The sequence below is a fragment of the Nerophis lumbriciformis genome, linkage group LG27, assembly GCF_033978685.3.
Source record: "Nerophis lumbriciformis linkage group LG27, RoL_Nlum_v2.1, whole genome shotgun sequence".
Taxonomy (NCBI): Eukaryota; Metazoa; Chordata; class Actinopteri; order Syngnathiformes; family Syngnathidae; genus Nerophis; species Nerophis lumbriciformis.
In genome coordinates, this window is record NC_084574.2 from 30683003 (window position 1) to 30827181 (window position 144179).

Below are 144179 nucleotides of genomic sequence, written 5' to 3' on the forward strand. Positions count from 1 at the left end.
CTGGGTTCAATCCCAGGTAAGTTGCTAGTATTTTGTTCCACCTTAGGTCTCTGATTAGCTTTTTATATGAGCCGGAAAGAATGGCTTACCAGTGCCAGGATGGCCCAGTGGTTAAGACTCTTGAATGGGATTAAACAGTCCTGGGTTCAATACCAGTCGGGTTGGCAGTATTTTATTCCACTGGTTTATAGTGAAGTTTACCCAGCAACAAGTCTCTGATTAGCTTTCTATACAAGCCGGATACAAGAGTTCTCAAGACCCGGGATAGCACAGTGGGTAAGGCTGTTGACTTGGAATAAAGCGTGCTGGGTTCAAATCCAGTAAATTGACTTGTATCTTCTGAAGCTTTGATTGGAAGTGTTGGATAATATATTTCACCTCCATGTGTAATGAAAACATAATAATTAACTTATTTAATTATTTTTTTAACTGTTCCAATTAACTTTTTTTTTTATTGTACCCAGGAGAGCTCATTGGTCAACGCTCTCTATTATTAAGTTTTACTCCTAGTCCCCCCACCTCAGGAATTACACTCACACATACTCATACACACACACACACACTCTCTCTCTCTCTCACACACACAGGTAACCCCTGAGGTGTATTCATTGACTATTTGACAATTATTATTATCTTTAACATTGATTTCATTTTTTAACTTTATTTTATTCAAGCAACGAGCACATAACATTACTCAATTTATGTCGTTTTGACGACATTCAGCCAAATTAATGATTACTTGTCTGGGGTTTGAACCAAGTTCCCCTGTATTGGGAGCCCACAGTGTTGACCATTGAGCTATTCTGGGTCCCATCATAACCTGATTTTCGCTCATATACAAATGCAATCAGTGGACTATGATAGAAATGAAACAAAAACATACATTTTCCTAGTCATGGATTTGAACCTCATACGACTGACTGAGAGGTAGCAGTCTTAGCCACCATGCTATGCATGGTCTTGGTATAACTTCATTTTTGTTCATATACAAATGCAATCAGTGAACTATTCTAGAGGTAAAACAAAACAACTCAACTTTCAAAGTAAGAGATTTGAACCCACCACTACTAACTGAGATGCAGCAGTCTTAACCACTATGCTATCATGGGTCTTGCTGAGTTGGGATTCTGGGGAGCCCACAGTGTTGACTATTAAACTATCCAGAATCTTGTTGATTCATGATTTTTGTTTATTTACAAATGCAATCAGTGATATATGATAGAGGTAAAACAAATTCCTCAACTTTAAAAGTCAAGGATTTGAACTCAGTACTACGGACTCAGAGGCAGCAGTCTTAACCACTGTTCTATCCTGGGTTTTCTTCACTGATGTAATGGTGAACTAGTAAACTAGTAACCTACGATTGAGGTGATACAAAAACATAGAACCAGCTATTTTTCACCGTGAGAAGAGGTGACATCCCTGCAGCAAACATCTGCTGAGCGCGTCATTCTCGATGTAAGTGGTGCCAGGATGGCCCAGTGGTTAAGACTGTTGATTAGGATTAAACAGTCCTGGGTTCTATACCAGACGTTTTGACATTATTTTATTCCACTATTTTATAGTGTAATTTGCCCAGCAACAAGTCCCTGATTACCTTTCTATATGAGGCAGAAAAACATCTTCACAAGACCCAGGACGGCCCAGTGGTTAAGATTCTTGACATGCAATAAACAGTCGTGAGTTTGATACCTGTCTGGTTGACAGTATATTGGTCCACCTCTTGTGTATTTTACCCAGCAAAGAGTCCTAGATTAGATTTCTACACAAGCCGCATACAGTATTTCAAAAGATCCAGGATAGCACAGTGGGTAAGACTGTTGACTTGGAATGAAGGCTGCTGGGTTCAATCCCAGCTAAATTTGTAGTATTTTGTTCCACCTTAAGTCTCTGATTAGCTTTTTATATGAGCCGGAAAACATGGCTTACCAGTGCCAGGATGGCCCAGTGGTCAAGACTCTTGATTATCATTAACCAGCCCAGTTTCAATACCAGTTAGGTTGACAGTATTTTATTCCACTGATTTATAGTGTAATTTACCCAGCAGAGTCCCTGATTAGCTTTCTATACAAGCCGGATAGAGGTTTTTACAAGTCCCAGAATAGCACAGTGGGTAAGACTGTTGCCTTGGAATGAATGAAAGGTGCTGGATTCAATCCCAGGTAAGTTGCTAGTATTTTGTTCCACCTTAGGTCTCTGATTAGCTTTTTAAATGAGCCTTAAAGAAATGCTTACCAGTGCCAGGATGGCCCAGTGGTAAAGACTCTTGATTAGGATTAAACAGTTCTGGGTTCAATACCAGACGGTATGACAGCATTTTATTCCACTATTTTATAGTGTAGTTTACCCAGCAACAAGTCCCTGATTACCTTTCTATATGAGCCAGAAAAGCATCTTACAAGACCCAGGTTGGCCCAGTGGTTAAGATTCTAGACATGCAATAAACAGTCCTGAGTTCGATACCTGTCTGGTTGACAGTATTTCGGTCCACCTCTTGTGTATTTTACCCAGCAAAGAGTCCCTGATTAGATTTCTATACAAACCGGATACAGGATTTCAAAAGATCCAGGATAGCAGAGTGGGTAAGACTGTTGAATTGGAATGAAGGGTGCTGCGTTCAATCCCAGGTAAGTTGCTAGTATTTTGTTCCACCTTAAGTCTTTGATTAGCTTTTTATATGAGCCGGAAAAAGGAGCTTACCAGTGCCAGGATGGCCCAGTGGTAAAGACTCTTAATTAGGATTAAACAGTCCTGGGTTCAATACCAGACGGTTTGACAGCATTTTATTCCACTATTTTATAGTGTAGTTTACCCAGCAACGAGTCCCTGATTACCTTTCTATATGAGCCAGAAAAACATCTTACAAGACCCAGGATGGCCCAGTAGTTAAGATTCTAGACATGTAATAAACAGTCCTGAGTTGGATACCTGGCTGTTTGACAGTATTTTGGTCGACCTCTTGTGTATTTTACCCAGCAAAGAGTCCCTGATTAGATTTCTATACAAACCGGATACAGGATTTCAAAAGATCCAGGATAGCACAGTGGGTAAGACTGTTGAATTGGAATGAAGGGTGCTGGGTTCAATCCCAGGTAAGTTGCTAGTATTGTGTTCCACCTTAAGTCTTTGATTAGCTTTTTATATGAGCCGGAAAAAGCAGCTTACCAGTGCCATGAAGGCCCAGTGGTTAAGACTCTTGATTAGGATTAAACAGTCCTGGGTTCAATATCAGTCGGGTTGACAGTATTTCATTCCACTGGTTTACAGCATAGTTTACCCAGCAACGAGTCTCTGATTACCTTTCTTAATGAGCCAGAAAAACATCCTCACAAGACCCAGGATGGCCCAGTGGTTAAGATTCTTGACATGCAATAAACAGTACTGAGTTCAATACCTGTCTGGTTGACAGTATTTTGGTCCACCTCTTGTGTATTTTACCCAGCAAAGAGTCCCTGATTAGCTTTCTATACAAGCCGGATAGAGCATTTTTACAAGGCCCAGAATAGCACAGTGGGTAAGACTGTTGACTTGGAATGAATGGTGCTGTGTTCAATCCCAGGTAAGTTGCTAGTATTTTGTTCCACCTTAGGTCTCTGATTAGCTTTTCATATGAGCCGGAATGAAAGGCTTACCAGTGCCAGGATGGCCCAGCGGTAAAGACTCTTGATTAGGATTAAACATTCCTGGGTTCAATACCAGACGGTTTGATAGCATTTTATTCCACTATTTTATAGTGTAGTTTACCCAGCAACGAGTCCCTGATTACCTTTCTATATGAGCCAGAAAAACATCTTACAAGACCCAGGATGGCCCAGTGGTTAAGATTCTAGACATGCAATAAACAGTCCTGAGTTCGATACCTGTCTGGTTGACAGTATTTTGGTCCACCTCTTGTGTATTTTACCCAGCAAAGAGTCCCTGATTAGATTTCTATACAAACCGTATACAGGATTTCAAAAGATCCAGGAAAGCACAGTGGGTAAGACTGTTGAATTGGAATGAAGGGTGCTGGGTTCAATCCCAGGTAAGTTGCTAGTATTGTGTTCCACCTTAAGTCTTTGATTAGCTTTTTATATGAGCTGGAAAAAGGAGCTTACCAGTGCCAGGATGGCCCAGTGGTTAAGACTCTTGATTAGGATTAAACAGTCCTGGGTTCAATATCAGTCGGGTTGACAGTATTTTATTCCACTGGTTTACAGCGTAGTTTACCCAGCAACGAGTCCCTGATTACCTTTCTATATGAGCCAGAAAAACATCCTCACAAGACCCAGGATGGCCCAGTGGTTAAGATTCTAGACATGCAATAAACAGTCCTGAGTTCAATACCTGTCTGGTTGACAGTATTTTGGTCCACCTCTTGTGTATTTTACCCAGCAAAGAGTCCCTGATTAGCTTTCTATACAAGCCGGATAGAGGTTTTTTACAAGGCCCAGAATAGCACAGTGGGTAAGAATGTTGACTTGGAATGAAAGGTGCTGGGTTCAATCCCAGGTAAGTTGCTAGTATTATGTTCCACCTTAGGTCTCTGATTAGCTTTGTATATGAGCCGGAAAGAACAGCTTACCAGTGCCAGGATGGCCCAGTGGTTAAGACTCTTGAATAGGATTAAACAGTCCTGGGTTCAATACCAGTTGGGTTGACAGTATTTTATTCCACTGGTTTATAGTGAAGTTTACCCAGCAAAAAGTCTCTGATTAGCTTTCTATACAAGCCGGATACAAGAGTTCTCAAGACCCGGGATAGCACAGTGGGTAAGGCTGTTGACTTGGAATAAAGGGTGCTGGGTTCAAATCCAGTAAATTGACTTGTATCTTCTGAAGCTTTGATTGGAAGTGTTGGATGATATATTTCACCTCCATGGGTAATGAAAACATAATAATTAACTTATTTAATTATTTTTTTAACTGTTCCAATTAACTTTTTTTTTTAATCGTACCCAGGAGAGCTCATTGGTCAACGCTCTCTATTATTAAGTTTTACTCCTAGTCCCCCCACCTCAGGAATTACACTCACACGCTCACTCGCACATACTCATACACACACACACTCTCTCTCTCTCACACACACACACACACACACAGGTAACCCCTGAGGTGTATTCATTGACTATTTGACAATTATTATTATCTTTAGCATTGACTTCATTTTTTAACTTTATTTTATTCAAGCAACGAGCACATAACATTACTCAATTTATGTCCTTTTGACGACATTCAGCCAAATTAATGATTACTTGTCTGGGGTTTGAACCAAGTACCCCTGTATTGGGAGCCCACAGTGTTGACCATTGAGCTATTCTGGGTCCCATCATAACCTGATTTTCGCTCATATACAAATGCAATCAGTGGACTATGATAGAAATGAAACAAAAACATACATTTTCCTAGTCATGGATTTGAACCTCATACGACTGACTGAGAGGTAGCAGTCTTAATCACCATGCTATGCAGAGTCTTGGTATAGCTTCATTTTTGTTCATATACAAATGCAATCAGTGAACTATTCTAGAGGTAAAACAAAACAACTAAACTTTCAAAGTAAGAGATTTGAAGCCACCACTACTAACTGAGATGCAGCAGTCTTAACCACAAAGTTATCATAGGTCCTGCTGAGTTGGGATTCTGGGAAGCCCACAGTGTTGACTATTAAACTATCCAGAATCTTGTTGATTCATGATTTTTGTTTATTTACAAATGCAATCAGTGATATATGATAGAGGTAAAACAAATTCCTCAACTTTAAAAGTCAAGGATTTGAACTCAGTACTACAGACTCAGAGGTAGCTGTCTTAACCACTGTTCTATCCTGGGTTTTCTTCACTGATGTAATGGTGAACTAGTAAACTAGTAACCTACGATTGAGGTGATACAAAAACATAGAACCAACTATTTTTCACCGTGAGAAGAGGTGACATCCCTGCAGCAAACATCTGCTGAGTGCATCATTCTCGACGTGGGTGGTGCTTCACTTTAGTGTTCAGGTTTGCAGTGATAACATAACATAACATTTATAGTAGATTGTTACTGTGACTGATTTAGTAAGTAAGATGACATAAATGTTCCCGCTCTAAATACACCATCATTGTAGTCATTTTTCTCCTGCGTGGACTTCCGTCTTCCTTTACAATGAGTGAAGCTGCACGAAACCTTGTGTGTGCAATTGTAAATAATGTAGTTTTTATTAAGTTTTGTGTTTCTTGTAGAATCTATATAAAGTAATATTACATTAGCCTATTGTTAAAATAATGGAAAAAGCATCATTAAATATATTTTTTGTATTGTATTGTTACATTAATAGCTGTTGTATTATTATAGGATGGCTTGTTAAACATCTCATAGGATTTTCAGAGGGAGGAAAAACCAAGACATTTAATATAAAATGTAAAATGAATAAATACATAAAAAGAAAAAGAATAAAAATGGTTAAAAGCCATCGTCCCGGGGAGCATTTCATTTCGTCCTGTGCATTTTTTTTTACCGACGACGGTACGATGGGACTACATTAATCTCAAGCCCTGGAAGTTACATTTTATTGTTTGCATTATTTGTTTCAGCATTGCACTTTGAAGATGGTCCCTCAGCTCTTTGACAGCTTTGGCTCTTTTTCAGATCAGCGGACGGACTCTAAGTCTTTCTTATTTACAGTATATATAAACCTTTCTCATTTCTATTCAAACTTCCATATATATTTAATTTCCTTAACGGCTTACCATAATAAATATATATATATATATATATATATATATATATATATATATATATATATTATATATAAGCCAAATCATCCCGATCCAGATATTACTTTAATTCAAGTAATTAAGTAATATTTCAGGGCTTGAATTTACAACCAGTTTAGTCACATATGTGCCCAAAATGTAATCTGTGCAACTTCAAAATATTTGGGAACAAACAATTATTGTATTGTGAGCGAAAGTCGTGGCATTATCCTCTATGTTGTGAATGAATAACATAGATGCTAATGCCATGACTTTCATTGTGTTTCAGTGTATCTTGAAGGATCATGCAAGTCATTGTTTCTTGTTGATGCTGTAAACAAAATGTCACTGTGCAAACCCATGTGTGTTGTTGTACTGAACACAGATTGAAAATAAACCGACTGAAATAATAATAATAACAATGAATAATTTCTAAGTCTTTGTTAGCCGTTTGTGAAGTTTTGTGCTCGTGCGCTACGTTTGCTCGCATCCTGTGCATCTCCTGGGGGCTAAGCCTCTCCTGTCCTTAAAAGCTAGTGACGCCCCTGACCATTAGCAAAAAAAAGTCCATAAATTAGCCGCAGGGTTCTACGTAGCGTCAGAAAACGCGGTAATCAGAATTGACTTGTTCACTGCTGAAACGCTGAGGACAAAAAGCCTTTATTATAATTGCGAGGCTCACAAGGTGCACTATCAGTTTCAGTCCAAATGAAGAGTGTCCCGCACACAGAGTTGAATCACACAAAATCAGTGAAGTCGTCCACGGTTGAGACCAACCTTTTGCGTTGGCCCGAGCTCTCCGCGTTCAAAGCTGTGCTGCTGCTCTGCTGAAAAGATTTGTTCTGCTGAGCGTGTCCCTGCGTGAGCGAGATGCCGGGAGTGGAGCGAGATTGAATGTCTTCGTGAGCCTGCGAGCAGCGACAGTGGGAGCTGAGCAAAGGGACTATAGAAAGTTCAAGTTTAAAAAGTTCCTACCCGGGTCCGGATCCTCTTGATGTGCCGTAACCGTGCCAGCCACTTGGAGGCGTAAGCGTCGGAGGGGTTGGCTCTGTACTGGTGCACTAAGGACGCCATCTGGAAAGAAGGTGGTAGGTGGTAGATAGCATGAACCATTACCATGAATAGATTAATGTGGACCCCAACTTAAACAAGTTGAAAAACTTATTCGGGTGTTACCATTTAGTTGTCAATTGTACGGAATATGTACTGTACTGTGCAATCTACTAATAAAAGTCTCAATCAATCAACATTATGTTGTAGTGTGGGGGGGAAATGATTATTAAGTGACTAATCATCAACATGCCCTGCAGGTGTTTGCCTCTTCTACTTTCATGGACTGAATACAAATATAAATTGTTCCTGCTAAATGTTTATTGAGTGGTGAGTCAACATTTCTTTCATTACGTTTCTTTAATAGTTTTAGTTCTGTTTAATAGCATCCATGTCCATTCAATAATTGCTGAATTTGCATATGCTTAGAACACTGTCATTGTGACAATTGTACGGCCGCATTTCTAAAACAATCATACTAATTATGTTTATATTGTAGTTGAACATTTTCCCCAAAAATATCATGTCTAAAAAAACAGTTGTGTTTTTTTTCATACTTTTGATTAATTTATTGTGTTTTGTTGACTTGTTCAATTAATGCAGAAAATAGCAGGTTAGAATTGGCTTGGCTGCAATAGGAGATAATGAACACTTTTCTTACCCCCTAGAGCAAATCTGGGCAAATTAAGGCCCGTAATCTTTTCAATCTGGCCCGCCTGACATTCCCAAATCATTTTTAGATCTTTAAGATGGAAACTGTCGCTGCCATTATGATGTGCAGTGATGTTTTCAAAGTCTTGATCTATACAAAGTATTTCAATGGTTGGAATCTGCGCTTTTGCATGATATACTAGTTACTATGTTAATCTAATTACGGTAGTTATTATGGTAATCTAATTAGTTACTATGGCAATCTAAGTCACAGCAGCTCAGATGAGGCACCAAGCAGTGTGGGCGGGGAGTGTTTCCACAGAGTGTTTCCAGAGTGGCCAGCCTGAAATGCGGGTGTCAGGGACAGACGCGGAAGGAGATTTTTACAACAAAGTTCTAAAGTTTAGTGATCTATCAGATATATCAGATTGTAGGTGGGTTTATTTTTACCCTTCGCATTCATATTTCACTGTTTTTGTTGCGTTTTGCTTGATTGTAAAATATGTCGATGGAGAGGGTGTGTGACGTTCATATGTTGTCAATATTCAGTGTTTTATTGTTCATAATTAATATTGTAAATCCCATTTTCTTTATTTCATGTACATTCTGGGTGTCTCATTCATTATTTAGCATTCAATCAGACATTATTGTGAGGTTTTGTATTAGTTTTCCTAAAAATAGATATACCGGCCCCCAGACAATTTTTTTTTCCTCTAAATTTGGCCCCGGAGTGAAAATAATTGCCCAGGCCTGCCCTAGAATCTATCAACCTTTTGTTTTACCTTTTTAGATAAACTTTGGATATTAACCGGACTATAAACACTTGACTATTGAACATATTACTGAAGCTAAACTGAACTGAAATAACTATATTAAACTGAATTGTAGTTGTCAATGTAATCTTTTTGTTTACAGTTCATGCGTATAGGGATGGGTACTGTTCACATTTGAACCGATACGAAACCAATCCCCAGTACCCGGAATTGGTACCGGTGCTCAAACCATTTTGGGTACTTCTTTGTGTGTTCATAAATTAATTGTTTTTGATAATAAAATTTTAATCTTTTATTGCATCATTTAAAAATGAGCTGATTTTGATAACTGCTGCCCAGTTGTTTTATTATCACATTTCTGAGTCTCATTTGCAAGTATGACATTAGGTTGCAATTAAGGTTGAAAGTCCAAGACGTTTGATATGAGTAGTCAATGGTTTACGGTGTGTTGGTGAGTCAGTTCAATATTTGCTGAATCAACTCTTTTGTTGCGCCCTAAAAAGTGTTAGAATTTTAAGTATTACACAACAGCTGTTTGATCATAAAGTGCATCTTAGTTGTCGTTTTAACACATTTGGAGGTGTTGAAATCGCAATGTCAAATGGCTAATGCTAAACTATAGCATGTCTATAGCAAACCCAATGTGTATTAGCATGAAGCAAGTGCATTTTTGGAAAAGTGGAGCCTTGCTTAAGTCACGTTGGAGCATTTACCGGTAGTCAATTTCTTTCTTGGCATTGAAAATTGCAACATTACCTCGAGTTAGTTTGGCTGAGTCCGCTCTCAGTGCTGCTGGAGTGAACGCCAAATGCCAAAGTGCAAAGAGTCGACAACTGGGCGTTACGTCACACGCAACCCAGGTACCATTACATGGCACTTTTGGTAGAACCATCAGGATTTGGCCGGTGCCATGACAAGTACTGAATTCAGTACCCATCCCTACTGGCATGATTACTTACAACACAAATCGTTACTTAGCTTGGAAAGTATTAAAAATAAATACATTAAGTCTTAATATCTAATCATAAACATACTTGAACTGCATTTTTGAGTCTTTTATACACAAACTCAGGCTCCCTTAGCCAACTCCGCCAAGAGTAATACAGTAAACGATCAATGTTTATTGCTTCTGACTGTGGTAAATTCATTTCCGCGAAATTACAAATAGAATATTTTCATAGTTAGAGCATAAAAAACCTGCTTAGGACTTTCTAAATGCGGTTACTAACATTCAGAAGGCCCTCTAAACATGAAATAACATCCAGATAGTCACAAGTTGCAAACGTCAAAGTGCGATGTAGGCTGCAGTCAGCCTATGTGCGTTACACAGGTAATATTAAAGAATATGAGCCACAAAAAGGCTGCCAGTGGTGCTCAGTGTTTATCTCACCAGTGCGATCAAGACTTACGTTGGCATGAAGAGCCATCTGTCGGACCAAAAGTGGGAGGTTGCGGTCGGAAACAATTTTTGCCACGGTCGTATCAACCAAACCTTCCAAGTCTGCAAGGGAAGGACAGGAAGTGAAACACCATCCAAACGCAGGCTGAAAAAGTGCTGAGCTCACCTTTACGACACTGCAGGGTGACCAGATTACACTCGTAATCCAGAGGTTTGATAATTACCTCCACAAATTTATACTGGCCCTAAACACAAAAAGGGTTTATTGATCCATTCGTGTTCATGTGACTTATGAATGTGTTTTATTGTGTGTGTGTATACCTTAATGGTGCCCAGTTTGTAGTCCTCTCCAGAATCATTGTACACCACCATGACAAAATCATTGCCGATGTGACGCTTCTTATCGCAGCAGCCTTTGTCGCTCTCTCTGTTAGGCATCAGTGTGGCGATGTGGAAGATGGCTGAAAACACACTCGACCTTAGTGAGCTCCAACAAGGTTATGCTGTTAGTTTTTCTGAACATTCATACAGTTACAATATGGTACGTCACATATTTTCAGTTTCTCATTACAGTATGTCCGAAAAGGAGAAGGAAGAAGCGGATCTTATTCACTCCTACCCCTTTTACGTTTCATAGCAATTTCTATACACATTTTTTCACTTCCTGTAACACAAACAAATTAAATAGTCATTTAATGTAATGAATAAGATTATGATTTTTCTTATTTGTATTCTGTAAACACTTGGAGTTTGAACAGTTTCTTGAAGTGGATTATATTAGTGCATTGTCTGCACTTTTTGTTTAATCCATTCCATAATTTAATTCCCCATACTGATATAGTAAAGGTTTCAGGTGTTGTACGTGGATACAAATGTTTTACATTAGATTTCTCCCTTAGGTTATACATCTCTTTTGTTAAGAATTGGGTAACAGGTTCTAGTTTGCTTTGTGCATAATATTAGCTGTTTGCAAATGCACCAAATCATAGAATTTCAATATTTAGATTCAATATATCCAACTGACCTCTTTTGTAACACAGTTAGTGAATGAAATGTACTTTTGTAGTTATTTCCCCATATTTTTACACAATAACTCAGATATGGTAACACGAGCGAGCAGTAGAGAATATGAAGTGATTTTTACAAATATATATATATATATATATATATATATATATATATATATATATATATATATACGGTAGTATATATTTCGCTTTATTCTTTATTGAATGTTTTAGAAGAGACATTCAGTTCATTTTATCATCTACTATTACACCACAAAAATTGATTTATTGTACACATTGACAATAAAGAATCTTGAATAGCATACTTTGTTTTGCTGAGATTCAGGGATAGTCTGTTTTTATCAAACTGTTTAATTTGTTAATTTCTTCTGTTATTATTTGAAAACACAGTTGTGTCAACAGCGAATAGTAATATCTTACAGTCCTGTGTAACTTTACAAATGTCATTTCTGTAGAGATTGAACAATTTTGGTCCCAGCATTGATCCCTGGGGCACGCCGCAAGATACGTTTAGAGCTTTAGACGTGTGTTGGCCAGCTCTGCACGTATTGCATTTGCCACGTATTGATAAGGAGACAGACATTCACTAAAAAAAGTCTTCCTGCCACACCTTGCATGATGTCGTCATGCCAGCAGTAGGTGAACTCGCCGTCGTCGCCGTATTGATCCAGCCCCCCCAGGAAGATCTGGTCGGGGTCGCAGTCCTTCAAGTGGATTAATTTACCGAGGCCGGTGAGGAAGGAAGCGTAACGGTTTGAACCGTACTCGTTGGACAAGATGGACACCTCATTGTTGACCTTGGGAAAATACGAGAATTTTCGGACTTCATTCATTTTCGACCACTTCTCCTGTGCGTGGTCAAGAGTGAGCTGGAGCCTATCCCAGCTGACTGGACGCAGGACACATAAAACCAACAAGCACAAACAAATGTGTCCTCACCTGACCTGCTCCGACAAAGATTACTCCAATTTTATGAGTGTCATAAGGAGGCATCTGGTCCAAAACCTTCACAGCACGATCAATCACCTACACACACACACACACACACACACTGGTTATCATTTGGAATGGGGACCAAGTTTTTGATCATCACTTGTGGGGACCACCCTTTCTACAGGTTGTGGAGGCATAAACGTTTTTTGGTAAAATGGCCACTGCCCAGTTAGCTCATACACGTCTTTAAATCTCTGGATTGATGAAGTAATGTGCTGATCATTCTTACTGGGGACCCTGGGGAAAAAGAGTTAATATGGTTCATGGGGACCACATTTTAATAATTTTGCATAATTCACACAAATTTATACGTGACTACTGAGGACCATTTAAAAAAAAAAAAAGTTTTCACCACTTAAATGTTAAAGCAAATCCTGCATCTTCTGTGACATTACTGAAAACTGCTATTTAGCAGTAATGAAGTTGTCTGCAACTCCAACTACCATATATAGAAGGATGGAAAATTCTGGATGTGAATCATACTTTAAAGTAATAATGTTTTATAATGATGCTGTATGAAAATGTCATCCTAAGGAATCACTTAGGCATCTTCAGAATGGATCTGACTATCATTTAAAAATGTTTCCCTTTAGGGGACCTGTTTTTTTGTCCCCATGTCCCCTAAAGGTGACTGTGTAAATAGAGCAATGTCCCCATTAAATTAGCATTGCCAGAACACACGCACACACAGACCACACTCCTCATTAGGCAACAGCGGTGTTTCACATACATTCTATCTCGCATTCTATTTATTATTATTTCAATTTTATTTTATCATAATAAACCCATAGACACATTATATGAGAAACTTTTCTGTGCACAATTTACTGCAGGTGTGATTCATGAAAAGTACGTACAGAAGTGCGTACCTTGGTTGTATGAATCAGACTTTTTTTTTTTTTTTTGCATATGTACTTCCTGAGTTTTGTGCTTACATAATGTACTATGCACTTTGATAAATGATGCCACTGGTCTACCAGAGAATACGAAGATGTAGCAATAGAGATCGTGTTGCCAACTTAGTGACTTTGTCGCTATATTTAGCAAGTAATCAGAACCATGTAGAAAATTTTTTCCAAAAAAAGTGACTTATCTCAGGGTTTTCTCTAAATTGCCAAAATACCAGTGGCACTGGGGGTGTGGTGCGTGGTCACCAATTTGTTTTGGGCACAGATTGGTTCAATTTAAGATACTCAACCGCCTGCATTTTGTGCAGTCAGACTAGCCCAGATATACCCCGGCTTAGATCCAAACTGCATCAGATGCCATCAAAATTACACACATTCTGGTCAGACATTTTCAATAAATTTTCTTACATTTGTATAAAAAGAATCAGTTATCCAGTTATCGTAATATTTGGGGTTACCCCTAGCAACAGCAGGCTATCAAAACACTACTCAGACTTTATAGCGTTCTCAACCTTAGTACCTCGTCGACTTTTTGGCCATTCACTCTAGGTTTGTGAGGTGATGGCTTTTCTTAAACTAGAAAAAAATCAGATGCACAGTTCAGGGCTGTGTTGAAAAGTAAAAAAAAAAATGGTGGGACTATTTAGAATATTTTACAAGTGAATTTGATACAACCACCTTAGATCAGTAGGTGCCAACATCTCTACCCACCCCAGCCTCTCTTTCGCTTCCCTTATTTCCCTTCTTGTTTTTCATTTTGTATTCATTTATTTGTGTATGTATTTTGTACATGGGTTGAAAATTTAAAATGTAACAAATTAAAAAAAAAAAAAAAAAAAACTGATAATGGAGCATATGTGTATGTGAATTATATACGGCGCATACTGGAGATATGATCCATGTATGGCATCCATGCAATTGTGCGTACTGTCAGTTTGAACTGTCTTGTTTTGTCTTTTCTCACTAGTTTTCTGAAAAGTCAAAAACAATTTGAAATTAAATAATATTTTTTTATATTTGATCGTTTTTCTCTATTTTCAGTTGTTGCTGCTTATTGTACACTGCACTTTGTTAAGAATTATTCAAGTGTCTAGGGACTTTTAATGACTTTTTTATTAAAACGACTAGCAACTAATCAAGCTTCGGTTTTTTGCTTTATTATAGAATGTACTCGTGTTTAGAGACTTTACTTTTGTCCCTTGATGTCTCTGACTAAAAGCAATCTGCAGCGATCATGACACCACACTTGTTTCACTCTGCTGCTCCAGTTGGACTTTCTCTCTTTAAAATCATGTGCGTCTTGTTTACTTCATCACAACATCCGGTTTTTGGTGATCAAAGTCTTTTTTGGGGGCATCACTAGTCAATACTGCGCAAATAATAGGCTGTATTTATCTATTCGTACTGTAATGTGGTAATGTTTTATGTTCGTGTGGTTTTGATTTGATTTTCATTTTCCCCATGATCCCAAACACACCATCCGTGCCTAAAAGCGGATTGGCGGATAATAAGAAAGTGTATTGTGTCCAGGGAAGCACAGAAAAAGAGTGTGCACGGGGAGTAAAACCTGTTGGAATTGGGCTGGTTGTCATAAGATTGGACAATAAAAGGTAAAAATAGAGTCAGACTTTGTGTAACTTATTCTGGAGGCTATAATACATTATATTACTTCAATTTGGTTTCACATTAGAAAAAAGGGGAAACCCTGATTCTAGTGAACAGTCTATTGGTGACTCGGACATGAAAGCATTTTAAATAGCTCTTCTCAACGAGAAAAGTGACATTTGAAAAAAATAAAAAAACGACAGAAACGACAGAAGAAAGTTCATTTGTAGTTTTAAACACATTTTATCATATTTGTGGGCTGGTCATTGGGACACTAACCTGTGTTTTGGGCAGCAGCAGAGGCTTGTTGGCTTCATTGCCAAAAAATGGAGAGTGATAGAGCTGGAGGAATACAAAGCTAGAATGGAGGAGGAGACAAGGTTTTAGTCACATTCATGAATTTATTAGAATATAATTATAAGTAAAGATAGCATATAATTTTAAGAGTGGAATGTACTAATTACATCTGGATCTAATGCTAAAATGTCATCTTGAGCATGGATATAGTCGGCTTTTTCTTTGGATTTTTGTGTCGGTCTCAACAAGTGAAAATGGACATTTTACTTGACTCATGCAGAGCCAAACAAGTAGTAAAAGTAATACAAGAAGTGCATCATTGTATAAGCTTAATGTTAGTTTTTGATTATTTCATTCTACATGTGTCATTTTTCATTTGTATGTGATCAACAGCTCTGTAGATTCAACTAGGGCTGCAACAATTGATCGAATAAATCTATTAGGAAAAAAGCTTTGGTTTATATTCTGTTGCTTTGATTAACTGTTCGAGTGTAATTATTATTTTTTTTTTAAACTGTTAAATCCGGATCGCATGGAGTGCCTGAAACTTTTAATATATGCACAAAATACTTTCACATATCTGCTGCAATAGCGTGCACACAAGAGCGGTTGTGTGTGGGTTATCTGTGTGGCGGAAAACAGCAGAAAGGTTTTTTCTTTAAACTTCTATTAATGCACACATGATAAACGTGCAATTTCAACATTGTTGACGTGCATTTATTGGGAAAAAAAAAAGAAAGAATAAATGTTATGGCAAGCAGAAAAAATTGTTCATTTAATCTACAGTGGAACCTTGATTTACAAACTTCTCTAATTGCGAACTTTTCAATTTACGAACTTTTAAATCTAGCCAAATGTGCCTCCGTGTACAAACGCTTCATTAATACATTAATTTTGTGTCCCGCTTGGAGGCACAAAGCAGGGCGCAGCATTTTCAACAGGCCAGCGTGGATAGGAGGACGGAATCGCTGTGGAGTTAAAAAAAATAGACTATTTGCGAGAAGTACATTATTGACGCTCACAAGTACGAATAATTGACAAAGCAGGCTTCATACCACAGTAAGTTTCAATTGTGATAAAACCGGACTTTTCTGGAAAAAAGATGTCAAAGCAGACTTATTTCACAGCAGAGGAGAAGCGTTACCTCTCGCTCAGGGGCGCCTCTTCCAAGCGCGCACACCCACATGGCCACTCCCCCCTGCCCCTCTGTTCTCCCCTTTCTCGTCAGTTCTTCCTTTGCCAATATTATTGTAAGTGGATTTCACCTTTTTAAATGTATATCATTGCAGCAGTATGGTTCTTAAAGTTATGATATTTCGTGATTTCTGATCATTTGTGAGGGCATCAAAGGAACTACTGTGTGTGCGTGTGCTGGCAGACCAGCGCATACACAGGACAGTCGCTTGTTGTTGCTGTTGTTTTTGCTTGTTATTAAAGAGATAGTTGGTCACCCCCTTGTTATGTTTGTTTCTTGATATACAGTAATGTATTGTGTTCAAAGTATACAAACCCTCACTAAAATATGGACTTTTGTCGATGCTGGAAACCATTATTCATACTTACATTACATTGTTTCTTATGGAAATATTTGCTTCACTATACTCACTTTTCGATTTACGAACCCTGTTCAAGACCCCAAACCCAGGTTCCACCCTATTTTACTAAAATAAATCGATAGCTGCAGCCCTATGTTCAAAACAGGAGCATTAATCCCACTTCTGTACCTTGGACTGAGCCCAGATGTCTTCTCAGCGTTGCTGGGTCCAGGTCGACTGTGATACGAATCTCTGTCAGTCCTCCTCTCTCTCCTAGAAGACGGCGCTGATACAGAGATGGTGTGGCCCCGGGGTCTGTGGCCCCCACCGGGTGAGATAGGCCCTGGTTGTGCTCCAGCTGGTGGAAACTCCAACTTCATTCTTGCTCCACCGCTTTGAGGCGGCACCAGCGGAGTCGCTTCTACTACGTGACTCGACACGGGGAGTCCATGGAGGTCGCCTCCTATGTTCTCCCTCTCGGCAGGTGGCTGGACCTTGACCTCTGAAAGCACTCTGGACTGCCCGGCGTCTCCCAGCATCTTCTCTGACTCCATAGCAGCTTTAGAAAAGGCTTCTGGTAAGGTCTGAAGTTCTGGGGAGGAACTAGACTTGTTGAGTCCGTGACCCTGGGACTGGTTGGTGCCCTGGAAGAGCAGCTCTTGGCTGCCAGGGGAGGAGAGCCCCTGACTAGGCTGATCGATTGGAATGGCTCCCTCGCTCACTTCCTCCAAGGTGGACTTTTCATCATCCTGACTGGAGGTGGAAGATGACTAAGGGGTCAAAGCAGAAGAAAACTTGAATCCTTTATATCTTCAAGTACACCTTGCACTTTGACCTCTGTTCACACTCACCCTGCTGAGCGTTTTAGGAATTAAGGCCGAAATGAAGATGGGGTCGGTCGGCATGGGCTCAAACTCCTCACTCTCTAGCCAGTCGGACGGGGTTTGTGCACTTGTGACCCCTGCCCCTTCCTCCTTTACCACGACTGAGTCTACAGCAGAACACAAAGTCAGACATTTGTGAGTATATCGAACAAATTTACCAAGAAAATGTTAGTCATAACAACAAGCTGTCAGCTGAAGTAAATATGTCATCTAAACACAAACACATGCACGTAAACATTAGTCTAAAGCTATAAACATTGATCCCAATCACAAACAGATCAATGCGGGAATCATCTATCCATCACTGACATATTTTTTTTATAAAGGCAGTAGGCACGGGCAGTATGTATGATTTGGATTTCCGTACATATTTAAATTCCAATTCAGTTTCATTTGAATTGAGTTTTCAAACAGGAAATAGAATTGAAATTCCAATTGATAATTTTGGTGCAAAGTGTTCCCATTGCAGTTCACTTCATGCGGTCTCAGTGTATCACAGATTTTAAAGCACCTTTGAGCATACTGAGATATAAGAACCCATTGAAGTTTCATATTAAAATGACATCAGTTTTAATGTGAATGAAAGGTTTTAAGTGTGTGTTGAAGCTGTGTGGAGGGCTTGTAAAGACTTTAAAAGCATATGATATTCATATACAGTAAAACATAAAATGAAAAGCACCCTTACTTTGCGAAAATTCATCTTCAACTGGGGGTCTGGAACGTAACCCCTACAATAATAAATGCTTTACAAATACATGACTGTTTTACCCAACCATCCATTTTCTTCCGCTTATCCGAGGTCCGGTCGCGGGGGAAGCAGCCTAAGCAGAGAAGCCCAGACTTCCCTCTCCCCAGCCCCTTCGTCCAGCTCCTCCCGGGGGATCCCGAGGCATTCCCAGGCCAGCCGGGAGACATAGTCTTCCCAACGTGTCCTGGGTCTTCCCCGTGGCCTCCTGCCGGTCGGAAGTACCCTAAACACCTCTTTCGGGTGGCATTAAAATTACCATAAACCTCATCCACATGGTTTTCAGTTTCCTATATTCAGACAAGGTTTTAAGCGGTAGAGAATGGATGGAAGAATGTAGTGATGTGCGGAACTGCGGATCAATACTGAAATATCAATACCACCGATACCAAAACTTTATGCTCTAATATAAATTCCCAAATTAAAATATTGATACTTTTGATACTTAAGTTAGGGGTGTCCAAACTTTTTCCACCAAGGGCCGCATACTGAAAAGAAAGTATGTGCCATGTTGATATTTTTTATTTTTAAAAAAATTCTAAAAACAGACATGTGCTTAATTGTGGTGTTTGTAAGGTATGTTTTTAATTATTTGGCAATAAAAACATTATCATAATTGCAATGAGTTGAATTACACTTCCTGTAATTCCAATTCAATTGTTTTTTCAAATATTGAACTCCAGCCATTCTTTACTGCTGTTTTTAATGAATGATTGTTTCATAGTTCTTAGATATCTAAATATGCAAATGAAAGCTTTAATAAAGTGCACAGTCTCAGTGATACTGCCCAAACCTATGACCCTATAACTGTGCATGCATCTATTGGTTTGGTGGTTGTTGGTTATCTAAGGCCAAACTCAGTGCAACAGCAGCCCAGACCCCCCAAAACTCCAAAACCAAACTCTGCAGTCATTTCTGCAGTCATTTCAAGAGGAAAAGATCAAGATGATTATCTTTGACACCAACAAGATGGCCCCTATAAGCTGCAGCTCTATAAAAAAGTGCTCTTTATGCCAATAAAGTTCAAATTTGTCTGGGCTTTTCTGTTGGCACCCTCAGAGAAGGTAAAACAATTTAGACTTACGAGAGTTAAAAGACGATTAGCAAAGGACAATCAATCTTAGAGGAATACAAAAATAAACCACCATTGGACTGATTGGAGAGCAGCCCTTCCCCTGGTGATCAGAAATCATGTTGCCTCACTTGTACAAATATGGAACCACCCTTTGCATGACCGAGTTGTCTGTGATGAGCCAAACAAGCTCCTGCAAACTAATGTGGGGCGTTCAATACGTTAGGGAAATAAACTGGCTTTATTTACAAGAACAAAACAGCTGCTAAAGGTCAGTTTGGGATTCAACAGCTTCCTTTGAAAACCATTGCGGCACTAATGCTGTGATTTAATATTTTGGTTAAGATGTTGGTAAATGTTGAGCTAGTTATATGTAATTTATGTAATGGGTGAGATCTCTTGTGTTTTCTGCAAGTCTAAAGGAAGAAAATATGCACATTTTAACATAATTCCTCCTTAAAATGATTTGTAGGGGAAAAAAACAGCTTTACTTGCTGTTACTGACAACCGTAATGCACAAGTGAGAAGAAAATGACTAGACCAGGAATGATCTAGAAGGAGCTGGGTTGGGTTTTCACACATGGGGGACAATACCTGCCCAGGAAATGCTCCTGTGCAACCTGCCAGGGGCCGGAGGGCCTATGAAGGCACTGCCCTGACCCAGAAACCAGAGAGCGTCGCCCACTGCAGGCAGGTGTAGGTAAGCCAATCACAAACCGGCACGATGGTGACGAGGGACAAACATGACAAGCAAAGCCATCAGAACAAGAGAAGGGAAAAAAGGCATCACAACAAGAGGGGAAATGCTGACAAATAAAAAAAAGATGGCAAATAAAAAGGGTTCCATTAAAAAAACAGCATCACTGACAAGCAGGTGCTTGGAAAAATACTTGCATCTTTATTAGTCTCTTCGACAATTTCATTGTAATGGACTTTTTTTTTTTTTTTTTAAAGTTTTGTAACTTATCATTTGAATAATGCCATTTTAATAACTCTTTCTGCCCTTGTGCAATAAACATGGACAAAGAAAGTAGATTATTTTAATTGTAACCAAGTAGGGATGTCCCCATCAACATTTTGTCCTCCAATCCCGTTCCAATTTTTGGCCTCAGATCCGAATCGATTTCGAGTCCCGATCCAATACTTTGATTAAGTAACATATATTTGTAGCAAGTAAATAAAGTAAAGTATACCACATATTTATAAAGCCTATCTTGTTAAATTTAGAATGTGCTAGTATTGTTGTAAACTAGATTATGTATTAAATTGGGGGTATTGACTGCTACATTTAAACATTTTAAGGAAATCCCATTTAAATCATTTGGGTTTTGACCTCAAATCCTTCATGTGTCCATAACTCATTTGCAAACGTTGACGCAAACAACCCAAAAAAAATTATTTTCAATAATAAGAACAACAACGAGATTGATCTAATCATTGTATTATCGTTTATATAGGGGTACTGCAATAGGCTATATCTGTATCGAGCACTTCTACTTTACATCGAAGCTTTAGCAGTTCAACTTCTTCGGGCAAAATGGAACACCTCAGAAATTACTCACTTTGACCTTTGTTTTGCTCAAAAGAAGATAAACATAATGACCCCACCCTGTTTCTTATCTGTGAATACCGCCACATATTTTTCTCTCTAGTTTTAATTGTGATAGGATGTACCTGGTATGGATGGAGTGAGAGTGCACAACAGTGTGTGTGTGTGTGTGTGTGTGTGTGTGTGTGTGTGTGTGTGTGTGTGTGTGTGTGTGTGTGTCCAACACACACGCAAAGTTAACTTTTGGGGCAGCCACATGGCCAAAAGCATGTGTGAAGAGCAACCATTTTCAGAAAATGTGCCAGCTGGATCTTCGCTGCAGCGCTGGTAGGAAAGAGAGTCGCAACATAATACTTGGTTTATTTTCCTCAATGGTGGTGAGGATTAGCATCTTAGAAGCGTCTTTGCACTGTGGCTAGACAACTTTCACCACACTGTTGTTAGGAATGGATGATACTTTTTTCTATCGCAAACTAAATTACTAAATGTTTATGTAATGGAGTCGTCTATCAATGACAATAACAAAAGGCAGAGTTTCTCTTCTTAAAATATCTCACACTCACCTGTGTTGGAGCGCTGAATCACATGTGCCTTCCCTCCAGCACTGCTGTGTGCTTGGCTAAAAGGCTCAGCTGGTGCAGGAGCCGCCGTGCTGGCTGGAGCGCTGGCCGTCTGGGCGGGAGGTTCCTTTACTCCCTCCATTGCCATGAGGACAGTGGAGAGCTCCTGCAGGGGCATATTACCGAGCTCGGAGGAGAAGGGACTGGGCGGGTTTTCCAGACACATCAACCAGCTCGTGTTACCTGGTATCGAGGATAAAAGAAGAGATCCGCTAAACGCAATGGCTGTGACTAGGGATAACCATTCACCTTAATTTCCTAATTTGCAATTGATTCATGGCTTAAATATTTTTAAAATTGATCTCTATATTCATTTTAATGATGCTAATGTATCATGATCATAATATTGTGCTTTAGTCTACATGGATGTAGCTCAACTTCACATATTTAATGTAAACGTTGCTAAAATAGCATGAATACCACCTGTGCTAGTTGCAGCCAAATAGTGCACCTTGTTTGCCTCAACGGTTACAAGATGAACAATCAACTTCACACTGACAAATAAAAGAATCATCTCTTGAGTTTGACCGCACAGTTATAGATCTAAATTTAACACGGGCCAGAAATTCACATAGTCCTTCAACAAAATACCCACCTGTTGTTTTCATTTAAATTGATAGTGAATGAATCAAATGCTTTTTTTCAGGCATTAGTGTGGTCAGGAAATCTATGAAAACATGAATTTTAAGCTTGATTCGTAATAAGTGATCGAGCTTTAAGTAATTGTTCGATTCCAACTTTAACCATCCCAGTCGTTTTGTTCTTGGGCAAGACACTTTACCACCTTTCTCCCAGTGCCACCCACACTGATTTAAATGTAGCATAAAAATGTAGATAATGGGTTTCACAATGTAAAGCGCTTTGAGTATCTAGAGAAAAAGGGCTATAATTCAGTTCACTTCACTATAATATTTCAAGTCAAAGAGTTGGTTAAAATTTTGAATTAATGCACTTATAAGGGGTTAGACATTTTTTTAAAAAGACATTTTAATTTGCACTTTCATACCAGATGGTCTTCGAATGAAGATCTCAGCCCAACCCTGCGTGAGCATGGGGACAAACTCGGCCAGGCTGGGGTTGTCTTTGAGCGGTTGTGGGGCTGCCGGAGTGGCAGAGGTGGAGGAGGAAGGACTGAGGCTATCCAGGGTAGGAGCAGTGGATGGAGACAGTGATGCAGCTAACTCTCCCTCTGAGGGGGACACTAAAGGGCTAAGGCTTTGGGCCGGACCAGCACGAAGAGCGTGACCACCTGGAAAAAGAGCCAATGCAGTATGCATATACTGTATGCAAAACAACACAATTCTCACCAAGCAAAACCTGTGTGAATGAGGGTCGAATACTACCTGACATGGAGCGGACCCGTATGCGTGTGGCTCTGCTTTGTTGCTGACTTGACTGGGATTCCAGTTTGGCGGGAGCCTCTTTAGTTATCCGGGTGTGCAATGATGGATCAGACCTGCTGGGCCACATAGCAGCACATTCAAATAATCAGAACTCAACACTAGTTGATGTTTTGTTAGGAACATTGAGCATAAAATGTCACACCTGGTCATTTCCCCTCCTCCCCCCAGTCGATCAGCCATGTCCAGGCCCAGCATTGCTTGAGTGCGGACCCCTGCGCTGGTGGTGATGGTCACCAGCTTATTGCCCACCAGCCAGGTCATACTGCGACCTCCTGCCAAGAGGAACTCTGCAATTGGAGATCTAAAAAGAAAGTCAAATGAGTAAAAATTATGTAAAATCAATCTATCCACAATTAAAGTTTATGTATACAGGGGAAGGCGTGGCTCGGTTGGTAGAGCGACCGTGCCAGCTACTTGAGGGTTCTTGGTTCGATCTCCAGCTTTTGCCATCCTAGTCACGTCCGTTGTGTCCTTGGGCAAGACAATTCACCCTTGCTCCTGATGGGTCATGGTTAGGGCCTTGCATGGCAGCTTCCGCCATCAGTGTGTGAATGTGAATGTGGAAATAGTGTCAAAGCGCTTTGAGTAACCTTGAAGGTAGAAAAGCTCTATAGAAGAATAACCCATTTACTTTTTAACTATTTATAGCGGCGAGCTTGAGTGACAATGTTGACATGATCGACTGATCAGCTGCTTCCTTGTTCCCTTGGTCGTGAAACTTTATTTTAGATCATAAATCATGCCTCTCACCTGGATAGTAGGAGAACTAAGACGTATTCTGACAAGTTGGTACACTATGACAGCCAATTTAGACCCGGAAATGAAGAGAACAATACAAATAAATGCTTGGTTCCACTCCACTTTTCTTTGTGAGGATTTTGAGTCATTCTTCATCTAAATGGGAATATATTAACATCCTGGCAGTCGGCACCCTAATGACAGCAGACCTTGATGTTTTATTAGGTTTGTTGGCTCTCAAAGTCTGTAGTGAGCATTGATGGTGTTAAAAAAAAAGCGAACGTTGTGATGCGTTTTTTACATTTTTTTTATTAATGTGCTGCCTTGCTTAAAATTATCAAAATACGTAAATATTAAATGTTTTTATAAATGTGCCCGCTACTACATTACATACAGTACAGGCCAAAAGTTTGGACACTACTTCACATTTAATGTGTTTTCTTTATTTTCATGACTATTTACATTGTAGATTGTCATTGAAGGCATCATAACTATGAATGAACACATGTGGAGTTATGTACTTAACAAAAAAAGGTGAAATAACTGAAAACATGTTTTATATTCTAGTTTCTTCAAAATAGCCACCCTTTGCTCTGATTACTGCTTTGCACACTCTTGGCATTCTCTCCATGAGCTTCAAGAGGTAGTCACCTGAAATGGTTTTCACTTCACAGGTGTCATAGTTTTGATGCCTTCAGTGACAATCTACAATGTAAATAGTCATGAAAATTAAGAAAACCCATTGAAATGAGGTGTGTGCAAACTTTTGGCCTGTACTGTATATACACTTATGTATATGAAACCTTAATGGAAGTGTTTGAATGTTTTTTAAGGGTCCATTGTAAGCAGACTTTTGATCCCATTTATTCAATATTTAGATACGTCTTTCATAATGATTGTAAACGATAGGCAACAAGTTCTCCTTTAGACACAAATGCTTTTAAGGGCTTCACAAACCACAACAACATCCTCAGCTCTGATCCCACATCAGGGGAAGACAAAAATTAACCCAATTGGAACAATGAAAAAACTTGGAAGGGACTGCAGATGTGGGGACACCCCCGTCTCTTTTCCTTTGAAGATAGATAGATCATCATAATGTTGTGCCAAGAGAGCACAGCTTGTAGGTTCAATGTGCACAATTAAATATCTTAGTTGCTCAGACAGTAATGTGTTTATATAGGTTTAGATTTGGGTATGTTGTTTTTAACAGGAAAAGACATACGTCCCTTGTTTTGATATTAACATTTAAGCTGGCACCAGTCAGCGCGTAAGGTAATCAAAGTGCAGGAATCAATCTTGGTTTTGCGATAATTTTTATCTAAAATGGTAATACTAAGCTGTTGGGAGTTATGCCACAGTCGGTATTGCCTTTTATCGTAAGATCCCTAAAATATAGACTTGTTTACCAGTGAAAACACGGTGCCTTACAAAAACAGTAGTTCTGAATGGATACTCTTCATGATTTACCTCCCGCCCCTACATGCTACTGTGACTGGATAGATTCCTAACTTGTCCCACAAGCCTAAAGACGAAATTAAAATATGATTGGATTTTGTCTCTGTCAACATTTTCGTCTTGTTTTTATTCGTCGACTAAATTGTCAATTAATTTTGTCATTGTTTTTGTCAACGTGTATTTGTAGTGATTCGTTATCGTCCTATTGTAGTCAATGGAAAAAAAATCGTTCACGATAACTAAGGCGAAAATTTTTAGTCAACAAAATTAACACTGCCCCACAGGTGTAGCTCTTTTCTAGCAAGGGTAATGATCCTTCCGCTGGTTCACATACACAACGTTTTTTACGACTTCTACTTCCTCTATTTTGTCCACTTTGATGTGTTTTTGGCGCTGCACCAGAGCCGAGGACATCACAAACTGTGGTTTAGCCTTTTCTTGAGGTGGAAAAAGTCGCAAATGAGAACTCGGTTTTGTTTATTTTAATGAATGACTATTCCTTTTATAAGTATTTTTAATAAACTTTGGAAGATTCACCATATGAATGCTAGCGCCCATCCATGTGACATTACTGACACCTAGTAACCAGTCAGTATACACTACTATGTATCATACTCAGTTTATTTCTCTTTAAAAGATTTGACTGTTCATCGACTATGGGCAAGATCGAAATAATCAGATTTAAATATGAAGGTCCTTTATAGTATCACAAAATGTGTGCTTTCTCACCTTTTGGGCAGTGCTGAGAAGTTGGAGAAGACATATCGTGCCATCATGTCCAGGCACGTCTCAGTGAGTTCCAGGTGGACCGTCTTCAGGCCCTCATCTGCTTGAGTTACTGCATTTTCGTCAGCGGAGCCCAGGCTGCAGGTGGTGTTGGAAGTTTGCATCCTACACAATGCAACATTAAGACAGAAAAACAAAAGCAAGGCAGAATTGCAGTGAGTGGAAGACTCACAGCGTCCAGATTTATTTCAACATCTTGTCCATGCACACAGAGACATGCAAGCACTGTAGCGGAGATACAGAGAGAAATGCAGAAGCCCAAAAAATACACACACCTGTCTGTACAACATGCTGTCTAGGTGTACAGCACAAGCATGTATGTTTGCAATCACAAAACAAGCAGCAACAAAGTCACATGCTAAACAAACCGCACAGGTGCGTTTGTTGTTGGTCATATTGAATCTCACTCACATAAAAGGAGTCAAAACAAAATTGTGAGTCTAAATTACAGAGAAACCTCACAGATTTGAAGATAATTCTGCAATAAAGTCATGGTAGTGGCTGACTTAAACCACACTGGGAATATTATACTTACCTTGCCTCTTTTTAACCAAACTCATGTATTTTATGAGCTCGACAGATCAGTGATCGGCAAAATAACTAATAGTATAATATAAGACTAATCTATTATCTTAGAAATGTGTATAGAAATACAAAGACCATCATCGTGTTGGTGGTTGTGAAACGAGAGCCACTGGGGAACACGTTTCAATCAAACCAGGTAAAAACTGCAAATGTGCCAATAATTATCAGAGGAGGCAGGCTATGAAAAATCTACATTGCAGCTGTGTGTGTGTAAGATTGTTTTTGCATGAAAAGGAAGTTCATTTGAAATCAGTATTGTCACTTGTCAAACAGGAGTGAAATTACATCCCAAAGCAGTGTTTCCCCACAGGACTACAATCTATTTGAGGCCTTGGGTTACAGGAGGAAGATTTGGCCATGAGACATAGGTACCCAATTAATCGATTAGTCCGATTAGGTACAAGTTTACATTTATATTCTGATGCTTTGATTATTCGTTTAATGCACAGGTGTTGAATTCAAGGCCCAATGACCAGATTTGGCCCGCTGCATCATTTTATATGGCTCGCCACTTAATTTTACGTGGCCCGTCCCACTATTTTATGTGACCCGTCGCATCATTTTGCGTGATCCCTGCATCAATTTACGTGGCCTGCCGCCTCATTTAACGTGACCCAACACATCATTTTACGTGGCTAGACACATCAATTTACGTGACCAGACATAATTTTACGTGGCTCCCAATAGACTGGAAACACTTCCGAGATTTCAAAGATTATTTTTATTGCCAATTTTTCTGTACTGTACTATTTATTTATTTTAAATTGTGACTGAAAAAAATACTGAATGCAAATGTATACCGTTGAAATTCATTTATTTGAATATCATGCAAAAATATATTCCAAGCATTGGTTTGTTATCAAAAATATATGCTTAAAAATCTGCTTGTCACTTTGACTTACGATTTCAAACAAAGTTATCCATCAATTTGTAATAATAATCAACGTAATTGCTTATGCAAATTGTTTAATATAATTGTGTAGTTTACTGTTACAAGTGTAACAAGTGGCCCTCTGAAGGAAGCCAAAATCGCATAATGTCCGTCAATGAAAAATATTTTGACACTCCCGGTTTAATGAGTGTCACTATTACAAGTGATCAAATCTGGACCAACACGGCCGCTGCAATAGAGCGCAAGTGAAAGCGGTGGTGTGCAGGGACTGTGATCTGTGTGCGATGAACAGCGGAGATTTCTTTTTTTGTATTAATGCACATACGTTAAAAGTAGAATTTCAAGGTTGATGATTTATTTAAAAAAAATAATTAAGTTTATGGCAAGCAGAAAAACACATTCAGGCTATAAACATGGTTTAATCTGATTACTTGATTAATTGAAATTCATCCCATAATCCTACAAAAATCAATGGATGTGCCACTAAAATCTAGATTGATCTGAAAACTCAATAAATATAGCAACAGAACTTGGTTGGCAAAACATTCTCTGAAAGATGTGCTGCGTATAAGGTGTGTAAGGAGGCAGAGTTAGGTTGCTATCTACTGCAAGGAGTTGGAATGACAAACTACATCCTCGCGTAATCCCATTATAATGTGTTTAAAAGTGTGGGCAACATGTAGCACCAAATCTGTTCATGGTGGTCCAAATGTATGTCTAGTGGGCCGCCACAAATAAAATGACTGTATGGGAAACACTGCGAAGTGACAATATGTTATACAACTGCATTGTAGATAGCACGAGTCACACTGAAGCATAGCACAAAAGGCACAAAGAATAGAAAGGCCGAAAATGTGCAAGTGCATGTTTGTGTTGAGGTTTTAACTTTTATAGTCTGTTCTCAAACTGTATCACAGGTTCAGCCCAGCTAGTCCTATAATCCCACTTTTGGAGATTGCCATGGTCATAGCAGCACAGTGTGTATGTGAGTGATGCACAATGACGACAAACAAAGAAGACTGTTGTGTTGCTGTTGTCCCCATCACTGATCGAGTGACCCATCGAGAAAAAGGAGCATTGCAGGATGCACTTGTCAGATCGGATAGATTCACACCATTTTAAATACGCATGCTCTCTGTCCCCTCCAGTTAGAATAACACCCAGCAAACAAGTCAGAGCAAATATTTAAAATGAAATAAAAAGACAAATTTGAGTCAACAGAAAATCATACAGAAAAACATCCAAATGAACTTGTCGCATGCAACAACTAAATCTAGAGGAGCAAGGGTATGATGGCAGCACACAAGAACCAAAGAGTTAGACACACAAACCCCAGCATGCAACATCTGTTCCAGGTAGCCCTGGCAATAGATACCCACCCGACGGCCCCGCATGACAATGACCCAACACCCCATCAACCATCCCATGGAGAAAGCAATTGAAGTTTTGGTTGTTGTTGTTTTTTTTAGTTGGTTACTCAGAGGACTCTCTAACCTGCGGACCGCATGTTCGGAGACACTGATGCTGCGGGATCGGAAAGCGTCCATGGCTGACAGGTCCCTCAGCTCTTTTACTGGAGAGCTGCTGCTATTGGCTACCACCGCTGCCGCCTTCGCCATTTTTGCTGCCCGAAGACTGGGCGATGATGAATACCACGGCGAAGGATTGAGGGCAACGAGAAGGGGTTATAGTAGCGGTGGGTAGTAAGGGGGTGAGTCATCGTCAAGGTGATGGTTTAGGGGTAATGGGAGGGGGTGTGTGGTGGTTTATCAGGAGGCAGAAGGAATCGTACCACCAACACCGAAGTAACATGAGCGGGTGACCAGGCAGCACAATAAGGTGGGATTTACAGAAGATGGTGGTAGGGCACAGAAAATCAAAGGGCAAAGGTCACAGGGCAGGGAATGTGTGGAAGGGATCCAGGATGACACGACCACCCCCCCAAAACCACAACCGCAACACAGCACCCAATCGCAGGAGGCAGGGGAGGCGCCAAATGAAAATATTGAAAGAAAAAACAAAACAGGGTGAAAATTAACAGCAGTTGAACATCATGAATCAGATAACAGGACAGTGAAGGAGAACTCAATTGATAAAGACCAACTAAAAGAAAAGCAAAAGCTACAGCGCAGGGTAAAATGGTGAAGCCACAGCTTTTTGAAAACTAAAATAATCCAGGAGAGCAACAAAATACATGGTATTTTACACAGCAAAAAAACAGATCAAAAATATGACTGTGGAGCAAAATTACGCAAAGTTTACATCAAAGCATATCCAATACATATTATCTAGACCACAAGGAGGTGTTTTAATGTAGATTAAAATCATCATTATTATTTTTTTCCATTTCACTATAACAGTTTTTTTTTTTTTTATTAAGAATTACAATGAGAGATCGTGCGCATTATGCTTTCGTCAGTTATTATTCAAGTTAAGACTAAAATCAGGATAAAACTACAGCGTCACGGCTCCAGGGGAAGTGGGACCGGCTTGCTCCTCCCTCTCCAAACCCTTCAACAGAACTTGATGTGCAGCTCCAAACACTTCTAACCTTATGTCAACATCAACACATACCACCGAGCTGTGATTGGCCGGTTTTTGGCAATACATCCTTTCCAATGGGTCGCCTTTCCAATTTTTTCCTCAAGCGAAAGCTCCATTTTTAAATCAAACGCCTTCTGCTTTGGTTTTGGATGTACAATGAAAGTGACCGGTCCACAGTGTTTAGTTCCAGTTTCAACAATGATCTGGATGTTACTTTAGCTGCCAATCTAGTCAACGAGAGTTGTGGTTGCTCACTCTTGGAAAAACAGCTGAGAATTGCACGCCTCACGGTTAACGCACTTGGAAGAGGTATGACAAGGATCAAGGCGGCGTTGGAGGAGACAGTATTGCAGCTACGCAGGAGCATAATCCAGGATTAAGTGTTGTAATGATTTTACATTTTTATATTAACATTAACTTTAAGATTATTTTTTTATTTCCAGTGTTTCCTGTGGGGTAAAAAATTGTTTGGAATCGGAGCACTATGCTCAATCATATACCGTAGTTAAGTTAAAGTTAAAGTTAAGTTAAAGTACCAATGATTGTCACACACACTAGGTGTGGTGAAATTTGTCCTCTGCATTTTGACCCATCCCCTTGTTCACCCCCTGGGAGGTGAGGGGAGCAGTGAGCAGCAGCGGTGCCGCACACGGGAATCATTTTTGGTGATTTAACCCCCAATTCCAACCCTAAATGCTAAGTGCCAAGCAGGGAGGTAATGGGTCCCATTTTTATAGTCTTTGGTATGACTCGGCCGGGATTTGAACTCACAACCTACCGATCTCAGGGCGGACACTCTAACCACTAGGCCACTGAGTAGGTTCCACTGCATTGGATACCTGGTCATTTGGCGTATTCCTTTTTCAGGAATATTGTGCAATAACAAATGTAGACCTCACATGCATACATACATATATACATACACACATACATATATACACATACATACATATATACTGCACAGCAGCATATTAAGAGGTGTTTCTAATATACTTAGTGTCAAATGAATGCCTCTTTGACAGTGCATTGCTGTCTGGGTCTCATTTGCATTTGAGTGCGTATGTAATCAGGCCAGAATATTTGACCTAACATATTTTTTGTATTTAATTATCAATGCTAAACAAGGCCAAATCCCCACCTGGGGATTTGGCCTGACAATTGGCCTGACAATTCTACACTACAGGACTTCGCCTCGTAACATTGTTTTGTCGTTCCACATATGGATATAACTATTATTCTGTTCATCATTACACTAAAAGTAAGTAACTTAGTTATAGTTTGAAAAACAACAGGTAATGAACAAACAATTTAAGAATGTAAAATAATGTAAATTTAATAAAATGGATCACCATGGCAACCTGAGAGTACTAATTGCAAACATTACCATTTGTGCTGAGGCCTCTGTTACCTTGGAAACCCCAACAACGCATGGTGTGGCCTGCTGCAGAGTTACATCCCCACTAGCAAATGTATGTATGCTTTACCTCTTGGGTCTTTCGTTGAGGCTAGTGCTTCGGGCACGAAATGAACTCTGCTCGTGGCCGTCATCAAATGGAAGCAGGGCGTTGGAACGCAAACCCTGAAGAAGAAGAAACAGCACTTCAAAACAGGTGCAGTGCTACATTAAATCTAAACCATTGGTCATTCACTGTGAAAAAAACCCTTAAAAGGATGTAGTAGGAGTCTTGCAATAATAAAGTTGATTTGTAGTAAAATGAAGACAGTTAATAGCTATAGTTGAGATTTTTGTAAAATAATCTTGGGAAAATACAAGGCTTTAACAAGGGAGGGGCCTAGCATGTTTTCCATAATTAAATCGCTCTTTATAATTTAACATTAAGTTCAGGTAATTAATAAGATCTTGAACTAGTAGAGTGCCCTTAATATACTAAAGCTAAACTATTATTAAATGCACAAGTTAACTGTAATACAATACTATAATGTGTTATGTTGTGCAATACAGTCATCCCTGGCCACTTCGCTCTGCCAATTTTGCCGCTTAAAAACTTCCATCCATCCATCCATTTTGTAGCGCATGTCCCTCTCTGGGTCGCGGGGGTGCTGGAGCCTATCCCAGCTACACTCGGGCGGAAGGCAGGGTACACCCTCTTTTTTTAAATATATTTATTAGTGAAGTGTAAAGTGGAGTGCACTATATTTATATAGCACTTTTTCTTTAGTGACTTAATGTGCTTTACATTGAGAAATCCATTATTTACATTTAAGCTACATTTACACCAATGTGGGTGGCACTGGGAGCAAGGTAGGAGAGGTATTTTGCCCAAGGCCACAGCAGCAGTAACTAGGATAACAGAAGCTGGATTCAAACCAGGAACCCTCAAGTTTCTTGCCGGCCGCTCTACCATTTGAGCCACGCTTCTACATATAATAATTCATATGATGTTCCATTTGACTATGGCCTTTTATCAGGCAAAAGTACAACAAAATATGCAAGCAAAATTACGTTTTGGCCTAAATGAAGCATTTTCAAGGGTAAAATCCGCTAAATTAACTTAAAATAACAAATCCAAGGTACTGTGCGATATTGCACTGATCATAATCATCATCGAGTAAGTTGCAGTATTTTCAGTGGTTTGTGGTTGTGTTTAAAACTGTGTGTGAGTCCAGATTAATGTAAATTATGTCTTATATGTATAACGGAGCAGTATATATTTTATTTTCTATTATGTCTATAAAATTGGGTAAAACAGGTGTAGTGTTAGTAGGTGTTATTTATTTCATGTGTAGAGGACTCTAAATATGTTTTTTTTTAAACATATTCATAGTGTCTTTTTTTTTTATGTTGAACTATAAAATTATTTGATTCCTACTTTAAGAAAATGTACAAATTGCAGTCAGGTCTGGAACCATTTAACAACAATAAACGAGGGACGACTGTATGACATGTTCTGCACCAAACTAAATCAAGATAACCTCGGTCACACAATCTACAAAATTCCTATTTTTCACAATGTTTATATTGCTTGATTCATTGTATTGATTTGATCATACCTGATATTAACAGTCACAACACCTATATATCGTGCACTGAATGTCAATCATTTTAGCCATAAGTAATTCAACCATTTGAGACATTTGTGATTAAGAGCTATATAAACAATCTTTGATTGATTTTGCCTTTTTTGTTTTCCTGGGAGATGCTTCAATTGAATGGTGTACAAAGAGACAAACAAGTCCACACCTTTGTGATGTACTGAACAAAGTCTTTACGGAAGGGTAATCTGCAGCGAATGAACCACATGGCAATCACATGATGGGCCAAGGATACAATGTACTGATTGTACCTGATGGAAATGAGCAAAAAGTAACTTGTCAAGAGTGTGTCTTTGCATGTGAGAATGTGAGAATGTTTTTGCATCTGTGTGAGCACTTACTTAGAGGGTTTAGTGTATGGCAGTGAGATAGCAAACACGCTAACATACTGCTCAGCTACAAAGTTGGCATAAAGGTGAGGTAGGCGCACCAGAGCTACGGAGCAAAAAAAACCAACAAATATCAGTAAAATCCTTAGAACCATGAAACGTTCTTTACTGGTTGAAACAAAAAAACACTTGTGAACACTTTATTAGCACAAATATGAATGCTACACACAGAAGTGTGATTAAATGTTCTAATGACTGAAGCATTCAACAATGATTAAAAAGGCAGCAGTCCTTGGTACTCACTTGAGAGGAATTCAAGCATTGGTGATGCCATGGCAACAGTGTCAGAGATGTGGGTGAGCTTGACAATAAGAGCGGGAAGAAGCTTGATCATGATGTCAGGCATCTCCACCGTACACATTGTAAGAGCCACCACACACTGCTTAGCACAGCGGTAAATGAGGCCTGTTTCTAGGCACTGGACAAGCTCTCTCTGGATGAGGAGAACGGACATAAAACAACGTTACTATTAATACAGAACTTTAAACATTTGAGAGTATGCAAATAATTAAAAGAAAACCTGCCCCTAAAATATAAATTATTTAACTTTGAAACCTAGCTGTAGTAGTATGGTAGTGATGTAATATAATATTAAACATAAATATTTGTCCACTGCTCTGTATTATAAATGATTCTAATAATTTGCATATTTCCAGATCAAATACAGGGCAGAAAGCAGAGGTTTGGCAGCGGCAAGCGGAGCCTCACGTCTTTAGGCGCAAGCCCTCATAAACCGGGTTGCAAGAAGCGCGCACATTTGTTTCAAAGTATGTCACCAATATAAGCTGCAAAGATTTATTACACACCATGATATTTAATGGTTTGACATAATTAATCTTACTGACAGAGAAGTTACAAAGTACTTTGCAGCACCTTGTACTATCTATGCTGACAAGTATATATAGTATTTGTAGGCAAATATTAGGAAACCAGCTTTTAGAGTGCCCCAACTTAAGAGTGTTTTAAGATTATGCTGTCTCTGTGCTAATTGTTATATTTTAAGTTACAAGCAATAGTTAGCTTAGCAAATGTCACAGCGAACCCCATAAGATCTAGCTGACTGCTAGAGATCGACATAACTTTGTTTTCTAAGAATGGGAAAGAGTAAATTAAGTGGTAAGGACAGCGCTGAAAAGGAGTGGAAGACATTCAACAAATCAAAAGGAATAAATCATTAAAAACATGCCCGAGGACATTTAAGCAAATCACTGCACCCTACTGAAGCAGAATGAGTCTAACGACAGCCAAGAAGGAGAAATGCTGTACATTACCATTACATAACATCATAAAACTACTGTTGTTGTTTGTAGTACACTATTATATTGTTTTTATACAGTATTTCTTATCTAAAAGTTTGTTTTTGTTTTTAAAAGGCATGTTACATGTTAAAATTGTGCTTCTTTGAGGGGGATTCAAATTGATCTCAAGTCATTTCAATGGGAGACGATTTGAGATATAAGTGTTTTCAATTCATGAGCTCCATCACAGAATCAATTAAGCTCATAAGTTAACATACTACTGTTAGTGCATTAGTAGTGGAACTCTACAGGTCTAACTGTCCAAAAAGTACAGTATAGCAGAACCTCAAAGACTATTTCTACAGACAGTGGTTTTTGTACTTGTCTTGATTGTTCCAGATAGCTGTGGTAGGACGTGATTGCTGTAAGGACAGGAACCACCGCCAGCTGAACATCAGTTCGTGAAAACCCCTCTGGTGTCTTTTTCAGGCGCTCTGAAATCAGCCGGTCCGTCACCTACGTGCAGAAGACAGAACTTGAGTTGCGTCACAGGGTAGTCACGTTGCACCGTCTGTTTGTGTGAGAATACAGCACCATGCAGCAGAGAGTAGAACAAAGCTGGTCCAAGCTGCAAGGCGAAGTGAGCAGCATAACTTTGTACTGTAGTGTCCATGGTAACTTCTCAAGGATCAGTTTTAGCACTTTCCAATCAGTCTCCTGCACAAGTAAAGTAATCATGGTTTGTTTGTGGTTGTGTGCATAAACAGTATGCCTTGATTTAAACATTATATACCATTTTCACTTAGCTTGGCATATTTATTGCATGCACATTACATTTGATGTGTTGTATTAAATAAATATAATCATGTTTACCATCTTGAGGCACTGCAGGAGAACGCTGAAAGCAGGTGAATAGGGCAAGTAGGCCAAGCGTATCATTGAGGTTGCAGATGTTGGAGGAGCAGTAGGGGGACCACTAGCAGGGGGAGACGTTGAACCTGTTGTTTTTTTTTCAATGGCTCTTTTCTCCGGCTCCCTGAATCATTGAGAGACTAAATATTAATATCATAGTAATAAATCTGGGGTAGTGTTGGTGTGTAAATGTGCACGGCAGACCCTGAGTCACAGTGGCAATAAGGGCTGAATCTTATGATGCCATCTTTATTGGGGACCCCAACTCGATGAAGCGAGTCTGCTCGCATCATCAGCAGGAATTCAAAGACCTGAGGGAGAAAGGTGTGTTGTGCGAAAAAAGAAAAAAAAAAGTGAGAGCACTCCAGTTTCTCTCACAGAAACCCAGTTTCTTGTGCGCTTACCTGTAGTCTGATGCTTGAGCTAATGGCCGAACAGTACTTGCTCTTATAGTGGAGCTGCAGATGATTGATCAGCAACTCATACACACGTGTGGCATGGCTGGCTGGTAGACTGTAGAGCTTACTCTGAAAAGCGAAAACAGTACATTGAACTTTATTGTACCTATCTTATTCAATTCACACACATACCTTCTTTGTACAGACTTTATATCATTATGGCCAAATCAAGAAAGGATTGTCAAACTAAATGTAATTGTGTCTGTATCTGTTGCAGTTAACAATAAAAATGCTAAACATATATATAAAATATATAACATATTTTGGCAGCATTCTATTAAAAAAAAAAAATGTGTACCTCAATTTACAAGCTAAATTTGTTCAATAACTGAACTCTTAACTCAAAACACTGGTATCTCAAATCATCCACACCCATTGAAATTAATTGAAGTCCCCCAAAAACACTACAATTTTAACAAATAGCATGCTCTTACATATTGTCCCACAAATTATTGCAGATAAATTATATTATTGTCAGCTTTATTTTGAGAATAAATTAACCACTAATGTAACCATTAATCCATTATTTATTACAGCTTGTCCCTCTCTGGGTCACGGGAGGGCACTCGAAACATAATGCAAGTATTCCTTTCAAACGCTAAAAACTTTGATTTCTCTTTAGATTTTTTTTACTGTTATTGTAATTTATCATAAATAAGTAAACAATAATAATAAAATATACTCCCTATCTTAATCACTGTTACCAAAGATCTTAAAGTGCAGTTTTTCCCAGGGTTGAAAAAACTGAGTCGATTGGTTTGCATTGTTGTTGTTTTTTGGGCATATTTGCATGTCATGTCCGTGTTGATGGGCTCAATTTGCTAACTATTAAAACCAAAATATTTCCACACTGGACATTTGGCTTTGCAATCATCTTTTTCCCTTCCTGTGTGTAAGCCAGTTGTCCCGCCTCCGCACACAGTGACAAAGATTGGAGGCGACTGACAAGAGGATTCACTCTGCTAATTTAATTCTGCTACTGAATTGACACGCTCAGGTGCTGAGAGCAATGTAAAAAGTGAGTGCTCTTGCACCCCGTTTCAAAGCGAGAGCTGAAGAAAACATACACACGGACAATAGTGTATTTTTACTTCTGTTTTAAATGTTATTTTTTAGTCTGTCCTTTGCCTGTATTTCTTTGTGGTGTACAGCTCTTTGTTCTTCAACTGTGGTTGTTTTTAAAGGGCTTTATAAATAAAGCTGGTATGGTATGGGACATGGTTATTAAGTTAATGTTATTAAGTTAAGTTCATGTTCATTAACTACCTTTAAAAAGAAAAACAAACTATTAGATAAAAAAAATATTGTTTGAAAAACAATATAATAGCAGTATAAAACAATTACAGCAGTTTTATGATGTAATGTAATAATAATGTAAAGCAGTTACATCTTCCAGCAGACTGAAGAGGACTTTGAAATATTTGGCAAGAGAAGTTTATTTAGAGCACAATTCGCACACAAAGCAGTTCAGAGTTTTTAATTCAAATTTGCTGTGTTATCTAGGGGCGGGGAGGTTTGTAACTTAAATTATATTCGCAACTTATACCGTATTTTTCGGAGTATAAGTCGCACCGGAGTATAAGTCGCACCTGCCGAAAATGCATAATAAAGAAGGAAAAAAACATATATAAGTCGCACTGGAGCCTGGCCAAACTATGTGCCGAAAAATACGGTAATAAAAAGCCAAGAGACCGCTTGTATCTCTAACAAAGTTAAGGTACTCATAAGTTGAGGTATCCAATTCCACATGTCTATTTATAATATGATTTTTTTTTTTTTTTTATTAAAACACAATGATATTTTTACACAATTTCCATCCATTGTTAAATTGGTTGTGGGTTACCTGAAGAATCTCAAGTAGTCCCAGTATAGCAGTCCTGACATCTTCCATGGAAGACTCTGCTATTGGCTCCCTCTCTGAAACCTCCACAAGTCCTGAACACACCAGAGAACGGCTGGCCACCTAGCAAAAAAGGCAGCACCAACATACGAGTTATTGCTCAGAACCCACAAGATATGAGCTGTGGGCCAAGCAATGTTACTTGATGTACTCATACCCGCTCAATGATGTCTAGCAGGCTAGTGAAGTGGTGGGTGTTACAGCCCTCACCCAGGTCCACCAGGAGCTGGGTAGCCTGTTTTCTTACAGCAAGGTCTCGGTCTTCAGCTATCCCACTTAGTTGGGGGATGACTACCATTTCTATCAATTCATCCTAAAAAAGGAAAAAACAATATTGACATATTTTCCAAATAAACCACCAAGATGAGACAGTCTACAAACCTCATACAGCTGACGGTTGGTACTTAGAACAAATGACAGGATATGAAGCACTTTGATCCTGATCACACTACGACTCTCATTCCTTTAACGGAGATAGTGAACCGGAGCAATTAACGACACAGCATATTCACAGTGTGTGCCGTAAATACAGGGAGATTTGAAGACAAACAAAATGGGTTCATCCTACCTGAAGAATTTCTCCATGAGGCGGTGAAGGCTCTGAATCCAGCCATCCTTGGCAGGCTGAATGGACTGCGCCCGGTATGAGATGAGCGTCAGCACCGATGCATCCTTTCACACAAAGGAACAGGATGAGCAATACAGAAAAACCTGCTGGCACTAGGATGAAAAAAAGTGATAGACTAACAGGTCTTTTGTCAGCACACTTCTCCACCAGACTGAAGAACTTCTCTGTGGAACCATGATAACCATTCTGCTCATACAGCTCTTCCACTGTTGTCAACAGCTCATACACTATGGTTTTCAACTCTGCACTGCCTATTGCCTACAGTATCAGGGGATAATGACAAAGAGGGTCATACAACTGGTATTCCGGTTTAAAGAGGACTGGTTTGTGTGAGTGAGTGTGTGTGTGTGCAAGCACCTGAATCTGCTGCAACAGCCGCTCTATGATGCCCAACAGGATGTCCCACGTGACAACCTGAAGCTCCTTGCCGTACTTCTTGATCAGTCGGGTAATGGAGAGGACAATTTCATAGGACACCACCTCATTGGCACATGACATGGCCTGAATGGTAGACAGCAAATGTTAACAACCATATTGTCTCTATTTGTAGTATGGAGGATTGTGCCTCCATTAATGCATCATACTGAGACGACTTTTCTTAATATGTTGTAAAGATGAGACGTTCGCGACCGAATCAAGTCTTTTCAATGGCTGTTTCAAATGAACAATGAGAATAAATTTGAAGTTGAGAGCTATTTTTTTATGCAGATCCAGCTTTGGCAATTGCCCATGTGCCACCTGACTAGCAACTGGAGGAGATAATGAAGTCAGAGTCTAAGGAAACGTAGCATTTTATTCTTACTTACTGCATATGTTTTTATGTATTGTTAAAATGTTCTTGTGTCACAAACTTGTTTAGGGGAGGGAACATTCAAAATAGTACAATTACTGTCAGGTATGGGGATGTAGCACCACTCAATGAAACGTTTAGAATGACAACAAAAATAATTCCTACCAATATGGCCGTGTAAATTTAAACTGTTCCGATTGTCATCTTTTCTTATAACTGCTAGATGTATTATTAACTGTGATTGTTTTCTTGATTAAAAAAATTAAGTTGAAAAAAACCCCCAACTAATTATAATAATAACCCAGTCTTTTAAACGGTCCCCTTTGAAAGGAACGGCTCCTCAACATCCGGCTCCCTTTAACAAGCTTAAAAAATCCAGTCTCGAACAAGTTACCCTCCTCAATTAGCAACCAAATAGTAGAAACAGCATTCATTACAAAACGCAGAGTTCTACACCAATGCAAACTACTAACACAATAAACATATTTGTAACAATTTGGAGCATTTTGACTGTGATTATGACTAAAGTCAACCAACTAGAGTTGCAAATGGTTTACCTTGTAAAAAGATGGCAGAACCAGTGTGGGAGTGTTTTTGAGTGCAGGGAGCCTGTGCGCTCCCCACAGCGCCATTCCAACAAAGAACACAGCTCCTCTCAACAACGGTGCATCTTCCATATACACCCTAGTAGACATGGCAGGAAGTAAGATGGCATAGGAGAATAGAACCAGTTCAATCTACAATATAACAGACCTTTCCTCCATTATGCGGCACATGGTGTAAATGGCACTGTGGCCAAGATGAGTTCCCAGCACTTTCCTCATCAACTGGAAAATAAAATTAAAACATCACAAGGTAAACAGACTAGCGCATGCGGTCGGGTATAAAGTTCTTCCATACTGAGAACCCTCTGCGTACCTTCCAGCAGGATTCACAAAATTCTTTTACGTTCACCGTGCGACAGAGGGTAATTATAAAAACGGTGAGTGAGTCTGAGGGTAGACAGTTGTAACACACTACCGCGTCAAGGACTTGGAGTGCCACCTGGAACATACCAACACACAAGGAGCACATTTAACACAGAATTAGAAATGTTGAATTAAAAAAGTTTCTAAAATTAATAAAAGATAAACATTTTCAAAATAAAAAATCTAATATATTAACCAATTAACATCTTTGTTAACACAAGTACATTAAGATCTGCTAAGGTTTTTAAACATGTATTACTGATGCAAGAATACAATTTCTCCTGTTACTAATAATTTAAAAACAAAAAATTCCCAGTTTTAAATGACTTCATTAGATGCAAAAATAATTGTGTAATAGCATGAATCATTATTTTATTTTATAGCCTAAATGGACCTATACACATATCAAATAACCCACCTCTATATCTGATGAAGAGGTTGTTCTGTTGCACAGAAGACAGATTTTCCTGCAGAAAGACTACAATTTTAGCAAAACAACAGACTCGTACAGTTTGTTTTCATTCGCTGTACGACTCACTGGACCATGATGGAGACATTTTGGTCCAAGTAGCAGCTGTTGAATTTCACCAGATTGACAAGAACGTGAAGAAAGTCAGACGTGAGACCTATGTCCATCCACAACAGGACAAAGCGAGCTGAGGAAGAAGAGAAAAGTTAAGAGAGAAAAAAAGCAGATACCACTTAAACTGGGTTTCTTTGAAAGATTCACCTATGTCCTCCTCAAGGTATGTGATGTCCTTCCCATTCTCAGTTAAAGCCTTAAAGACTTCTAGTCTATCAGAAAGGTCTTCATTGCAGGGTTGATAGTCTCTGATCACCCTGAAAAAGTATGCTCTCAGGGGCCCGAGCCGCTCACCCTTCCGAAGAACATGATTTTTTTTTTTCATCAAGTCTCTGAAATGTTGAATATATTTGTTTAGGTTTCATGGATCTACCTGTCCTTGTATAATGGCCCTGAGTAGCTGCAGGACAGCATGTCTGGCTTCTGGTGGCTGTTCCTGTGATAGCATGTCGTCCACAGCTTTCCACACTGCATCTACCGCATGCTGGGAAACATACATCGTTTTGAACACAAGTATGCATCACACGTCACACACGTTATGAACATACTTACCTCCTCAAATCTTTTGGTTTTGGCAAGATCACAAACATGATTCATTGTGCGAATACGGTTACTTAGTCCACATTCTGGGTGGAGCTCCTAAAAAAGGGCAGAGGAAGATTTCACATACAGTACGAGGGGTGGTGCTACAATATTTGTATTAAATCTACAGTGCCCTCCAAAAGTATTTGAACAGTGAGGCCAATTCCTTTTTTTTTGTTGTAGACTGAAAACATTTGGGTTTGACATCAAAAGATGAATATGAGACAAGAGATCAACATTTCAGGTTTTATTTCCAGGTATTTACATCTGGATCTGATACACAACTTAGAAGATAGCATTCTTTGTAATGGAACACAACATTTTTAGGTGAGCAAAAGAATCGGAACATCCATCCATCCATCCATTTTCTACCGCTTATTCCCTTCGGGGTCACGGGGGGCGCTGAAGCCTATCTCAGCTACAATCGGGCGGAAGGCGGGGTACACCCTGGACAAGTCGCCACCTCATCGCAGGGCCAACACAGATAGACAGACAACATTCACACTCACATTCATACACTAGGGCCAATTTAGTGTTGCCAATCAACCTATCCCCAGGTGCATGTCTTTGGAGGTGGGAGGAAGCCGGAGTACCCGGAGGGAACCCACGCAGTCACAGGGAGAACATGCAAACTCCACACAGAAAGATCCCGAGGCCGGGATTGAACTCACGACTATATAAACCTAAAATAGATTAAAGTGAATAAGACTTAATATTTAGTTACAAATCCTTTGCTTTCAATAAGTACATCAAGCCTGTGACCCATTGACATCACCAAACTTTTGCATTCTTCTTTTGTGATGCTTTTCCAGGCTTTCACCACAGCCTCTTTCAGTTGTTTGTTTTGGGGGGTTACTCGCTTCAGTCTCCTCTTCAGCAGGTAAAATGCATGCTCTATTGGGTTTAAGTCTGGAGGCTGACTTGGCCAGTCTAAAACCTTCCACTTCTTTCCTCTGATGAACTCCTTTGTTGTTTTGGTTGTTATCTTGCTGCGTTATGAAGGATCTTCCAATCAGTTTGGTTGCATCTTTCTTTAAGTTAGCAGACAAAATGTTTCTGTAGACTTCTGAGTTCATTTTGCTGCTGCCATCATGTGTTACATCATCAATGAAGATGAAAGAGCCCGTCCCAGAAGAAGCTATGCAAGCCCAAGCCATGACATTACCTACGTCGTGTTTCACAGATGAGCTTGTATGTATGGGATCATGAGCAGATCCTTTCTTTCTCCAAACATTTGCCTTTCCATTACTTTGGAAGAAGTTAATCTTTGTCTCATCAGTCCATAAAACTTTTTCCCTGAATTTTTTAGGCTCATCTCTGTACCTTTTGGCAAATTCCAGCCTGGCCTTCCTATTCTTCTTGCTAATGAGCGGTTTGCTTCTGGTGTAGCTTCTGTACTTCTGTTCATGAAGTCTTCTGTGAACAGTAGATTGTGATACCTTCACTCCTACCCTCTGGAGGTTGTTGCTGATGTCACTAACAGTTGTTTTAGGGACTTTCTTTATAGCTCTCACAATGTTTCTGACATCAACTGCTGATGTTTTCCTTGGTCTACCTGTTCCACAGCTATTGCTTAGTACACCAGTGGTTTCTTTCTTCTTCAGGACATTCCAAATGGTTGTACTGGCTATGGCCAATGTTTGTGCAATGGCTCTGATTGATTATCCATCTTCTCTCAGATTCACAATTGCTTCTTTTTCACCTATAGACCACTCTCTGGTTTTCATGTTGGTTCCACCTCTAAATGCCGTCTGCACAGGCAAAACCTATCCTACCCAATCTGAAACTGAGCTCAGACATGCAGTGCTATTTATTGTTTGAATAATCAATGTAATTGGGAGACACCTGGGCAACAAAACACACCTGTCAGTCACATTTTCCAATACTTTTGCTTTCATGAAAAATGGGTAGGTTCAAACAAAAGGTGCTATATTCTAAGTTGTGTATCAGATCTAGGTGTAGATACCTGGAAATAAAAGCTGATATGTTGATCTATTGTCCCATATTTACGGAGACCCTAAAGGGACATGGATTGTTTGCGAGATCTCGCAATACTTTTTGCGAAATCTTGCAAAAGGTTTTTTTCCTATGTCAGTGAACCGGAAGTAAAACAGACAGCAATGGAGGGGTGGGAGCATGCGGGAGCCTACCCATCATCTGTGCTCTGTTGTGGGACCATAATACTATTTGATGTCTTTGTATGTTAGGCCAATACTAAAATCGAAATCAATAAACTTCTTCCACGTATGATGGGTAGGCTCCTCCATCGCTGTGTCTGTTTTACTTCCGGTTCACTGACATAGGAAAAAAACCTTTTGCAAGATCTCGCAAGAAGTATTGCGAGATCTCGCAAAACATCCATGTCCCTTTAGGGCAGTGGTTCTTAACCTGGGTTCGATCGAACCCTAGGGGTTCGGTGAGTCGGCCTCAGGGGTTCGGAGGTAAAGACACCCCCGACTTATCGTGTAAATAAAAACTTCTCCCTATCAGCGTATTATGGATACCCCCAAACAATGTTCCCTCTAATTTTCCATCTGATTTTCAGGTTGATTGATCGATTGAAACTTTTACTAGCAGATTGCAAAGGAAGAGGATACACAGTACAGTTTACAAAGTACAGTACATATTCCGTACAATTGACCACTAAATGGTAACACCCGAATAAGTTTTTCAACTTGTTTAAGTCGGGGTCCACGTTAATCAATTCATGGCAATGTGTGTAAGGTGTGTAATTTGTTGTGAGTTCATGCACTGTGTTGGTTTTGTTCTTTGAACAAGGTGATGTTCATGCGCGGTTCATTTTGTGAACCAGTAAAAAAATATATGACTTTTTCTTGAATTTGAAAAAAGAAGGGTTCGGTGAATGCGCATATGAAACTGGTGGGGTTCGGTACCTCCAACAAGGTTAAGAACCACTGCCTTAGGGGCTCCGTAAATATGGGACAAGAGATCAACATCCATCCATCCATTTTCTACCGCTTATTCCCTTCAGGGTCGCGGGGGGCGCTGGAGCCTATATCAGCTACAATCGGGCGGAAGGCGGGGTACACCCTGGACAAGTCGCCCCCTCATCACAGGGCCAACACACATAGACAGACAACATTCACACTCACATTCACACACTAGGGCCACTTTTTAGTGTTGCCAATCAAACTATCCCCAGATGCATGTCTTTGGAGGTGGGAGGAAGCCGGAGTACCCGGAGGGAACCCACGAAGTCACGGGGAGAACATACAAACTCCACACAGAAAGATCCCAAGGCCGGGATTGAACTCACGACTACTCAGGACCTTTGTATTGTGAGGCAGACGCACTAACCCCTTTGCAACATATCAGCTTTTATTTCCAGGTATCTACACCTGGATCTGATACACAACTTAGAAGATAACACCTTTTGCGATATCTCGCAAAACATTTTTTTCCCTCAATGTCCCTTTAGGGGCTCATACATATTCATCTTTTGATATCAAACCCAAATGTTTTCAGTCTACAACAAAAATAAACAAATTGGACTCACTGTTCCAATACTTTTGGAGGGCACTGTACCTTGATGATATCAGTTGTAATGATGAACTCAGATGGCTTGTGGTCACTCTGTTTGCTGGGAGGACGTGGGGGTCCCAGTCCAAAGATCCCCTTCACCTTGTCCTTCAAACTCTCCTTGCTTGGTTGTTTATTCATGGCCAAGCCTTTTGTCTTGGACAGGCGAGAATGGAAGCCTGTGTAAAGACAAAGTGAAATGACATTGGCTTGCTTAACATCCTCTGTTTTGCAGCACACTTTTTAACCACATCAACCTACTCAGTGGCCTAGTGCAGTGGTACTCAACCTTTTTTCAGTGATGTACCCCCTGTGAAATTTTTTTTAATTCAAGTACCCCCTAATCAGAGCAAAACATTTTTGGTTGAAAAAAAGAGATAAAGAAGTAAAATACAGCACTATGTTATCAGTTTCTGATTTATTATATTGTATAACAGTGCAAAATATTGCTCATTTGTAGTGGAAAAAGATACAAAAATAATAAAAAACTTGTTGAAAAATAAACAAGTGATTCAATTATAAATAAAGATTTCTACACATAGAAGTAATCATCAACTTAAAGTGCCCTCTTTGGGGATTGTAATAGAGATCCATCTGGATTCATGAACTTAATTCTAAACATTTCTTCACAAAAAAAAAAATCTTTAACATCAATATTTATGGAACATGTCCACAAAAAATCTAACTGTCAACACTGAATATTGCATTGTTGCATTGTAATGAATTGAGTAGCCTACTTGATTTGATGTTCAGTTTATGAACTTACATTCATATTTTGTTGAAGTATTATTCAATAAATATATTTATAAAGGATTTTTGAATTGTTGCTATTTTTAGAATATTTTTTTTTTAAATCTCACGTACCCCAAGGCATACCTTCAAGTACCCCCAGGGGTACGCGTACCCCCATTTGAGAACCACTGGCCTAGTGGTTAGAGTGTCCGCCCTGAGATCGGTAGGTTGTGAGTTCAAAGTAAACCCCAGCCGAGTCATACCAAAGACTATAAAAATGGGACCCATTACCTCCCTGCTTAACACTCAGCATCAAGGGTTGGAATTGGGGGTTAAATCACCAAAAACGATTCCCGGGCGCAGCCACCGCTGCTGCCCACTGCTCCCCTCACCTCCCAGGGAGTGATCAAGGGTGATGGGTCAAATGCAGAGAATAATTTCGCCACACCTAGTGTGTGTGTGTGTGTGTGTGTGTGTGTGTGACAATCATTGGTACTTTAACTTTAACATGACAGGCGAGAATTTGAACAACATGTTAGCCACTGGAAGACAGCATTTTTCTTAAATGGATTATATGGGGCCTCTGAATTGTAGTCACTGCGTTAAAGAGACGTCGACAGTCCAGACTAAGTCCAGCCAAAACCTAAACACAAATGTTTAGCGTGTGATGGGAAACATAATTCACCCTTCCACTTAAAACTTTTGTCACATTAGAAGAACAGTGGGCGCAAACAACTTATGTGTTTAAGTTAAACGACTCCAGCACGTCGCAAACTAGTTCCTGACTTGAAAACATGGCCATGGTGCAGACTAAACATTACAAAAAAAAGCAGAAGTAGGATATACACATAATGGCGGTGCAGACTAAACATTACAAAAAAAGCAGAAGTAGGATAAATACATAATGGCGCTGCTGCTGTGCTCCGTTAGCTTTAACGCTGCTGCTGCTGGCTAGCATTCCTTGACTGGCACTGCGAACTAAACCCACAACTCCTCCTCCCCTCTTATCGCACTTCTCTCACCTTGTTAGATGTGAGTGCATGTAGGTTTCATTCAGCCGCAGCTAAGAGACCGGAAAAGGCCTAAATGCACGCTGCTGGAGGCGTATTGTGTTGCAAGCACAGTCCTGCACTATGCCTCCACACCTCCGACGGTCTGACAGGCAGACTTCCGGCAAAAACACGTTTGCCGCAATTACTCATGGGAAATGTAGTTTATAACTGCTAAAGACGCTTATCAGTTTGTATTTTTGCTGAAAAAACTACTAATAAACATACACCGTAGCAAATAGTAAGCATATTAATTAATCTATGTTTTTTCATTCAAACGTGGTATTTTATGCTTATTAGATAACAGGTGTAACTTTTTTTCCGCCCCCCCCCCCAACAGGACCAATACATTGGTTCCGCGTGGCCATGCTTCCTATCCGGGATGTGTAATGTTGTTGCGTTTCAGGATGACTTCTCCGTATTTTTCACAAAACAGGACGGTTGTCACTCGAAGATGTAAGCAGATAGACACATCCACCGCTGCTGTCTCTCTCCTATCCGGACTGAGGAAGCGAAGGAACGTAAATGCTGTGAAAATAGAAGAGGAGGAGGCGAGAGTCTGCTTATCAACACCTGGTATTTGTTTCCATCAAAGACCCCTTGCTGCATTAGTGATTTTTATTCTATTATTGTTTACTCTTAAAACTTACTAACCGTGTGGTTGCACTTATATTTTGGCACTTTGATACCATTTTTTAATCAACCATCCATCCATCCATCCATCCATCTTCTTCCGCTTATCCGAGGTCGGGTCGCGGGGGCAGCAGCCTAAGCAGGGAAGCCCAGACTTCCCTCTCCCCAGCCACTTCGTCCAGCTCCTCCCGGGGGATCCCGAGGCGTTCCCAGGCCAGCCGGGAGACAGTCTTCCCAACGTGTCCTGGGTCTTCCCCGTGGCCTCCTACCGGTCGGACGTGCCCTAAACACCTCCCGAGGGAGGCGATCGGGTGGCATCCTGACCAGATGCCCGAACCACCTCATCTGGCTCCTCTCGATGTGGAGGAGCAGCGGCTTTACTTTGAGCTCCCCCCGGATGACAGAGCTTCTCACCCTATCTCTAAGGGAGAGCCCTGCCACCCGGCGGAGGAAACTCATTTCGGCCGCTTGTACCCGTGATCTTGTCCTTTCGGTCATAACCCAAAGCTCATGACCATAGGTGAGGATGGGAACGTAGATCGACCGGTAAATTGAGAGCTTTGCCTTCCGGCTCAGCTCCTTCTTCACCACAACGGATCGATACAGCGTCCGCATTACTGAAGATGCCACACCGATCCGCCTGTCGATCTCACGATCCACTCTTCCCTCACTCGTGAACAAGACTCCGAGGTACTTGAACTCCTCCACTTGGGGCAGGGTCTCCTCCCCAACCCGAAGATGGCATTCCACCCTTTTCCGGGCGAGAACCATGGACTCGGACTTGGAGGTGCTGATTCTCATCCCAGTCGCGTCACACTCGGCTGCAAACCGATCCAGCGAGAGCTGAAGATCCTGGCCAGATGAAGCCATCAGGACCACATCATCTGCAAAAAGCAGAGACCTAATCCTGCAGCCACCAAACCGGATCCCCTCAACGCCTTGACTGCGCCTAGAAATTCTGTCCATAAAAGTTATGAACAGAATCGGTGACAAAGGGCAGCCTTGGCGGAGTCCAACCCTCACTGGAAACGTGTCCGACTTACTGCCGGCAATGCGGACCAAGCTCTGACACTGATCCAATCAAAGTTTATTTATATAGCCCTAAATCACAAGTGTCTCAAAGGGCTGCACAAGCCACAACGACATCCTCGGCTCAGATCCCATATCAGGGCAAGGAAAAACTCAACCCAATGGGATAACAATGAGAAACCTTGGAGGGGACCGCAGATGTGGGGACCTCCGCCCCCTGGGCGACCTGTGCAATGGATGTCGAGTGGATCTAGTTAATAGTGTGAGAGTCCAGTCCATAGTGGATCTAGTTAATAGTGTGAGAGAGTCCAGTCCATAGTGGGGCCAGCAGGGCATCATCTTGAGTGGAGACAGGTCAGCAGCGCAGAGACATCATCAACTGATGCACAGATGAGTGGTCCACCTCAGGTCCCGATTTTGAACAGCTAGCGAGTCGTCTGTGGTCACGGTATAGCTCGGTTGGTAGAGTGGCCGTGCCATCAACCTGAGGGTTGCAGGTTCGATCCCCGCTTCCGCCATCCTAGTCACTGCCGTTGTGTCCTTGAGCAAGACACTTTACCCGCCTGCTCCCAGTGCCACCCACACTGGTTTAAATGTAACTTAGATATTGGGTTTTCACTATGTAAAGTGCTTTGAGTCACTAGAGAAAAGCGCTATATAAATATAATTCACTTCACTTCACTTCACCTAGTAACCTCTCCATGCAGGAGAGGGGGGCAGAGCAGAAAAGAGACGGCAGATCAACTGATCTAAAAATGAGTCTATTTAAAGGCTAGCGTGTACAAATGAGTTTTAAGATGGGACTTAAATGCTTCTACTGAGGTAGCATCTCTAACTGTTGGTATCAGAGTACTGGAGCCCGAAAAGAAATCAGATCACTAGTTGTTGTCAGTAAGGCCTTCTAGATGGCCTCACGTCGAACGTGACATTTACGCGTCCTGTGATTGGATACTCATCGGGATCGTTAGCGGATGAATTTGAGAACACATAGAGTTGAGAGACAGTTGCGATAGCCAATCAGATCACAAGTTGTTGACAGTAGCTGTTCTGTTACAACTAAAAGTTGTTAACTCTTGGTTGTTAAAGTGTGTCATGCTTGTCATTTAATTAACATTGTTACATGTGTATTTGTCGCCATCATGTGGTCAGGGCAGTTAATATATCTTTGAGAAGTGTGTACTTTGAATCAAACTTTATTGACCGGAAGTTCCATAAGCCAAGCAGAGAAATTTACGGTACATGTTTTAATTGCTGATGCGTTTTGATTTATATTTAAATGCGCCAGAAAATAACCTGTTTTGTACACTGTTGATGTAATTCAATGCGCAGTAGGGCGTAAATGTGTTCCTGTATAGTATTTCTCCAGCAATGATCATGTGGTGACATAAATGATGGTATTTTGAGAGGTAATCATTGAAGTCGGAGATCACTGAAGGCCTAGGTGGGAAACGCACGGCCCGCCACTGCATTTTACATTATACATGCACAACTGCGTTATTGTGATTCCTTGTTCTCTCTTATCAGATGGAAGCCAGGATCTCTTCCAGTTGGCAACCGTTCTGCCAAAACTAGAAACGGACGTTCCTCCATCATCTTCACATGGCCGCAGGCGGAGACAGATTAAGGTGGAGTATGACGAAGGTGCAGCGCCAGCAAAGGCAGAACACTGGCAACCTCCTGATTGGAGGAAACAGTTGGGGTTCATCCGTGACATGAGGACCAATCGCGATGCTCCGGTAGATCACATGGGAGCAGAGAAGTGCTACGACGCAGAGGCTCCAGCTAATGTAGGTGTTGAAATATTCTCTAGAAAGTTACTTGTGATGATTTTCTAAAAGAGCGCCCACTTTGTGTGACGCAGGTGCGACGTTTCCAGGTGTTGGTGTCGCTGATGCTGTCCAGTCAGACTAAAGATCAGGTGACGGCGGCTGCTATGCAGAGGCTTCGAACGCATGGCTGCACTGCGGAGAAACTTCTATCTACTGATGATGACACTTTGGGAAAACTCATCTACCCAGTCGGCTTCTGGAGGGTAATACCACAAATGACACTTTAAAAGTTATTGTTTCGAAATCATGCTTCCCCCTACTCGCATTCTTTTGTCGCACCATCACTCTGTAGAACAAAGTCAAGTTTCTGAAGCTGACAGCAGCCATGCTTGTGAAGGACTTTGGAGGGGACATCCCGGACAGCGTTGAGGGGCTTGTATGTCTCCCAGGGGTTGGACCCAAGATGGCTCACCTGGCTATGGACATTGCCTGGGACCAGGTGTCTGGTATAGGTAAGAACACAAAGCCATTCATGAAATGTAACCCCTTAAAAACAACGGGTAGGCTGGAAAAATACGATGGAACTTCTAAAACACAACAAGTCAAACAATAATGGCTTCAACCGAACATATTTAAAAAAATAAATATATGCCTCAAGCTTCAAACTTTGGAGTTCAAACCATCAAACTGCATGACCTCAGCGAGGTGTAACTTCAGTCAGTCAGCATCTAAAGCAGGGGGGCCCAGATTCAAAGCACTCTTTGGATCGAGGGCCAAACTGGATTAATTTCCGCCCCTGATAGGATACATTTCTATCTCGCTACAAAATTTGCTAAGGGGAACAAATACTGAAGCTACATATAGACAAACACACATGGCAGAGTAAGCATACACCCCTCGAAGTCACAAGGAAACTGTGCCATATATGGTCAAAATCTATACATGAACAATGCCTCAAGCCCAGTTTGGGTAGACATAAGTCAAGTTTGACAAACCATTTGTTCTCACTGTGATTACAATATATATGTGTGCTGTGAACTAACAGTCACATCCTTCCTGCCATGTCTTTCATGCCATGTCCGTGCAATGTCATGCCTGCAATGTCTCTTTCTTCAAAATTTAACAATCAAGGTAAAGGCAGGAATGATCTGAGTTTGAACCAAATACATTGATTTTAACTGAATTCCAGTAATTCATGTCTTTAGTCTGCTTTTCTTCAGCAAGCTGTTGTGTGCATCTTCTTTAGAAGAGGCTGGTTGCTCAATACAATATAAGCAAAACAGTTAATAATTGTAAATGTCTCACAACAGGCATGCTAATGTTAATTCACTCATTAAGCAGTACACACCTAATTCCAAAGGTACCAATGATACACCACCAGGTGACAGTATCGCTCCGCAAATACCTTCCGGTTCTCTACAATATATGTCTTTATTAATATAGTTTAACTTCTGTTTGTACATAAATGACAGTTAGAAATGTTACAATGCCTCTTAAAACGTCACCAGTTAAGTTAATAAATATTAATAAGAAATAATTTATCACGGATTGGATTCACTTTACATTATTTCCTTCAGGATTTTTTTTAATTCATGGTACAGATTGACTTGAAGGCGATTTTTTGTTTGTTTGTTTTTTACAGCAAAATTCTATGCACTGAGCCAGTATTATCATTTTCCCATTTACAGAATACACTGTAAGAACAACAAATGTAGAATTCACTGGGTAATAAACCTAGTTGTTGCCAGAATTTTACCTTAAAAAAACAGTGAAACTGTTTTTACATTTACAGTAATATGCTGTAAAAACCACTGTGAATTCTGGTAAAATTCTGGCAATGGAGCTGCTATTTTATACCGTAAAATCTATATATTTTCCATCCATCCATTTTCTACCGCTTGTCCCTTGTGGGGTTGCGGGGAATGCTGGAGCCCATCTCATATTTATTTAATGTAAAATAATATAAAAATCAAATGTATAGGCAATTGTGTAATAATATAATGAGGTGGATCCTTATACATTTATATTCATATATTATTCACTGTTACTGAGGGCATAACTGCGATGTGGGCCCCAGTGAACATGAGTTTGACACCCCCACCATACAATATTGTACTGGATATGTATAACTTATATTAGTAATACCACTGTTAAAATGAAAAAATAACTATCTTGGTTCAAAATTCACTGTCATTCCATGTGCCAACATGACCAACCACTTGATCCACTCTGCTGATGATTGACACTTTGATTCATTGGCTCTTGGTAAAAAAAAAAAAAAATTAAAACCTTGAAACAAATGGATGTCATGCTAATGCTTCATTTTTATATACATTATTTATTTAGGTTTATTATTTTACATTAGCGCTGCACTGGTAAGCTGGAATGATTTTTATGAAAATGGAATGCAAGGTAAGTTCACATTCAAAACTCCAAATAGTACAGTATCTTTGAAGGGGAATTTTATATTTTGTCTATCATTCATAATCCTTATGTAGGACAAGAACTAACAATGGAGGTAATGGTAGTCACTCTACTCCACCTATAAAGCGCTCTAAAACATTCAAACACCTCCATCAATGTTTTATATAAATGCTGTAAGTATAAATGTCATGTAGTAACAGGCACATTCATAAAAACGCAATATTTACGTATTTTGGTCATTTTAAGCATACATACGGCTTTTTTCTTCAACAACTATTACAAATCATGGCAGACTTCATAAGAGCTAACAACTACTACTTTGGGACAAATTATTATATAATATATATATATATATATATGTATATATATACTGTATATATATATACACAGGTAAAAGCCAGTAAATTAGAATATTTTGAAAAACTTGATTTATTTCAGTAATTGCATTCAAAAGGTGTAACTTGTACATTATATTTATTCATTGCACACAGACTGATGCATTCAAATGTTTATTTCATTTAATTTTGATGATTTGAAGTGGCAACAAATGAAAATCCAAAATTCCGTGTGTCACAAAATTAGAATATTACTTAAGGCTAATACAAAAAAGGGATTTTTAGAAATGTTGGCCAACTGAAAAGTATGAAAATGAAAAATATGAGCATGTACAATACTCAATACTTGGTTGGAGCTCCTTTTGCCTCAATTACTGCGTTAATGCGGCGTGGCATGGAGTCGATGAGTTTCTGGCACTGCTCAGGTGTTATGAGAGCCCAGGTTGCTCTGATAGTGGCCTTCAACTCTTCTGCGTTTTTGGGTCTGGCATTCTGCATCTTCCTTTTCACAATACCCCACAGATTTTCTATGGGGCTAAGGTCAGGGGAGTTGGCGGGCCAATTTAGAACAGAAATACCATGGTCCGTAAACCAGGCACGGGTAGATTTTGCGCTGTGTGCAGGCGCCAAGTCCTGTTGGAACTTGAAATCTCCATCTCCATAGAGCAGGTCAGCAGCAGGAAGCATGAAGTGCTCTAAAACTTGCTGGTAGACGGCTGCGTTGACCCTGGATCTCAGGAAACAGAGTGGACCGACACCAGCAGATGACATGGCACCCCAAACCATCACCCAACCATGCAAATTTTGCATTTCCTTTGGAAATCGAGGTCCCAGAGTCTGGAGGAAGACAGGAGAGGCACAGGATCCACGTTGCCTGAAGTCTAGTGTAAAGTTTCCACCATCAGTGATGGTTTGGGGTGCCATGTCATCTGCTGGTGTCGGTCCACTCTGTTTCCTAAGATCCAGGGTCAACACAGCCGTCTACCAGCAAGTTTTAGAGCACTTCATGCTTCCTGCTGCTGACCTGCTCTATGGAGATGGAGATTTCAAGTTCCAACAGGACTTGGCGCCTGCACACAGCGCAAAATCTACCTGTGCCTGGTTTACGGACCATGGTATTTCTGTTCTAAATTGGCCCGCCAACTCCCCTGACCTTAGCCCCATAGAAAATCTGTGGGGTATTGTGAAAAGGAAGATGCAGAATGCCAGACCCAAAAACGCAGAAGAGTTGAAGGCCACTATCAGAGCAACCTGGGCTCTCATAACACCTGAGCAGTGCCAGAAACTCATCGACTCCATGCCACGCCGCATTAACGCAGTAATTGAGGCAAAAGGAGCTCCAACCAAGTATTGAGTATTGTACATGCTCATATTTTTCATTTTCATACTTTTCAGTTGGCCAACATTTCTAAAAATCCCTTTTTTGTATTAGTCTTAAGTAATATTCTAATTTTGTGACACACGGAATTTTGGATTTTCATTTGTTGCCACTTCAAATCATCAAAATTAAATGAAATAAACATTTGAATGCATCAGTCTGTGTGCAATGAATAAATATAATGTACAAGTTACCTACACCTTTTGAATGCAATTACTGAAATAAATCAAGTTTTTCAAAATATTCTAATTTAGTGGCTTTTACCTGTGTGTGTATATATATATATATATATATATATATATATATATATATATATATATATATATATATATATATATATACTTTTTATTTTTAATTTTTAGCCTGAATATAAGGAGGATGAGCTACAAGTTTTAAAAGCTGAGTGATAGCAGATCCAGCGAGCAGCACTATTGCTAAATGTTAAACAAGAAACTACAAAACTTAATAAAACAATTACGTACTGTATAATATCTGCTCTCACTGGGATGCCGACTGATGAGATGTTCATATCTTCAAGTTTAGAGGAATAATTCATCATAATCTTCACACAGATTTAAAAAAAAGGGTGGGCGCAAACAAGCATCTTTTCGTGTCTTTCTCGCCACCACTATGTTGAATGTCAAAGTTGACCAACAGAGGCATAATTTATAATCTAGAATGATCTTTTACCAATGGTGTTCCTGGGATTAAAGGCCTCCCCTTTTCTCCTCCAAACATATTGCTGAGTATTGTGGCCAAACAGCTCAATTTTTGTTTCATCTGACATCACATGGACAAAGATAAGACCTTTTTTTGAGGAAAGTTCTGAGGTCAGATTAAACAAAAATTGAGCTGTTTGGCCACAATACCCAGCAATATGTTTGGAGGAGAAAAGGTGAGGCCTTTAATCCCAGGAACACCATTCCTACCATCAAGCATGGTGATGGTAGTATTATGCGCTTGGCCTGTTTTGCTGCCAATGGAACTGGTGCTTTACAGAGAGTAAATGGGACAATGAAAAAGGAGGATGACCTCCAAATTCTTCAGGACAACCTAAAATCATCAGCCCGGAGGTTGGGTCTTGGGCGCAGTTGGGTGTTCCAACAGGACAAGGACCTCAAACACGTCAAAAGTGGTTAAGGAATGGCTAAATCAGGCTAGAATTAAGGTTTTAGAATGGCCTTCCCAAAGTCATGACTTAAACGTGTGGACAATGCTGAAGAAACAAGTCCATGTCAGAAAACCAACAAATTTAGCTGAACTGCAGCAATTTTGTCAAGAGGAGTGGTCAAAAATTCAACCAGAAGCTTGCCAGAAACTCGTGGATGGCTGCCAAAAGCGCCTTATTGCAGTGAAACTTGCCAAGGGACATGTAAGCATATATTAACATTGCTGTATGTATACTTTTGACCCAGCAGATTTGGTCACATTTTCAGTAGACCCATAATAAATTCATAAAAGAACCAAACTTCATGAATGTTTTTTGTGACCAACAAGTATGTGCTCCAGTTGTAGAAATTATTGGAAAACTCAAGACAGCCATGACATAATGTCCTTCACAAGTGTATGTAAACTTTTGACCACGACTGTAAGTGCCGTTTCCCTTTAAGTCTGGCACCTATGTGAGTAAATCTTATATTTGTAATAGTTCCTCCATGTGTGCAGCCTTCTTAGTCATCTGTGTTCTCTCAGGCGTGGACACACATGTGCATCGTATCTCAAACCGACTTGGCTGGCTCAGGAAGGCCACCAAGAACCCAGAAAAGACACGCAAGGCCCTGGAAGAGTGGTTACCACGGTAACAGCAGTGCAAAATTTATGCTGACATACACAATATGATCCGTAAAGATTCTACTATCTTAATTAAATATAGAAAAAAATATTCATTTCTATTCATCACCTTGTTCTGATGCTTCCTGTTGCAGGGAGCTGTGGAGTGAGATCAATTGGCTTTTGGTGGGCTTTGGACAGCAGGTGTGCCTTCCAACTAACCCTCTGTGCTCCGTGTGTCTGAACCAGCACAGCTGCCCCTCCGCTCACCAGAACTCTCCTGCAAAGCGGACAAAAGCTCAAACCTCGTCTTCTCCCGCTCTCAGAACAAACAAAAACACTGTGGTTAAGGATGAAACAACAAGTGGAGAGCTGGGTCGTGTTAATTCCGCCAGTCAAAGAAGAACAGCAAGATGAAACACAAATATTATTTCTATAAACAAAGCTCTTACTATACACTGAATTTTTTGTAAACACACTTGCCTTCTTCGTGATTTTTTCCCGCTATGTACCGTAGTAGAGGGTACTTTAGTGTTGCGCAATGCTGTGGTTCTAAAACTTTGAAGACTGTATTTCATTGTTTGTTTCCCAGCAAGATGACCCAAATACTTCTTTACACTGCTACTTTGGGGAAACACTGCGTGAATGTATTTGATGCCCATTAACAGTATACAAGATCAGGAGTTTTTTGTTTTTGACAAACCTTTTATGTATACCGTAGATTTTTTTCAACATTGGTATAGCCCTTATATTTTATAATCGTAACAAAATGTGTATGTTTTAAATGTAAATAACATTTGAGCATGTGTGTCTATAGCCTTTCCCACACTCATTTCTTGGACCCAGGTTAGAGACCCGGTCAGGAGGGGTGGATACACGTCACCCCCATGATATGTTGCACTTGTTTCTCTGTTTGATTATTTGTTTAGAAGCTGCATGCACCTTTTTTAAATTGTTGTGGAGCTCATTTTACTCATCTGTTTTGATAATCAGGTGATTGTTTGCAGTATGCTGTTGTCAGCAAGTCAAACAGTGGTTTTGTACAAATAAATACATATCCAGTTTTCAACAGTATTCAATTTGGGGGCCGGGGGGAGAACATTGGGAATGTTGATCTTATACAACAATTCAAGAGTCGATCTGATTCTTGGGTGAAAATTTGATTCAGAATTGATTCTCTATTGAAATTGATTCTCACAATATAATATTTGGTATATAGATTATAATATAAACCTTTTCAAAACAGGTTACTTTTGGCTGCTGTATGACATGTACTGAATATGCAGTAAAGTAAGTGCAGAAAGTTAGTGCGGAGCTCGCCCCAAAATTTTATTTTTTCTTGGAAAAAAACTGGGAGCAAAAACAAAAGTGTTGCATTTATATTTTTATTCAGTATATACTGTATATATGTATATATATATATATATATATATGACGGCCCACCAAAACCTTCTCTGCTGGCCTAACATAAATAATGATCATAATTAAAGATAAAAGTAATTTAGAATTTACTTTCCCTAAATATCTAAAAGTATTCATATTCTCTTCATGTCATATTATGCTCCTCCCAGCGCTGTTGTTTTTAGGTTATAGTTTTTATCCAATCAGAATTCAGCTAGCTTATGTTGCCATGCTGTACCAAATCTGCCGTAGGCCTTCAGAATCAAGTGAACGGACACAAACATTTGACAGATAGTTGCGATAGCCAATCAGATCACAAGTTGTTGTCAGTAAGGCCTTCTAGATGGCCTAAGCATACTTGCCAACCCTCCCGATTTTCCCGGGAGACTCCCGAATATCAGTGCCCCTCCCGAAAATCTCCCGGGGCAACCATTCTCGCCAATTTCTCCCGGACAACAATATTGGGGGCATGCCTTAAAGGCACTGCCTTTAGCGTCCTCTACAACCTGTCGTCGCGTCCGCTTTTCCTCCATACAAATAGCGTGCCGGCCCAGTCACATAATATATACGGCTTTTACACACACATAAGTGAATGCAAGGCATACCTGATCAACAGCCATACAGGTCACACTGATGCTGGCCGTATAAACAACTTTAACACTGTTACAAATATGCGCCACACTGTGAACCCACACCAAACAAGAATGACAAACACATTTCTGGAAAACATCCGCACCGTAACACAACATAAACACAACAGAACAAATACCCATAACCCCTTGCAGCACTGACTCTTCCGGGACGCTAACTCTTCCCCCCCACGTCCCCCATCTCCCGAATTCGGAGGTTTCAAGGTTGGCAAGTATGGGCCTAAGGCAGATATACAGTATATTGTGATGTTATGAGCTAGGTAACATAAAAACTCCATCACCCAGCATGCCACAGTAGTGAAGAGCATGCGCAGTAGCTGCGTTTAGGTTGTTGAATGTAGACATGTTATTGATGAGCACGCTGTGGAGTAAACTTTAAGAACTCAGCCAACACGCCTCGTCTGCATCTTTTATGATTAGACAAGACAACACATATATTTGCAAGGCCATTTTCAAGAAGGATATTTAAAGAGAAACTACATCTTTTGAGACGATGTCGGCCAACCCCGGAAGCGAGCTCAGCTCTCCCGGCGATGAAATGGGGAAATGCCCGCCACACAACGAGTGGCATCACTGGCTTATACGGCGTCGAATGGGTTCTACAAATTGTGAGTTCATATATTTCTTTATTTTTTCACGTTTAATATCTTTTTTGCCATTTTCATTTTGACAGTACCACATAAGATATGTTTTAATTGCTGATGCGGGTTTATTGATTTTTAAATGCGCCAGAAAGTAACCCGTTTTGTACACTGTTGATGTGATTCAATGCAGTGTAAATGTGTTTTCTGTATAGTATTTCTCCAGCAATGGTCATGTGGTGACATAAATGATGGTATTTTGAGAGATAACCATTGAAGTCGGACATCACTGAAGGCCTGGGTGGGAAACACACGGCCCGCCACTGATATATATATATATATATATATATATATATATATATATATATTAGAGATGTCCTATAATATCGGCCGATAAATGCTTAAAATGTAATATCAGAAATGATCGGTATCGGTTTCAAAAAGTAAAATTAATGACTTTTTAAAACGCCGCTGTACTGAGCGGTACATATCCGGTAAAACACTGACGTAGGGGGAAGTACAGAGCAGTTGCGTCTCCCAGTCAGCAGCCCCTCGCCACTCCCCTCTTCCCTCTCCCACACACAACACAGGAGTTGACGACTGCAGCATGAGAGGTTTACTGGCGACGCTTGATGTCCTCATCAAACCGCCGCGAGCGCAGCATAACAACAACAAGAGTGTGTTGTTGCCGGTGCTGTAGCCGTGGCTAACAAGCGAGCTCGCTCGGTGACTGACTGACTAATGACACCATGTCTATGGTTTGGGATTATTTTAAAAGTGTCTCTGACAGATAAAAAACTGGCAATTTGCAATGACTGCAAAAAGTTGGTTATGCGAGGAGGAACCAAGACGTCTTCCTTTAATACGAGCAATTAGATCTCCCACCTCTTAAAGAATCATAAGGAGATACACGATGCATACAAGCGGAAGGTGGATGTGAGCCCAGTTTATAATTCCCTGTTATACAGTATAATAATAATAATAATAATACCTGGGATTTATATAGTGCTTTTCTAAAGTCGCTTTACATGTAGAACCCATCATTCATTCACACCTGGTGGTGGTAAGCTACTTTCATAGCCACAGCTGCCCTGGGGTAGACTGACGGAAGCGTGGCTGCAATTTGCGCCAACGGCCCCTCCGACCACCACCTATCATTCATCATTCAATTCACCGGTGTGAGTAGCACCGGGGGAAAAGGGTGAAGTGTCCCGCCCAAGGACACAACGGCAGCAATTTTTGGATGGTAAGAGGCGGGGAGCGAACCTGCAACCCTCAGGTTTCTGGCACGGTTGCTCTACCCACTACACCATGCCGCCCCAGTATGCCAGGCAGTCTTGCACTAAAAGAGGACTATGTTATTGTTTACTGTATTACTCTAGTATACTCTGGACTGAAACTGTGTGCCTTCCTTGTTTTTGTAGCTGTTGTTTTGAGGCATGTTTAAGAAAAATAAAAAATAATGCACTTTGTGAAAGTCGAAGTATAGTATTTCCCATAGTTGTAGTGGGTATCAGGATTATCTCAGGGGAGAGCATGTCCCAAATTCCAAGCTTCTGTTTTGAGGCATGTTAAAAAAAAAATGCACTTTGTGACTTCAATAATTTAAAAAAATATGGCAGTGCCATGTTGGCATTTTTTTCCATAACTTAAGTTGAAGTTGTTCTCTTATTTTGGAATACCTTGTTACATTGTTTAATGCATCCAGCGGAGCATCACAACAAAATTAGGCATAATAATGTGTTAATTCCACGATTGTATATATTGGTAGATATCGGAATCGGTATTTAAGAGTTGGACAATATCGGAATATCGGATATCGGCAAAAAACCCATTATCCGACATCTCTAATATATATATATATATATATATATATATATATATATATATATATATATATATATATATATATTAGGGCTGCAACTAACAACTAATTTGATAATCGATTAATCTGTCGATTATTTCTTTGATTAATCGATTAATAATCGGGTAAAAGAGACAAACTCCATATCTATCCTTTCCAGTATTTTATAAAAAATAAAAAAAAACAGCATACTGACACCATACTTATTTTGATTATTGTTTCTCAGCTGTTTGTAAATGTTGCAGTTTATAAATAAAGGTTTATTAAAAAAAAAAAGTAGCCTCTGCGCATGCGCATAGCATAGATCCAACGAATCGATGACTAATTTAATCGCCAACTATTTTTATAATCGATTTTAATCGATTTAATCGATTAGTTGTTACAGCCCTAATATATATATATATATATATATATATATATATATATATATATATACACATATACATATATATATAAATAAATATATATACATATACCATCCATCCATCCATTTTCTACCGCTTATTCCCTTTGGGGTCGCGGGGGCGCTGGAGCCTATCTCAGCTACAATCGGGCGGAAGGCGGGGTACACCCTGGACAAGTCGCCACCTCATCGCAGGGCCTATATACATATACATATACATATATATATATATACATATACATATACATATATATATATATATATATATATATATATATATATATATACATATATATATATATATATATATTTATAGATATATAGACACTCATACACACACATACAGTACATATGGTAGGCTACAGTAGTGCGTGAGTTCAGTTCGAGTGCGCTGCGTCCTTGGCTGTGCGTCAAGTGGATGTGTTGTTGTTGACGCCTCCTCCTCACACAGCAGGAAACACGCCCATCTGACAAGGACAATTAAGTCTTACGTCTGAGGAGCAGCTTTCTAATCTCTGATCTCTGATAATACTCTCCCATGGCTGGGGTTTTGCCCCCTGTCCCTGAGTTTTCCACTTCTACTTGACGCATACCTTTGCGCGCTCATGCATGCCCACGCGGATTTAGTTTGCATGGTGGATTTAGTTTGCATGGTGGCTTAAGCGTTCGTTAGTTTTAGCCTGCTTTTTATCCGCACTTTGGACGATTGTGGATGACTAATCATGCGTAACAGTGATGATCTTTTGGGCACAGGAGCCCTGATTCGTGTTGGATTAAGAGTCCGTGACCCCCCGCTGCTTCTGGATCAAGCGCCTGTTTATTCTCTCACATCACTTGCACCCGTTTGCTGCCTTTGACTTGCCGGCATGGAGAGCGAGCTGAGACCCAGGGTGTGCTACCTGGTCAAAACAGAACGAGGGTATGGATTCCATCTTCACGGCGAGAAGAACAAAGGTGGACAGTTCATCCGGAAAGTAGAGGCCGGTTCCTCAGCCGAGCTGGCCGGGCTGAAACCCGGGGATCGAGTCGTGGAGGTGAACGGGGAGAACGTGGAGAAGGAAAGCCATCTTCAGGTGAGTTAATGCTTCAGGTGGGTCCTTGCGTGGGGTTTTAGAAAGACATCACCTGTAAAGAGGAAACAGAATATCGTATACCTGTTGGACAACTTTTGCTTTGCCTCGGGAGGAGGTGGGGGCCATTTAAATAGGTCAATGTGAGCCTTGTCTCAAGGGGATCATGTTTAAAGTATGTTATATACACTTCACTGATGTACGATGAATAAATGTGCTTCATCTCCACATTTTCATACTCATTTGTGTCATGTTACAGTTTTTTCCAATTGCTTACACACTCAATTTTGTATTTTCACACAGTTAACAAAGTCTACACACAGTAAACAAAACCACTGTGCAGATTTGCCTAATATTAGGCATAGACTCTACTTCAAATTTTTTGCGAACTATTACACACACCTTCCCATCTTGCACACAGATAACGGTTGTGATACACCCATTTTCATACTTTACACACACACTAGGATTGTGATACACACATTTTTATCTCCAGATTTTTTTTCAAACCTTGCTGTTGCCTAAGTCTGCACATGTAGCCTATACTCTATGCTGTCATTTTTATTTATCCCCAGATTTTTTTTCAAACCTTTTTATTTGTCTCAGATTTATTTTAATTTGTACTGCATGTCATTGTTGACTACTGTCATATGTTACTTTACCTGACTGTGGTAAAAAATATATATATTTACAGTTTGCAGCATCATTGTTGACAGGATATTTTTTACTTTCTCTTTAGGTCCTTCAGTATAGGCCCACTTCAAAGTAAACAATGACGATTGCTGTGGATTTGCAGATATATTTTGTCAAGTTACAGTAATCATTCATCACATATGCTAAAAAAGGTCGGGCAAAATGCCCCAAACATGTGATTTCTTATAGTAAAATAGGGTTTTTTTATAAATGTGTTTTGTATTTATCACTGTTCTGGGTAACTCGCTCCAATAGTGTCTTAACATTTGAAGTCTCTGTGAGTGAGATGACGATAAAACTGCATTTTTACAAATGCTTGCTGTATTTTGATGAATGGGCATATGTTTTGACCGAAGTGTGTCATTTTGCAAATAATTTGGAATTAAGAAAATTGAATGTGGTGTTTGGAAAAGTGTGTAAATCCTTTTGAAAAAAGACACACAGTTAGTAAAATTGTGTGTAAGCAAATGGGAAAAAAACTGTAATGTCACGGCAGCTGTTGTCATGGTCCCAAAACTTTGCGGTCCAGGGAGAAGTGTTTGGCCAATGACAGATCTTTCTTGATACCATCTTTATTGACTATAAGCTGACATAAAGGAGGACATAAGTAGCTCCTTCAGCAACAGGCTGTTACACTGTAAAAAAAAAAAAAAATAATAATAATAATAAAAAACTGGATTTCTTAGCATTTAACAGTATTTTTACAGTAAAATACTGTAATCAAAATGTACAACAAATGTACGATACTCATATATTTCACAGTAATGAACTGTTATTTCACAGTACTGTAATATCACAACAAATGACTGTAAATTTAATCTGATTTGTGTCTTAAGAGGTTCCGTAAACTACGTTGCACACTCTTGTTCAATAAGTGGTGGCATGATCTTATTAAACCGCGAGAATAATTAACAATAAAATCACAATTGTGGAGTTGCAGTATTTAGTTGTAATTGTATTGTACCGTATTTTTCGGACTATAAATCGCAGTTTTTTTCATAGTTTATGAAAGTTGCCTAATGTTTTTTTCCTTCTTTATTATGCATTTTCGGCAGGTGCGACTTATACTCCGGTGCGACTTATACTCCGAAAAATACGGTAATTGGCTATACATTACAATTGTGATGCATTGAGTTGCAACTTTGTTGTAATTGAACAATAAAATCACAGCTGTGCCGTTACAGTCAATTGCGGTAAATATATTTCACAGTATGTATGGCTGTAAATGTTACTGTGAAGGTAATGCAATATTATACAATATGATAATATATATATATTGTATAAATATATAATACACATTTTTACAGTGTAAATCCACAGGACAGGAAAGAATTTTGTGTGATGAAGCACATGTAAAAAAAAAACATTTGTACTCCTGCTCCGTCACTGATAAGAACATAATGGCAGATTTACCTGAACTTTGCCATTGTCCCCCAGGGCACGCAGTAAGGCTGGGTTTGATCCCTGGTCGTAGCTGTGTCACAAATGTTTACAAATGTATTTCCCATGAATTTGTTTGAGAACAAAACGTGAAATCAAGTTTAATCTTAAAAAAAGCATAAAAAATGATATCATATGGATGAAAAAGTGTAAATCAAATGAAAGACAGTTTTCCTTAGAGCCCCAATTAAGCCATGTCAGCCCTGCGAAAACGTGGTTAGTTGTCATACTTTTTATTTGTGAATTGCTGATCATCAAAACAGATTTCAACAATCATTTCTACAATATGAAACTTAAAGTGTTGGCTTGAAATGTGTATGTCAGAATAATTGTATCTAAGTCAGGCCCGGCCCTAACCAATCTGGCGCCCTAGGCAAGATTTTAGGTGGCGCCCCCCCACATCGGCAGTGAAGTGTATATACTCACAAGAAACCGAATAGCTTTGTCTTTGACCTTTTTTTTTTTTACTTACAACTATACCTAATATATAAAGGGGTGGAAAAGTGACTATTACCTGCAGGGCAAACATAGCTAACCAGAAGGCAATAACAATGTAAAAAAAAAACAGCTGCTTAAAAGATCTAATACAAATGTCCCTGAAAAATGTAAGGTGGGAGTACTGTAATTACCTAACGTTACATTATTATTTTCCATAACAATTTAGCCCCCTCCACAATATTAACCCGACGTTAAAACAGAACTAGCTATTTATTGATTAGCAATTGCCGAATCATGTGACATTAGCTTAATGCTAAAAAGCCGGGTTACTATCACATTCTGTAACAGACAAATAATTTCATGTTCGGCTCACCTACCTGCTACCTCTGTCTTTTCTCGTTTCTCCTCCTCTTCTTTTCTCTTTTTTCTTCCCTGGGCACCTGACAGTTTTGGCCGTTTTGACATCTTGTGTTGATTTTTTGATGTGGTGACGTCCAAAAAGAGTCATGATACGGGAAGGGAGGGGGCGCACCGTACCAACTTTTTTTTTTTTTTTTTTTTCTCTCCAACATTTGTGGCACTGGCGTGGCGCCCCCTGATGGACGGCGCCCTTAGCATTTGCCTATACGGCCTATGCCACGGGCCGGCCCTGATCTAAGTTATCACAAAACTTTGTGTTTCAATGAGTTCCTGGCGAGCAGACAAAAGCTGTCTTTGATCTTACCAATCAAAAGGCTTGTAAAACTCCACTGTGTAGGATGGGAAGCGACATGAAGGCGTCGGTTTCTTTGATGTATTGTAATCCACAGGAAGATTTTGTCTTGACCCGAGATCTAGAAAGCAGAGAGGAAGCAGGACCTGACCCCCCCTCCAGGCACCTTTTCTTTGAACTGTTTTGTAAGCAAAGGCGACCGCTGTTTACGACCCCCCTTCCTTTAGAAACCGCTGTTTCCATGTAATCAGGGAAAGTCCAAATAAAAGAGGAGGCGTACAATCTTTCGTGATGGGACACTGTACAAGGGTACAGGTCTACGCGTTTCTCCTCACTGAGCCAAATTTAATCATGTCTCTGTTTAATTCCTTGCTTCTTTGTCTGTTTAATAGATGTCATCAGTGTTTGAACCTGACAGTGTATTTCTCACATTTTACAACTCATCATAATAAAGTGATGATAAACTCTTAGACACTATTGACGTATTTGGTTGTCACACATTATGGGGTTGCTTGTCACAATGTTATTTTAAAGGGAAAAATATTTTAAGAAGGCAAGAAGGACTAAATTTCAAAATTTAGCTGCATTGACAAGGTTATAAGTACATAACTTAAAGCATCTAAACACAAATAACAGTCACCAGTCTATGTGAAATGTATAAAATAGTGCTGTTAAATTATTTATTTTTTTCAATCAGATTAAACACACTTTTAAATTGGATTAATCATGATTAATCACAGGCAGCACGGTTGGACAGTGGTTAAGGCAAGTGCCTCACAATAAGAATGTCCTGGGTTCGATTCTGTGTGGCGTTTGCATGTTCTCCCTGTGATGTGAGAGGAAGCCGTAATACCGCCTTCCGCCTCCAAAAGGGACAAGCGGTAGTGAATGGATGGCTGATTAATCACAGATTATATATTTAACAATTTTTAAAAAGCCCAATATTTGGAGATAAATGCAATGTTATTGTCAAAATGTCTTTCAGAAGCATTTATGTATTCATTTATTTGCTGAAAACTTGTTTTATTTAAAGTTTTTTTGAAGGGAAATTTACCAGCAGGTCTCCTCACTCACCTTTGCACTGATGCATGCATTGACCTGATCACTAACCATGCACGGTTAGGGTAAAAAAGCAGTCCTGCAGCGTGTTTACTTGTGCAAAGCTGGACAGCCAGTCAACATCTAAATGTTCTCCAATAAACACACATGGTTAGTCTTTTCTTGTATTTTAGTCAAGTCATTTGGTAAACATGGTAGGCTATAGGCCACTAACAGCTGGAAGCTACACAGCAGATGAGCGCACAATAGCACACAAGCTAGACATACATTATAAGTAGGGATGTCCGATAATGGCTTTTTGCCGATATCCGATATTTCGATATTGTCCAACTCTTTAATTACCGATACCGATATCAACCGATATATACAGTCTGTAATGTATGTGTGATCATGTTTTGTTTTAGTCATGTTCGGTTTTGTTTTTTGGACTTTTGTTTGTTTTGTCTCCATAGCAACCATTAGTTTTCACCTGTCACGTCACACACCTGTTTCACGTTTTGAGTCACGCACCTGTTTTCACTAATCATGTCTGTAGTATTTAAGTTCATTGTTTTCAGTTTGTCTTTCTGGCGACATCCGCATTCATACCCCTGACACATGCTCCACACACCCTTATGACCCTTGCTGCGCTTTTTCATGCCGTTTTCTCGTCCAAGTAAGTTTTCTTTATTCATGCCACAGTTTGCAAGTTTTGTTTCATTGTTCATAGTTTCTGCCGTTGTGCAAGTTTTGTGTTTATAGTCAAGTTTTGTACTTCCGCCCTTGTGCGCGCCTTTTGTTTGCTTCTTTTTTTGTAGTTATAGTGTTAAAATAAATCATGTACTCCCCTTCACGCCACATCTGGTCCAAATCTTTTGCACCTCTGGAGAACAAACCACGCCACAGTCCCAGTCGTGACACAGTCGTGGAATTAACACATTATTATGCCTAATTTGGACAACAAGGTATGGTGAAGATAGATAAGGTCCTTTTTAAAAAAAATGTATAAAATAAAATAACATAAATAAATTAAAAACATTTTCTTGAATAAAAAAGAAAGTAAAACAATATAAAAACAGTTATATAGAAACTAGTAATTAATGAAAATTAATAAAATTAACTGTTAAAGGTTAGTACTATTAGTGGACCAGCAGCACGCACAATCATGTGTGCTTACGGACTGTATCCCTTGCAGACTGTATTGATATATATTGATATATAATGTAGGAACCAGAATATTAATAACAGAAAGAAACAACCCTTTTGTGTGAATGAGTGTGAATGAGTGTAAATGGGGGAGGAAGTTTTTTTGGGTTGGTGCACTAATTGTAAGTGAATCTTGTGTTTTTTATGTTGATTTAATAAAAATATAAAAATAAATAAATTAAAAAAAAACGATACCGATAATAAAAAAAACGATACCGATAATTTCCGATATTACATTTTAACGCATTTATCGGCCGATAATATCGGCAGGCCGATATTATCGGACATCTCTAATTATAAGTGTCCGTAATTTAACAATATTGTAATCTAAACACCACATTTGTTAATATAAACAAATATCAAATGCTTATAGTTGCATATTACTTACATATACAAAGTCCCAATGGCAGAAGTGTATTAGCAAGTATCCAGTAACAAACAAGTATCCAGGAAGTAACGACTTCCTGCTTCATGAATTTATTTATTTGAATTAGGACAATGCATATTCATCAACATAGAGCAACAATGTAAATATGCCGGAGTTAGCACAATAGCTCATTTTCATCCGTTGTCCTAAGGCAGGTTAATACAGTAAACATTCAAAAGGTCATGAAACAAAAGAATACATAAATCACAAGACAAAAAAAAAACATGTAAATAGTCTAATTGTGCGTGCACGTCTGATTAGTTTTCAACCACTGTTTCTGTGCCGTTTTACAGGTGTCACAGTTTCTGACATGGGCTGGCCACTTCAATTTAAAAGAGAACATAATTCCAATTAAGACAGTTCATCATAAATAAGTTAGTGTTTTAGTGTTAAACTGGGTAACACATGGCACACTGACAAAGCTTAACCTATTGTTACAATAACAATCTACAAGGTTAATATAGCTGGCTTCTCTTTCTTCCCCTCCATTTTTCTGCTTTCTTTTGTATTTCAAGTTATCATTACATATATGTATTGTGGCATTTGAACAATTGTATTGTTGATAATAGAGGTAATTTATTGTTATTATTCATTATTAATAGCGCTACTACTATTGGTATTTGTATCGCTCCATTCGTAGTGTAATAGTGCTCATTGTCATTTCTGTATTATTATTTATTTTACTTACTGCTTCTTTGCTATCACTTTTACCATCATATTTGTACACATTGTATTTGCTGATGTTGCTCTATTGTTGTTGTTGTTGTTGTTATTATTGTTATGTTTGATGTTGTTGTTTCTCTGTCTTATCCCCCTCTCGTCCCCACAATTTCCCCCTCTGTCTTCCTTTTTCTCTCTTTCTATTCCCTCCTGCTCCGGCCCAGCTGCACCAAATAATAATATAAATACATTTAATAAAGTCAAATACAAATAAGGCAACAAGAGAAGTATCCCACACTTCTCTTTTGTAAAGTAAATGTGTACAGCCGATATGAGCATCTACATCAACTATATGATTTGCCTGAGAAGCTGGACAGGACAAAATAAATAAATAAATAAAATAAAATAAAATAAGTTAGGGTTTTTCCACACCTACCATTGTTCTCTGTTTGACTAGTTTCACTTATTCTAACATCCGGAAGTGAAAACGTTGTAACGGGACTCTTCTACTTGTGTTTATTGATGAGATGCCTGCTGTAAAACATTCTAAACATACCGTGAAAGCAGCTTAAGACTTTTTGAAGGCAGAGAGTTTGAATGGCCTGATTTCACGCTAATAGAGGATGCTTTTCATTTGTTCTTCCATTTCCTTCCGCTTACACGGGTCGCGGGGGTAGCAGTCTCAGTAGCGAAAACCCAGACTTCACACTTGGGGGGGACACCAAGCCATACCCATGCCAGCTGTGGCACATAATCCCTCCAGTGTGTCCTATGGTCTACTTTAGGGCCTCCTTCTGTCAGGGAAAGCCTGAAAGACCTCACCAGGAGTCTATACGGCTCCTAGACAGACGGTTGCAAGCAAAAGTGTCTGGTAAATCATCCAGGAAACACGGAATCTGGTCACATCCATGGGATCCAGACTTCAGACTACATCCATTGTCCAAATTGTGACAACAACCCCTGACAGGCCTCTTCAAGACTAACACATATCTACTGTGTGCAGGTGGTAGAGCGTATCCGAGAAGTACCTCATCGTACCAGACTATTGGTAGTGGATCGATATACCGACGACTACCTCCAGAGCTGTGGCTTGGAGTGCACAGAGGATTTAGCCATCGAGATGGGAACCCTCTCCCCGCGTCCTTCGCCTGGGCCCACACCGTCCACCTCCCCTGTTCCCCGAGTGATTTCACCCAAGTCCCCCAAGTCTGACGACACACTTCCTGCTGCAGACTCGCCCGCTCTCGCGTTCCTTCGAGGCAAGGTCAAGAGCTCCTCTTTGACATCGAGTACTGTGACGGATACAGAGGTAAGGCACTAAAAGGTATGCAAAAGTGTGTCGTAGACATAGTAGCTTTACAGGGAGCATGTACGTATTGGGGGAAGCAGGGGGAGGGTGACATTCAAAAGCCAGTTTTTGTCCCAAGTAGTGTTGTCCCGATACCAATATTTTGATACCGGTATGTAAAACAGTGTTGGGGTGTGAACGCGACGCCATCATGTCATTTGTAAAATCTAATAAAAATGCTCTAGATTGTAGATCTATATAATTAAAGACAAATATGTTTTTGTTTTTGTTCATTAATAGTATCAGCCTGTCAGATTTTTTATTACACGATGCCTATATCTCTAGTTTTACTTTTTCAGAGAGAGGTATTCTTAAAGTTATGTACATTTACATGTACTAATGTGTGTACCGTATTTTTCGGACTATAAGTCGCAGTTTTTTTCATAGTTTGGCCGGGCTCCAGTGCGACTTATATATGTTTTTTTCCTTCTTTTTTACTATGCATTTTCGGCAGGTGCGACTTATACTCCAAAAAATACGGTACATGCTGTATCGGGACAGCTCCATTGAGAGTTTGCGCGAAGTGGCTAGGGAGAGGGAAGTCTGGGCTTCTCTACTTAGGCTGCTGCCCCCGCCACCCGACTTCGAATACGAGGAAGAAGAAGGATATTTATATATGTGTGTGTATATATATATATTAGGGGTGTGGGAAAAAATCGATTCGAATTCGGATCGCGATTCTCACGTTGTGCGATTCAGAATCGATTCTTATTTTTTTTAAATCGATTTTTTATTTTATTTTATTTGTTTATTTATTTTATTTTTTTAATTAATCAATCCAACAAAACAATACACAACAATACCATAACAATGCAATCCAATTCCAAAACCAAACCCGACCCAGCAACACTCAGAACTGCAATAAACAGAGCAATTGAGAGGAGAGACAAACACGACACAGAACAATCCAAAAGTAGTGAAACAAAAATGAATATTATCAACAACAGTATCAATATTAGTTACAATTTCAACATAGCAGTGACTAAAAATCCCTCATTGACATTATCATTAGACATTTATAAAAAAGGAAAAAAAGAACAATAGTGTCACAGTGGCTTACACTTGCATCGCATCTCATAAGCTTGACAACACACTGTGTCCAATATTTTCACACATATAAAATAAGTCATATTTTTGGTTCATTTAATAGTTAAAACAAATTTACATTATTGCAATAAAGTTGATAAAACATTGTCCTTTACAATTATAAAAGCTTCTTACAAAAATCTACTACTCTGCTTGCATGTCAGCAGACTGGGGTAGATCCTGCGGAAATCCTATTTATTGAATGAATAGAGAATCCTTTTGAATCGGGAAAAATATCGTTTTTGAATCGAGAATCGTGTTGAATTGAAAAAAAATCGATTTTGAATCGAATCGTGACCCCAAGAATCGATATTGAATCGAATTGTGGGACACCCAAAGATTCACAGCCCTAATACACATATATATACAGTATATATATACAGTCGCGATCAAAAGTTTACATACACTTGTAAAGAACATAATGTCATGGCTGTCTTGAGTTTCCAATAATTTCTACAACTCTTGTTTTTTTGTAATAGAGTGATTGGAGCACATACTTGTTGTGCAGAACTTTCCTCCAGAAGGTCTTATCTTTGTCCATGTGACGTCAGATGAAACAAAAATTGAGCTGTTTGGCCACAATACCCAGCAATATGTTTGGAGGAGAAAAGGTGAGGCCTTTAACCCCAGGAACACAATTCCTACCGTCAAGCATGGTGGTGGTAGTATTATGCTGTGGGCCTGTTTTGCTGCCAATGGAACTGGTGCTTTACAGAGAGTAAATGGGACAATGAAAATGGAGGATCACCTCCAAATTCTTCAGGACAACCTAAAATCATCAGCCCGGAGGTTGGGTCTTGGGCGCAGTTGGGTTTTCCAACAGGACAATGACCCCAAACACACGTAAAATTTGGTAAAGGAATGGCTAAATCAGGCTAAAATTAAGGTTTTAGAATGGCCTTCCCAAAGTCAGTGGACAATGTTGAAGAAACAAGTCCATGTCAGAAAGACAACACATTTAGCTGAACTGCACCAATTTTGTCAAGAGAAGTGGTCAAAAATTCAACCAGAAGCTTGCCAGAAGCTTGTGGATGGCTACCAAAAGCGCCTTATTGCAGTAAAACTTGCCAAGGGACATGTAAAACAAATATTAACTTTGCTGTATGTATACTTTTCACCCAGCAGATTTGGTCACATTTTCAGTAGACCCATAATAAATTCATAAAAGAACCAAACTTCATGAATGTTTTTTGTGACCAACAAGTATGTGCTCCAATCACTCTATCACAAAAAAATAAGAGTTGTAGAAATTATTGGAAACTCAAGACAGCCATGACATGATGTTCTTTACAAGTGTATGTAAACTTTTGATCCCGACTGTATATATATATATATATATATATATATATATATATATATATATATATCTTTGTAGTGCATTCAATTGAATATGGGTTGAAAATGATTTGCAAATCATTGTATTCCGTTTATAATTACATCTAACACAATTTCCCAACTCATATGGAAACGGGGTTTGTATTAAACTCAACTCGTCTCCTGCAAAATAGAACCTGGCACTCAAACTTTTGTTTATACAACCATGTTTATTTAAATCTCTATCCAGTCCAACACAGTCTAAGGTTAAGTCTGGACCAAGCAGAAGACATCCAAAAATGTATACATAATGTACTGTACTTCTTGTATTCATTCCGCATTGTTACTGATGCAACGAGACGTACAAAGTGTCCAAAGGCGGCGATGACGTCTTGATGTTCACAATGTTGCTGAGTCTGTCAGAACTTTGTTTAGCCTCCAAACAAAGTGGCGCTTGATCGTCAAGACCAGCGGCTTAATGTGTTTGGCTGAATGCAGGGTAAATAGCGGTTGTCCTTTGGCTGGCTGGTGGACTTCTTTTCCACATTCTTGCATAAAATGGCTGTGATATAAACATACATTACATAATGAAAACAGCTCATATACCTACCTAAATATCATGCCTCTTTTGGAACACACATTATAGTGTATATGTAGTAGTGTTTTCCCGATACCGATATTTTGGTACTGGTACCGGTACCAAAATTATTTCGATACTTTTCGGTACTTTGATACTTTTTTAAATAAAGGGGACCACAAAAAATGTCATTATTGGCTTTATTTTAACAAAAAAATCTTACGGTACATTAAACATATGTTTATTATTGCAAGTTTGTCCTTAAATAAAATAGTGAACATATATGGCAACTTGTCTTTCATTAGTAAGTAAGCAAACAAAGGCTCCTAATGAGTCTGCTGACATATGCAGTAACATATTGTGTCATTTATCATTCTATTATTTTGTCAACATTATTAAGGACAAGTGGTAGAAAATTAATTATTAATCTACTTGTTCACTTACTGTTAATATCTGCTAATTACTTTCTCTCTTAACATGTTTTTTCCACACTTCTGTTCAAATGTAATAATCACTTATTCTTCTGTTGTTTTGGATGATACCACAAATTTGGGTATCAATCCGATACCAAGTCGTTACAGGATCATACATTGGTCATATTCAAAGTCCAGGGACATATTTCCTGAGTTTATTAAAACATATTATGAATTTTTTTTAAACTAAAGAAGATGTTGTGATGCCAAAAAATATTGACGTAATCATTGTAGTATCGACCAGATACGTTCCTGTACTTAGTATCACTAAAAGGGCAATATATTTATCTGTACAGTAATCTATTTATTTATTTATATAAGCACCTTATTGCTTTTTTATTCTGCACTACCATGAGCTGATGTAACGAAATTCCGTTCTTATCTGTACTGTAAAGTTCAAATTTGAATGACAATAAAAAGGAAGTCTAAGTCTAAGTCTAAGTCATTATCTATTACAGGGATCTTAACCATAGGGCCAGGGCCTATTGTTGGGCCGCGAGTGCCCCCTAGGGGGCCACCAAAAATAATCTATTTCTCAGCTGTGGTCCAATTGAGTCGCAGCGGTACTCAGTTGTAATACACTTTTCAACCACTTGTGGCAGTAATGACAATATCAAACAAACAGAAGAAGTCTGGAGCTGAAGTCATTTAAGCATAAAAAATATGACTAAAGTGGTGAAGCTGTTGTTAAATTTTTTTGACAGTTTAGTTAAAAAACGTATCATTATTATAAATTTAGTTAGTTTTTTTTTTTTCAGTACTGCGCAATTGTATGTACATTTATTTTCCATCAGTTCTCGAGTCCCTTCTTTTGCAGTATATATGATTAGCATTTATTTTTGTAATCAGTCTGACCTAAGTCTTGATGATAATCTTTGTGATTAACACATGGTTTCATTTCATTTGGCAAGGTTTATTCTGTTAATTAAGTAGGTTGAATAGAATTATTGAATACGATTAAAATAAATGATAAATAAAAAGTAAGATTACTAATTTAGTGTAAATATTTGAGTGGGCCCTGGGCCCCTGTTTCGTGAAAAAGTTGGGCCCTGAGGTCAAAAAGGTTAAAAACCCTTGTTCTAGATCACACGTTCTTATTTTTATTTAGAGGAAATAGCTTAACAGCACATGCATGTGAATAATATTGCAACATTACTCGCCACCTACTGTAAAATAATGACATTAACGGGTAGTTAATATTTCCAATTTTAAGACAAACCCATTATGACAAATGTATTTGATCACGCTCTTGTCTTGAATGCACTGCAAAAAAAAACTGTCAAAATATAAGATAAAAAGGTTAAAATAGTAAAAAAATATATAATAAAAACTAGGGGAAATTAACTAGCTGCATGGACAGATAATTTAACTATATAAGACATCCTAAATCAAGATTTGTATGTCTACAAATTAAAAGGACTTTTAAGCTAGAAATAAGTATTTTATTCTGAAAACAAGCATTATTCAACTTGTAATTCTTTAATTAAGCATCCTCGAGACGTTGCTAAATATCTTATTTGAATAGTTAATTTCTGAATCTTAATATTTTCAAACTACAATATCAAAAATAATTAATTATTCATTCTATAATTAAGATTAGTTAATGACTAAAAATAAGCAAATAGCTCTTAAAACTAGGGAACTTTCTAAAAAGTTAATTTTAAATATTGGCAAGTGGCAAACAATTTGCAGTGCAATGGTTGACATTCATCAAAGATGTAAACACAGACAATATTTCACTGTCGCGTGAAAGCGGCAGACACTCAAATAAAGCCTGACTGCAAAGGTCACACGCAGACATAAACATGGAGTACTTTTTCAATTTGCAACTTGCCCTAAGTTACATTTTTCAATCCAAAAATGTAACAAGAACACCACCAGCTGGTTTATGTTACCATTATGTTACCACAGGCCTGGGCAGTTATTTTGACTGGGGGAGCCAAATTTAGAGAAAAAAATGTGTCTGGGGGCCGGTACATCTATCCATATATCTATCTATGTATACATATATATGTATATATATATATATATATATATATATATATATATATATATATATATATATATATATATATATATATATATATATATATATATATATATATATGTAAGCTGTGAAAATCTTCTGTACAGTATGTGTGCTTGGGTCCTATTTTTAGGAACACTAATACAAAACCTGACAATAATGTCTGATTGAATGCTAAAAACGTTATGACAGACCGCCTTAAAAAACGGAATTACATTTTAAGTTTTTTTACTGAATGAGACACCCAGAATGTACAAGAAAATAAAGAATGTGGGATTTACAATATTAACTATGAACGATAAAACACTGAATATTGACAACATATTAACGTCACACCCCCTCTTGATCGACATATTTTACAATCAAGCGAAAAGCAACAAAAATGCAACAAACACAGCGAAATATGAAACGCAAAGGGTAAAAAAAAACTCCACCTACAATCTGATATATCTGATATATTACTAAACTTTAGAAATTTGTTGTAAAAATCTTCTTCCGTGTTTGTCCCTGACACCCGCATTTTCAGGCTCGCTCTGGAAACACTCTGTGGAAACGCTCCCCACCCACACTGCTTGGTGCCTCATCTGAGCTGCTGTGACTTACATTACCATAGTAACTAATTAGATTACCATAGTATCTAGTATATCATGCAAAAGCACAGATTCCAACATTGAAATACTTTGTATAGTTCAAGACTTACGGTCATTTGAAAACATCACTGCACATCATAATGGCAGCTACACTTTCCATCTTAAAGATCTAAAGAAATTATTTGGGAATGTCCGGCAGGCCGTATTTTTCCCAGGTATGTGTTACCAGGTTTAAAGGAACATATACATATTCTTTATATGTTCATTATTTTCACAATTACTAAATATATTGAATAAAAATTGCTCGTCGGTCAAGTCTGGCGTTAATGGCTGTCACTCACCAGTGTCTTGTATGGTACTGTAGATGATTGTTGATCAAATATATATTCAATAATTGCTAACGTTAGTAAGTAAACTTTGCCAAATCGCAATAATTAGCTGACAACGCACAAAGGTAATGCATCTATGTTTCGGCGTTTACGTGCTTAAAGGGGAACATTATCACCAGACCTATGTAAGCGTCAATATATACCTTGATGTTGCAGAAAAAAGACCATATATTTTTTTAACCGATTTCCGAACTCTAAATGGGTGAATTTTGGCGAATTAAACGCCTTTCTAATATTCGCTCTTGGAGCGATGACGTCACGTTGTGACGTCACATCGGGAAGCAATCCGCCATTTTCTCAAACACCGAGTCAAATCAGCTCTGTTATTTTACGTTTTTTCGACTGTTTTCCGTACCTTGGAGACATCATGCCTCGTCGGTGTGTTGTCGGAGGGTGTAACAACACAAACAGGGACGGATTCAAGTTGCACCAGTGGCCCAAAGATGCGAAAGTGGCAAGAAATTGGACGTTTGTTCCGCACACTTTACCGACGAAAGCTATGCTACGACAGAGATGGCAAGAATGTGTGGATATCCTGCGACACTCAAAGCAGATGCATTTCCAACGATAAAGTCAAAGAAATCTGCCGCCAGACCCCCATTGAATCTGCCGGAGTGTGTGAGCAATTCAGGGACAAAAGACCTCGGTAGCACGGCAAGCAATGGCGGCACTTTGTTCCCGCAGACGAGCGAGCTAAACCCCCTGGATGTCTTGGCTCACACCGTCCCTTATGCCACCGAAGATGATCAAGAGAAGAATATCGACCCTAGCTTCCCTGGCCTGCTGACATCAACTCCAAAACTGGACAGATCAGCTTTCAGGAAAAGAGCGCGGATGAGGGTATGTCTACAGAATATATTAATTGATGAAAATTGGGCTGTCTGCACTCTCAAAGTGCATGTTGTTGCCAAATGTATTTCATATGCTGTAAACCTAGTTCATAGTTGTTAGTTTCCTTTAATGCCAAACAAACACATACCAATCGTTGGTTAGAAGGCGATCGCCGAATTCGTCCTCGCTTTCTCCCGTGTCGCTGGCTGTCGTGTCGTTTTCGTCGGTTTCGCTTGCATACGGTTCAAACCGATATGGCGCAATAGCTTCAGTTTCTTTTTCAATTTCGTTTTCGCTACCTGCCTCCACACTACAACCATGCGTAATCTGTTGAATCGCTTAAGCCGCTGAAATCCGAGTCTGAATCCGAGCTAGTGTCGCTATAGCTTGCTGTTCTATCCGCCATGTTTGTTTGAGTTGGCATCACTATGTGACGTCACAGGAAAATGGACGGGTGTATATAACGATGGTTAAAATCAGGCACTTTAAAGCTTTTTTTAGGGATATTGCGTGATGGGTAAAATTTGGAAAAAAACTTTGAAAAATAAAATAAGCCACTGGGAACTGATTTTTAATGGTTTTAACCCTTCTGAAATTGTGATAATGTTCCCCCTTAAAGCCAGAAGAGGGTGGGCGGGATTTAATGTTTACAACACTTTGGTAAGTCGCATAAAAGTTGCGAACTGCCTGTTTAAGTCTTTTATTGAAAGCATTCTATTGATCATTTTAAGAAGAAAAAAGACATTTGACAGTATGTCCCTGTTATTTGTGGGGAATATATTATAAATGATCCATTCTCCGCTGTGTCACAATTAGAACGTGGGGATGGACAGGTGTCCAAATATCGATTATATACGTATGTTTTATAAAGTAATACAGACGGTTCGAAAATGCTGAATTAATGCTAATGTTCTCTCAACGTTAGTTTAAGTTTGGTTCTAACTAACCAAAGGGAGAAATATTGTATGTGTTTCCTCTCTCCCACAGAGGAGAGAGGAAAATAATAAATATTGTGCACTACGACAACCGCAACCGCATTAGAGCAGAGAGTAACCAGCTAAGGAGAGGAAATTAGCAAGTAGATTAATAAGCCTGGAAAGACGATAATATCCACACAGTGCGGCAACACGTCTGTCAGCTATAGATATGAATGAGCATATAGACGACACACGTCTTTCAGTCGCAAGTTTATGGTGGCTAGGGCCAAACTGTCTGAACATTCTGTGGTTCAAGAAAGCACAAAAATGAAATCAAGGATGCCTGCTCGCTAAGTGGCCTTGTGGTTAGAGTGTCCACCCTGAGATTGGTAGGTCGTGAGTTCAAACCCCGGCCGAGTCCTACCAAAGACTATAAAAATGGGACCCATTACCTCCCTCCTTTGCACTAAGCATCAAAGATTGGAATTGGGGGTTAAATCACCAAAATGATTCCCGAGCGTGGCCACCGCTGCTGTTCACTGCTCCCCTCACCTCCCAGGGGGTGAACAAGCAGATGGGTCAAATGCAGAGGTTAATTTCACTACACCTAGTGCGTGTGTGTGACAGTCATTGGTACTTTAACTTTATATATGGTGTGCGCACTACTATTCAAAAACCGAAAATGATGCATTACTACATATGTCAGTAGCCAAAGGAGGAGTCTTGTAGACATATTATTAATATAATGAATAATTAAATGTAATCAATCATGTCCATGTAGACATTCAATCACATACAGTACATAAAACAAAAAAAATACAGTATAAAATGCATTATCACATAATATTAAAACAGTGCTTGTGCATATTCAGTAAAAGGCATCTAATAAATAAATAAAAGCAGCAATAAAAAAAAAATATATATATACTTTAAAAATGAGTCTACACACTAATACATTGAGATTATATAATATCAATATATGACATATTAACAATATACAATATTATAATATTATACAATGTAATAATTATAGATATATATAGATGTATAAAAAATATATTTATGATGGAACTGTAGCCTCTGAGTCGTAATCGAATCATTAGGTGCCCAAAGATGAACACATCTAGTTATGCTTAAAGTTAAAGTACCAATGACTGTCACTCACACACTACTTACGTTGAATGAGATGCCTATCTTCACATTATTTTTTTTAGAAAATATAAAAACAATGTATCCAAAAATCGGCAATTTTGCAGCAGCGCAGATATTGAACTGGCAATTGTCTGAACAGTTTTGGCTTTGTTTTTATAAAAGTTGTCACTTCCTGATGCAAACCTGGCCAGGAATTGAAACCATGGTATCCTTGGTGGTATACCACCAAGGATACGGCATAGCAAGATAATAAATGTTAATTAAATTGTGATGACTAAATACAATGGTGGCCCTAGTGCGTGAATGTGAGTGTGAATGTTGTCTGTCTATCTGTGTTGGCCCTGTGATGATGTGGCAACTTGTCCAGGGTTTACCCCGCCTTCCACCCGAATGCAGCTGAGATAGGCTCCAGCACCCCGCGCCACCCCAAAAGGGACAAGCGGTAGGAAATGAATGGATGGATGGACTAAATACAATAGTTATTTCCTATGCATGGGTCAGGGTGTTTTGCAGTGCGTCAATTGGTTTGGGCGGATGTGACAAATATAGTAATGAGGCCAACGACATAGAACTCTGCAGGATACATGTCACCACAACATGTCACCATAGCAATCTGTTGCCTTGGTCTTCCTTCCCGTCGCTATACAGCAGGTATAAAAATGAATGAATCGCATTATGCACAGCTTCATATACAGTACGTCATATACAGGACCTCTATGGAGTTAGGTTATGTTATGTAAGTGTGCGTTCATGTTCCCATGTTGTTGATGGGGCAGACAAGACTGTGAGAAAAGTCACAAAGCCCTCATGTTGGCTTGGTGACCAGACGGTCACTACCCTGAGGAAGCCTGACGACAGCGACTAATGCGCCGACCTGGCACAGAACACGCTCCCTGCCAGCGTCATGTCATGGCCGGCAAGTCATGCAATGTGTCCAAATGTGTCGCCGGTAATTAGGATCAGGATTGTCTCTAATGTTGCTCAGACGGATCCATTTAGTTCATTCTATTCATGTCAATTAGACCTTTGTGGTAGTTACCTTGCACTTTAATACACCTTAGTTACTTCAAGGGGCTGTTTGCAACCTGTGCAGGCAAACGTCTCAGCCAAATAGTCTTTAGATACTTGCAGAAATATGTTGAAATGATCCAATAACTCTGAAAATACGGTATCAAAACGACTTAAATATAATGCTACTTTTCCCCCTCAAAAAAAGTCTAAAAAAGTTGGGTTGTCTTATAGTAAGGATCAGGAGAGTAATACATGCAGACAAACAACTTTTATACAAGGAGTCAAAGCTTTTCTTCCTGTCACTCACCTCACACACACCATTGACCTGAAAAGTCCTGGCAAGATGCACACACGAAAAACCGCTGGAAAAAAAGTGTCTAAAGAGTTTGGGCAAATTAGTTATGATGCCATATATAGAAATGTACATATATATATATATATATATATATATATATATATATATATATATATATATATATATTATATATATATATACATATACATACTGTATATATATATATACATATATATACATATATATACATATACATACTGTATGTATATATATATATACATATACATACATATATATACACATATATATATATATATATATATATATATATATATATATATATACATACATATACATACGCATATATATATATACATATACATACTGTATATATATACATATACATATATATATACATATACATACTGTATATATATATATACATATACACATATATATATATATATATACATATACATATATATATATATCTATATACATACACATATATATATACATACATATATATATATATATAGACACTCAGTGTGTGTATTATATATACATATATATACGTTAGGTCAGGAAAAAACACAGAGGCTATTTCATCCCTACAAGCTTGTTTCGCAGGTTTCCCTGCTCTTCAGGGGATTTTATTGAAGTGTCACTTCAATAAAATCCCCTTTTTTTACTTTTATTTTTTTATTAAAGTGTCACTTCAATAAGATCCCCCACATTAAATTTGTGATGACATTTTGATGCAAACTATATGGTATGTTGAATGGGATTTGTGTTAAGCTTGATCATCTACTACTACGACCGGCGGCCAGCCAAAGTTGTACCCCGCCTTTTACCCTATGGTAACTGGAATAGGTTCCAGCTTCAGTGTGACCATGTTTCTCTATACCTTCGGTACATTTTTTAAATGTTCCCACGTTACAGACGGAGGCCTCGCCAGAACCATCAACCGAACTTCTTCCCCGCCTGTGTCATCTGGTGAAGGGGGAACACGGCTATGGTTTTAACCTGCACAGCAACAAGGCCAAGTATGGACAATTTGTACGCTCAGTGGACCCCCACTCACCCGCCGAGTGTGCTGACATGCGGCCAGGAGACCGACTGGTGGAGGTAAACACGCCAGGGGCTTCCCTGCTTTGTATTTCTATCCCCAAATGATGCATGAGTGGTTCACTTTTCATGTCACATTACATGTCACTTTACTTTTCACGTTACATGTCATGTTGCATGTCACCTTTCATGTCACATTACATGTCTTGTCACATGTCACCTTTCATGTCACATTACATGTCTTCTTACATGTCATGTTACATGTCACGTTATATGTCACTTTACTTTTCACGTTACATGTCATGTTACATGTCACCTTTCATGTCACATTACATGTCTTGTCACATGTCACCTTTCATGTCACATTACATGTCATGTTACATGTCACGTTATATGTCACTTTACTTTTCACGTTACATGTCATGTTACATGTCACCTTTCATGTCACATTACATGTCATGTTACATGTCACGTTATATGTCACTTTACTTTTCACGTTACATGTCATGTTACCTTTCATGTCACATTACATGTCTTGTTACATGTCACCTTTCATGTCACATTACATGTCTTGTCACATGTCACCTTTCATGTCACATTACATGTCATGTTACATGTCACGTTATATGTCACTTTACTTTTCACGTTACATGTCATGTTACCTTTCATGTCACATTACATGTCTTGTTACATGTCACCTTTCATGTCACATTACATGTCTTGTCACATGTCACCTTTCATGTCACCTTTCATGTCACATTACATGTCATGTTACATGTCACGTTATATGTCACTTTACTTTTCACGTTACATGTCATGTTACCTTTCATGTCACATTACATGTCTTGTTACATGTCATGTTACATGTCATGTTACATGTCTCATTATGTCGCTTGACATGTCCCTTTACATGTCACATTACATGTTATGTTACATGTCTCATTATGTCACTTGACATGTCCCTTTACATGTCACGTTACATGTCACATTGCATGTCTTGTTACATTTCACCTTTCGTGTCACATTACATGTCTTGTTACATTTCACCTTTTGTGTCACATTACATGTCTTGTTACATGTCATGTTACATGTCTCATTATGTCACTTGACATGTCCCTTTACATGTCACGTTACATGTCACGTTACATGTCACGTTACATGTCATGTTACATGTCACATTACATGTCTTGTTACATTTCACCTTTCGTCTCACATTACATGTCTTGTTACATGTCATGTTACATGTCTCATTATGTCTCTTGACATGTCCCTTTACATGTCATGTTACACGTCATGTTTGATGTGCCGTTAAATGTTACATTATATGTTGCATGTCATGTTACATATCACGTTATATGTCATGTTACATGTCACATTGCCTGTTATGTTACATGTCATGTTAGATGTGATGTTATATGTCATGTTAGACGTCATGTTATACGTCACTTTACATATCATGTTACATATTATGTTACATGTCATGTTAGATGTGATGTTACATGTTATGTTACATGTCACATTACATGTTACAAGATATGTTACATGTCACATTGCATGTTATATTACATGCCATGTTACATGTGATGTTATATGTCACGTTAGATGTCATGTTATATGTCACTTTACATATCATGCTACATGTCACTTAGCATGCCATGTTACATGTCACGTTATATCGTGTGTTACATGTCACATTCCATGTTATCTAACATACTATGTTAGATGTCATGTTATATGTTACTTTACATGCCACGTTACATGTCACGTTATGTCAGTTTACATGTCACTTCACATATCACATTGCGTGTTATGTTACATGTCACATTACATGTTACGTTATATGTAACATGCCATGTTATGTCATGTTACATTGCATGTTGGAATTGGGGGTTAAATCACCAAAATGATTCCCGGGCGCAGCCACCGCTGCTGCCCACTGCTCCCCTCACCTCCCAGGGGGTGATCAAGGGTGATGGGTCAAATGCAGAGAATAATTTCGCCACACCTAGTGTGTGTGTGACAATCATTGGTACTTTAACTTTAACTTTAACTTTATATTACTTGCCATGTTAGATGTGATGTTATGTCATGTTTTGTCATTTTACATATCATATTACATGTTATGTTACATGTCACTAAACATGTCATGTTAGATTTCATGTTACATGTCACGTTACATGTTATGTGACATGCCATGTTACATGTCACATTAGACGTCATGTTATATGTCACGTTACATTCCACGTTGCATGTCACGGTATGTCAGTTTACATGTCACTTCACATATCCTATTGCGTGTTGTTACATGTCATGTTACATGATATGTCAAATATATAAGGTCTGCTTCTTTCTACTCCTTTTCGGATGTCTTGAGGTGTATAACTGTCAACCTGAGTTTGTGCACAAATGTAACCTGGTATGCATGTCTGGAATGAAATGAAGTGACTTGAACATGTAACATTACATGTTACATTACATGTCAGTTACGTGAATGCAGTTGATTGGAAAAGCAGCACCATCGCCCTTTGTATTAATCAGGTCTGTGCACTGATTTGCGGTGTGATTGGATTGAAGCAGATCAGCTGGAATTAAAGTGTTTTAGTTAGACAGGAAGTGAGAGAGACGGTGTTTACAGGGTGAAAGGCCAAAATCCATAGTTATATAACCAGCAAAGGGCAGGTTGGTCACAAACAGATTTTAGTGTTGTGGAGAGGAAATTGTGTCATGCAAATCAACCCGCTTCCACTCAAATGACTTCTTTTTATGTCCTGTGAGGGGAGACATGCCTCCCGCTGTCACGTTGCACAATGGCTACTTCATCATCATAGTCATCGCCACTAGCTCCTCTTCTCTTTACAGTTTCCTATACCATGTCTCCTGTTTCTCAGGTAAATGGAGTGAACATCGAATGCCTGAGGCATACTGAGGTTGTGGCACTCATTCGAGCAGAAGAGCGAGAAGTGCGTCTTCTGGTGGTCGACCAGGAAACAGACGACCTGTTCCACAGACTTGGGATCACACCCACAGCACGACATGTATATTTTCTGTTTGTTTATTTATTTACTTACAGTATTTATTGCCTTTTTATACACACACACACACACACAATTACATTTTCAGGGACAATCATTGATTTCTTTTTCACATCATATTTAGTAATAAATAGAGATGTCCGATAGATAAATGCTTTAAAATATAATATCGGAAATTATCGGTATTGTTTTTTTTATTATCGGTATCGTTGTTTTTGTTTTTTATTAAATCAACATAAAAAACACAAGATACACTTACAATTAGTGCACCAACCCAAAAAAAACTCCGTCCCCCATTTACACTCATTCACACAAAAGGGTTGTTTCTTTCTGTTATTAATATTCTGGTTCCTACATTATATATCAATATATATCAATACAGTCTGCAAGGGATACAGTCCGTAAGCACACATGATTGTGCGTGCTGCTGGTCCACTAATAGTACTAACCTTTAACAGTTAATTTTACTCATTTTCATTAATTACTACTTTCTATGTAACTGTTTTTATATTGTTTTACTTTCTTTTTTATTCAAGAAAATGTTTTGAATTTATTTATCTTATTTTATTTTATTAATTTTTTTGAAAAAGGACCTTATCTTCACCATACCTGGTTGTCCAAATTAGGCATAATAATGTGTTAAATCCACGACTGTATATATCGCTATCGGTTGATATCGGTATCGGTAATTAAGAGTTGGACAATATCGAAATATCGGATATCGGCAAAAAAGCCATTATCGGACATCCCTAGTAATAAATCAATTTTATAGTCACAGGCACAATTATAATAACTTACAAATTGGTCGTTAAAAATGTCAGATTTACAAAAGGTGATTGCTCATTACAATATTTTATTTAAATATTTTTTATCTACAAGCGGTAGAAAATGGATGGATGGATGGATGGATATTACGCCCTGAGATCGGTAGGTTGTGAGTTCAAACCCCGGCCGAGTCGTACCAAAGACTATAAAAATGGGACCCATTACCTCCCTGCTTGGCACTCAGCATCAATGGTTGGAATTGGGGGTTAAATCACCAAAAATGAATCCCGGGCGTGGCCACCGCTGCTGCTCACTGCTCCCCTCACCTCCCAGGGGGTGATCAAGGGTGATGGGTCAAATGCAGATAATGATTTCGCCACACCTAGTGTGTGTGTGACAATCATTGGTACTTTAACTTTTAACTTAACTACATTAGTCCTAAAAGGGTGAAAACAAAATAAAGAACTGTACTTCTGGGCTGCAACCAGCAGAGGCGCTGTTGCCTAAAAAATTAACAACATGCCATTAGCTACTGTGCCGTGAGAGATCATAAGGTGTGTTGCGGGAAATGATTCAATGTCATTATTTTATTATATATATTAATAACATTATTAGTGTCGAACGATAATTATTTAAAAATCGAATTAATCACACTTTCGAATTTTGATTAATCTAAAAAAAGACCCCAATTTTTTGACACAAATTAAAGAATCTTATCCGAATGTCATACATGAACATTTTCTAAATGTTTTACTAAGATGCATGTCATGTATTTGCTCAAAACTTGTTAAACGTTTTATCTAAAGTCAGGGGTTGTGAAATTTGTCGCAGAGCACAACCAGTCAGACTTTCCTTACTCATCTTTGCACTGGCATATGCAATGCCCTGATCACTAATCGTACAACAACCAAGGAGCGCATGCGGTCAAAATAAATTGCAGCATTAATCTGCGTTTAAGCATGAATAATGCGAAAATTCTTTGTGATTAATCGCATGTGTTGACTCTGACATGTTAACTGTAACAACGATTCTAATTAAACAAATTCCCTTTTACTGATCTAAAAAATATGTTTTTGTTTACTACAAATAAAGCTTGCGTTCAGCTAAACCCTCCCAGATTTCACACATATCTGTGAGTAAATTGAGACCAGATTTACATTATTCCAATATTTTTTATTAAATTATATTGTTTAGGTTTATGTTTAGGAAAAACCTAGCTATGGGCAGTGTGTCTCAATTATTGTCTGTTACAAATCCACTAGGAAAAAGAAAACATTCCGACCCCGTTCTCTCACAACTATAAATATTAGCATTTGTCAATACAATTATTATAAATGTTATAAGTACACCTCTGCATGACATTGTTATATACCTTATTAACATTAAAGCAAAACAAAAAAGAAAGAAATGTACAGTAAACTAAAAACAAATTATTATATTTTATTTTATTATTAATTATACATATCTTTATATTATTTATTATTAATATGCATATACATGTATATATGTAACCGGTGTTCTCTTCCTCTGCATTGTGTGTAGACTTTAATGAACACGACCGACAACCAGGGGTTGCTGCTTAGCTCCACTTTACTTGTGTTAACTCATCTTAACTCATGTTACCATGAATTATTTATGTGGACCCCGACTTAAACAAGTTGAAAAACGTATTCGGGTGTTACCATTTAGTGGTCAATTGTACGGAATATGTACTGTAGTGTACTGTACAATCTACTAATAAAAGTTTCAATCAATCAATCAATTAATGCATCTGACGATACAGGAAATACAAACGTCAATATTTTTCTGCCATCGTCGAGCCCCTCTCCCGTTATCGTGGACAGAAGGGCAGTTCCGTATGACAACACAGTGAAATAAAAACATACCTGACAATACAGGAAATACAAATCCCAATATTTTTCTGCCATCGTCGAGCCCCCACACAAATATGTACAGTACAGAACAACAAATAGCTAACTTTAAGTTCTTAACGAAACTATAAATGCACTTTTCTGTTGTCGCATGGACGCCTACCTCTCCCGTTACTGTGGACAAAAGGGAAGTAGAAAGGCGTGTTCAACACATTTAAAAAGGCAGGTGTCACAACAATTAGTGCAGTAGGAGGGACAACGACACAATGGTTCCACATTGACAAAACATCGAACAACCTTCAGGTATTTGAATGTAACTTACACATTTTGTGTAATTATAACAATCATACAACATCATAAAATACATTATGTACATGACATAATTGACCACGTTAGATATATATATATATATATATATATATATATATATATATATATATATATATATATATATATATATATATATATATATACTATATTGCCCAAAGTATTTGGCCACCCATCCAAATTTCCAGAGTGGAACTGTCATAGGATGCCACCTGTGCAACAAATCCAGTCGTGAAATGTCCTCGCTCCTAAATATTCCAAAGTCAACTGTCGTCTTTATTATAAGAAAATGGAAGAGTTTGGGAACAACAGCAACTCAGCCACCAAGTGGTAGGCCACGTAAACTGACAGAGAGGGGTCAGCGGATGCTGAAGCGCATAGTGCAAAGACTTTCTGCACAGTCAGTTGCTACAGAGCTCCAAACTTCATGTGACCTTCCAATTAGCCCACGTACAGTACGCAGAGAGCTTCATGGAATGGGTTTTCATGGCTGAGCAGCTTTGTCTAAGCCATACATCACCAAGTCCAATGCAAAGCGTGGGATGCAGTGGTGTAAAGCACGCGTCTCCACTGCTCTAGAGTCCAGTGGCGACGCGTTCTCTGGAGTGATGAATTCACTCTATTCCATCCGGCAATCTGGTGGAGGAGGAATTATGGTATGGGGTTGTTTTTCAGGAGTTGGGCTTGTCCCCTTAGTTCCAGTGAAAGGAACTTTGAATGCTCCAGGATACTAAAACATTTTGGACAACTCCATGCTCCCAACCTTGTGGGAACAGTTTGGAGCGGGCCCCTTCTTTTTCCAACATGACTGTGCACCAGTGCACAAAGCAAGGTCCATAAAGACATGGATGACAGAGTCTGGTGTGGATTAACTTGACTGGCCTGCACAGAGTCCTGACCTGAACCCGATAGAACACCTTTGGGATGAATTAGAACGGAGACTGAGAGCCAGGACTTCTCGACCAACATCAGTGTGTGACCTCACCAATGCGCTTTTGGAGGAATGGTGGAAAATTCCAATAAACACACTCCGCAACCTTGTGGACAGCCTTCCCAGAAGAGTTGAAGCTGTAATAGCTGCAAAAAGTGGACCCACATCATATTGAACCCCATGGGTTAAGAATGGGATGGCACTTCAAGTTTATATGTGAGTCAAGGCAGGTGGCCAAATACTACTATATATATATATATATATATATATATATATATATATATATATATATATATATATATAAAATATGTATATTGTTTTTTGGTCTTTAAGAATTTTTTTTTAAAGTGCATCAATTTGCCTGAAATTTAAAAGAAAAATGTTTCAATGTTTCAAATTTATTAGCAGCATTAGCTCAGGAGCACAATATATAAAACAATTGAACCCAAAACACAAAAATTAATAAAAAAAATTGTGCTGATTTTTTTTTTTTTTTTTTTTTATCAAAATGAGGAAGTCACTTTTAGATAAATAGATTTAAAGATGCGATGAGGTGGCGACTTGTCCAGGGTGTACCCCGCCTTTCGCCCGATTGTAGCTGAGATAGGCTCCAGCGCCCCCCGCGACCCCAAAGGTAATAAGCGGTAGAAAATGGATGGAAAATGAGGAAGTCACTTTTAATTGCTACAACCGAGTAGTGTTGTAGTGCACATCATTTTGAAGTGGGGTTTAAAGCATGATACTGCATGATACTGATAAAGTATTTTCCCTGGGGTCACATGAGCACATTTTTTTTTAAAAAGTCATACGAAAAGTTTGGACACCCCTTGGTTGGTTCCAGCATTTTCACTATTCAAAAATATGTATTTATTTTAAGTATTCTCCTACTTCCCACAGGTGTACATGGACGAATCCTCCACAGAAGTCGCCTCATCCGCGCCTTCGCCCACCACTGAACACCTTTGTACCGCAGAAGCACCCATCGTACACGTCACACTGACGGACACCGCCATCACAAACATGTCCCCCAAACCGCGAGCCAATGGGAGCTATGCATCCCAGTCCTCAACCGGCTCTACCACCCAATCCGAGATCAGTAGCTCTGATATGAGCTTCCAGGTGAGAGAGAAAGAAGTGTGCGTGTGAGGTGAATCTAAATAATGAGATAGGTTTATAATTATGTTTATGTTCAACGTTTGAGGTCCCCGATGAGGACGACAGGCGTGTTTCGGACCCTTTCATAGACAGTGGTCTTCGTTTGAGCCCCACAGCGGCCGAGGCGAAGCAAAAGGTTCTTGCCGGGCGCAACAGAAAGAGGGCGCCCCTTATGGACTGGAGCAAGAAACAGGAGATCTTCAGCAACCTCTGAGTGCACAGAACTGAAAGAATGCGGACTATGATTTATGAATTGTTACATGTCAGCACCATCAACTTGCGAGTAACTGAAACTAACAAGCAATTAAGAACCGAACACCTCAAGCCATAGCAATATTTTTAAGAAAGTGGGCCCTTACACTTAATCGGTTCCATTTGCATTATAAAGAAACTATTTTATCATGCATTTTAACTACATTTCCTATTAGAGAAAGTGTTGTGCACATTGATTTAAATGCACATTGGGAAAAAATAAAATTTTAAAGATGAATTTAAAGCACTGGAAAAATTGCAATGTTTTTGCCTGTGCCCGCTTCCTAAAGTTAGACTTGATCATAAAATCTAAAAATGTTAATATTTCATAAATGTTATATTTCTTTATATATATTTATGTTATTTCTTATCCCATTTACTATACTTTATTGTTAAAAGAACAGAGTGTAACTTATTTTCTGGACTATAGAGCAGTGGTTCTTAACCTTGGAGGTACGGAACCCCACCAGTTTCATATGCACATTCACCGAACCCTTTAGTGAAAAATTAAATGTTGGGTTTTTTTTCAAATTCAAGACAAAGTTGTATGTTTTTGGTAACACTTTAGTATGGGGAACATATTCTAAGTAACAAATACTTCATTTATAGTTTTTTGGACACTAGGGGAACATATTCTAAGTAACAAAGACTTAATTTAGAGTTATTTGGTTAGGGTTAGGGTTAAAGCCAGGGTTAGAGGGTTAGGGTTATAATAAGGCCATGCCGTTTAAAGCATTAATAAGTACTTAATAATGACTAGTTAAGAGCCAATATGTTACTAATTTGCATGTTAATAAGCAACTAATTAATGGTGAATATGTTCCCCATACTAAATTGTTACCATGTTTTATTACTGGTGCACAAAATGAACCGTGCATGAACATCACCTTGTTCAAAGAACAAAACCAACAAAGCGCATAAACTCACAACAAATTACACACCTGCAAATCAGTCTGACATCTGCTGTTGTCCGTAATACGCCCGATAGGGAGAAGTTTTTATTCACACGATGAGTTGGGTGTGTCTTGACCTCCGCCGAACCCCTAGGGTTCGATCGAACCCAGGTTAAGAACCACTGCTATAGAGAATTTAAGCCGCACCCACCAAATTATAGAAGAAAAAATATTCACTTATTTTAGCCGCACCGGACAATAAAGCCGCAGATATATACGAGATATTTGTAAATGTTTATTTACATAGCTTAATTGTTTCCAAACAGTGCCTGTAACACAGCAGTAAAACGGATGATTAAACAAAACAGAAGTCATCGTCATGGACCCACGAGCTGCGGAAGCTAGCTCTCTAATCAGCTAAACAGACTCAATAACTCCACGGTGACGTATTGGTGAATTTACGAAATTGAAACAATACAAAAAGAATGTCATTGTAAGTAATACTAATACAGACACTTGTAAACTTCTAAACGTGTTAGCATATTTGCTAATGCCAACGGCGCTAGCCAGATTATACTACGATAGCACGTACAAATATGCATGAAAAAACTCCTACAGACATCACACATGGGATGGTTTGCTAAGCATGAATTGTTTTAGTTACATTGTAAAACTTACAAACATTGCTTGGAGTAATGAATGAAAATCCTTTCGAGCAGAAACTCTGGACGATTTTACTTCCGGTTCAAGGCACGAAACCGGAAGTACATTTTCAACCAGCAACACCTGCAGTGAGCGAACTCATCCAAAAGATGGCACCATAGCACAAACAATAACACACCTTTTCAGCGTCTCTGTCGGTGTAATATAAAACGTTTTTTGTTGAATACAAAGTATTATGGCCGTTAACGAAGAAAAATCCATAAATTAACCCCACCGTTCTACTGGCCACTGGGTTCAAAGCGTTGGAAAAAAGTAGCAGCTTAAAGTCCGTAAAATACTGGAGTTAAAATTCACACTTTATTTGGGTCCTCAGATTTTCACTCACTCCTGTTGCCCTAACACACATGTCACTTGATCCACTCAGAAAAAATAAAATACATTTAAATAAATAAATAAAAGATTTTTGTACAAATCGGGATTCTTATTTTTAACGATTATTATTCTATTAAAAAAAAATCAATAATCGATTGCTTTGTTTTTTGCTTTGTTTTTCAAAAATCCGTCCCTTCCAGCCACTTTTGTAAATGTTCGGGTAGAATTTTATTAAACAAAACCAGTTTTCTTTCAAGTAATATATACATTTATCAGAGTTGTTTATTTATTTTATGGAGGAATGTAGTTATTCGTAGAACTGGCACACAGTGTTATTAAAAAAAATGTTGATTTTGAATCAGGAATCGTTTTGAATCGAGAATCGATTCTGAATTGAATTATTGCCCCCAAGATTCGTATCAAATTGAATCGTGTGGTGCCCAAAGATTCACAGCCCTACTATTCGCATAAAGGCAATGCATGTTTTTGCTAATTATATACCTAAAAACTCTGTCTGGGATTAGAAATATTGTACAAAGATAAAATAAAGTTGCCTGCAATGGGCCAACACAAATTAAGAGTAGTTCAATATGTCTATTCTCAGATTTAGAGTTGGAAAAAAATACAGAAATGTAAGATTATATTGAGAGAGTTACAATAAGCAAATGGCACTGATTCGGTGGAATGGCTATCATAAAAGACTGAAAGTGATGTACATGCATACATGATCTGTTCTGTGAAATGCTCACACTTCACTCTGTGGGCAGACACACACATTAATGACAAATGTGACATTGTGTGGACCATACACACATCCTGTACTGTAAAGTAGTCTTAAAGATATGCTTTGATTTTATCTGCCTGTCTGATTCAGCTATAGAAGCTTTTGTTGTTATTGAAGCTTTCGAAGCTATGTTGATTGTCTATTTTCTACCGCTGGTCCCTGTCGGGGTCGCGGGGGGTGCTGGAGCCTATCCCAGCTGCATTCTGGCGGAAGGCGGTGTACACCCTGGACAAGTCGCCACGTCATCGCGGATGCTATGTTATTTAATTAATGTTAATTTAAACACAAACATATCAACATAACATCAGCGCTTCAGTGTAAGAGGTGTGTTTATAAAGGGAAGGATGCACTGTAAAAAGTGAAATGTTTGCTCAGGTAGACCATGTGATCCTTTTGTGAGAAATGTTCTCTGTAGTCTGCTTGTGTGAGTGTGCGTGTGTGCGTGTAAAATGCTGTAATTAAATAATCATATTTTTTTTCAAAACTTGACATTTTTATTTGTCACTGACACATATTGACCAGCATGTGGGAATATCTGCAGTAGACCTGATTGATTATGCTATGAACTAACCCAGGGGTCGGCAACCCAAAATGTTGACAGAGCCATATTGGACAAAATAAATAAATAAATAAAATCTATCTGGAGCTGCAAAAAATGAAAAGCCTTATATAAGTGTTATAATGAAAGTAACCCGTGATGTAAGTGTCTATATTAGCTATATAAGCCTACTATCAAAGGCTCAATCTTCGTTGACGGAAATGTTGTATTTTAATTTTTATTCGACACATTTTTGCAGCATTGGAAAACATTAGTAAAATGGAGGCTTCTCACAGGATGAGATGACTCCTCGAAATTACTGACTCAGAAAAATGTGTGTGCAAGTTTAAGGAAACGGCAGGCTGTCTTCTTCTAATGGATTTATTACAATCTTTGCAAGCTGGGTAATGTTTGCTGTGGTCTGGAACAACATGGCACACAAACAACTATCAGAAATGAAGCCAATATTACATACAGATAATGTGCCATGAGACATGCAAATATAAATTAAATACACAGAGGACATAAGTAAAGGAAATTAAACGAGCTCAAATATACCAGTAACCATACGCGATAATGTATATGTGAAGTGAATTGTATTTTGTTGTTGTGAGAGCAAATGGGAGTGTTAAGTTTCACTATGGTGTGCTCTCCCATGTCATTCTCACAATGAACACTAGCTGGCAGTGTTGTGTGTTGAATAAGATGCCTGTCCTATCTGTAAATTGAAAAAAAAGAGGATGTTCCTGTTACGAGTCGACAACATATGCTTCAGAGAGTTTATTCCTCCGAATTAATATAAGTAAACCAACGCCCTAATACCACCATCTCTGTTAAAAAATTGTGTGTGTTGTGTTCAAGCAATGGACAAAACCTGTAATTCAGAAACACTCCAAAAATGGAAGCTGTTGTCAGGAGTAATTGTTTGTGTTTGGGTGATTTTTGACTCCTGCGCTCCCCCTAAAGCAAGGGTGTCAAACGTACGGCCCGAGGGCCAGATCAGGACCGCGAACAGGTTTTATCAGGCCCGCGGGATGAGTTTCCTAAGTATAAAAATTAACCTGAAATTTTTTAATTAAAGAAACAGCTGTTCTAAATGTGTCCACTGGATGTCGCAGTAGCAATTATTTGTATCTTTGTAGATGATGCTACATATGTACAAAATAAACCACATGATGTTAGTACATCAGTCGAGGAAAATGATCAAACTACATAAATAACATCCTGTAATTTGATTTTGATATTTTTTTTAAAATCTTGATAGATTGAAAATGAACACCAATGAGTTGACTGATGAACATTATCACATAATTTATTCAGAAAATATAAATAACGACGAATAAAGTATATATACTATTAACCGCAACATGTAAGTGTAAAAAAGAAAACAACATTATGATTTGTACAATTTCCGAATGTGCTTGTTCTATTTTTAAACAAAGAAAACAATCTGAAGTTGTCTTTATTTTTAAGTTATCGTGCCGTGATTTGGGAGTAGATTTTTCTCCATGTGGCCCCCGATCTAAAATGAGTTTGACGTCCCTGCCCTAAAGCCATGGAGGTTCATTTATTGCGTTTGTGCTGCTTAATTCGTTGATTTTATTGTTGAGGATCTCAAGGCTGTTGTGTTGACCTACTCAGTGGCCTAGTGGTTAGAGTGTCCGCCCTGAGATCGGTAGGTTGTGAGTTCAAACCCCGGCCGAGTCATACCAAAGACTATAAAAATGGGACCCATTACCTCCCTGCTTGGCACTCAGCATCAAGGGTTAAAATTGGGGGTTAAATCACCAAAAATGATTCCCGGGCGCGGCACCGCTGCTGCCCACTGCTCCCCTCACCTCCCAGGGGGTGAACAAGGGGATGGGTCAAATGCAGAGGACAAATTTCACCACACCTAGTGTGTGTGTGTGACAATCATTGGTACTTTAACTTTAACTTGTGTTGAGTGTGAATAATGGCTACTCTTAGGGCCATGCTACTTTTATTCCTCACACCTGATGAAACACACAGTTACGGGAAATGAAGAGCATGATGCAAAAATAATCTGTTAATAAATTATAGCCTCCTAACACGGGATGCTTTTCGTTTTGATGTGCTAATTTAAGACATTGACATTTAGCGATTGTTTATTTGCAGTCGGAGAGAACGCAAAATGAGCTAAACATGGAAAAAGTGGAAGAAACCATGAGCGTACCTTGTATGATGTTGCGAAGATTACAGTAGTTAGTGCCGTTATCAAACAGGCTGGACCAGAAGGCCGACATGGATGCACCCTGCAGGAGAGCCATCCAAAGAAACTCTTAGATGTTTTGGATATTTTTGTGATGAATCAAGTGATGCGGCTTACATCTACGCGGCAGCCGAGGCCCACGGCTGTGGAAGATAATGTGAAATTAACGCTCCCCACCTGACCAACAGCTGAGGTGTGGTTGGCGTGGATTAGTGACCGGGCCCAGCTGGTGTAAAGCAGAGAGGAGATTACTCACAATTAATCCATTGTAGAAATCTTGCATTTGTTACCTCGTAGGAGCCCATGGCTTCAATCTGAGTCACAACGGCCATGTTAGCCTGACTGCACGGCACCGCAAGCAGCCTGCACAGCAATCACGTATTGTACCTCTGCATTCAAAGTAAAATTAACGTTTCTTACCACACAATCTTGCAGAAGGCGTTTGTGGAGTCAGTCGGGGCGGCGTGCGTCAAAATGCACAATCCCAAAACGAGGACAAGAGCTCCGCACTGAATTTTGGAGGACATGATAGCACACAGTCAAAAAAAAGTAGCAAAAGCAGGTCTGTTGTCCGCAGGTTGGTCAGGCAGGACTGTGTGTTTTTCTAAAGAACTCTTTTAGTGAGACGCGGCAAGCGAGCGATCATGTGGCGCCGTGCAAAATTGATTAGCATGACACTTGACATGACACAAAGAACTCCGGCTTATTAGTGATTCCCAGAGCCCAAAAAAAGTCTGCGGGCTATAGAGCGTTTTCTATTCGGGCTCCAGTACTATGGAATGCCCTCCCGGTAACAGTTAGAGATGCTACCTCAGTAGAAGCATTTAAGTCCCATCTTAAAACTCATTTGTATACTCTAGCCTTTAAATAGCCCCCCCCTTTTTTAGACCAGTTGATCTGCCGTTTCTTTTCCTTTCTCCTCTGCTCCCCCCTATCCCTTGTGGAGGGGGAGACACACAGGTCCGGTGGCCATGGATGAAGTGCTGGCTGTCCAGAGTCGAGACCCGGGGTGGACCACTCGCCTGTGCATCGGTTGGGAACATCTCTGCGCTGCTGACCCGTCTCCGCTCGGGATGGTTTCCTGCTGACCCCACTATGGACTGGACTCTTACTATTATGTTGGATCCACTATGGACTGGACTCTCACAATATTATGTCAGACCCACTCGACATCCATTGCATTCGGTCTCCCCTAGAGGGGGGGCGGGTTACCCACATATGCGGTCCTCTCCAAGGTTTCTCATAGTCATTCACATCGACGTCCCACTGGGGTGAGTTTTTCCTTGCCCGTATGTGGGCTCTGTACCGAGGATGTCATTGTGGCTTGTGCAGCCCTTTGAGACACTTGTGATTTAGGGCTATATAAATAAACATTGATTGATTGATTGATTGATTGACTTCACGGTGGTTGTGACCAGGGGCGCCGCTAGGGATTTTGGGCCCCATGAAAATAATCTTTACAGGGCCCCCAACACAGTGTCATTATTTTTTCTGTATTATAATTTCAACATCATTAGGGGCCTCTCTGGGCCCCCCTCCATCATGGGCCGCTAGAATCCGTCTCCTTTACCCCCCCTTTTCGGCGCCCCTGGTTGTGACACTAGCAACATGCTTGTGGAGCCCGTCTGGTCCAGCCTGGTCCAGACCCTGCCTCCGTTCCGCCCGGATCTCGAACCTGTGTCGTCTTGAATGAGAGACGAGTGCGCTAGACACCGAGCTGAAAGCCCAACTGTCAGCTCAATGTCAAGGGCAAGCTCTTTAAGGGGTCATGATTTATGTTGTCTACATTTTGAACACTTCCTTGTCATCAATCAATCAATCAAAGTTTATTTATATAGCCCTTAATCAGAAGTGTCTCAAAGGGCTGCACAAGCCACAACGACATCCTCGGCTCAGATCCTACATCAGGGCAAGGAAAAACTCAAACCAATGGGCTACAATGAGAAACCTCGGAGGGGACCGCAGATGTGGGGAATCGTTTAATCGTTTAAAAATCATTTAAAGGAGACCATTGTATAAACACACTTACCATCCACAACAGTAAATTTGTGTACATGGACAACATTTATTTATTCTGATCATCATTCGGATTAGAATGTTACTGTGTACGCGGACCCTGACAAAAAAATTATCTGATTATGACGTGCATTTTCATGCATCACACCTTAAATTGTGCTTTGTTTTAAAGATGTGCTATTTGGATAAACACAGTATGAGAAAACAATTTTTAAGGAATTTTACCTTTGCAACCTCATTATACTATTGGCTAAGTTTTATATTCATAAATGTAAGTTTCTTAATACCCGACCTGTTTTTTGTGCCTTTAAAAAAGAATTAGAACTTTACTTTAAAGCGCTTTCTACCTCTAACAACCAAAAAGCTGTGAAAACTATGATGCTGTGCTCCAAATTTGAACTATTTACGGAACTTGTGTGAGCCTATGGCTTTACACATTTAGTTGCTTTATTGAGTTTACAACCCCCTGGCGCTGTATTGTACTGTTTCTGTACTTGGTTTGATTATTATTATTGATCTGCTTGTTTGTAAATGTTGAATATTATAAATAAAGGTTTATAATTAAAAAAAATATATACAAATAAAATTAGAAGATTTTACTTTGACATGCGCAGAACCTAACAAATGAAAAGATGTGTTTTTATTTTTGCTATGGCGCCATCTTTTGGACGAGTTTGCTCACTGCAGGTGCTGACTAAGCAGTGACTTCCAAGTTCCACTGTAAACAGACATGGTCTATAATGGTATATATATGTATGTGTATATATATATATATATATATATATATATATATATATATATATATATATATATATATATATATATATATATATTATTTTTTATTTTTTTATATATATTTTTTTTTTCATCCCCCTTCTATTCACTACTCTTTTTTTAACTCTAGTGATGCTGTGTAATACAGAAAATTACTTGTGTCATGTGGGACTTGATACAAGTCTGTTATTATTCTACAAAACTCATATTTTGATGCATATCTGTTGATGATGAAGCAAAACTACTAATATTGTCAATACACCAACAGCCAAATTGGCTTTATGACAAACTATTGTACAGTCAGTTCAGTTGTTTATATTTTCAAGTAAATGTATATTAAGACATGACAGCAGTGAAATACATCTACATTCTGTAGGAAAAAAATCGCTGGTAAATGTTATAGCAATAATATAAGTTGTGTGCATTATTGTGTCTGTCGTATTCATATTTAAATTTTTTATCCTGTTAAGCGTCTTTGAGTGTTCTGAAAAGCGCTATACCAAATAAAATGTATTATTAGGGCCCGCATGGCCCATTGTATAAGGACTCCCAAAGGGAGTCCTTATACAATGGGACATAAGGACCTATTGAATTTGTAAGGTTTTATTCTTTCTTTCTTATTCTTCCGCCGCCTCTTTGAGCACTAATTTGACCCACTTAACATGCTTCAAAACTCACCATATTTTACCCACCTATCAGGACCTGCGAAAATTGTCTTTTAATAAAAAATTTTTTTTTTAAAAACTCAAAATTGCGCTCTAGCGCCCCCTAGGAAAAAAAAAACTAGACTGCCTATATCTCCCACTAGGAAGATCGGAGAGACATGAAACACAAACCTTTATGTAGGTCTGACTCAGACCTAGTTTTCATAATTGTATATCATCGGGCAGAAATCAACAGGAAGTTGGCTATTCCCCCTTCAAGACAAAAAAGTACTAAAAACAGTCACTTTTGCCTCTTTGAGCTGCAATTTGACCCCCTTAACACGCTTCAAAACTCACCAAACTGAGCGCACACATCAGGACTGGCACAAATTGCGATCTAATAAAAAAACCTAACCCCAAATTTAAAAATTGCGCTCTAGAGCAATTTTTGAATAAAACTGAGAAAAAACTGCTCCTCGGAAGAAAAAAATGACAAAACTGCCTGTAACTCCCACTGGGAAGGTCGGAGAGACATGAAACAAAAACCTCTATGTAGGTCACACTTAGAACTGCATTTCATAAATTGACAACCCCCAGCAAAAATCAACAGGAAGTTTGCTATTCCCCCTTCAAAACAAAATTTTTGTAAAAAAAACGGTCACCTTTCTTCAAACATTATCTCCTCTGAGCGCGTTTGTTGTTTCAGCTTCAAACTAACACAGGAGAGAGATTGAACCCTTCTGATTAAAAGTTGGCGAAAGCGTTTTGATACCTGCTCCGGTTTTGATTTTATGACCCTTCAAAGAACCGCTTCGCTGATGCTGCTGCGCTGCTGTTTTTTTAAGATGGCTGCTTAAAAGCAGGATGCACCAACGTGCCCACACAATGCAGACTAGGTAGGTACACTAGACAAAAGTATTGGGACACTTAAGCCGAAAACTGGACAAAATTATTGGGACACTTGGGACTACAATTTGACAAAAGTATTGGGACACTTACGACTAAAAGTAGACAACAGTATTGGGAAATTTAGGACTACCACTGGACAAAAGTATTGGGACACTTACACCGGACAAAAGTATTGGGACACTTGGGACTAAAACTTGACAAAAGTATTGGGACACTTAGGACTAGCACCTGCCAAATACGCGGGCCCGACCAATGCTGCTTGCAGCTTTAATTATTATTATTATTATTATTAAATCAGTGTTAAGGAAAATGAGTTCACATCCGGGTCACTGGCACAGTAGCTAACTAAGCTAGCTGCAGCAGCTGGCAACAATTTCGCTGGTGGGCATACATACAGTGCAATAATCTCCGATTCACAAAATATAACCAACAGAAAAGTTCACTCTTACTTGTGAAAAGTAATCCCCCGTGACCTGTTTCCCACGGTCCGCCTGGTTCTTCCTTGTTCTTTCTGCTGCTCAAAGAGGAGTAAGACGACCGGTTCAAGATGGCGGCCGAATTCCCTGCGCCGCAGCGCCCAATGCTGCATCTATTCACGTACGATATCTATGGCTTCACTTGCCCTGCGAATCCGAGAGGGGAACAGTTGAATGCTCAGAGTAAAGGTCAGCGGCGTTCCTCCTCGCCAATATAAGTCGGTGAAATTTTAACTTCTGCTTAACGACACGTTGCAGTGTTTTGTCTTTTTCAAGCCGTTTTTGCTGGAATGAAAGGATCTTAGCGTGTTGTAACTGCAGCCTGCAGCGAAATAAGCTTCTAAGACTAAGCTTTTAAAGGTATGCTTCATTCAGTCTTACTACTTTAGTTAGTAATTGAGAGTCCTGCTCTGCTGAGCTTGTCTGCTCTGTGTACTAACCTGACAATCAAAAATGCGTGCACAGTCTGACAGCCTGTCAATCATTAATCACTGCCTGTTTTGCATTTGACAGCTTGCAGGAAACGCCAAGTACCTGCCATGCCGGAGCTAAGCGGCAAGGTCCAGACTGTTCTGGGTCTGCTGGACCCGGACCAGCTGGGCCGCACCATGACCCACGAGCACCTGACCATGACCTTTGGGTGCTGTTACGTCCCCCCGCCGCCGGGCGAGGAGAAGATTGCGGAGGACCCCTTCCACATGCAGCACATGCACTGGCTCAGGCAGAACCCGTACAGCAGCCGCCAGAACCTGCTGCTGCAGCAGGAGACGGCCGCCGTGCGCGACGAGCTGCTGGCCTACAGGAAGGCCGGCGGGGGCGCCATCGTGGAGAACACCACCACGGGCATTGACCGGGACCTGCCCACCCTGAGGAAGTTGGCCAAGGAGACGGGGGTCCACATTGTGGCGGGGGCGGGCTACTATGTGGACTGCACGCACAGCGACGCCACCAGGAAGATGAGTGTGGAGAAGGTGTGTATTGAAGTGACACACACACACACACACACACACACACACACACACACACACACACACACACACACACCCTTAGGAATCTATTTAGGATCGGGGTAAATAAGAATCACAATTCGGGTATGAATTTTTTAAAAATTCACCTTGTACACTTGTTATGTGTAAGTAATATGCAACTTTACTTATTTGATACTTGTTTATATTAAGACTTTTGTTCAATCAATCAACTTATTTATTTGTGTAGCCCTAAATCACAAATGTCTCAAAAGGCTGCACAATGCCACAACCACATCCTCGGCTCAGAGCCCACATCAGTTCAATGAAGGACCTATTACATTTGAATCGCTTGTGTGCTATTTTGTGCTTAGCTGTCGTGTAGCTGCTGGCTTCTAGTAGGCAATTAGCCCACCGTGTTTACTGTTTTTTAATGGCTTCAGTAAAATACAAGAAAAGACCTGGGCAATTATTTTGACTCGGCGGGCCAAATTTAGACAAAAAAAATGTGTCTGGGGGCCGGTATATCTATTTTTAGGAACACTGATACGAAACCTCACAATAATGTCTGATTGAATGCTAAAAACGTTATGACAGACCGCCTTAAAAAACGGAATGGAATTTGACATTTTTTTTACCGAATGAGACACCCAGAATGTACATGAAAATAAAGAATGTGGGATTTACAATATTAACTATGAATGATAAAACACTGAATATTGACAACATATGAACGTCACACCCCCTACCCATCGACATATTTTACAATCAAGCGAAACGCAACAAAAACAGCGAAATATGAATGCGAAGGGTAAAAAAAAAAAAAAACTACAATCTGATACATCTGATATATGACTAATCTTTAGAACTTTGTTGTAAAAGTCCCCTCCCGCGTCTGTCCCTGACACCCGCATTTTCAGGCTCTCTGTGGAAACGCTCCCCACCCACACTGATTGGTGCCTCGTTTGAGCAGCTGTGACTTAGATGACCATAGTAACTAATTAGATTACCATAGTAACTAGTATATCATGCAAAAGCGCAGATTCCAACCATTGAAATACCGTGTTTAGTTCAAGACTCACGGTCATTTAAAAACATCACTGCACATCATAATGGCAGCTACAGTTTCCATCTTAAAGATCTAAAAAAAATATTTGTGAATGTCGGGCGGGACAGAATTTAAAACGGGCCGCATGCTCTTGGAGACTCAAAGCGCTTTAAATAGTGAAACCCACATTCTTCTGGCTTATTTTTTTGGCTAAAATTAATATTGTTTCTGGTTACCGTTTTTATATTGATATTATCTTGATTTTGTATGTACTTTGTGTCATATTTTATTCATTATGGGACGAGCGGTAGAAAATGGATGGATGGTGCTTTTTCGTCACTTATTGTTTGTCTTTGGTACACTAATGTGTATATTATAGGCCATTGGTTTTTTGTTTTATTTTTGCAAAAATATTTATCTATTTTATATTGCTCTTTTTATCTTTGGTATGAACATTATTATGTAAACTCGAAGTAATTTTTTTTTTTTTTTGTTGTTGTTGTTGCTATTTTTGTTTTACAAAATTGTATTATTGATCATGTTATACTGCATTGTAATCTTTTGTTTTGTGATTGTGTGATGTTTTTTGCCTGGACCCCAGGCAGAATAGTCTCCATAGCGGCGTAGACTAATGGAGATCCTTAACAAACTAAACTAAAACTAAACAAACCAGTGTGGAGCAGGTGGGTAAAATGTCTTGCCCAAGGACACAACGGCAGTGACGAGGATGGCAGAAGCGGGGATCAAACCTGGAGCCCTGGAGCCCCAAGCAAATATGACAATTTATCGGGTAGTTTTGTGACGGAGTGGTGCAGTCACGGTTGTTGGGCCTTAAACAAGGTCATATGTTAGTCATACTGTAAGTCATAAGAGGAACATCTGCATCCATTTGTTATCCTGACCATATTGTGTATGTGAGTGATTGATTCCAGCAACCTTTTTTCATGTGCATTGACACTGTAAGAAGTTAATCGCCACGTGCATTAGACGGAACAAACTTTCCGCCCTAAAAAGCTTCTTAAATTGTGGTTTCTGTCCTACATGTCAGTTGACCGATGTCATCATCAGCGAGGTTCTCCATGGCGCCGACGGCACCAACGTCCGCTGCGGCGTTATCGGCGAGATCGGAACCAGCTGGCCCATCACAGAGAGCGAGAGGAAGGTGCTAAAGGCCACGGCGCACGCTCAAGCCCAGCTGGGCTGCCCCGTCATCATCCATCCCGGGCGCAATCCCACTGCTCCGGCTGAGGTGGTGCGCGTTCTCCAGGAGGCGGGAGGTGACATCGGCAAAACGGTCATGTCTCACCTGGACAGGTAAAAAAAAAAGCGTTTTAGTCATGGTGAAAGTCCTCAAAAGTGACTTTGGATATGGTCCCTAGAAACAGCTTTAGTGTTGTCATGTTTATTTTCAATGTACAGGCGGGAAAACACCGTGTGTTATGGAGCTAAAACATGGTTTACCACAGGGGTGTCAAACTCATTTTAGCTCAGGGGCCGCATGGAGGACAATCTATTCCCAAGTGGGCCGGAATGGTAAAATCAATCAATCAATCAATCAATCTTTATTTATATAGCCTTAAATCACAAGTGTCTCAAAGGGCTGCACAAGCCACAACGACATCCTCGGTACAAAGCCCACATACGGGCAAGGAAAAACTCACCCCAGTGGGACGTCGATGTGAATGACTATGAGAAACCTTGGAGAGGACCGCATATGTGGGTAACCCCCCCCCTCTAGGGGAGACCGAAAGCAATGGATGTCGAGTGGGTCTGACATAATATTGTGAGAGTCCAGTCCATAGTGGATCCAACATAATAGTAAGAGTCCAGTCCATAGTGGGGCCAGCAGGACACCATCCCGAGCGGAGACGGGTCAGCAGCGCAGAGATGTTCCCAGCCGATGCACAGGCGAGCGGTCCACCCCGGGTCCCGACTCTGGACAGCCAGCACTTCATCCATGGCCACCGGACCTGTGCCCCCCCGCCCCCCTCAAGGAAAAGGGGAGCAGAGGAGAAAAGAAAAGAAACGGCAGATCAACTGGTCTAACAGGGGGGCTATTTAAAGGCTAGAGTATACAAATGAGTTTTAAGATGGGACTTAAATGCTTCTACTGAGGTAGCATCTCTAATTGTTACCGGGAGGGCATTCCATAGTACTGGAGCCCGAATAGAAAACGCTCTATAGCCCGCAGACTTTTTTTGGGCTCTGGGAATCACTAATAAGCCGGAGTTCTTTGAACGCAGATTTCTTGCCGGGACATATGGTACAATGCAATCGACAAGATAGGACGGAGCTAGACCGTGTAGTATTTTATACGTAAGTAGTAAAACCTTAAAGTCACATCTTAAGTGCACAGGAAGCCAGTACAGGTGAGCCAGTATAGGCGTAATATGATCAAACTTTCTTGTTCTTGTCAAAAGTCTAGCAGCCGCATTTTGTACCAACTGTCATTTTTTAATGCTAGACATAGGGAGACCCGAAAATAATACGTTACAGTAGTCGAGACGAGACGTAACGAACGCATGAATAATGATCTCTGCGTCGCTAGTGGATAAAATAGAACGAATTTTAGCGATATTACGGAGATGAAAGAAGGCCGTTTTAGTAACACTCTTAATGTGTGATTCAAAGGAGAGAGTTGGGTCGAAGATAATACCCAGATTCTTTACTGATTCGCCTTGTGTAATTGTTTGGTTGTCAAATGTTAAGGTGGTATTATTAAATAAATGTCGGTGTTTAGCAGGACCGATAATCAGCATTTCTGTTTTCTTGGCGTTGAGTTGCAAGAAGTTAGCGGACATCCATTGTTTAATTTCATTAAGACACGTGTAAAATCATGGTGTGATAACTTAAAAATAAAGACAACTTCAGGTAGTTTTCTTTTTTATAAATAGAACAAACACATTCTGAAAACGTACAAATCACAAATAATCCTCTGGACAAAACACTTCAAGTTTGTTGACAATTCTGAGGAAATTGGTGCAGTTTCAAAAACACAATGAGCTTACACTTGGTCTCAGTGTATCTACATAGACAGGATTAAACTTTAAGTCGGAGTCTTTCTGGGATTGAACAAAAACACAACATGTAAACTCTTCTAGGTATCAAATACCTCCTTTGCATCAATCCAAAGCTAACTCAACAAACCGTGAAAAACGGAGGTAAAAACTATTCAAAGGGGTTAAAGGCCTACTGAAATGATTTTTTTTTTATTTAAACGGGGATAGCAGATCCATTCTATGTGTCATACTTGATCATTTCGTGATATTTCCATATTTTTGCTGAAAGGATTTAGTAGAGAACAACGACGATAAAAATCGCAACTTTTGGTCGCTGATAAAAAAAAAGCCTTACCTGTACCGGAAGTAGCGTGACGTCACAAGTTGAAAGTCTTCTCACATTTCCCCATTGTTTACACCAGCAGCGAGAGCGATTCGGACCGAGAAAGCGACGATTACCCCATTAATTTGAGCCAGGATGAAAGATTCGTGGATGAGGAACGTGAGAGAAGTATTAGAGTGCAGTGCAGGACGCATCTTTTTTCGCTCTGACCGTAACTTAGGTACAAGGGCTCATTGGATTCCACACTCTCTCCTTTTTCTATTGTGGATCACGGATTTGTATTTTAAACCACCTCGGATACTATATCCTCTTGAAAATGAGAGTCGAGAACGCGAAATGCACATTCACAGTGACTTTTATCCCCACGACAATACATCGGTGAAGCACTTTAGCTTCGGAGCTAACGTGATAGCATCGTGCTTAAATGCAGATAGAAACAAAAGAAATAAGCCCCTGACTGGAAGGATAGACAGAATATCAACAATACTACCAAACTCTGGACCTGTAACCACACGGTTAATGATGTACCGCCTGACAAAGCCTAGCAATGCTGTTGCTAACGACGCCATTGAAGCTAATTTAGCTACGGGACTCGACAGAGCTATGATAAAAACATTAGCTCTCAACCTAGCCAGCTCTAATCTGCTCATCAAAACCCGTGCTCACCTGCGTTCTAGCGATCGACGGCGCGACGAAGGACTTCACCCGATCATCGATGCGGTTGGCGTAGTCACGGTAGCGCGTCTGCTAGCCAAGTCAAAGTCCTCCTGGTTGTGTTGCTGTAGCCAGACGCTAATACACCGATCCCACCTACAGGTTTGTTCTTTGCAGTCTCCATTGTTAATTGAACAAATTGCAAAATATTCACCAACACAGATGTCCAGAATACTGTGGAATTTTGCGATGTAAACAGAGCTGTTTGTATTGGGATACAATGGTGACCGAATACTTCCGTTTCAACCATCGACGTCACGCGCAAACGTCATCATACCTAGACGTTTTCAACCGGAAGTTTCCCGGGAAATTTAAAATTGCACTTTATAAGTTAACCCGGACGTATTGGCATGTGTTGCAATGTTAAGATTTCATCATTGATATATAAACTATCAGACTGCGTGGTCGGTAGTAGTGGGTTTCAGTAGGCCTTTAAGTTCACTTTTCTCATGTTCGACAGAGACATTTTGGGGCAACGAGGGTGCCAAATGGCCATGTGTTCGAAGCAGAAGACATAAAACGTCAGGTTTTAAGTTTCATGTAGGTCCCCCTTTACTGTGTAGCTCTTGCTTGGCCCCGGTGTAAACCGTTTGCTTGCCTAACAGAATTGCTACTGTGACATCCAGTGGACACGTTTAGAACAGCAGTTTCTTTCATTAAAAAAAAAAAGCAGCTAATTTTTATACTTGGCAAACTCATCACGCGGGACGGATAAAACCTGTTCGCAGGCCATACATTTGACACCCCTGGTTTTCGACTTGTACTTTGAACATACAGTCAGTATTGTGTCAGTTCTGAATAGATGAACAGTATCTACTTTTATTAGGACCATCTTCAGTGAGGCCGAACTGCTGGAGTTTGCTGAGCTGAGAAGTTACCTGGAATACGACCTGTTTGGAACCGAGATGCTCAACTACCCATTCCACTCGGACATAGACATGCCAAGCGACAGCCAGAGAGTCAAGACGTGAGAGACCTTTCAAGTAGTTGTTCCTTTCCATGTCACCAGATGTTGATTCCTGGAACGCAGAACCAAATTGTCTTAATAGAACACCCGTCTTTTGCTAGATCCATTTTTGGACAAAGTAGTATCAGACAACAGAGTAAGACAGCTGTTTCACTTCCGATACAATACCGTAATTGGAGCCTTGAGTATTGGCAGACACTGGTATTGATCTGATACAATTTTAGTAGGAATCTTTCATAATTTTACTATTTTGTAGTGTGGAATGCAAGAAAAGGTTTGCTCAAGTGAAATTAGCCGAACAGAGAACAATGGTAGGTAATAAAAACATTAATGGTTTCATTATTAACTGTTTGGTATGGATTTATGGTGTGGTAATTGTTGACGACATTTTATTTGGGAAAATAATGTGTCCAGTACCGCTAATTTATCCCCGAAACACTCATCCGCCCCGTCCTGAACTAAACAATGTCGAGACTGCCACTTGAAACAGCGACTAAACTACGAATCTTAAGCTAACAAGGACAATCCATACACCCACAACACATCTCATCTGCTTGTGTTGTGCACGACATCATCGATGTAACATCAATGTAACATCGATGTACCAACAGAACAGCAGTTGCAACTTGAGAGGCTTTCTCTCTTTTTTTACTTACTAATCGTCAAGCTGGGGACAGCTGCACAGCACACTTCCTGCCGTCACAATAATAGCGCTGTGCGCCACATCCTGTCTGATTGCGCTAACAAAATAAAAGTTTGAAAACAGTACTTTCCACAAGCATGATGTATTCAAAGCACTTATTGATACATTTACAGAATTATTATGCTTTGACATAAAAAAAATTGGTCAAAATTGTCCAAAGATGTATTGCATAAGGATTTTTGCATTTAATTAACATTTTACTAAACTTTATTTGACGCAAAAAGCATGGACTCTAAGGTGGTAAAATAAGTGTAAAAGGAAAAGAAAAAAAAACAATTTCAACAAAAAATTAATTAGATTGTTTTTTATATTGCTATTATTTAAATTTGTTGTTATCGCTATTATTATTTGTACTTGTTTATGTGTTACATAAATTAATATCTGTTTAATTAAACTATATTTAAAGGTTGAGTTTGGGTGGTTTGATGGGGTAAGAGCGAACTAGTGTCACATACACCATGATGTCATAGCATAATAAAGCAAGTACTACTCCTCTGTTGTTTGCTAACGACATTTGGGACACCATTTCCCCCTGTGTTGCCATGTCACAAGAAACCTGTTTGCAACCTGTCTTCTTCAAGCTTTTTTCCCAGGGGAAAACTATTGTCTCATATTTGGGTGAACAATATTTCCATTATTTCATGTAGAAAATATGGACAAATATCCCAGCAGGCACAACACATTAAAACAGTGGTTCTTAACCTTGTTGGAGGTACCGAACCCCACCAGTTTCAAATGCGCATTCACCGAACCCTTCTTTAGTGAAAAATATTATTATATATCTTTTTTTTAATTCAAGACAAATGTATATGTTTTTTTTTACTGGTGCACAAAATGAACCGTGCATGAACATCACCTTGTTCCAAGAACAAAACCAACACAGTGCATGAACTCACAACAAATTACTGACAGGTTCAAACACCGAACTATATATTACACAAGACAAGAAGAAAGGAATCAAGCAGAGACATAGTTGAATTTTACTCATGAGGAGGAACGTATTGGGCTGTACACTCAGTTACAGTTTCACCCTACGCTCAAAGGTACAGTCCCACGTGCTCCTCTATTTATTCGGGAGGTCCCTAGTTAACATCACTGAAGCTGCTTCTGAAGGGAGGGGTAATGCAAGCAGCCCCAGTAGACACAATACATGATTATTCAGAATGGAAATGTGCCACTCACACTTTCGCCCTGTCTCTGTTTTGTCTGCGTTGAGGTACTCTGTGTCCGTCCTTGGCTGTCAGCAGGCAGGGTCTGGAAACAAACTGCTGACACGAGACAACTCGCAAAGCAAGATTACAAGTTGTGCCTTTGCACAGATAGAAAAGTACAACTTCAGCACAATTGATAACTATAGCAACGGCCTTTAAGCATAAGAGTTGTGTGATGTCTTATACATAATTATTGTAACATTTACACACCTGCAAATCAGATGTAAAATTAAAGGGAACATTGTTCGGGGGTATCCATAATAGGGATAGGGAGAAGTTTGTATTTACACGATGAGTCGGGTGTGTCTTGACCTTCGCCGAACCCCTGAGACCGACTCACCGAACCCCTACGGTTCGATCGAACCCAGGTTAAGAGCCACTCTATTAAAAGAACGTCAAGAACTTGTTGAATTAGGTCCTGAAATTGAGCAACTCAAACATAACGTTGAAACTACATGCTTTTTGACGACATTTTGTCAGTGAGGTAGTGACGTTGATGTGACCATTGAAATGTAGTCATTTCCCAAACATCAACGTATATACTCTGAATTTACAAGTACAACTATTTTGCAACGTTGTTTTGAAGTCAATTTAAAAAAAAAGACGTGTAATCAACGTATCAATGCCAATGCCCTGGTATTCGATCCCAAAGATGGTCACAGCTCTTCAGCTTTCTTTCTGCTTCTCTTCGTTCAGCTTGGCGTTCCTTGTAAAAGAGGGCTACGAGGACAAGATCGTCATCGCGCACGACATCCACACCAAGAACCGCTTAACCAAATATGGCGGCCACGGCTACTCGCACATCCTGACTAACATCGTTCCCAAGATGCTAGCCAGGGGCATCACGCAGACGCAGGTGGACAAGATCCTGGTGGACAACCCCAAACGCTGGCTGGCCTTCAAATAAATGGCGAGGCAGTTTTTGATTTTTATTTTTAAAAATTTAATGGAGCAATAAATGAACTTTAGAACCCTTCAATCAATCACAGAGTCTATGAAAAGGAATAGAATACCTTTATTGTCATTGCATTAAAAATACAATGAAATTGGAGTAAAATGTTTTGCCATACAAAAAAACAATCAGCATAGATATTAACAGTTATAAATAGTAGAAGTTCTAGGAAGAGATAAAGGACTATTAAAAAAGTGCAGTGCCTTGATGTGTTTTCTCATGTGTCGGACAGCCACTACTTCTGGAAAGAAGCTGTTCCTAAATCTGCTCGTTCTTGTTTTGAGACACCCCGAGGGGTAAAAAGTTACCCACAAACATAACAAAAGATTGTATCTTTTGGTATGTTTGTGGGTTTGGAGAGAAATCTACAATTTGCAAGTTCCTCTAAAGAAGGTACTTGACAAGCGAATCTCTATAGTTTTCCTGTCAGCTGCTGAGCTCCCAGTAAACCAAACACGAGAATGCTCTCTATGGTGGATCGGTAGAAAAGGACCAGCAGTTTTTTGACGGACATCATTCTTTTTAAAAAATTCTCAGGAAAGTCGCCGCTGTGCCTTTTTCACAGTTGTCTGTTCACGTCCGCCTGTTTGAGATGAGGGTTCAAAGCAATTTGAAATTACAAACCCCGTTTCCATATGAGTTGGGAAATTGTGTTAGATGTAAAAATAAACGGAATACAATGATTTGCAAATCCTTTTCAACCCATATTCAATTGAATGCACTACAAAGACAAGATATTTGATGTTCAAACTCATAAACTTTTTTTTTTTTTTTGCAAATAATAATTAACTTAGAATTTCATGGCTGCAACACGTGCCAAAGTAGTTGGGAAAGGGCATGTTCACCACTGTGTTACATCACCTTTTCTTTTAACAACTCTCAATAAACGAATGGGAACTGAGGAAACTAATTGTTGAAGCTTTGAAAGTGGAATTATTTCCCATTCTTGTTTTATGTAGAGTCGTTCAACAGTCCGGGGTCTCCGCTGTCATATTTTACGCTTCATAATGCGCCACACATTTTCGATGGGAGACAGGTCTGGACTGCAGGCGGTCCAGGAAAGTACCCGCACTCTTTTTTTATGAAGCCACGCTGTTGTAACACGTGCTGAATGTGGCTTGGCATTGTCTTGCTGAAATAAGCAGGGGCGTCCATGAAAAAGACGGCGCTTAGATGGCAGCATATGTTGTTCCAAAACCTGTATGTACCTTTCAGCATTAATGGTGCCTTCACAGATGTGTAAGTTACCCATGCCTTGGGCACTAATGCACAGAGGTGGGACCAAGTCATTGTTTCGCAAGTCACAAGTAAGTCTCAAGTCTTTGCCCTCAAGTCCGAGTCAAGCCCCGAGTCAAGTCCAAAGTCAAGACTGGAAAGTCTCAAGTCAAGTCCTAAGTCCTGCATTTTGAGTTTCGAGTCCTTTCAAGTCCTTTTAACCACAGACTAATATATTAACACAGATTGTGTATGCTTTTCAAACGCTGTATTTATTTATTAAAACAAGTGCATTTTAAATTGCAGGAAAGAAAATTGTGCTGACATTGCACTTTATAATAGCACTATTAACCAGTCATTTTAAACATTAACTCATTCCTTTACAGAACAAACACATTGAAAAATAAAGTGCAAATGTACTTATTTGTACAAAAGTGTTAACATTGAAAAAACATGACATACACGTGAACATAACAAAAAAGTTGTACTTTTTATATGTCAGGGCCCTATGCTGCATTGCATTTGCAAAAGACCAAATTAGCCAAGAGTCTGTCAGTCATTTGTGCACGATGGGGGCGTAGTATGATGCCACCATGGCTGAAAACTCGCTCCACTGGAGCACTGGAGGCAGGCACTGCCAAGACTCTCATGGCCACTCGGAACAGTGAAGGAAGAGTCTTCATGTTCAATGCCCAGAACAAAAGGGGGGAGAGAGTTGTTTTGGGTTGGTGCACTACTTGTAAGTGTATCTTGTGTTTTTTATGTTGATTTAATTAAAAAAAAATAAAAATAAAAATAAATTCTTGTGCGGCCCGATACCAATCGATCCACGGACCAGTACCGGGCCGCGGCCCGGTGGTTGGGGACCACTGAGGTAAACAACCAAAAGTATGTCAGAAAGCTACGGTAGCTAAAACGCTACACATATTCATAATATAGTATACATTTTAACTGACCTTTATTTGACTATTTTTGTCTTTTTTTAGGTGGCTAAAATACGCGGTGCTGCTGACCGCCGTCTAACGTTACGTGTGATATATTGACTAACGTAACCCTGCTTAAAAAAAATCACTGAACAAAAAGTATGAATAAGGTAGTGAACTGCAACAGATTCCCGTGTTTGCAATAACGTTATAACGTTAGCAGTGAGTTTACAGCCTCACTGATTTAACTACACAGCAAATAAAAGTCACGTTACTTAGCCAATAAACGTTATCTTACATTCAACACTTACCGTTCTTTGTGCAACTTCAAATGCCGGACGAAGTTGGAAGTTGTTGCCTCTCCATCAGTAATTTTCGAACCGCATGTGTTGCATACTGCAAACCGTTTTGTGTTGACCACCTCGTAATTTTTATACCCAAACAAAATTATTTTAGGTATCATTTTTTGTTCACTGGCGTGTGGTTTGGACATGTCTTCTTCGTTGGTTGTCCTGCAATTTGATTGGATGAATGCTGTGTGATGAAAACAAAGTAGATCTAATTTGATTGGCTGTTGTACTGAGACCACACCAGCTGACACACGCAACGCTGATAGACAAGTACACAATGAAAAATACGGAGCGCTCCCGAATAACTTTTTCATCTTTGGGTTTTGGGGAAAGTAGCAAGTCATGTCAAGTCATGTCAATTCAAAAGGCTCAAGTCCAAGTGAAGTCACAAGTCCATCCATCCATCCATCCATCTTCTTCCGCTTATCCGAGGTCGGGTCGCGGGGGCAGCAGCCTAAGCAGGGAAGCCCAGACTTCCCTCTCCCCAGCCACTTCGTCCAGCTCCTCCCGGGGGATCCCGAGGCGTTCCCAGGCCAGCCGGGAGACATAGTCTTCCCAACGTGTCCTGGGTCTTCCCCGTGGCCTCCTACCGGTCGGACGTGCCCTAAACAACTCCCTAGGGAGGCGCTCGGGTGGCATCCTGACTAGATGCCCGAACCACCTCAGCTGGCTCCTCTCGATGTGGAGGAGCAGCAGCTATACTTTGAGCTCTCCCCGGATGACAGAGCTTCTCACCCTATCTCTAAGGGAGAGCCCCGCCACCCGGCGGAGGAAACTCATTTCGGCCGCTTGTACCCGTGATCTTGTCCTTTCGGTCATAACCCAAAGCTCATGACCATAGGTGAGGATGGGAACGTAGATCGACTGGTAAATTGAGAGCTTTGCCTTCCGGCTCAGCTCCTTCTTCACCACAACGGATCGATACAGCGTCCGCATTACTGAAGACGCCGCACCGATCCGCCTGTCGATCTCACGATCCACTCTTCCCTCACTCGTGAACAAGACTCCGAGGTACTTGAACTCCTCCACTTGGGGCAAGATCTCCTCCCCAACCCGGAGATGGCACTCCACCCTTTTCCGGGCGAGAACCATGGACTCGGACTTGGAGGTGCTGATTCTCATCCCAGTCGCTTCACACTCAGCTGCGAACCGATCCAGTGAGAGCTGAAGATCCTGGCTAGATGAAGCCATCAGGACCACATCATCTGCAAAAAGCAGAGACCTAATCCTGCAGCCACCAAACCAGATCCCCTCAACGCCTTGACTGCGCCTAGAAATTCTGTCCATAAAAGTTATGAACAGAATCGGTGACAAAGGGCAGCCTTTGCGGAGTCCAACCCTCACCGGAAACGTGTCCGACTTACTGCCGGCAATGCGAACCAAGCTCTGACACTGATCATACAGGGAGCGGACCGCCACAATCAGACAGTCCGAAACCCCATATTCTCTGAGCACTCCCCACAGGACTTCCCGAGGGACACGGTCGAATGCCTTCTCCAAGTCCACAAAGCACATGTAGACTGGTTGGGCAAACTCCCATGCACCCTCAAGGACCCTGCCGAGAGTATAGAGCTGGTCCACAGTTCCACGACCAGGACGAAAACCACACTGTTCCTCCTGAATCCGAGGTTCGACTATCCGGCGTAGCCTCCTCTCCAGTACACCTGAATAGACCTTACCGGGAAGGCTGAGGAGTGTGATCCCACGATAGTTAGAACACACCCTCCGGTTCCCCTTTTTAAAGAGAGGAACCACCACCCCGGTCTGCCAATCCAAAGGTACTGCCCCCGATGTCCACGCGATGCTGCAGAGTCTTGTCAACCAAGACAGCCCCACAGCATCCAGAGCCTTAAGGAACTCCGGGCGGATCTCATCCACCCCCGGGGCCTTGCCACCGAGGAGCTTTTTAACTACCTCAGCAACCTCAGCCCCAGAAATAGGAGAGCCCACCACAGATTCCCCAGGCACTGATTCCTCATAGGAAGACGTGTTGGTGGGATTGAGGAGGTCTTCGAAGTATTCCCTCCACCGATCCACAACTTCCGCAGTCGAGGTCAGCAGAACACCATCCTCACCATACACGGTGTTGGTAGTGCACTGCTTCCCCTTCCTGAGGCGGCGGATGGTGGTCCAGAATCGCTTCGAAGCCGTCCGGAAGTCGTTTTCCATGGCTTCCCCGAACTCCTCCCATGTCCGAGTTTTTGCCTCCGCGACCGCTGAAGCCGCACACCGCTTGGCCTGTCAGTACCTGTCCGCTGCCTCAGGAGTCCCATGAGCCAAAAGAACCCGATAGGACTCCTTCTTCAGCTTGACGGCATCCCTCACCGCCGATGTCCACCAACGGGTTCTAGGATTACCGCCACGACAGGCACCAACTACCTTGCGGCCACAGCTCCAATCAGCCGCCTCGACAATAGAGGTGCGGAACATGGTCCACTCGGACTCAATGTCCAGCACCTCCCTCGTGACATGTTCAAAGTTCTTCCGGAGGTGGGAATTGAAACTCTCTCTGACAGGAGACTCTGCCAGGCGTTCCCAGCAAACCCTCACAATGCGTTTGGGCCTGCCAGGTCTGTCCGGCATCCTCCCCCACCATCGCAGCCAACTCACCACCAAGTGGTGATCGGTAGAAAGCTCCGCCCCTCTCTTCACCCGAGTGTCCAAAACATGAGGCCGCAAATCCGATGACACAACTACAAAGTCGATCATAGAACTGCGGCCTAGGGTGTCCTGGTGCCAAGTGCACATATGGACACCCTTATGCTTGAACATGGTGTTCGTTATGGACAATCCGTGACGGGCACAAAAGTCCAATAACAAAACACCACTCGGGTTCAGATCCGGGCGGCCATTCTTCCCAATCACGCCTCTCCAGGTTTTACTGTCGTTGCCAATATGAGCGTTGAAGTCCCCCAGTAGAACGAGGGAATCACCCGGGGGAGCACTCTCAAGTACTCCCTCGAGTGAATCCAAAAAGGGTGGGTACTCTGAGCTGCTGTTTGGCGCGTAAGCGCAAACAACAGTCAGGACCCGTCCCCCCACCCGAAGGCGGAGGGAAGCTACCCTCTCGTCCACCGGGTTGAACTCCAATGTGCAGGCTCTGAGCCGGGGGGAAACAAGAATTGCCACCCCAGCCCGTCGCCTCTCACTGCTGGCAACGCCAGAGTGGAAGAGAATCCAGCCCCTCTCGAGAGAACTGGTTCCGGAGCCCTTGCTGTGCGTTGAGGTGAGTCCGACTATATCCAACCGGAACTTCTCTACCTCTCGCACTAGCTCAGGCTCCTTCCCCCCCAGCGAGGTGACGTTCCACGTCCCAAGAGCTAGCTTCTGTAGCCGAGGATCGGACCGCCAAGTGCCCTGCCTTCGGCTGCCGCCCAGCTCACATTGCACCCGACCTCTATGGCCCCTGCTATGGGTGGTGAGCCCATTGGAGGGGGGACCCACGTTGCCTCTTCGGGCTGTGCCCGGCCGGGCCCCATGGGGACAGGCCCGGCCACCAGGCGCTCGCCATCGTGCCCCAACTCCGGGCCTGGCTCCGGAGGGGGGCCCCGGTGACCCGCGTCCGGGCGAGGGAAATCTGAGTCTCGGTTCTTGCATTTCCATAGAAGTCTTCGAGCTGCTCTTTGTCCGATCCCTCACCTAGGACCTGTTTGTCTTGGGAGACCCTACCAGGGGGCATGGAAGCCCCCGGACAACATAGCTCCTAGGATCATTGGGACACGCAAACTCCTCTACCACGGTAAGGTGGCAGCTCAGAGAGGAGAAGTCACAAGTCATTGATGTTAAAGTCTAAGTCGAGTTGCAAGTCTTTTTACATTTTGTCAAGTCGAGTCTAAAGTCATCAAATTCATGACTCGAGTCTGACTCGAGTCCAAGTCATGTGACTCGAGTCCACACCTCTGCTAATGCACCCCCATACCATCACAGATGCTGGCTTTTCAACTTTGCGTCGATAACAGTCTAGATGGCTCGCTTCCCCTTTGGTCCGGATGACACGATGTCGAATATTTCCAAAAACAATTTGAAATGTGGACTCGTCAGACCACAGAACACTTTTCCACTTTGCATGAGTCCATCTTACATGATCTCGGGCCCAGAGAAGCAAGCGGCGTTTCTGGATGTTGTTGATAAATGGCTTTCGCTTTGCATAGTAGAGCTTTAACTTGCACTTAAAACTAAACTCACCCCACTATGGACTGGACTCTTACTATTATGTTGGATCCACTATGGACTGGACTCTCACAATATTATGTCAGACCCACTCGACATCCATTGCATTCGGTCTCCCCTAGAGGGGGGGGTTACCCACATATGCGGTCCTCTCCAAGGTTTCTCATAGTCATTCACATCGACGTCCCACTGGGGTGAGTTTTTCCTTGCCCTTATGTGGGCTCTGTACCGAGGATGTCGTTGTGATTTAGGGCTACATAAATAAACATTGATTGATTGATGATTGATGTAGCGACAAACTGTATTTAGTGACAGTGGTTTTCTGAGTGTTCCTGAGCCCATGCGGTGATATCCTTTAGAGATTGATGTCGGTTTTTGATACAGTGCCGTCTGAGGGATCGAAGGTCACGGTCATTCAATGTTGGTTTCCGGCCATGCCGCTTACGTGGAGTGATTTCTCCAGATTCTCTGAACCTTTTGATGATATTATGGACCGTAGATGTTGAAATCCCTAAATTTCTTGCAATTGTACTTTGAGAAACGTTGTTCTTAAACTGTTTGACTATTTGCTCACGCAGTTGTGGACAAAGGGGTGTACCTCGCCCCATCCTTTCTTGTGAAAGACTGAGCATTTTTTGGGAAGCTGTTTTTGTACCCAATCATGGCACCCACCTGTTCCCAATTAGCCTGCACACCTGTGGGATTTTCCAAATAAGTGTTTGATGAGCATTCCTCAACTTTATTAGTATTTATTGCCACCTTTACCAACTTCTTTGTCACATGTTGCTGGCATCAAATTCTGAAGTTAATGATTATTTGCAAAAAAAAAATGTTTATCAGTTTGAACATCAAATATGTTGTCTTTGTAGCATATTCAACTGAATATGGGTTGAAAATTATTTGCAAATCATTGTATTCCATTTATATTTACATCTAACACAATTTCCCAACTCATATGGAAACAGGGTTTGTAAGAGGAAAATCCTTTCTCCACACTGTAGGAGTGGTCAGAGCCATTGTTCATCCTCAAGCAAGTAAATTGGAGGTGGAAAAAGTTTGCATCTCCCCCACCTCCAAATGTTTTTCTGCAGTCGAGCCTGCTGCTCGCTAGTGTTAACATACTGTATCTGAGTTGTGTGAAGATAAAAAAAAAAATAGGAGGTAACTACAGAAGTACACACCACTCGCTAATTGGGTTACAAAAAAGATCAGTTAAAATAATACATAATGTTGGATATCAAGAACATTCAAACCTTTTATTTATTGAGTCAAAAATATTGAAATTCAATGATTTGGTGCATTTGCAAACAGCTAAAATTATGCACAAAGCAAACCGCAACTTGCTACAAAAGAATGTGCAGCAATTCTTCCCAACAAAAGAGGACACTTAAAACCTTTAGTATATCAATATGTGGAATTCAATTATGAAATGGATTAAGCAAATAAGTCAAACAAAGTCCTAATATGATCCATTTTAAGAAAATGGTCAGTTCAAACTCAAAGGATTTACAAAGTACAAAGAAGAATAATCCTGACAAACAGCTTGAAACTTTTTGAAAAATGAGATAATCTTATTTATCTCATGAATCTTAACTTACTTAAATATTTATTTATGAGAACATTTATTGTTTGTTGTTTTTCTTTTAAATACTTATCCCTTTACTTGTTTATTTATTCAATGGTGTATTACAGATTGAGTACGAACACATTTGTTAGAAATTGCTATGAAGAGAAAAGGGGTAGGATTACAGTACATAAACTCTGCTTCTTTCCACCCATTTTTGGACATGCTGTAATGAGAAACTGAAAATATGTGATGTATCCCATTGTATTTGTAAGCACGTTCAAAATAAACTAACACCATAACCATTTTTGTTGTTGTTGAAAATCTTCTCTCCATCTCACTTTATTACTTATTTGTTCCCATCTTTTTGGAAAACATTTTTAGAACTTGTGTGTCATTTAAAGACAAAACAGTGACTCTCTTTTACGCGCGCGCACACACACACACACACAAAACAACACTAAAATCACAATACAACTTCATCACATAAAAACTTGATTGGATTTTTAATAAACTTGGTTTGGATTGTTATATATGAATACATTTAATCTCAATAATCACAGTTTAGGTCAAAGAGTGCCGGTGCCACTATAGCCTACAGTATATCAGGGGTGCCCAAACTACGGCCCGCCAGCGTCCAAAATCCGGCCCGTGGGAAGTCCTTAGGTTAAAAAAAAATATTTTTAAAATGTTTGTATTTATTTTTTATTATTATTTTTTTAAATCTGTCCTTTCTAATCCATTTTTTCTACGGCTTATTAATCATATCGTCTAAAAATGCCTTTTCCCATCGACAACGTGACAACTTCACGCCCAATGCGGCCACCGAGTTAAAAAGTTTGGGGACACCTGGCCTATATTATTACATGATGACAAAAAAGGGGTTAAATAGAAATACTTTTATGTAAGTTTGCTGGCAAAAAGCCGGCTTTTCATAGTGCCATGATAAATCCACTTTTCACTACCTATACCTACAGTATTTTTCATTAATCATTGTGCAATTAACCCTGTGCAGATTGACGATACACACTTACTCTGATGATCCAAAAGATATCTGCTCATAAAAATGTCAGCAATAAATTGCTTGAAATCAAACAACCTTAGGTTTATTTATTTATATAGCTTTAATATTTCTTTTTTTTTTAATGTTTTATGGACTTTTTGTCAAAAACAAGTTAAAGTTAAAGTACCAATGATTGTCACACACACTAGGTGTGGCGAAATTATTCTCTGCATTTGACCCATCACCCTTGACCACCCGCTGGGAGGTGAGGGGAGCAGTGAGCAGCAGCGGTGGCCGCGCTCGGGAATATTTTTTTTTGGTGATTTAACCCCCAATTCCAACCCTTGATGCTGAGTGCCAAGCAGGGAGGTAATGGGTCCCATTTTTATAGTCTTTGGTATGACTCGGCCGGGGTTTGAACTCACAACCTACCGATCTCAGGGCGGACACTCTAACCACTAGGCCACTGTGTAGGTGGTAGTAAGTTGTTTTATAATGGGAAAATGCAAAATATGCAATATTCATATAAATAGGTTGCAGAGTGGAATGTTTGAGATTAGGTAGTAATAGCCTTGAACAGGTCAATAATTTATGACGTTATTGATTTTGAACCGCCCAATGCCATTTGTTACATTTCAGCAGTTTAATGGAAGGTTAACTCATTTATGCTTAACAAAGCTCTGAAATGTTTGCTCATGGTTTTCTGGGACCACCTGGTGGTTAAAGGGTACAGTTACAGCAAAACGATATTTTCTCGTTTTTCATTCGGCAAGAATAAGAGATGCAATCGGTTTTCATGGAATAAGCATATGCAAGGATTGTAAACTGATTAAAAAAATAATAATTCTAATGGGAGTTAATGAAAGAGGTCTTAAGAGAAAGTGTGTCTACTTTGTTTGTACCCCATTCTACAACGTTGCAATCAAAAATACAATGCCATTTTATAAAAGCAAAAAATTGTAACAATTCTGGCAAGATTTCAGACCGCTAACATTCAAACTAAATCATCCATCCCTTGTCTACGGCTCGTAATGTCACATAAGAAACACATGTAATGCCCCTTTTGGGCCATAAGAGTGCACAGGGGTTAATGGCTATTGCTTTATGGAAATGTCTTTGCTCCTATATTTTAATAAACTGTGCACTTTTGTGTTAAGAGCCGTCTTATCACTGGGAAATACACACCGAGCATATAAACTGCAAACAAGTGTGAAAACACAGACAGGAAGCATGCTCACAAGGTGGTTCAGCGAGAGCCCCCCCGAAAATGAACATATGAACTCTGTCAAACTATCCAAAACATGCTTGAAGACAAACAACTTCTCATGCATGTTCTCTCCACACTCAGACAAGCAATATGGCAAGGTTAGTCGTTGTAAAAGTGCGGATTAGTCGCAGTTTCACAAAGTTGATTTTATTTGCCATTTAGTATTGGGATATTTTCTTATTTTTGCAATTCAAAAGACACTTAAGTTCACAGTGCGGAATGACAAAACACTGACAGGATAAACACGCATTATATGGGAACAATTGAAAATAATACATCTGTACAAAAGGTCAAATAAAAGTGCAAAAACATTAACTGTAAGTAGCCTTAGTGCTAATTATGACGACTTTGTAATCTTACAATAACAAAAGACATTGGTAGCAGCAAAAAGAAATTAAAAATAATGTGAACCAGTTGTGAAACATCATAAAGTCATTGTTTAAAGTTATTATGGCAGCAAATGGAAATCAATAAAAATGTAGAACTTAATACACACCGTCACACACACACACGCACACACACACACACACAGTCACAGTTAACAGGTGCCAAGGACATTGTGGTGGGAGTCAAGTTTAAGCTCAGTACCAAAAACAATACAAAATTCGCATAGTGGACAGAAAACGCTAACGAGCTTACAAACTGCACATGCAAACACAAACATTTATATACACGCAATTAACCCTCACTAAGACAATCAAGGGTGTAATTCTTTCTCTACGATTTCCTACCCTTTGGTGAGAAAATCTAATGTTAGCCCTAATCCTCCCTTCATGGAGGAGTGGTGTCTGTGAAGCCACAAAGAGACCCAATAGAGCCTATTCTCTCTCTCTCTCTTCACATCAGGTAGAAAAGCTGACAAGAATAGTCAACAATGGATAGTTGTGTGAAGCAGCGCTGAGTCCGAATGATGGCGAAAAACATTGCTGGCCTGGTTATCTTATAGCTAAGCAAAGATTTGGTGGCAACAGATGAAGTAATTCTTATTGAATGCTATTCCCCTGGAAAAGTCACCAAAAAGTAGTAATAGTCTTGTCTCTAACTGCATGCAATAAGTTGTAAAAAGTCATACAGTGCCACCCACAGTCAGTTCCAAGTACTGCATGAGCAGCATCATGTGCAATAAGAGTTTAGTGAGTCTGTAAATGTCTGATTGGTCAAGCTACTCTTACAATTAAGAATCCTGATAAAATCTCCTCCCAACCAAGTAACAGACAGACAAGTCCGTGGCTTTTATTCCCTGCCTTTTTGATGAAGTCCCTCCCTCTCGTTCCCTGAACCTTCTCTTTGCCGGTCTCTATCCCTGCCTCCCTCGTACTTTTCCTGTTTCTATCCCTCCAGCTCGTCTCTAGGTCCCTCTCGCTGTCCCTACCGGTTAGTTTTTCTGTGTCGGGTCCCTGCCTAGTTAATCTAGAGGTGTCCCCCCTGTCCCTCCCATCCCCTCCCGCCCACCCTCCCTCTATGGACAAACACATAAGGGCGTGGGGGCCGTCCATGCGGGGGAGCGGCCAATAGCGTCCCCTCCCTCCCCCCAGATCAGGGCAGTGCAATACACAGATGGATGAGTTTCCCAATCACCCTCCTCCTGCTGGCTCGCCTGCACACACAGAAGGAAGCGCACAGGGAAAGGTGTGTTTATTTAAGAACAATGCAGAATATGAAATGCGTGCATTTAAAAGCTTAGTTAGTCAGGTGTCCAGTGCACCATTGTTATTATACAATCTTTATGTAATATTTCAAGGATGCTTTCATTACATTTAATTCATTTGATGAAGAAAAGTATCTAAATTGCTAAAAATTTAATGGTGTAATAATTACATATATTCAAAAGCCAAGCAGTTTTATGTTTTGCATTTTGTTACCTTATTGTACCGAAAACTAGCCTTGATACAAAGGTACAGTGGAACTTCGAGATACGAACCCCTCATTGTACGATTGTTTCGATTTATGAACCACAGACAATAGAAATATGCTTCAGTATACGACCTTTGTCTGTGTACCAACGTTTCATCTGCCCATGTTGTGCCCGGCAGTACATCCATTAAGGCCTATTTATATTCTATATTATAAGTGTTGCAGGAATTAGTTACTGTGCTACTTTGTGTGCTTTTTAAGTGTTTATTTTTCCAACATGTTTCCAGTTTTTGTCCAAAGAAAGCAATGGACAAGCGATGTGTGCTTTGATACATTCAAGAAGTATTCACAGCGTTGTCCACACTGCCTCACCCCTCCTCTCTGCTACACACCAAGAATATTTTATTTTATTTTCATTCTTCATTCCTAATCATTTCTAACGACCTCACTGCTAATGTGAAGGAGTTTTATGATTCCAAACCAAGAGTGCACCACAGGACTTGTGACAGTGTGTGTACATGTCGGCAGGGTGGCTTCATACGAGGAGGACAGTTTAGCTAACTGATGTTGTTTTGACTTTGTTATTAAATAAAAAGTTGATCATCACCACCTTGTTATGTTTGTTTGATATACTGTACACTTTATATTGTGTTCAAAGTGTACAAACATTTATTGAAATATGGACTTTTGTCAAGGCTGGAACCCATTATTCATATTGTTTTTTATAGGGACTTTTGTTTCCATATACAAACTTTTTTCTTTTTTACAAAACCTATTCAACTATGTATCGAACCATGAGAATTTTGTAACCTAACACCCCTATGTAAATTAATCCATGTGGGCAAACATGAAAGGAATAATGTCCCTAATTAACTGAAACAATACTAATCTTGAATGCTGAGTAAAAAGCTGCAATGTCAAGTAAAGTCTCTGGATCTTATTCAGATTGCATCAATTTAGATTTGACAATAAAATCCACTTCAACATTGTGAGAAACAAACAAAATCTTTCAACTGAAGGTAAAGAACTTGAGTCCGATGGGTTGCTGGCTATTTGGAGATGTTAAGTGGTCTCTTTCAACAGAACAATACTCCCAATTCCACAAGGACATCAACCAATGGAAGCACTATCTTTAAGGACCTCTCTTGCAGGTGCTGTTTTATGGTTACTGGGTTTTACTCAGCATCAGGAAGGGACTCATTTTTTGACATTAAATGATGTGAGTTGAGTTACCTCTTGGATGCGTGTGGAGGCTTTAAACACCATAGCAGGCTGCCAGTCGTTCCTTTAGCAGAGGGGGGAACTGCTCTGAGAACTGCTGCCAGTTCTCCTCTCCAACCTGCTCCTTGAAACCATGCAATATCTATTTAGGGGAACAGACAAAACAGAGAATTTTTAATGAATAAAATCCAGCTAAGGTCGGGTTTACATGTATAAGAAGCAAGTTAGGAAGTTTTGCATCTCTGCATTTGTATATAATACATTTCCAATACAATTAATTTGTAAATGCAGTGGATGTATTACAACAGCACTATTAACCCTCTTGAGCCACTTTAAAAAAATGAATACATATGGAGGCATCAATAGATTAAAGTTAAAGTACCAATGATTGTCACACACACATGAAGTGTGGTAAAATGTGTTCTATGCATTTGACCCATCTCCTTGTTCACCCCCTGGGAGGTGAGGGGAGCAGTGGGCAGCAGCGGTGCCGCGCCCGGGAATCATTTTTGGTGATTTAACCCCCAATTCCAACCCGTGATGCTGAGTGCCAAGCAGGGAGGTAATGGGTCCCATTTTTATAGTCTTTGGTATGACTCGGCCGGGGTTTGAACTCACAACCTACCGATCTCAGGGCGGACACTCTAACCACTAGGCCACTAAGTAGAGTAGTAAATGTTAATAAACCAGTTGCCTAGCAACAAACAAGCAGTTAGTAAGTTTTCATCCTCAGTTTCCTTGATTCAGTCTTCCTTTGCAAAGAGGAAAAAAGCATGAACAGTAATATCTGAGAATTATTGTTGTAGTTATTATAAACCTTACCTTATAGAACATATCTCTCAGATCATCTTTGGGGTTCACCCAAGAAGCGACTGCGTCACAGAAGAAAATGAAGTCCTGAAAATCCAAATCAAACAAAGAATTGTGGTGATGTGGAAGACGTTCAAAAGAAGACGGATCTCTTCTACAAACAGTGAAAAACTAAATCTCACCTGCACTACACCGCCAGGGTTCACGCCAATCATCATGCAAATCCCACGGAAAGCAGAGTCTTTCTCCTCGTTGTCTCGAATGTTGCGCAGTGATGTACACCTGCCACACAACAGTGCTAATTAATCTGTTATATAGGCATCTAAACATTAGCCACAGCCAGTGGCTGTTATAGCTTCAATGGCGCACAGGGCAAGACACCCATGTTGTAAGAAACCCCCCACCTCCAACCAGAGGTGGGTAGAGTAGCCAGAAATTGTACTCAAGTAAGAGTACTGTTACTTTAGAGATTTATTACTCAAGTAAAAGTAAGGAGTAGTCACCCAAATATTTACTTGAGTAAAAGTAAAAAGTATGTTGTGAAAAAACTACTCAAGTACTGAGTAACTGATGAGTAACATATATATATATATATATATATATATATATATATATATATATATATATATATATATATATATACATATATGTATGTGTGGGAAAAAAAATCACAAGACTATTTCATCTCTACAGGCCTGTTTCATGAGGGGGGGTTCCCTCAATCATCAGGAGATGATGATTGAGGGAACCCCCCCTCATGAAACAGGCCTGTAGAGATGAAATAGTCTTGTGATTTTTTTTCCCACACATACATATATTGCGCTCTACTACGGTATCGAGCACTATTTTTTGGATAACCTTATTAAGACATATATATATACATACATATATATATACATATACACATATATATATACATACATTGATATATACAGTATATAATTTATATTTATTTATTTTTCCGTTTTTGTTTACATGTTAAAGGTGTTTCAATGAATATACATGCATGTTTAACACATATAGATTCCTTTCTTTCATGAAAACAAGAATATAAGTTGGTGTATTACCTGATTCTGATGACTTGCATTGATTGGAATCAGACAGTAGTGATGATAATGTCCACGTTTTCAAATGGAGGAGAAAAAAAGTTCCTCCTTTCTGTCTAATACCACATGAAAGTGGTTGGTTTTTGGCTTGTTATTTGTCCAGCTTCCATATTCGTTTTTATACACTTTACAAGAAATACATTGGCAGCAAACTCCGTAGCTTGCTAGCTTGTTTGCACTGGCTTTCTTAGACTCTTAATTTGAAAGCGCAGGCGCGATGGAGCGGCACTTTTATTGTGAAGACAGGAACTGTGCAGTCAGTCTTTAGGCTTTTGACGGGATGTACGGTTGAAATAAAAAAGGATCTTTTTTTCCTTCACACTTTTGATTGATTGATTGGAACTTTTATTAGTAGATTGCACATTACATTACATATTCCGTACGATTGACCACTAAATGGTGACACCCGAATACGTTTTTCAACTTGTTTGAGTCAGGTCATGTGACCCCTGGCTCTGTTTGATTGGTCCAACGTCACCAGTGACTGCATCTGATTGGTGGAACGGAGTGAACGTCACCAGTGACTGTATTTGTTGAAACGCAGGCACTATGAAGGTCTGTCTGACAGACCAAAACAAACAAAGCGTGCATTAACAGATCGATAAAAATTAGTAGCGAGTAGCGAGCTGAATGTAGATAAAAGTAGCGGAGTAAAAGTAGCGTTTCTTCTCTATAAATATACTCAAGTAAAAGTAAAAGTATGTTGCATTAAAACTACTCTTAGAAGTACAATTTATCCCAAAAGTTACTCAAGTAGATGTAACGGAGTAAATGTAGCGCGTTACTACCCACCTCTGCCTCCAACACACACACACACACACACACACACACACACACACACACACACACACACACACACACACACACACGCACGCACGCACGCACGCACGCACGCACGCACGCACGCACGCACGCACGCACGCACGCACGCACGCACGCACGTACGCACGTACGCACAAGGTGCTTGTAATCTCTATCTAGATCAACATATGCCACTGTTTATAAAAGCCATTAGTTTTTTTGCTTGTTTTTCATCAAGCGTTAAGATTTTGCACGTTATTCGACTGTCCCTGAATGCACCATAGTTAAGTGCTGTCAGACAAGGTGAAACTACAGCATAACTATCTCTGAAGCTGCCACAGACAGATGTTTAGTTTTCCCTTTCTTCTTTCACTTCATACTTGCTCTCAAATACTGACAGTGTGTGAATAAAGAGGTACTATTAGGGGTGCATAAAAAATCGATTCACATTCAAATCGCGATTCTTATCTAAATCGATTTTGAAAAAAAACAACAACAAAAAACATCTTTTTAAAATACATTTTGAGGCCATCTCTATGCCGTCACCCCAGGAATCTAAATCAGATCAAATCATTAGGTGCCCAAAGATTCACACCCCTAGGAACTATCGCTTAATAAATCCACCAAATAGAAAAACAAACTGCTGTGACCTTGAAACTCGAACACACACAACTCTCTACCTTTTCCACTCTAAACCAGTTAAATTCCAGAAGACAAAACCTCTCCGTTTTAATTACCACTAATTAATGACAAGACACAAAAACAATTTTTTTTTCTGTTGGGGGCACACGCTGCCCCTTCATCAATACCGTCCTATGCACTCGGCCTGCAGCCAAAATGAGGAAACACAAACTTCGCACTACTTTCATGGATATCTATTACAATACAATGTGTAGCCCTTATAATGATACAATTGTGCACTGCTGTGATGAGTTCATTCATAAAGGCATGGTGGAAAGAATGTGGTAGAAACCAACCCATTCATGAGCAATGCCTGATGGGAAAACTCATCTGCCAAAATATGGGTCTTGCTAAATGGCTTGGCTAATGGCTGTGAGAAAAAAAGAGGCTAAGAGGGAACACCGAGTGATGTGGCGAGCCCACAGAAGACGCATGCTGACTGTGCATCTACAGCTTGCCAATGAAACATGAATTTAGAGTTCAAACAGACTCACCAAGGTCGGATAAACTGAGGCAGCATGGGTGCGACTTCCTGGGGACACACGTAGCCCAGTCGTCCAATGGTGATTGCTGGAAGAGAGCGAAAGGAGTAAAGGCTGAGATATACTCTCGCGTCGCGTAGTTTGCGTCTATCTGACAGCGTCTTGTTTGATTTATAGTTCTTCTGTGGGGGGTGGCGCAAGCCTTGTAATTTTCTCCCAAAACACTAAGGGACAGTGTGTCCAGAAGGAGCAACCGCAGCTGTCGTTGAGTGGATATTTACCTTCTTGTGAAGAATGATGACAACCACAAGATCGACATCTTTGTCTTCACTGGAACTAATTATTCAGAAACATCAGTTTACTTTTAATGGAAGTTTTACTTTCTAACCTGAGGAAAATATCTTTGTGAAGATGGACCGTGAAACTTCTAAACAACTCGCGGCAGAACATGCTATTAATATTTGCTATTCGGCCATTTGGGACACGAGAGAGCTTTGTAAATGTAAATAAACAAAAATGTTAAATAACTATTTTAAGGACATGCTGGTGTTAATGTGTATGGTTATGTGTTATTGATGTTTGGCAATTAAAGTTAAAAACAGTGTCGGACTCGCACTTTGTGACTTTCTTCTGGACACAAAAACACCAAAGTAATTTTTTTGAGGGTGCACCGAGAGTACACAATATTCGTTTTCATGCAAATGTTTAATCACTGTTGCCTAATTTCATACAAGAATTTGTGCATTTCAAGAATAAAGTCTGCTTTTCTGTGGTCCGGGACCACTTAAAGCTGACCAATCACAGCGCAAGGCTAGGCAGGGGAGGGGGCAAGACGGCGTCGCTTACGTAAATTACTTAACGCAAGAATATACACCAGGCTTAAGGGTGACGAGAGCAATCATTTAAATAGAAATAGGCACACCAAATGCTTTTGACTGGTATGGACTTTGTGCCATGTACCAAATTTTATTTTTTTGCGTGTATGCAAGAACTTGGTTATTGTGAAGTCACTACAACAGACCTAATCTAAGAGTACTAAGAAGAACCCAGCAGAGGGCGCAATTAATTGAGTGAAATAAAGTACAGTTGCTTACCATGCTGGTGAAGTTAGCATCAGTAAACAGCAAAAGAAGAACATACCGGTATGTCTTTGGCTGTAAATGATCAATTGTTCGATGCATCACGATTGGAGCAAGTAGAATTAGAAAGTACAATTAGCAAGTAGATGAATAAAACAGGAGAGAGAATAATATCCACACAGTGTGAGAACACTGTCACTCATACATGTGAAAGAAAAGATGGTAGATACAACACACTACTTTGAGCTGCATGTTGACAGCACCTGGGGGCAAATTGTCTGGACATTTCGTGGTTTCATAGAGCACGAAAGTTAAAACATGGATGCCTTCTCGCCATGAATGATTGTAATCGAATCATGAGGTTCTCAAAGATTCCCACCCCTAGTAACTACACTACTTTAGCGGCTACATAGTCGTCATTGGTGTCTTCAAATGGCCAGTAATAACTAACAAACAGTAACAAAAAAGGATTTCCATTTAAGTGTTTGACTGCTCATATACCTGTGTTCTCCAGTAGGGTCTTAGGGGTGTTTGGTCGATTTATGATCTCAACCAACTGGCTCAGAACCATAGCAATGTACGGTTGCATCTCTACACCTGAGAAAGTGTGAAATTAAAATACATGTCTGTCGATAGGCATCTCAAATTTAACCAGGCTCACACATAAAAAAATTATACAACTTACCCATCTGCATACAGATCTCTCCGATGGCCCAGGTCGCATTGTTGCAGACAGAGATGAACTCTGGGTTCAGGTTGGTTCCTAAAATAGGCATGAATTCAGCTGAGGGGAAACAAAGGCAGATTAACAAACAAGACACGACCAAATACAAAGGCACTCTCTTTGTAATATGGGAATAAATGCATTACCAATGCATGGTTTGACATGAGGGAAGCAAGCCTTGGTCAAGTCACCGAGTAGGGCAAAAGAACTCTGTCTTACTTCAGGCATTGTATCCTGGGAAAACAGACAGAGAGAAAGAGAGAGAAATGTGAACATACCGGTACATGAAAAAACACTATTGCATTTGACCAAAGCCAAACACAGTTTGTACAAATAGGTCAACACATGTCATAAAACATGTGTATTGCATATGGTGTCCCACAGATCTCAGATATCTTAAATACAATGTGGAAGTCTTACGAGAGCACCTTACAAAAGTTATGGACATTACAAAAGCGCACTGAGAAAAATGAAAAATGTTGGGTATCAGGAACACACAAATAGACTTTATAAAGTCACATATCATAAAATGTATGAATCTGATGGAGCTGTTGGATACGTGTGCCAAGCTTGTGGCATCATATTAAAAAAAATTGAGGTGGTAATTGCTGCCAAAGATGCATCAACAAAGTTTGAGCAAAGGGTCTGAATACTTATTACCGGTATGTATACGGGATTTTTTTTTTAAGTTTTTAAATGTTATTAAATTTACAATATTAAAAGAAACGTTTCACATTGTCATTATGAGGTATTTTTCTGCCGAAATTTGAGGACAAAAATTAGTTTATTCCATTCTGAAATAAGGCTGTAACATAACAAAATGTGGAAAAAGTGAAGGGCTGTAAATACTTTCCGGATGTATTGAAGATGTTTTTTGTTTGTATTGTCTAGATCGGGGTCGGCTCCTTAATTTATTTTACTTATGTCCTCTTTGTATTTAATATATATTTGCATGTCTCATGACATATTATCTGCATATAATATTGGCTGCCTTTCTGATAGTTGTTTGTGCAAACGTTACCCAGCTTGCCGAAGATTGTAATAAATCCATTAGAAGAAGACACAGCCTGCAGTTTCCATTAACTTGGACACACACATCTATACCTTTGGCCCCTCTAAGCCAGTAATTTCCAGGAGTTATTTCACCCTCTGAGAAGCCTCTGTTTTACTAATGTTTTCCAATGATGCAAAAATGTGTAGAATAAATTGTGTTTGTTGTGTTCGAAATAAAATGGTGAACTGAACTGAACTAAAAGCATAATATTTGTTCTCACAAAATGTGGCCTTTAATTCCAATCGTATCTAATACAAGAGATGGATCATAAATTCTGATTTTACAGAAATGGTGTTACTTTTATGGTAGGCAATTTGCATTGCTTTAGAACGTGGCCGTTTTATACCAATAAACTTGTACATGTGTACCGAGCCAGTGTAGTTGACAGACTGAAAATTAACAACTTTGTCTTACTAGATACAACATGTTTAGTAGATGACAACTCCTTGCCTGCATGCACTGGAACAGCAGAGTCATGATGTTGCTGCGAGACACAAGTGTGTCCACATGACCGCCCAGTCCCTCAGCCAGGCCGCTCAGGAGATCCAAAGCCACGATCATGAAGTCTTTGTCAGGTGCCTCATACTGATCTGGCTGCTGACTGTACATCTAAGACACATACATATGGAACAATTAGAAAATCTTATAATGGCAGCAAACTCACAACATACACAACTTTTTTTTGAAAGGTCAATGAACGTGGGCGCGACTCACCATGGCCTGTGCCAGAGTCTTCTGGACAAGAGTGACACAACGCTGGTAGACGGGCTCACAGTAGGGGAGGAAGCCACTCTGCAGAGCTGTAGCTACAGATGACAGACACTCAAGCAATGGGAAGAGATCTTTATCTTCATCCTTCAACTCATTCCACTTTGAGATCAGCGGAGGCATTAACTTCTGGATGTACTCCTACAAAGAGAAGAGATTTGGCTTGTGCCATTTTTCTTTTTGAGGCTTACAAACTAAATAGGATGTATTTTATGAGGGCAATGGAGCTTACAGGCTGGTTCAGATGGTGTCCGACAGAGTCTGCCAGTGTTCCTATGGCATCATAAAGGATGAGCAGGTTCTTGTGCTGGTACTTCCCAAAAGCAAACACCAACGTGTCCAAGATGAAGCTTAAGTAAGGTACCAACTCTGTGCACGCCTCTTCCTCCAGGGTGGCAAAAGCACTTAAAAAAAAAAAAGAGGTGGTTGGTAAAGCAGAAGTAGTGGGGTTGAAGAAGCAATTATCCGTCACTGAATGTACCAACTCATGTTCAAGTCATCTTTTTTGCTCTATTCACCACTACTTTATTAGCCTTGCACTAGGGCTGGACAATTAATAAAAATGATAATCACGATTATTTCGATTGATAGCATAATTACGATTAATTACACGATTATTCATTTATTTGAAAACATGAGTATGTAAAACTCAACTTTAAATATACCGGTTTAAAAAAAACAGATACAAATTAGTAACGGATAAACCACAGCAAGTAAAATATTTATAATAATATCAAAACCAATACATTTAAATAACAATAGCAATGTAGAAAACAATAAATTTCAGTTTTTCCGTTTTTTTTAATTGATTAGGCATATTCGCGGTGTGTCAAATAAAAAGTAGCAACCATGGTGACATCCCATAACCTGACTCTCGCCAGATCCTTGTAGTTCACTGAGCTCCACACAAGGATCTGGGACTTCTCAATAGGAGATGTATTTCAGAAGGCGGGGCCTAGTAAAAAAAATCATTGCATGTGATTGGATAAACCACTTGTCCGTTATCTTGAATGACGTGCTACTTCAACCACTCACATCGAAATCAACCCGTGACGCTGATGAGCGACGCTGGAAAATCCAAAACAGAACAGCCGACAAATTGGATAACAACAGAGCGAAAAGTTAGAGAACTTCTACTGACACAACGCAGCAAGTTCAGTAGACGATCGATGTCGCAAAACAGTTGCAATAGCAGAATCAATGTCAGCACGCGACTCCTCGCTGCGTGCCGCCATTGTTGTTTGAATCAAACAGTCGCTTCGGCGCTATGTCACATCTATGAAATCCCGCCCAGCGATCCAAGATATTTTTTGCTATCTTGAAGGAGTGTGCAATGCCCTCGATCCCAGATCCTTGTGAGCAGCTCAGCGAACTACAAGGATCTGGCGAGAGTCAGGTTAGACATCCAAACCTTCTCGCAGAGACGTGCTCTTTTTTCACTCATTCGCTCCTCATCTTTTTCAATGTCACAAGCTACGGAATTTGCATGCACATTGCATGCATTTTCATAATCGTGAGAAGCCACGATAAAAATCTAAATTAAAATTGTATTAATTGTCCAGCCCTACCTTGCCCGTATTAGTTATTGAAGCACTTGTTTATATTTTTAGTTAATCGATAATATTTATTGTTTACATTGAACAAAGAAATACTTATTTTAAGGTATATTTTACTATTGTATTTTATTCATCCTTCTGCGTTACAATGTAAATGTGACACTGTGTGCCTTTTTTTGTTTGAAATTGTTTTTTATGTCTGTACAGCCCTTTGGCCAACTGAGGTTGTTTTTAAATGTGCTATATAAATAAATAAACTGAACTGAGATCACAGTCTACCAAGTCAAATTCCTTGTGTGTTAAACATACTTGGCCAATAAATCTGATACTGAAAGATTCTAAATCAGTACCTGCAGGCTGCTTCCTGTACCCTCTTATTGCCATCCAGGATCCGTTTGAGGAGCTCCGTCATAAGAGGCTTCAGGTGTGCGTCCGGGGGCTGGCTGACCACCCAATGAGCGTAACGGCTGAGGGTCCAGCAGGCGATGGAACGAACGAGGGCCTTCTTGTCACATAGACACTGGATGAGGTGGGGAATGAGCTCAGGCAAGTAAGGTACCATGCCCTGCATGCATCCTGGAGAAAGAAGAAGCGATAGTTCTCAAATACAAACGTTTTCTCACTTGCCAGTAATATAATATTCTCAAAACCAAATTTTGTTGTACCATTTGGTCAACGACCTACACCAGGGATGCCCAAAGTGGAGCCTGTTGAGATGTTTTGTTTGGCACACCAAAGGCTGGCTTCCCAAATGTATTACATATTCATACTGACCTCATTCAGGCTCACACAATCATTATTGGCATGTCCGCAAGACTAACTAGTCGCCATCAATCGAAAGTGACGATCTCCACTGCCTAAACTGCTCATTCACGGTGCTGCTGCATGATTACAATGGCTGTGTTTGACCCGCCCTTGGAAGAAAAAGGTTTTGGCACCCCTGATCTACACTAAACAGTATGGACATTTAAAGGGGCGGTTTGTAAACACCAATGACAATTTCGTCTTTTAATACCACTTGAGCCATAATTATACCGATTCATTGAACTTTGAATATAATACAGTGGTACCTTTGTGGTACTTTCACTGTTATGCTGATGACACCAAACTCTACATGCCCCTTAAGCTGACCAACATGCCAGATTGTAGTCACCTGGAGGCGTGTCTAAATGAAATTAAACAATGGATGTCCAGCATCCTGACGCTAAGAAAACGGAAATGCTGATTATCGGTCCTGCTCGACACCGGTACCTACGTATTTAATAATACTGCTTTAACATTTGACAACAAAACAATTAAACACAGCGACTCAGTAAAGAATCTTGGTATTATCTTCGACCCAACTCTCTCGTTTGAGTCACACATTAAGAGTTTTACTAAAACAGCCTTCTTTCATCTCCGTAATATCGCTAAAATTCGTCCCATTTTGTCCACCACCGACGCTGAGATCATTTTTCATGCGTTCGCTACGTCGCGATTACTGTAACGTATTATTTTCGAGTCTCACTATGTCTAGCATTTGAAGATTACAGTTGGTACAAAATACGGCTGCTAGACTTTTGACAAGAACAAGAAAGTTTGATCATATTACGCCCATCCTGGCTCACCTGCACTGGTTTCCTGTGCACTTAGGATGTGACTTTAAGGTTTTACTACTTACGTATAAAAAATTAAACGGTCTGGATCCATCCTATCTTGCTGATTGTATTGTACCATATGTCCCAGCCAGAAATCTGCCTTCATAGAACTCTGGCTTTTTAGTGATTTTCAGAGCCCAAAAAAAGTCTGCGGGCTTTAAAGCGTTTTCTATCCGGGCTCTAGTACTCTGGAGTGCCCTACCGGTAACAATTAGAGATACTACCTCAGTAGAAGCATTTAAGTCCCATCTTAAAACTATACTCTAGCCATTAAATATACCCCTTTTTAGACCAGTTCATCTGTTGTCTCTCTTTTTTGCTGTGCCTTGTTATCAGGTGACCACGTATCAGCCTCCACGGAGGAAGCACTAACTGTTCCAAGTCGGGACCCAGGATGGACCACTCCTCTTTGTATCAGTTGGTGATGTCTTTGCGCCCCGACGTGTCTACATGCAAGAAGATCCCCTTCTGGCCCCACTATAGACTGTACTCTGACTCTCACATTATTAACTGTATCCACTCGGCATCCATTGCACCGGTCACCCAAGGTGGGGGTCCCCACATCTGCGGTCCCTTCCAAGGTTTCTCATTATCATTGGGTTGAGTTTTTTCTTGCCCTGATGTGGGATCTGAGCCGAGGATGTCGTTGTGGCTTGTGCAGCCCTTTGAGACATCTGTGATTAAGGGTTATATAAGCACACTTTGATTGATTGAATGATTGATACCTAAACTTAAAGTCCCCCAACTTAAGAGTGTTTTGAGATAAGAGCTGTCTCTTGGGTAATTGTTAAGCTTTAATTTCCAAGCAAAAACTTGATTTACAAGCATCTCCGCCATTATTTTGTATAGCAAATGTCACAGTGAACCCCGTAAGATCCACTCAAAACATTCAGTCTTACTCACTAGCATTAACTTGTAGCTAAAGATGAACATAACTTTTTTTCTCCAAGCACGGGAAAAAAGTGAGTGTGAAGTGCAGTGCTGAGAAAAAGAAGCGGATGATATTTGTTGGATTAAGAAAATAAATCCTCAAAAATATGACAGTGGGTTGCCACCTTGACGAAACGATTCCAGAGTATCGCTGCTAGTCTGCACCATACTGAAGCAGCCAAGAATGTAATAATATCTACAAAACCCAAAACCAGTGAAGTTGGCACATTGTGTAAATCGTAAATAAAAACATAAAACATGATTTGCAAATCGTTTTCAACCTACAGTATATTCAATTGAATACACTGCAAAGACAAGATACTTAACGTTCGAACTGGTAAACTTTGTTATTTTTTGAAAATATTAGCTCATTTAGAATTTGATGCCTGCAGCATGTTTAAAAAAAGCTGGCACAAGTGACAAAAAAGACTGATAAAGTTGAGGAATGCTCATTAAACACTTATTTGGAACATCCCACAGGTGAACAGGCTAATTGGGAACAGGTAGGTGCCATGAATGGGTATAAAAGCAGCTTCCATGAAATGTTCAGTCATTCAAAAACAAGGATGGGGCAAGGGTGACCACTTTGTGAACAAATGCGTGAGCATTTTACAGTTTAAGAACAACATTTCTCAACAAGCTATTGCAAGGAATTTAGGGATTTCACCATCTACGGTCCGTAATATCATCAAAAGGTTCAGAAAATCTGGAGAAATCACTGCACGTAAGAGGCAAGGCCGAAAGCCAACATTGAATGCCCATGACCTTCGATCCCTCAGGTGGTACTGCATCAAAAAGCGACATCAGTGTGTAAAGGATATCCATACATGGGCTCAGGAACACTTCAGAAAACCACTGTCAGTAACTACAGTTCGTCGCTACATCTGTAAGTGCAAGTTAAAATTCTACTATGCAAAACCACCACTTATCAACAACACCCAGAAACGCCGCCGGATTCGCTGGGGCCGAGCTCATCTAAGACTGACTGATGCAAAGTGGAAAACTGTTCTGTGGTCTGACGAGTCCACATTTCAAATTGTTTTTGGAAACTGTGGACGTGGTGTCCTCCGGACCAAAGAAGAAAAGAACCATCCGGAATGTTATAGGCACAAAGTTCAAAAGCCAGCATTTGTTAAGTTAAGTTAAGGTACAAATGATTGTCACACACACACTAGGTGTGGCAAAATTATTCTCTGCATTTGACCCATCACCCTTGATCACCCCTTGGGAGGTGAGGGGAGCAGTGGGCAGCAGCGGTGGCCACGCCTGGCAATCATTTTTGGTGATTTAAACCCCAATTCCAACCCTTGATGCTGAGTGCCAAGCATTTGTGATGGTATGGGGGTGTATTAGTGCCCAAGGCATGGGTAACTTACACATCTGTGAAGGCACCATTAATGCTGAAAGGTATATACAGATTTTGGAGCAACATGTGTTGCCATCCAAGCAATGTATGTTTAATGGACGCCCCTGCTTATTTTAGCAAAACAATGCCATGCCACAATCTGCACGTGTCACAACAGCGTGGTTTCGTAGTAAAAGAGTGCAGGTACTAGACTGGCCTGCCTGTAGTCCAGACCTGTGTCCCATTGCAAATGTGTGGCGCATTATGAATCGTAAAATACGACAATGGAGACCCCGGACTGCTGAACAACTTAAGCTGTACATCGAGCAAGAATGGGAAAGAATTCCACCTCAAAAGCTTCAAAAATTGGTCTCCTCTGTTCCCAAACGTTTACTGAGTATTGTTAAAAGGAAAGGCGATGTAACAGTGGTAAAAATGCCCCTGTGACAACTTCTGTGCAATGTGTTGCTGCCATTAAATTCTAAGTTAATGATAAAGTTTCTCAGTTCAAACATTAAATATCTTGTCATTGCAGTCTATTCGATTGAATATAAGTTGAAAAGGATTTACAAATCTTTGTATCCTGTTTTTATTTACGATTTACACAACGTGCCAACTTCACTGGTTTTGGGTTTTGTAAACGGCATCCATGCAAATGGATTGTGTTGATGGTGTTTGATGGAGAAGCAGCTGCAAGGAGATACCATAGAAGTCTACTCTCCAAGGTGAAGGTTGTATATTAATATTACATCAAAAAACTACCATCGTTTTTATTAGTACATTCTATTTTATTGTTTTTATACAATATTTCTTATCCAAGTTAGATACAATATTTTGTATCTAACTTATCAATTACAAATTGTGCTGTATGGCACCAATTGAATTGATTCCTATTAAATGCAATGAAGACGTTGCTTTGCGATACAAGTGTTTTGAGATAAGAGCTCCGTCACAGAACCAATTATACATTGTCAGCAAAGATATTCACCTCTTCAGTTCAGTGGTTAACATTGGAAGAGCTAGAAAAAATACAAAAGTATTTGGACATGCTGCCACTACACAGCAACAAGAAATTATAAATGGAACAATGCAGTCAGTCCACATTTTACAGCAAGTATAACAGCATACTTTGTGTCCATTCATCCACAAAAACATTTGTAAGGTCAGAGGTGACTGATGTTAGACCTGCGAGAGGGCTTGTTGCTCACAATCTCAACACTACATAATTCCCGAATTCTTTCCTGCCAAACTCAGCCAATTCTTGTATGTTTATGATAATCAACTGGTATAGGGGTTCATTCCTTGCACATGCTAAAGAAGTCAGTGTTAAACACATACAAAAAATAACAAGTACCCAGATCCATTTCACTTTGAGTGTGACAAATGTTTGGTTTGGAAAACCAATTCACTAAAATGCCAACAGTAGGTCTCACCTTCGGCTATGGCCCCCAAGACCAGGATGCCAGACTCTTTGATGACCCAGTCCGGGTGGAAGAGCAGGCCTTTGAGCAGGGGAAGGAGATGAGGAAGCAGCTCCTCTCGAAACACATTGGCCAGAACATCCAGCGCCGCAGCAGAACATTTCCCTGAAAGTAAGTATCAAATCATATTCAGCTCTGAAATTATATGAAATTTCCCTGGACAACATAATGTGTGAATGTGTGTGTGAATGGGTGAATGTGGAAATAGTGTCAAAGCGCTTTGAGTACTTTCAAGGTAGAAAAGCGCTATACAAATTAGTCAATCTTGTACCACACATAGAATAAAAGAATTGGAAGATAAATACAATGATCCAGAAAGGTAGTACTCACGTAGGTTCCAGTCAGACAGAGTATCGTCATCATCGTCATCATCATCGTCAATGTCCTCGCCCTCCTCACCATCCCCTCCTTCGTGCTGCAGAGTGACCGTGCGAGACTTGTGGAAGCGAGGTTTGATGTCTTGCTCGCTGTCTGGAACCGCTTCATCCTCCTCTACGTCACCCTGGAGGACAACAGAGCATTTGATGAATAAGGATAAAAAGGAGTAGGCAGCGGAGGGTATTTTCATGGGGGTAATGGCCTCACCTTAAGAAGAATGATATCAATCTCAGAGTATTTCATCCCATTCACCAAAATTGGGATGAGTCTAAAAAGACAGCAGAGCACAATTCTTAGCTGTTGTTGTGCATATGAGACATGTGGAGTTCTTTGTTATGACATTAATCCAGTCCATTGAGCTGCTGGCATGTGAGAACTTACTGGAGCAAGTGGCCAGACAGGGCCTCTTTACAGATGGGCTGTTCAGCCAAAGTCAGCCAGAACTCACAGGCCTCCAAAGCCACATTCTCATCTGGGTCTTGGGTCCGCTGCAGCATGTACTGAAGGGTAAACAACCAGAGGATGATGATGATGGTGAAGAGCATGAGTAAGGCATCTGCAGTTAACAAAAGTCACATCCATACCTGGATGATGCTGTGCATGTGCGGGATGAGGCGGTCAATGCGGACTTCCAGCAGCATTACTAGGGCCCTGCAGACATTCTTGCGCACCTCACTGTCCTCATCACCTGCCAGTGCAAAGAGACTCTGGATAGGAAAGAGACAAGGAGAGAGAAAGAGAGTAAATTATTGGAGGAGGTTCTAAAGAGGAGCAGCTTATGAAGGAAGGAAGAAATAAAAATATATAAATGAAGATATTTGGTCACAAAAGCCACACTCGACTTGTTAAGCACAAAAACAGGTACAGTATAAGCTTGCACCAGTAAATTTGAAGTCACAGACATCACAGCAGTTATACACACTTGTTTGGTTTTTTTTTGCATACAACATGACGCAGTAGAAAATGGATGGATGGATGGATGAATCACATTTTTGCTGCAGTGAAACAAAGTAGTGGTGCAAAACACATTCACACACTAACACCCACAAATCAGTGGTGTGAACTAATGCAGCGGAGGGAGCACTACACAAAATACTGTAGTTATTTCTATTTCTTACACCTTATAAAAGATATTCAGTGTGTTTCTGTAATCGGATTAATATGGATAGTCAAAGATTTAGGACGTTATGAGTTAACGAACGCACTCTCACTAATTATTATAATTGTACAAAAAGAAAAGTAGAATTTGTTACGTGCATATACATATGTGGGATAATAGGACATCACTATTGTTCTATATAGTTAACTTCGTAATGCCATTATGTACTGAGGGACTCTTCTGGGGGCAGCACGCCAAAGGAAAAGTAAGTGAAGTGAAATTAGACGTAGTAAAGCACTCAGTGGAGCAATCAACATTGTTTCTCCTTCCTTTGCAACACCCCTTCTAATGTGCAAGACAACTACAGGGATAAAACCAAATATTTATTGTCTTTATTTATCTTATTGTTGTACAGTATTTCTTTTTTTTTAACCATTAATCATACATCCTTTGTGTGTTGTTGTGCAGTGAGTGACTTAGGTTATAATTTAATCTGGGTCAAATTGTAACATCTTTGACAACATTTGCATATCCATGAAGTTTGGACGATAAAAACGTGAAAAGTAGACATTTTGGTATTTAAATCTGCTGCTAGGAATTTAAAATGCTGTTTCTTTGCTCACAAATGACAAGCCACATATTTTTATGACAGGAGCAGCCAAAGTGATTTGCGCACTTGCAGAACTACAAATGCTTTGATGAAAACATGGGCCAATCTTGTACCGTGAATGTGGTTTAGCCACCTTACCATTATCTCCTCATAGTCTTCAAACCAGTAACGATGGCTAAACATGCAGAACTAGCTTGGAACTAATTTGTTTTATTGTGTCAAAGCAAATATACTATGATTATGACAAGCATAATCCATTCAGTCAATCCGTGTAAAACATTTTCTAGGAACAGCAATACACTTACTGGAAAGTCTAAAAAAACCTTGCAACAAGAAATTAAATTAAAAATGGTTGATTTTTGGGGTTAAGCAGATTTTTTATGCATATACTTGATTACCAACCACAATCCTGCATTATATTTCTCTCCCCGAATGTCCGACAGTTCTTTACAATGCATGTTTTTTGTTTTCTACTGTTCTGTCTATAGTAGGCTAGAGATGATACTAGCTCGAAATCAAACGGAACATCATTTGTTTTTACAATGAAGTTAGTAAAAAGTGGAAAATTATACAAGTTAATAAAAATACTCACCTCAATGAAAGTGTCAATAATATCCATCAGAGCCTGAGCTCGACCAATTATGAACTGGTTCACGCATGCGATAGCGTGGGACCTGAGTGGACGAAAATGTTGTGGTTTAATACAGGCTTTAAGTATAGACAAATTCATAATGATAGGAGAAAAACTATTAATGTACAATTATCATATTAAAAGACAGTACAAACTGGAATTCAACAATAGAAGAAGGACAATAGATCATATTACTGTAGTTATATTTTGTTACAGACATTTTGCTCCCGTTTTATTTATCTTAACATTAAAATTATTGGTCAAAGTATTTTTTTTAATCTGATCAACCACACATTTGAATTGTGATTAGGGCTGCATAATTAGGTCCAGTTGGAGTTAGGTTTCACCAGTAGGGGTTTCCTCACCCATCTTTGCACTGACATATGCATTGACCTGATCCGTCTGACCGTGTAACAACCTGCCCCGCCTTTCAGGTAACCATCCGCTGTTAAGGTAAAGAAGCATATACGGTCAAAATAAATTGCATGATTAATCTGCGTTTACACTTGATTAATGCAATATTTTTTGTGTGGTTAATCGCACTTGCTAACTTTCACAGCCCTAACTAAAATTCAAGCATTTTCGTGAATGTTAAGCACCAGTGTAAAGAAACACTTTTAAAAAGGGTCATATTATGGGGGTTTTTCTACATTTAAAACACTTCCTCATGGTCTACATAACATGTAATAATAGTGGTGCGATTATCAAAATTTTGCATCGATTTAAATACAGTACATACATACACACTCACGGTACATACATCCTCACACATTCACTGTAAAAACATACACAAGCACATATGTATACCTACACTCATAAATATAATCACGTTTTATCAAACACATATCAACGTTGTTCCCCTAGGGGAAAAAGGGGAAAACACGGCACACTGTCAAAGCTTAACCTATTGTTACTTTAACAATCTACAAAGTTAATACAGTTCCCTTTCTCTTTCTTTCCCTCCATTTTTCTGCTTTCTTTTTTAAATCAAGTTATCATTACATATGTATTGTTGCACTTGAAACAATTGTATTGTTAATAATAGAGGTAATTATTAATTATCAAGAGTGCTATTTATATTGCTATTTTTATTGCTCCATTTGTAGTGCAATAATGGTTGTCATTTGTCATGTTTGAGAACATTGGACATCTGTAAGTGATCACAAAGAGCCGTGGTCGCATTTTATCAAAAAAAGAGATCAGCATTGTCATCTGAAAAAGGCAAACAAACTTGTTTGTTCATTATTGATTAGTAACTGTACCTTATTTGCAAGATTATTGCCAACTTCAAAGACTTTTAAAATGTGCACTTAATTTTTACTATACTTACTGTCACCAAGTTTTCAGCAAATCAATGACTTGCAGTTCAATAAAACATTTAAAAAGCATACCTGTATGACATTGACTACCAAATTGCATGTGTACCCAAATATTGGGGTATTTTCTTCAGCCAATTTTATTTATGCAAGCAAATAACTCATGATTAATCATGATTTATCACAGGTTTAGTGTGATTAATCTGATTTTTTTTTTTAAATAACTAGACAGTCCTAGTTAAAACTATAAGTTACTTTTTATTAGATAATGTCAACAATGGAGGATTTTAGCATGCATGTGCATGTGCATGTGCATGTATGGGCCAGTCTGCCCCACAACAAGAGAATAGAGAAAAATAAGGAACTTTTATATTACATCGCCGGACTACCAACTGGATATAAATGGCAACCTCATGCAAAACTTTTAGGGTAAACCTCCAACTGTACCACATATATTCACAACTTAAGTCTCAAATTCCAAACGGCTCGTTTGGAGCAAGTTTGAAAGTAGGAAAGATTGTTTTAATCTCAGCCATGCCTCCATGGTTTGATTAAAATAATCTGGGAGTTCTGGGAATTCCAAATACACAGAAACAGGTACCGCCATCAGGTAAGAAAAGTTGGATTTGCTTGAAATGATCCCTTTAACAAAGACACATTGAAGCTGTTGCAACCAACCTGATCTTGGGGCTGCAGTGCTTAAAAAACTGCAGGAACTTGGGAATCATGATGTTGAGTGGCCTGTTCAGTGCATCACTATCCAACAACTCTGACGAGTCTTCACAGATCTTCTGCAAAGCTCCGAAAGAACCCTGAAAGATTGATTCACAAAACCCCACACACAATTGACAAATTTACCCACTGTGACTAAAAACTTTCATTGTATATGCGCCCATGCCAGCCTGACCTCACAAGTGTTGTAGTCCTCCGAGTTCAGTAAATTGCACAGCTGCGGCAACAGTTCAGGCCAGGTCTGCAGCTCGCCTTTGGAGGCAATGGTAGTGATCAGGATACCTTGATGGCAGGAATACAAACGTTAGACACAAATACAAGGTTTCTATATTTCAGAGCATTTTTTTTTTTTTTTTAAAAGGGTTACACTACCACATTACCTGCAGAAATGTATCCACCTACATAGCACTCTGACTCACAATGGCTACGCTATCTTTCTTTCCCTCTCGCAGCACTCACCGATTGTAGCTCTGATAAGGGGCGAAGGGTCTCCGATGTTGTTGAGGCATTCTCGTTTGATAAAGTCAGCCACATTGGGAGGGAAGTTCTGGTAGTGAGCCTTTACATTGTTCTTCAGTATCAGGCCACTGAGAGATCGAGTGGGCTCGTCTACAGGGGAAAAAAAGCAACGTCGATTAACTAAAATCCGTAATAGCATACAACAATACTGTGGTGGCTAATTTAGTTGAGATTACGCACCCTCAGATTTGAGGCTTGTCAGGACAAAGATGAGATAGTTGTTGAAATCTGGAAATTGGTTAAGTTGCTCCAATTTCTGCAGGCTGCGTTAAGGAGCTCAACCAGACA

General features: G+C 39.7%; 5 protein-coding genes across 10 annotated transcripts in view; 3 read left to right on the plus strand and 2 right to left on the minus strand.

Moving 5' to 3' along the window:
* Positions 1-7353: 7353 nt before the first annotated feature.
* tsc2 (TSC complex subunit 2) lies at positions 7354-47182 on the minus strand. 3 transcript variants are annotated; one of them, XM_061988153.2, is made up of 41 exons: positions 47027-47182; positions 45279-45451; positions 41703-41789; positions 41524-41634; positions 41298-41445; positions 41106-41223; positions 40986-41034; positions 40518-40643; positions 40353-40426; positions 40157-40283; positions 39167-39310; positions 38930-39067; positions 38750-38853; positions 38563-38644; positions 38339-38494; positions 38125-38244; positions 36228-36350; positions 36028-36134; positions 35785-35947; positions 35506-35628; positions 35293-35427; positions 33917-34106; positions 33626-33719; positions 33433-33535; positions 31715-31809; positions 29181-29321; positions 26153-26314; positions 23370-23528; positions 23168-23280; positions 22831-23073; positions 21768-22007; positions 17806-17945; positions 17144-17724; positions 15402-15480; positions 12556-12642; positions 12227-12413; positions 10910-11049; positions 10755-10833; positions 10599-10690; positions 7691-7789; positions 7354-7623 (listed from the first exon to the last, which is right to left on the minus strand). In XM_061988153.2, exons 2-41 carry the CDS (start codon positions 45411-45413, stop codon positions 7453-7455), a joined length of 5565 nt encoding a protein of 1854 aa, XP_061844137.1. In that variant the 5' UTR covers positions 45414-45451; positions 47027-47182; the 3' UTR covers positions 7354-7452. The 3 variants fall into 3 exon arrangements, with proteins under 3 accessions (XP_061844137.1, XP_061844138.1, XP_061844136.1); XM_061988154.2 differs by lacking the exon at positions 29181-29321; XM_061988152.2 differs by lacking the exon at positions 29181-29321 and having other exon boundaries at positions 23168-23283.
* Positions 41364-57446, plus strand: nthl1 (nth-like DNA glycosylase 1). 2 transcript variants are annotated; one of them, XM_061988159.2, is made up of 7 exons: positions 41364-41663; positions 47490-47629; positions 50240-50502; positions 50577-50747; positions 50837-50996; positions 56314-56419; positions 56547-57446. In XM_061988159.2, the coding sequence occupies exons 1-7, from the start codon at positions 41632-41634 to the stop codon at positions 56806-56808; spliced, it is 1134 nt and encodes a 377-aa protein (XP_061844143.2). In that variant the 5' UTR covers positions 41364-41631; the 3' UTR covers positions 56809-57446. The 2 variants fall into 2 exon arrangements, with proteins under 2 accessions (XP_061844143.2, XP_061844142.2); XM_061988158.2 differs by lacking the exon at positions 41364-41663 and having other exon boundaries at positions 47256-47629.
* A 4710-nt stretch (positions 57447-62156) lies between these two features.
* Positions 62157-93545, plus strand: nherf2 (NHERF family PDZ scaffold protein 2). Its single transcript, XM_061988157.2, has 6 exons — positions 62157-62363; positions 69978-70283; positions 81926-82111; positions 84940-85086; positions 89875-90096; positions 90179-93545. Exons 1-6 carry the CDS (start codon positions 62157-62159, stop codon positions 90344-90346), a joined length of 1236 nt encoding a protein of 411 aa, XP_061844141.2. The 3' UTR covers positions 90347-93545.
* A 6538-nt stretch (positions 93546-100083) lies between these two features.
* Positions 100084-110800, plus strand: pter (phosphotriesterase related). Of its 3 annotated transcripts, XM_072916408.1 has the most exons (6): positions 100854-100872; positions 100942-101043; positions 101197-101654; positions 103745-104010; positions 107579-107719; positions 110330-110799. In XM_072916408.1, the coding sequence occupies exons 3-6, from the start codon at positions 101223-101225 to the stop codon at positions 110538-110540; spliced, it is 1050 nt and encodes a 349-aa protein (XP_072772509.1). In that variant the 5' UTR covers positions 100854-100872; positions 100942-101043; positions 101197-101222; the 3' UTR covers positions 110541-110799. The 3 variants fall into 3 exon arrangements, with proteins under 3 accessions (XP_061844144.1, XP_072772509.1, XP_072772508.1); XM_061988160.2 differs by lacking the exons at positions 100854-100872; positions 100942-101043 and adding an exon at positions 100084-100194 and having other exon boundaries at positions 110330-110800; XM_072916407.1 differs by lacking the exon at positions 100854-100872 and having other exon boundaries at positions 100892-101043.
* Positions 110801-121208: 10408 nt separating this feature from the next.
* Positions 121209-144179, minus strand: part of tnpo2b (transportin 2b) — a 24953-nt gene continuing 1982 nt past the window's right edge. The window contains exons 3-24 of the mRNA XM_061988147.2: positions 144072-144147; positions 143832-143981; positions 143548-143654; positions 143319-143452; positions 141286-141367; positions 139569-139691; positions 139366-139484; positions 139192-139252; positions 138937-139108; positions 138559-138711; positions 133564-133789; positions 131890-132061; positions 131604-131798; positions 131340-131498; positions 129982-130069; positions 129797-129895; positions 129613-129708; positions 128045-128120; positions 125145-125244; positions 124975-125049; positions 124165-124294; positions 121209-122674 (exon numbers count right to left, since the gene is read on the minus strand). Coding sequence (XP_061844131.1) covers positions 124187-124294; positions 124975-125049; positions 125145-125244; positions 128045-128120; positions 129613-129708; positions 129797-129895; positions 129982-130069; positions 131340-131498; positions 131604-131798; positions 131890-132061; positions 133564-133789; positions 138559-138711; positions 138937-139108; positions 139192-139252; positions 139366-139484; positions 139569-139691; positions 141286-141367; positions 143319-143452; positions 143548-143654; positions 143832-143981; positions 144072-144147 — 2571 coding nt within the window. The 3' untranslated portion in view covers positions 121209-122674; positions 124165-124186. The remainder of the gene's footprint in view (positions 122675-124164; positions 124295-124974; positions 125050-125144; positions 125245-128044; positions 128121-129612; positions 129709-129796; positions 129896-129981; positions 130070-131339; positions 131499-131603; positions 131799-131889; positions 132062-133563; positions 133790-138558; positions 138712-138936; positions 139109-139191; positions 139253-139365; positions 139485-139568; positions 139692-141285; positions 141368-143318; positions 143453-143547; positions 143655-143831; positions 143982-144071; positions 144148-144179) is intronic.

Bases quoted from the DNA above. Each gene is read 5' to 3' on its own strand.
- tsc2 (XM_061988153.2), bottom strand. From the start codon at position 45,413: ATGAATAAACAACCAAGCAAGGAGAGTTTGAAGGACAAGGTGAAGGGG. The intron at 39,311-40,156 runs GTAAACCATTTG...TCTACCATTCAG, and splicing joins TTCTGCCATCTTTTTACAAG to GCCATGTCATGTGCCAATGA. The intron at 12,643-15,401 runs GTTAGTGTCCCA...GTGTGTGTGTAG, and splicing joins TGCTGCTGCCCAAAACACAG to GTGATTGATCGTGCTGTGAA.
- nthl1 (XM_061988158.2), top strand. From the start codon at position 47,443: ATGTTGTTGCGTTTCAGGATGACTTCTCCGTATTTTTCACAAAACAGG. The intron at 47,630-50,239 runs GTATTTGTTTCC...CTCTCTTATCAG, and splicing joins AGTCTGCTTATCAACACCTG to ATGGAAGCCAGGATCTCTTC. The intron at 50,748-50,836 runs GTAATACCACAA...ATCACTCTGTAG, and splicing joins ACCCAGTCGGCTTCTGGAGG to AACAAAGTCAAGTTTCTGAA.
- nherf2 (XM_061988157.2), top strand. From the start codon at position 62,157: ATGGAGAGCGAGCTGAGACCCAGGGTGTGCTACCTGGTCAAAACAGAA. The intron at 62,364-69,977 runs GTGAGTTAATGC...TACTGTGTGCAG, and splicing joins AGAAGGAAAGCCATCTTCAG to GTGGTAGAGCGTATCCGAGA. The intron at 70,284-81,925 runs GTAAGGCACTAA...CCCACGTTACAG, and splicing joins GTACTGTGACGGATACAGAG to ACGGAGGCCTCGCCAGAACC.
- pter (XM_061988160.2), top strand. From the start codon at position 101,223: ATGCCGGAGCTAAGCGGCAAGGTCCAGACTGTTCTGGGTCTGCTGGAC. The intron at 101,655-103,744 runs GTGTGTATTGAA...CCTACATGTCAG, and splicing joins GGAAGATGAGTGTGGAGAAG to TTGACCGATGTCATCATCAG. The intron at 104,011-107,578 runs GTAAAAAAAAAA...TACTTTTATTAG, and splicing joins GTCATGTCTCACCTGGACAG to GACCATCTTCAGTGAGGCCG.